This window comes from Diachasma alloeum, unplaced genomic scaffold (genome assembly GCF_001412515.2).
Source record: "Diachasma alloeum isolate Michigan unplaced genomic scaffold, Dall2.0 Dall_scaffold_00178, whole genome shotgun sequence".
Classification (NCBI taxonomy): Eukaryota; Metazoa; Arthropoda; class Insecta; order Hymenoptera; family Braconidae; genus Diachasma; species Diachasma alloeum.
Genome location: NW_021680344.1, coordinates 1432293 through 1573991, shown reverse-complemented (window position 1 = coordinate 1573991; position 141699 = coordinate 1432293). Strand labels below are relative to the sequence as shown.

The following is a 141699-nucleotide window of genomic DNA, read 5'->3' as shown; positions in this document are numbered from 1 at the left end:
AAATTTTTTTTCCCCTTTTCTGTCACCTCCGAGGGTTTCATTGGCATCAGGGGGTCAATAAATACAGAATCAACGTTCACTATTTTTTATTTAAATACCGCCTACAAACGGGGAGATGAGGGTGGCTAAAATATATTCTGCAACTCTGTCTCCTCGTTGGCTACAAATTTCAACCCTCCGCATACATGCCTTCCCCTTCACCCGCTCGTAAAATCACGCGTTCTCGGTAGCTTCGAGGAGGACTTCTCAGGACCGAAAAGAACTGAGGATTCGAAAGCTCTCTGGAAAAGTACGTCGCAGAACTGATTAGGACTTACCAGGTCCATCTAGGTCTGGAGAGATCTTGAAAGACCTGTGTACGTCCAATCAGAACCAAATCCTCGACTCGGGAATTGATTCAGGATATCCGAGTATCTTTAGTTTGATATAGACTACAATAGATAATAGTGTAGTCCCTTTTAGTGTAGTCCATAACCATTTTTAATCATGAAATTTGTCAATTAAATTGCATGAGAGAAAGTTGAAAAAAAAACAATTATGAATATCTAACATTCTTCAAATTACAATTTGCACAGAACTATCATTCTTTTAAACATTCATTAATTGTTTGTAAATAAATCGTAAACCTTATTGCTTCAAGTATCAAATCGATTTCTGGTAAAATTCTGAATATAGAAAATGCTCGTAATTTTCAAAAACTGCAATTATTTCCTCAATGTTCCTCCCAATGTAAATTTTCAATTTTTCAATTTAATTTAATTTTATTTCTGATTGTTAAAATGTGTTCTAACGGTTAAATAATAAAATTATTGTAAAATGGCTGGAAACTTGAGGTTAAACGGGGATCAAATGAAAGATCAGATGTTCGATTACATAAAAAGAAAAGCATTTCACTGGACAAAAAATAGCCAAAGTCAACTGAACAAGATAATATAAAATGATAAATGACGTTCAAATTGATCATTCGAAAACATATTGCTAATTTATTATCAAACATAGCAATTCTATATGAAGACAGAGGCAATTTCCCACATGTTTACATAGAATCCCAATTCCCGGTCTGCAGCATGAAAAATTAATTCATCTCCAGGCGTATCATCTCGCTCGCCGAATCCTACAGAGCGCAATAAAATTTTTCTGGATTATAATTGCAGGATTAGAACTCAAGTACAGTATTCATTGAAAATGTAATAGAATGCGGTTAACCCGGAGTCGAAACAACAAGTGGAAATTCATTCTTAATTACTGACATGCCCGGTTGCTCGAAACAAATTTCACCTCCCTCCCTCATCCCATCAGCTGCTGATGCACCGGCCGCTCCCGTTCTTTTAATGATTATTTAACGATGGTAGTTTCGAATTAACCAGTGCAATCAGATTGAGTTTTCCGGCTTGTAGTGAATGGATTTCATCAAGGAGATTAACTAAACTGCTCTCGTTATTTAACTTCGGAATTTCAAATTGGACTCCATGAGTTTTTGCGATTTTCTCGGCAATGTTTAATACAAAGAGAAACAACTCCACGTACATTGAGAAGAAAAGAGTTTTTTGAGAAGTACGCTTTTACTTTTAAAAAATTGATAAATAAATAAATGCCTTTCTAAGTCTTATTCTAAGGCATTTCAAATCTTGAAATAAGATACCTTGTTCGAATGTAATGCGAATAATAATTATTCAGAATAACTCAGAATAACGAAACACAAAATGCAAATAAATCCATAAAATTCGCCAGACGGATGGTCACGACAAAGAAGCAACATCTTATACGAGCGAGCCTCTGAAAGTGCATTGTTTACATCTAGAAAGATCTCCATCACAACTAAATTTGAATAAATTATCATTCAATGGTTATATGTATACCGGAGTACCTAGTTGAGAGGGAAATGTTACAAATCCCGTAGACACACTGCGAAGATACTGAGGTAAGCGCTTGTAGCGTTCTGGATCATCCTTCTGTCAACACGAGGGCTGATCTTGGCCCACGTTATTTATGCCATCCCTCTTGGGGATTCTTTTACTATTCAACAATGCTACTTCTAGAATTTGTCGTGCCATTAACGCTCGCCATGGATTATCAAATAATTAATGGGTTCTGCTTTTTGCCGGTGGTAATACTGGAACGGGAAAATATGACCTGTTGTCTGGGACAATATCCCGTTAGTCTCATTATTTCTATTTGTAAATTAGCTTAATTTGATGGCTGATGTTTTTTTCAGCAAAGATAAGATTTCATACACCAAAAAAATTTATAGAAAAATGTAGCGAATTCGCTAGGAAATTCTATTGGAATTTCCATTAGTTTTTTGCCAATTCTATTGAAAAATTTCGCAACTTTTATATTCGTTTCCTTCCCAATGGAAATGCTCAATGAACAATATTTTATAGAAAAAGTTGAGAAAATTTGATTTCTCTCTACATTATAAAAATTCAAATCGAATTCTGGTGATGAAAATTTAGAACTCGAAATTAGGACTCCAAAATTAAGGGTCATAAGGGACAAAACAAGCGTCATGAGGGTCAGAATAAAGGTCACGAGGGTCAGATTAAGGGTCACAAGAGACAGATTAAGGCTCACAAGAGTGAGAATAAAGAACTTGGAAAATTGATGGCGAGGAGTTCCTACAGAAAATGTCTCAGTGGAAAAAGTTGTATAGAAAAAAGCAAATCTGCTGATTCTATTATAAAAGTTTCTTTTGGACATTGTCTAAGAAAAACAACCACACGGATAAGTTGTGAAATTTTTCAATAGAATGGGCGAAAAAAAAAATGCAATAGAAATCCAATAGAATTTTCTATCGAATTCGCTGGGTTTTTCTACAAATTTGTTTCTTCTTTTTACGCAATAAAAGTTCATGAAACGTGTCTCGAATGGACTCATTTCATGCCGTTATCGACTGCTGATGACATCCAGATAATTGGTTCGTGATAGAACAAGAAATGAAAAACTATAAATTATTCTCTCTGACTTGACGGTTTTCAAAACATGACATCATCTCGCACCACTAATTACATCATTGAATTCATTGATCCACCAAATAGTGTTCAAGCCACTAACCAACTATTCAAGACCGTCTCCCCTCTTTTCAAGAAGTAGTGAAGAATGTTTATTGATCATATGATAAACACGGAATAGGAAAATCATCATTTATCAATTCATCAATTCATCATTTTCCTCACCACAAAAGAAACTGCAGGAAAAACTATTAATAACTTTTTTGATCTGACGAATTTCAAAACATGAAATCATCCCGCATCCCTGATTACATTATTGAATCAATCAATCAACTAGTGTTCATATCTGAAATCAGGGATAATTGTATTCAAGAAAATTTTTCGGTTTTCCAAAAAGTCAAGAATGTTTGATAATCATATTATAAACACGGAATAAAAACATCATTATTTTCACAAGAGTACCAAAATTCGTTCCTTGCACAATTTATCATTCCTTTCACCAGCATCAGAACTCCTGATGCCACAAAAGAAACAAGTGGAGAAAACAATTAATTATTTTTTCTGGTCTCACAGATTTCAAAACAGTGTCATCTAACACCCCTGATTACATTATTAAATTAAGGTATTTATGGCACAGTCAGGGAAGTAAAAAAAAGTCAAGAAATTGATGATTTTTTAAATACATTCTTTGACTTTTTCAAAACCCCTATGCAAAATCCGAGATAGACTAGGAGAATGGGCAAAACAGGAATTTTTCTGAAAAATGCATTTAAACACAGGCTCTTATGGGAATTCGGAAAAAAAATTAAAAATAGAAAAAAAGAATGTGTGGAGCTTTCAGGGAAGAACAAAAAAAATAATCCAAGTGGCCTAGGAGATTTGTTTAGAAGGGATAATTAAAAAACTCAACGTCGAGGTTAGGAATCGTGGAGGGGTAAGCGTGGCAAATAGGAATGGAGTTGTGATGATACATTTCGCTATGGGAAGGAACATAACAGCTGAGTGAATCAGTGCTGCCAACTTGTACCTCGAACGGCTCGACGTTGTCACTTTTTCTATCCATATTAATTATTTTCCAATTATCCAAAAGACAAGCGAGAAAAATAAAAGAAGGCTTGAAATACGTGGGAAAAATTGAAAAATTATTTAAAGAATATTGCAAACACAAAAATGGTCGAAATAGATTGAAAATTTGTAATTGAAATATCGTTTTTTTTCGTTCAGCGATTGGTTTTCTGCGAGAAAACAATAGATTCCCCTCCGCCTCACCTCCTACATGGCAACCCTGCCATAAATACCTTAATCTATTAGCTAGTGTTTGTATCTCATATCCGGAATACATCTATTTAAGAAAAATCAAGAATGTTTGATAATCATATTATAAACACGGAATAAAAAAAATCATTATTTCCACAAGAGTACCAAAATTCTCGCCTTGTGCAATTCATCATTCCCTTCACCAGCATCAGAACACCATTTAAATAGAAGAATCATGACTCTTCACCACAAAAGAAACCGCTGAAAAAAAAACTTATCCGTTCGATAACGTCGCACCAACGCGAAGGGGTGTGAATATATTATCGATATACCAGCCCTATCACCACGCATATGCAGCCCCGATATATCGATATATGAGTGACACGCAACTTATGAAAAAAAGTAATAGAAAAAGCATGAGAAGCGTGAAAATGGAATACAACGGATAAAAAAGTTCTAAAGAACGTTTGAGACCGTTTTGAACGTTGGAATATTTATGTGAAGTCGTGAAAATCCTGTGGAAGATACATGTGACTACGCGTAAAATGTTTTGACGATCTTTTACCGCGGGATATTGGATTATAAGCCTCATGTGGATACTTTTGATGGATTTTGATCATTTTGAATGGTGGTGGAGACTGAATAATCAGAATATACTTTGCTGCGTCACGTAGAAAAGTCTGATGAATAATGTGTGAAATAGAATTTATGGAAAAGTGTCGTGAAAAATTTGTATATGCGTTCCACAAAATTTATATGACTTTTTGTTTTCTATGGGTTAGGTGTCGGCATTATTCATGAATTGCGCGGAGGGGTATTTTTACGAAAAAATTACTCTTTTATGGGACAAACGTGCACAGAGAGAAAAATGGATAATGGAATTGTTTATAACTGAGCACGACTATTGATACTAATGAAAGATATGGTTGAACGCAATATCAGTGAAAAAATAGTACCTAGTTCAAGATGTCAAAGGTCTTGATATAAGATTTATAAAAGTCTCAATTTGAAGCCTAAAATTCTTAAGTTGAGGGTTTTGAATGTCTCAATTTGAGGCTTTGAGATTTCAATTTGAGTCTTCTGAAAGTCTAAAATTGAGACTGTTAAGGTAGATCCCTTAGTCATTTTGAATTTTTCCGGAAATCCGTAGGGACTAACTTTTGGATTGTATTGTCTCAGGATATACCTTAGAGCTATCCAAGTACTTTGGCTATTTTTTCTCTAGTGAAATGCTTTTCTACTTTTGTAGTCGAATATAAGAGTTTTCATTTGAGCCCCATTTGACTCCAAGTTTTCGGACATTTTACAATGATTTTATTATTTAAACTTTATAAGTCTGAATTTCAATCTCGATATTGCATCGTTATAAAACATTTCAAAAATTTGAAAAAATATTCAAATAAATTTACTTTCGGAGAAAGATTGATAAAATGATTGGAAAATTTTAGTTTTTTGAATTTACGAGTATTTTCTATAAATAATTCATAAACAATCAATTGTCCACCATAAAAATCATTTGTTCGGAATCGTAATAAATTTATTCATATTCAGAATTTTACCAGAAATCGATTTAATTCCGGAAAAAATAAAGTTTCCGAAAGTTTAAACACTTCCAATTATTTATTTATAAACAACAAATATTTTTAAAAAATCAGAACAAAATGTAATTTGAATAACGCTGAATATTTATGATTTGTTGTAAATTTTTCTCACGCAATTTAATTGACAAATTTGATGATTGAAAACGGTTGAATCTATAGTGTGGTCTGTACCAAGCGGTAAAAGATGCTTGGATATCTTTAAACTAGAAATTCTTTCCTCTGTGCATTCTACGACTAAAAATATTCAATTTGCGAAAATGCTGAAAATTCCACAAAGAATCCCTCCAATTCTCACAACAATAATCCACCCCTCCAACCTCGGCATATCAACACTCAAACTGTTATTATCAATTTCACAATGTGCCTCCTATCCCCAACGTACCCTTCTATCCATAATATCCCCAGTGATTGCGAATCCGTAGCAAATGAAAGTGCATGTTCGTGTATATTGAGCATAAACTCGCATAAATGACCCTTGAGAATTCTATTGGGTTCATCTGGCATCCAACTCGGTGCATAAAGCATTGTACCTTACATTGTATTACTCACTCCATAGCTTTCATTGGCTACAAATTCTCTGGTGTTTGTACTATAATTTCAATCAAATTTAATTTCCAAAAATTACAAAATTCAAAATTTTGACTTTGTCAATGTACGGAATGAATTCACACATGCAATTTCCGCTAACGTAGTGATAAATCTAATGTAAACATTGATTTTCTGAACATTAAGGATGTTTAACCTATCAAGTGGACAACTCAGTTGAAAATAAAAATAAAATTGACTAAATAAATCATTCATGTTACAAATTATTTTTCTGTACTGCTTCTCACGATTTCTCGTCTGGGAATTGGTATTACATACTTCCCAAACTCGAAAACTTGAAAATCACTACAGAAAAATATTGTTCCTGGGCTGTTGCGATGGGGTTTTTTTACTCGTGTGGTTGGCCAGTCCTCGCCTACGGCTCGGAGGCCAACGCCATATTTCTCATCAAATTAGAAGTGTCATAGTGTACTTTTCCGGTCTCAAGAACAATAATCAAAGAAAATGATCATAAATAATGGAGGACTTGTGACTGCGGTAGTAACAGTCAAATTTTGATCGGGCAACATCGCACGCTTCGGCTAGTAGTGGGGTTGTAACAGTGGTGAGATGAATGTTTGAGTGTGTCATACCAGTATGTCCGTATGCTTCCAGCACTGAATTATCGTCACCGACTTTACCGATCTCGATTAGCTGTTGTGCGGTGTTGTCGCGTTGCTCGACTCGTAATGGCGGTCAATTTTTTTTTATAGGAATTCGAAAATCAATCAAAGATATCACGTCTATATGGCCCGTTCTATAACTTGTTCTCGCCTGCGATAGATTCTCCATAGTCTAAAGTAAATGGCTTGTGTTTTTTTCTTCAATGTTTTGAGTGTCTAACCCATGCAACATCTCGATCAAAGTTCACATGGTCACGTTTCTTCTCTGAGCGTCATATTGCAAAAAGTGATTTTCGGAAATTAATTTCTCACTAGGATGCCCCGGCGATGGAAGGATTAAGATTATTACTAACGTGTGGCTCNAAAGATATCACGTCTATATGACCCGTTCCATAACTTGTTCTCGCCTGCGATAGATTCTCCATAGTCTAAAGTAAATGGCTTGTGTTTTTTTTTCAATGTTTTGAGTGTCTAACCCATACAACATCTCGATCAAAGTTCACATGGTCACGTTTCTTCCCTGAGCGTAATGTTGCAAAAAGTGATTTTCAGAAATTAATTTCTCACTAGGATGCCCCGGCGATGGAAGGATTAAGATTATTACTAACGTGTGGCTCAAATACGGACCTGGCGTGTGAGACAATATCAAAATTATGGTGAATAATGTGGGTTTTGGCTAAACATCCTTAACCCACGCCGGTAATAGCAAAAATATCACGAAAAAGTCAATACAGACTAATGTGAACGTTTCGCATAAAACTCTAGTGTTTACATTGTTGCCATTACATCCCTAGCGATCACAATTCATTAAGAATCATTGAAGAATTCTATTCCCTACTGAGAATAAAATTTTATTCTATAAAATTTTATTTTATAAAAGCCACAGTATGGAGCTCAAAAAATGCCCAGGCGCCTCTAAATTCAAATCCGATTACTATATCCCTCATGTCAGTTCCTCTCAGCGAAAATAGGGTACATACTTCGCTCTAAGATAATCTCTTTTCTATTGAAATTGACTCTCTAATCATAAATTTCCTTTTGTGTAGCTGATATTCATATTTTTTCATTGTCTGCACTGTCAAGATTTTTCAGCTTTCTTTTGTAATTATTTTTCATTCTTTCTAATTAAAATTTGGTTGATTCGTAGAACTGTAATAATTAACATCAGGGATACAAGGTGACGTCACATTCGGAAATCTGTGAGATTTTGTGACATCAATTTTTCTTATGCCACAATATTTTGTCACATTTTTGTTGATAATTCATCGATTCAATTTGTCATTTCTATTTTTTTTATCATTTGTACTTCAAAACATGCTTTAAACTGTTGAAAATTTTTGCGAGTGTGCTGCTGTCAGTGTGCTGCTCAAAAATTTGAAATTCTATTGAATTTTCAAATTTTAGAATCTTTTTCTCCTAGTATCTTTTCTTCTAAAAATTGCTGTTGAGCTGTGCGTATGGAATTTCAATTCGTCTTACATATTTAATTCTCATTAATATTACGTTTTCATAAAATTATTGAATAGTTACCTGAAGCTAGTGAATCAACAATTATCAATTATCGCTAAAAAATTGCATCATCCAAAAAAAGAAATTATTTCCAATGATTTGTCTGAACCAATATTGACGAAGAACGTTGAAAATTTCACTTCAAATACTAAGTACAATGGATAGAACAGTTCTGCAAATACGCCAATCCCATAAGATTCATTTTATTTCCAGAATATCACGAAAACTTCTGCTTGTTTGTATTAATAATTGGCAGTAAAAGCTTCGCTCGGCTCTATTGAATCAATTGCCCTCTACAGTTTCCTTCAATTCTATCACTCGGTGACCCACAATCGATATTCCCTCAGGTCTGTTTTAAAGCGGAGAATCAAACGAGTGAATAATTTCTGGATTTGAACTAAAACCACGTGAACTTTCTCACATAAATGATAGTTTTTACTCATCAATTATTCGACAACGGCAAGTAAAATTTTTTTAACCTTCAAAATGACCCCTGATTCATCCAAATCGTATCATCTAATCAGAAGATATTGACAGTTGAAGACGGACTAAGACAAAAAATTATCTCTGTTATTAAAATTCTATTTTTCTTTCCTTCTCATCAAGAAAATCAAACAAAAAAACTTGGAAAATTCAAGCCGAGGGAATTCTATAGAAAATATCTCAATAGAATAAGCTATGTTGAAAAAATCGAATTCTATTAAGGAACTTTCGCAGTAAATTTTGGGGCTATGGAGTGCGGGGAAGTATCTAAGATTCTAACACTCCGCTGCATCCTTTGAAAAAAAATAATTAAATGACGAAAAGGTGTATTAAAATGTTGTCATTTGCATTTCTTTGTACTTATTATTCATGATTAATCAATTCCAAATAATCTTTAATCCGAAATATTATTTATCCGAATTTTGAAAAAAATACAAATTTTCATGAGAGATTTGATAACCAAGCATTTTTGTTCAACGCAGTTGGTATTCTTGTGTCCCGATAAAATCCTATACTGCACTATAGAATTCATAGTATATGCCTTGGCGGGGTTCACACGATGGCCTCCGCCACGCGCACTCTAACCTCCCTCAACGTTGCGATGTTGAGCCACAGCAAGCCACAGTTTCCTCTAACATAACTAAAATCCCGAACAATGCCATACATTTTCAATAATTACAAGTAATCCCTGTGATGACGGCTAATGAAATTGCGGGGATATGTTCCTGAAATATATACGGTTCTATTCGTTTGAATTTTTATTCCACTGTCGAATATTTTTTTGCGATTTTTGAAAAAGTGGTGCCATAAGACTTTGTGTTGATGACACATTTTTCATATTTTCTCCTCAACAATTTAGGTGGTTCAACGTTTTGGGACTTCGGGAGGTTATTTGTAATCACTCAAGAAATATATTCTCAAAATTTCAGCTCTGCAGTCCATTTCCTTCTACTCCCATATGCTTACTGCAGAAGTTCCTTCACTTCTTCTGCTGAATATTTTCTATTGAACATTTCAATAGAACCGACGAAAAAATAATAGTGAAAATAATAGTGAAAAGAAATCCAATAGAATTTTCTAACGAATTCACTCGATTTTTCTGTTAAATTTTTTCATTCGTGATGACTTCCTTCAATTTATTCACCGAATATCCTTAAACAACAACAAACATTCATTACTTCCATAACTGTCCTCCCCCCCTCCCGTTGTACTCCACCAGATAAATGCCACTTGGCTAAAATAATATTTCTGAACCAGAGCAAATACCTTAGAGAAAACAAAAAAAATTCCTCAAAACTGTTGGAGAAGTTCAAGAGACCGAGGAAGATGAAACACAGGGCGCTTTGGGACAGTTGAATATATAATAAATCAAGATCAAGTTTTCCGTTGAAAGTTTTTTCAAACAGAATGGTCACAGGAGAGATATCCCTCCTGCATCGAGGGCCATCTGAACCCATAGCGATAAGGGTAAAAGAGTTTTAATTCCCCAGTGACACGTTGCCGAGCGTATATAGAATTGTTGGACACCACCACGTGGACAAACAATTGAACACGCAAAAAGTGGAAAACTAAGATCAATTTTTCATGTTTGTTCTTCCCACTCAGATGTGTAAGCAACAGGAAATCCCTTGTCTCTTCGAATCCAATGAAAAGATCGTATTTCTTTTGTTGGAAGAGATGGAGGAAACNTTCAATAATTACAAGTAATCCCTGTGATGACGGCTAATGAAATTGCGGGGATATGTTCCTGAAATATATACGGTTCTATTCGTTTGAATTTTTATTCCACTGTCGAATATTTTTTTGCGATTTTTGAAAAAGTGGTGCCATAAGACTTTGTGTTGATGACACATTTTTCATATTTTCTCCTCAACAATTTAGGTGGTTCAACGTTTTGGGACTTCGGGAGGTTATTTGTAATCACTCAAGAAATATATTCTCAAAATTTCAGCTCTGCAGTCCATTTCCTTCTACTCCCATATGCTTACTGCAGAAGTTCCTTCACTTCTTCTGCTGAATATTTTCTATTGAACATTTCAATAGAACCGACGAAAAAATAATAGTGAAAATAATAGTGAAAAGAAATCCAATAGAATTTTCTAACGAATTCACTCGATTTTTCTGTTAAATTTTTTCATTCGTGATGACTTCCTTCAATTTATTCACCGAATATCCTTAAACAACAACAAACATTCATTACTTCCATAACTGTCCTCCCCCCCTCCCGTTGTACTCCACCAGATAAATGCCACTTGGCTAAAATAATATTTCTGAACCAGAGCAAATACCTTAGAGAAAACAAAAAAAATTCCTCAAAACTGTTGGAGAAGTTCAAGAGACCGAGGAAGATGAAACACAGGGCGCTTTGGGACAGTTGAATATATAATAAATCAAGATCAAGTTTTCCGTTGAAAGTTTTTTCAAACAGAATGGTCACAGGAGAGATATCCCTCCTGCATCGAGGGCCATCTGAACCCATAGCGATAAGGGTAAAAGAGTTTTAATTCCCCAGTGACACGTTGCCGAGCGTATATAGAATTGTTGGACACCACCACGTGGACAAACAATTGAACACGCAAAAAGTGGAAAACTAAGATCAATTTTTCATGTTTGTTCTTCCCACTCAGATGTGTAAGCAACAGGAAATCCCTTGTCTCTTCGAATCCAATGAAAAGATCGTATTTCTTTTGTTGGAAGAGATGGAGGAAACGTTAGGTGGAAGTTGTGTGGAACAACTTCGGTTGATGATTCTAGTGAACACAGTTGATAAAAAAAACAAAATGGAATGACAGAAGTTTGATTCCTTCAGACTTTGTGTAATGGGAACTGTTTATCAGATAACACTTGGGAGAATTGATGAAAAATTGAAAATTGATCCACTGAGGTGAAAGCAGAAAGCTGCGAAATATCTCAGCAATTCGAGGATTTTTCAAATTTTCTCAAATGTTTGCCCCAATATTGTTGATGGATTATCGTGAAGTCAATCCCCATCAAAATATCTTGAAAGTTGTCACCCAGATTCCGAAGAATGAGATCAGAAAATAATTATCCGTCCTCATCACATGTCATCAGTCTCTCAAAGCAAATCCACCACTCAGATCAGAATGACAAACTGCCATACTGACCAAAGCAAAACCCGGAATAAACAATCGCCCTAATCTCTCCAAACTTCAGCAAAATGTCAGCTGTTTGTCAAAACAGAACCCAACCTAATGCCGCATTTTTTTATCTTCAAAATGAGATCTGATTCATCTAAACTGTATCATTTCGTCAAGAGATATTGACAATTAAAGGCGGACAATTTGCTTCATTCTCCTTCGAATCTCAAAGAACCTTGTGTACTTTCAATTACTTCTTTCAGTTTGTTTACTGAATATGAAGGATAAAGGATCCAAAATGAATTATTAGTCCCCATCACAGACATGCCACGAGTCTCTCAAACCAAATCAACAAGTGAGAACAGAATGAGAAACGGCAATGTTGACCAAAGCAAAACGACAGTTGTTCGTCAAAACTGAACCCAACCTAATGCCAAATTTTTTGATCTTCAAAATGAGATCTGATTTATCCAAATTGTATAATTTGGTCAAGAGATATTAACAATCAAAAACGGACAATTTGCCTCACTCTTCCTCACATCTCAAAGAAATTTGTGAACTTTCAATTACTTCTTTCAATTAGTTCGCTGAATATGAAGGCTAAAGGATCCCAAATCAATTCTTAGTGGACATTACAAAGGCATGCCATCACTCTCTGAAAGCAAATCCACCAGTCAGACCAGGATGACAAACAGCAATTCTGACCAAAGCAAAACCCCGGATAAACAATCGCCCTAATCTCTCCAAACTCCAGCAAAACGACAGTTGTTTGTCAGAACTGAGCCCAACCTAATGCACCAACACTCCGCTGGATTTTCCCACCAGCAACATTCAACAGTATCAACATATCTAATGATATCACTCCCACCTTATTCACCCGGTGTTAATGTTAGAATCAGCTAAAGCTCTTTTGCTCACATTTTGCCGAGTTACACTAAGCCAGTTTCACGTGTTTCACAATCTCGGGTGAAACAATCAAGTGGCTGCACACTTCCAGGTAAAAGCCCTTGGGACGAATACGAGTTACAGTATATCCAAGTTTATTCTAGCCTTTTCCTTTCCATCCAACATTTTGTGGGTATAAAAGGTATCGCGGTGAGAGAGGATATACTTTGAAAAGCCTCTACGTTTTATCTTTGTTTTGCCTCCTTTGTCATTTTTCTGTCTTTATTTCAATGCTTTTTTCTTTCTCCACTGCAAAAGCTGACGGGAATTATCCGAGTTTGCCGTTATGCATATCGCTCGCGATATCCTCCAAGCATACAACTGGCAGAAATTGTTTCACCGTCTCTCTCTTTCTCTCTCTCTGTCTGTCTCTCCCTCGTTCTCCTGAGATTCACCCATTGCCCATTGTCTGCCTCTGGCTCTTGGGAGAAAGAATCATTTTATCGGAAATACGATAAACATAAAGGCGAAACGGAAATTGGGTTAGAGGGCAGAATGTATCTAATCGAATGTTCGAGTCACCAATGTCCGATTTGGTGGAGGGTCCTCGGGATGTGCTTGAATGTGTGCATGTCGTTTATTGGTCACAGGAAATTGGAGAAATTTAAATTTTAATGAGGGGAAATGATGACGGAGTTCATTAGGAAAATTTTTTTCTATGGAAAAATGAGTGGTTACCTCAGACTGGTGGTAAAAAATAGTCTCAAACAAGTGTTCCTTTCACCAAATCATTTGCACGTTGATGATTATTAAGTCTTGCCCAAATCTTTCATCTCGGATTATGATCTACAATAAATTCTGTCACTTGAAAAGATATTTTTCATGATTATTGGATGGAAAGCAAGGTCCGAATATCTACTTTCACGAGATAACTACACTGACAGAAAGCTTAGTTTTATCGAGAGAATTTTATTTGAACCAACTATCTTTTGGCTGTGAATTTTCAAATAAACATTTCATAGTGAATACCAGTTATCTCTTCTTGAGATACATTTGATTGGGAGAAATCGAACCTCTCTACACTGACAAAAACAAAGGTGTTTGAGAAAGGCGTCGTTACTTATATGAAGAAACTCCTGACTCGAAAATTTTCAAGAGTAAAATATCTTGCACTAAGAAAATAAAAACTTTCATCAAGTAATTTTGTACTTGTCCTAAAGACGAGGACAATTTCTTGATGACAAGAAAGCAATTTCTTAAACCAAATAAAATTGAATTAATTCGTTTAATAGTTTTTTAGCCTCAATTCTAAAATATTTCAATGCAAAAACCACTTTAATTGACTTGAAAACTCATTTCCTTGATACGAAGAAATTGTCCTCATCTTTCGGACAAATATAAAATTTCTTGGCATAAGATTTTTTTTTCTTAGTGTAAAATATTGTTATATAAATAAATAAGTACTTCTCAAAAAACACTTGTTTTCTCAGTGTACTGATTTTGTACATCTGATTCGATTAGGATCATCTGATGTTCAAATGATGCAAGAAAAACCAAACACTACCGTAAAAAAACATGAGATTAGTAACCCCTAGTAATTTAATCATGGGAATGGTTTTAAAATTGAGTGTTGACCTGACAACCCAGAGAAAGAAGAAACTAGCTCGCATTTGGCGCATGAGACGGTCAAATGGCTAACGCTAGCGCATTTTCCTCATTCCCGAATGTGAAATATCTCGTAACGCGGAAGTTATAAATCAAGCGGTACGAGACGACCCAGAAACAGACGCTGGGGAATCCCCCGCTGGTTCCGGGTGGGCCCCAGCTATGTAATTTCATTTTATCTACAAACCAAACGACGTATCAACGGAAATTCTCCCCTTCGCATTCTAACCCCATCTCATTCCACTGAATCTCTCTTTGTCTAGCTTCTCAATTCCCCCTTTGCGCGGTTCCTCGATAGATAGGAATAACGTCACGTCCCCCGCGAATATAAACAAAAGGTACTACTTATTTATATTCTCATGACTGCTACACGAGACGATGCAACTAGCATTCACTGCCAAACTGCTCGCAATTGACTCTCAATGAAGATGAAAAATTTATGAATTCGTGTGGATTATCATCCGAAAGCTCGAGGATCAAATCGCAATTTGGAAGGCGGAGATTTGAAATTGAAAGACGATTATACCCGGGGGAGATTTTTTCTCTTTATTAAACATTGGCTTTCTTTTTTTTTCGTGAAACATTCATGATCAAACGTTAACGACATTAACGGATAAGGTAACTTTTTCAAACAAGAGATGGTTTTTTAAAAATGCAAATTTCGGGAAATCATTTCTCATTTGATTCAAGCAATTAATCAACAAGTAATTCCTTTTTTAAGGTATTAATGGCGAGGTGGTTGTGGAGGAGGTGGGACGGAGGGGAATCTATTGTTCTCTCGCAAAAAACCAATCAATGAACCCAAAAAAAACAATATTTAAATTAGCAATTTTCAATCTATTTCGACCATTTTTGTGTTCGAAATATTTTTTTAATAACTTTTCTATTTTCCCCCACATATTTCAAGCCTTCTTTCATTTTTTTAGCTTGTTTTTGGGATAATTGAAAAATAATTAATATGGATAGAAAAAGGGACAACGTCGTGTCGTTCAAGGTACAAGTTGGCAGCACTGACTCAGCTGTTATGTTTCTTCCCATAGCGAAATGTATCATCACAACTTCATTCGTATTTGCCCCGCTTCCCCCTCCACGATTTGTAACCTCGACGTTGTCGCTATTCCACGTTGCGCACGCAGAATTCCTATTTTTCATGAGTTTTTTAATTATTCCTTCTAAACAATTCTCCTAGGCCACTTGGATTATTTTTTTTTCTGTTTCTCCCTGAAAGCTCGACCCAAGTGCGAATTTTCAGAAAAACGGCGACTTTTTTATCTACTATTCCTGTGTTTCACCCATTCTCCTAGGCTATCTGGGATGTTGCATAAGGGCTTTGAAAAAATCAAAGAATGTATTTTAAAAAATCATCAATTTCTCGACTTTTTCTCAACCTCCCTTGACAACGCCATAAATACCTTAAGATATATAAGACTGTACAAATGCAAAAAAAGTAAAATGTATATGCATTTTCTCTCTACCATGTAATATGTTTGTATTCATAACTATATTTTATGGGATACTGGCAAGGGAACGAAACCTAAAAACCCGAAGGGTATACATCTGGCTCAAAATCAATCTAATAATCGACACTGAAATTCTAAAATTCTGCAAATGTTTCATTTCTCTGCGAATCAATCCAACGGAAAGGAAAACAAAAATTATCTAGCCTTCAGAAGCCGAATTCATATGCGGGATTTGCTGGAATGGCCCGTATATAACCACTTACAGCAATTCCAAAACATTAATCGAGATAACTATTGACCAATTAAATAAGAATGATGTGCGGTTGTGCCGTATACGTGAACTTTTACGGCGTTATGCATCCGCGCGAGGAGAATTTCTCTCTTATTGGTTTATGAAATCCTCTTAAAAAAATCCGTGTAGCCTTCTTTGTCACCATTTTTCATGGCTAATGCTTAGCTATGGTCAATGTAATGATTAAAATAGACGTTTCAATTTTAGCCAAATTATTTAGTTGAAAATTCAATTTGGTGAGTCACGTTGTATTTTTTCATTTTTGTACGCTGAGAAAAAAATTACGTTTGTCAAATATCCATTTACTTGAGGGAAGTATTTATTTCTTCAATACCGTGTTTCTTCAGTTGAATTATATTTCGCTTCACACTAAGAGAAATATCGATATAATATCACAAAATTAATTTCTTGCGTCAAATATCTCATCTCTTAAGGATACAACACTTGGGATAAGGATTCCACATAGTAACTCAGACCGTGTAAGAATTCTGTGAAATGTTCATGACTTGAACACGAACACTTGATGATAAATTGAGAATTTCTTGCCTCAAGAAATCCTTTATTTCGTGTCGAAAGATGAGAAAATGAATAAAAATAAAAAGCTCCGATTGCGTGAATCACGGATCAGAGACTTTCATATTGACTGCATATTTCCTTCTCTCAAACTTACTTTGTATGTTCAGGAATATTATCTAATTTCCAGAAAAAAATGATCCTATATTCCAAAAACACCGATTTTTTGTCTGAAACCTAGCACGAATTGATCAAATACGCATGCGATGTTCTCAAGAAATTATTATTATCATATTATGTCGATTTTTTACAATTTGCCACGATTTTCCAGGTAATTTTTATCCAACTTTATTCTTAGTGCACTATAATTGATATTGTTTGTAAAGTAGTAGTTCCCCTGAAAATAGAATCGAGATCAGAATTCCAAGGAGACCTCCAACTTCACAGTTCACCTATTCATGAATCTTTAAAGAAATTTGACTGTAATATCCTGTTGGAAACTTCTCCTCTGAATTTGCACTTCAGATTCTAGAGGGAGAGATTATTTCAGCAGAATATTCTCCGTGGTTTGAATCTATTGTCCTTGTAATGAAATAAAATATCAATCCACGAACGCAAATTCCCACCGTCAATCCCCTTTTACATTATTTCCTACCAGCAAAATTTACCAGAGAGAAAGAGAGAGAGAGTGCGAAAATTACACCTCATTAACCAGGAATATTGCCTGATGACGTTAATGGGAAAACTGCACTCCTACATGAGGATACACTTTGGATTATCAGCACTAACCCGACGAACATAGTTCTTTGATGATCGCGATCTTTAAAACTCGCTATCGAACTCCCATAAATAAACTCCCTTTCGTGGTGACATTAAAAACCTCGGTGGAAGGAGAGAGAAGCCCGATGTGTTTGTGACTCTCCGGCTTCGGGGATTGATGAAGAAAAGTTTGTCCATGTACACGGGACACTTATAAACTTTGCGATATTGCAGTTAGTATATTTTCATCCCTCAGAATAGTATAAACATACCTTGAATTTTAAAGATTCAAATCTGAAAGAAATTCCAAACGAAAATTAATATGAATAGAGGAGCGGCCCCCTACTCATATTAATTTAAAAAAATATATTTTTTATTTTGTGACGTGGATAATGCACGTAGTGCATACACGTATGTTTTCATTATGCGGGGCATTTAGGGGAAAGTCCTTGTGGCTCCTTATCGGTAGTGGCGCCATCTATCGGAATTGTAGAAAACTCTACATTTTTTTAGCACATTCCAGTTTCCATTCTCCATTTTTTTCAGAAATAAATTACAATTTTGAGGGATCCTTAGCGCTGGTCGGCAACATACCGACAGTTGGTTATAAATGCACAAAATAGATAAAATTAGTGGATCCGTGTTAAAATTCGCACGGGTGTTTGCATGTGATGATTTCCTTGTGAATGAAATGTTGAACGTTTGTTAAGGGATTTTGTTTGTGCATAATAATTCAATTGTTTCGTGATTATAAAAAACGTATGATCATGATCAGACGGTGCGAAATCCCGAATTCTTCTAATGTACCTATATAAATATATACAATGAAAAACTATGATGTTCAGTGAAGGAAACGGAAGACCATAGACGTATCCACGTAAAATTACGGCTGTATCAAAGACACAGCCACCCCCAGATTTTTATTATGCAAATATTTGATAACAAGTAATTTCAACAGAAATTTTTAATTTTCTCCTGTGGAAACATCGTTAAAAAAATCCCAATCAATTCCTACCGAATTCTTAAAATATTTTGACCCCAGAATGTTCCAGAATACTCTGAAATGTTTTAGAAATCTTGAGGAATTTCGCGATTAATCCAGAAGCTAAAATTTTTTATAACTGATGGGTATCTACTAGTTTCAGCACAGAAACAAAAATAAAATCCCGAGAATTCATGGGAAATAGAGTCCATGAGATGAAAACCCTATTTGAGTTTCGTTGGTACATCCAAAAGTTTCACATTATCCAACTGTACAAACAGAATCCCCATCCTTGATAATTAAATCTCAAGGAGCCCACTGTGTACAGTACAAAGAAGAGATGTTGAATAGGAAGAAAAAAGTAGCTGAATGTGCAGAAAAGAAGACGAATGAATACGAAAAACTGCGGAGTATTGAGTAAAGAAATATAAAATCCCGAGAACGGAATATAATTAGCTAACAATGAGTAAACATAAAGGAACACAGAAACAATTGATCAAAAAAATAGGTATAAGGAGGAGAAAATGCACCCGCAAAACAGTAATTCCAAGGAGAAATAAGCAAGCAATTGTGGAGACGAAAAGATTCTCTATCTTTTATCTTGTTGAGTATTTCCTTAATTGGAGTTTTCCAACTGGACATAACAATACAGAGGAATTTTCAAATTCATTAGAAAGAGATCACAACAAATTCTTCCTTTCGAAATTACAAACAAGAAATGGGCAACAAACAAAGAAAAATAGTGATTCAATCATAATATCCGCGAATCTTTTACACACAGAGATATCCAAGTATATTTTACAGTGTGGTACTTAGTAAAAACGATGATAGATTCAGTCATTTTCAATGATTAAATTTATCAATTAAATTGCGTGAGAACAATTTGAAAAAATCATAAATATTGAGAGTCATTCGAATTAAATTTTGCACAGAATTGTTATTTGTTTGAACATTCGTTGTTTACCAATAAATAACTAAAATTATTTAAACTTTCAGAAAACTTATTTCGTAGACATGACATCGATTTCTGGACGAATTCTGAACATAAATAAATTTGTTACAATTGATTGGTTGTAAATGAGCAGTAAAAAATGCTCATAATAATTTTCAAAAACTGCACTTTCTAAAATAATTTATCAGTCTTCCTCCAAAGATAAACTTAATTTTTTTTCGATTATTAAAATATTTTCTAACGGCTCAATATCGAGATTAAAATTCAAACCTGCATAGTTTAAATAATAAAATCATTGTAAAATGTCAGTAAACTTGGTGCCAAATGGAGCTCAAATGAAAGCTCCGATGTTCTACTACAAAAGTGGAAAAACATTTGACTGGAAAAAAATAGCCGAAGTACTTGGATATCCATCAGCAGCGATTCAATTCTCTTTCATGACCATATGATGGCTATGAAGATCTCGAAAATTGATAAAGTCGTGATCTTAATTTTTTATCCATCTCTCGACAACAACCAATTTTAAAAATCCAGTATTTACTCAAAAACTCAATGCATGCGGTGGGTTTGAATGATGAAAGAAAGGAATAATTACTCACCCTCGGGTGACGCCAATAGTGCAGAGGAAGCCGGTAAAACAGGTCTCGATGAAAGACAGCTGCTGTATCAACTTAGTAGCGTGCATAATCAGTTTTAATAAAAATTTCCAAAACACTAGAATTAATCGTAACTGAGAAAAACGCGTGCCCACTGCATATTCACTGACACAAAACCATAATTACTATTATATTCCACTAATATTTATATCCAATTGGCGGCTACAATTGTTGGATCGTCAGTAACACTTAACACAATCAGTAATTTATCAATAAGACGTATGAAAAAATTTAATAGAAAAACCTAGTGAATTCCCTAGACAATGCCATTGGATTTCTATTGAACTTTCCATTAATTTTTGGCCAATTGTATCGAAATGTTCAATAAAAAAATTTCTATTGAAAAAGTCAATAGAATTCGGTTTTCTATATAATTTTTTCCACTAATTGTAAGTTGTCGATTCTATTGAGATATTTTCAATCGAATTTACTCGGGTTAAATTTTTTAATTTTGTTTGTTTTTCTTGGTGAAAAGGAAAGAAACATAAAATGAAAAAACATAAAATTTTTGCCGAGAAAATTCAATAAAAAAATATCTCAGTAAATTGTGTGGAAAAAACGAATTCTATTGACGTTTTCTATATGAGGTGTTCTATGCCAAATGAGTCAACGGCTGACCCTCACCCTCTTGAAAATTGATGGCAATTTTTTATACGAATGGGGCGGCTTGAAAAATTATCTCTCAAATTTTTTAAGATTTTTTTGACAGCCCAGTTCGGAGATATTTGTTTTTCAAATTGTTCGTTTTTTTTACAATAACTCTAGTTCTACTCATCCAATTTGAATTTATTAGGGATCAAGATTTTCCATTTTTCACCACCTATAAGAATGTTTTTTGTCCAAATTTTTTCCAATCTCTAGATGCTCGAAATAACGAATTTTCGAAAAAAAAATTTGAAACACGAATTTGGCTAATTACGTCACGTTTGATTATTTTAATTTTTTTTCAGTAATTCTTATAATTAAAACAAAAATTTTGAGCCGTCATACATGTTGGGTTTGGTCTTAGATCTATTTTATTTTTGATTTTTAATTCTCAAAATTCCGCGAATTCGGTCAAAATACCCCAAAATGTCATTGGTTGACTTTGATTATGAACAGTATGAAGTAAATTTAAATATATACCTATATATTGCATATTTTTTCGATACGTAATTAAAGTCGTTTTAAAGTGTTTTCACCAAATTTTCACAATTTTAAAAAGAAAAAATTAAAAAAAAAATAGATCCTGGATGGAACTCAACATGTATGACGGCTCAAAATTTTCGTTTTCATTATAAGAATTAGTGAAAAAAAAAATTAAAATAACCGACCGTGACGTAATTGGCAAAATTCACGTTTTTCAACTTTTTTTTCGAAAATTCGTTATTTTCAGCATCTAAAGATTGGAAAAAATTGAAAAAAAAAACATTCTTATACCCAGCAAACAGTATGTCGACAATTTGTCGACAAATTGGCGATGTTCTACTAAATTTGATCTGGCACTGGCAAAAATTGTTTTCTGGGTAGGTGCTGAAAAATTGAAAATTTTGCCCCCTAATAAATCGAAATCGGATGAGTAGAACTCGAGTTATTGCAAAAAAACGGAACAATTTGAAAAAAATCATATTTCCGAACTGGGCTATCAAAAAAATCTGAAAAAATTTGAGAGATAGTTTTTCAACCCCCCTAATCGTAGAAAAAATCGCCATCAAGTTTCAAGAGGACGAGGGGTAGCTGTTGACTCATTTGACATGGAATACCTCATGTAATATTTCCTATGTTGAACATTTCAATAGAATCGGCCAAAAACTAATGGAAAGTTTAATCTAAATCCAATACAATAGTCTAGGGAATTCGCTAGGTTTTTTATAAAATTTGTTTATGGGTGAACAATTCTCAAAAACACTGGGAATAACTGAAAATAAGAACAAAAACACGTGTGCCCACTTGAACCATATTCAGTAACTGGTAGAAACCATGATATTCACCATTTTCCGCTGATATTTGTATCAAATTGTCACTTCAATCCATCAAATCATCGTCAGTCACGGCAAACACTCGTTTATCAATAAAACTCGGTAAAAAAAACCCCAAAGTTTCCAGAAAAAACCGCCAAAACCTGTATCCACTCTGGCCATCCTCAGTATAACTGACACAAAAAATGATTTCCCTCACATTTCACGGATTTTAATGTCCAACAATCACTGGAAACCGTTGAATCATCATTAACAATTGATACAACTACTAATTCATCAATAAATGTTCTCAAAAACACTGGACATAACAGAAAATAACAACAAAAACACGTGTGGCCCCTTGGACCATATTCAGTAACTGACACAAAACATGATTTCCATCATTTTTCTGTGATAATTACATTAAACTGTCACTTCAACCCGTTAAATCATCATTGTCAATCACCACAAACACTCGTTTATCAATAAAAATCGGTAAAAAAACCCCCAAAATTACCAGAAAAAACTGCCAAAACAAGTGCTCACGCCGGCCATCTTCAATAACAAAACATGATTTCCATCCCATGTCACTGATATTTATATCAGACTGTGACTTCAAGCCGTCAAATCATCGTTGTCAATCACCACAAACTTTCATTTGTCAATAAAATTCGATAAAAAACCCCAAACGTACCAGAAAAAACCGCCAAAACATGTGCCCACGCCGGCCACCTTCAGTCATTGACACAAAACATGATTTCCCGTTCATTTCACTGATTTTCACGTCCATATATGACTTTAAACTATTCAAACATCATTAACAATCAATACACTCACTAATTCATCAATAAAAATCCTCAGAAACTCCGAAAATACTGGAGAAAACCGGCGAGAACACGCGCCCACACGAACCCCCAACGCCGACTGCCGCCATATTGGAACGCAGTCCAAAAATGGAGCCAAACCGCCAAATTCAAAATGCAAATTTCTCCATACTCATCAAAAATCAATTTAAAAAATTCAATAATTTTTTTTAAATGTCTCACCGGGTGATCATGTGTGTAGTTGCACCCGCGCGGGAGATTCGAACGCTGCTGTCAGCTGACGAGTGCCGAATAACCCAACAGATGGCGTCCCGGGTGTTTATGACGACTCTCCCCAGGCGGGAGCCGGTTCTCCATCCGATCACTCACCCCCCATTGCATTCCCTCATTCGCTGATGAGCGTCCTACCATCGCGGGGAAGGTTTCATCTCAATAAAAAAAAGTTTTTCTCAGATATCAGTGACGCTTCGACTCCGCGATAACAAAGTGAACTCGAGAGATGGTACAATGAACAAAATTTTGTGCCTCGGATACATTTTAACGGCCATCGCTGCGCCAATAACCTCATGTGAGTACAGATAATGTTTATTAATGAGTCTGTTGGTGTCATTCATAAGATTTTTTCATGAATCACTGCGTGATGAGTGCGAGCGTGAGTCCTCAGACCAAGCCCATCATGTCGTGATTTTGTTGCTTTTTTTATTGAGAGAAGAGGATTTTTTGAAGGATGTTTTGGAGATTGTTTCTGTTTTTCTGGCGACAAGTCGTTTTGCGAATCTTCTTGCGGATATCCAAGTCTTTGGCTATTTTTTCGCCAGCGAAATGTCTTTCTACTTTTGTAGTCCAACGTCAGAGCTTTCATTTGAACGTGACCCTAAATTTCCGGAGATTTTACAATGATTTTATTATTTAAACTCTGCAGATCTGGATTTGAATCTCAATGTTAAACCGTTAGAAAAAAATTGAAAAAAAAAATAGAAATTTTAATTTAGGCGGAAGTAATTCAAAAATTGCAATTTTCGAAAATTACAAGCATTTTCTGTGAATAATTTATAAACAATCAATTTTCCACCATAAAAATCATTTGTTCGGAATTGTAACAAATTTATCCATATTTAGAATTTCACCAGAAATCGATTTTCAGCCTAAAAAAATAAGGTTTATAAAAGTTTAAACTATTTCCATTATTTATTTGTAAATAATGAATGTTGAAGAAAATGATAATTCTGTGCAATATGTAATTTTAATGACGCTAAATGTACATGATTTTTTTCAAATTTTTCACCCTTAATTTAATTGACAAATTTTATGATTGAAAAAGGTTGAATTTATTGTGGTCTATACAAAACTATAAAAGATATTTAGATATCTTCGAATTCGGTCAAAAGGACATCCGAACAAATTTTTTAAGCCATCATTCAATCAATTCAGAACTTTTTTTAGTTATCGTGGCACAACCGATTTTCGAAAAAAAATCGAAAATTTAAAAAACTAATCGATGAATGAAACTTCAATTAATGGCGATTGATCGAGCTTAACAGCACCTACAATTGATCTTCAACGCATGAAAAATCTCACTCCAATAGCCCGCGACTTTTAGAACTCATAGTAGTCTCCCCTTAATGGGTGAATGGGTCAGGATTGTTTCATCAGTTATTGAGTTAGGAGATTGAGCTTCTCCGGCTTCTTGAATACTGTATCAAACGACAGAAAATGTAGTAAGCGTGGAAAATGAAAGATTTTGCGAAGTTTTTTTATCGTTGGAGAATATTTGGATTGTTGTAAAGGCGGTAAGATGTTACACAAAAATCTTTATGGAGAGTTTGTTAGCAATTTCCAAGATAACGATGTTAAATTTTATGGAGGAGAAAAAATCGTGGAATTTTTAAATTCACTGAAAATTCAATGGAATTTCAAATTTTGGATCAGCAAGAAGATTTCGAATTTCGAAATTTTCGATTTCCCAATTGACTTGCGTTTGCAATTAAAACGTGGATATTCAGTACTAATTTACGCTGAATTTTCAATTTGTTTAGATTTAAGTAAATGAATAAAAATTTCATAATTTTAAAATTTATTTAATTTTAAATAAATAAATAAAAATTTTAATTTAGATGAACACCTTTATCTAAATGTTCCAGATTTCCATTAATTCTTTTGAAACAGTTGAACTAAAATTTACAGTTTCAATCGATTATTGAATCTAAATGTCACTTTTCAATGACGAAATTCCTTGAAATGTGAGTGGAACCATAACGTGATGAAAATAAAAGTTCAATCGAATTGCAAAATTTTTTTATATCTGCAGAAAATTCATAAACTCTTCATTATGTTCCTGACATTCAGAAATATTTCTAGAGCATTAATTTTACTCCACTAGATATTACTCCATTTCATGTTCTAAAAATGTTTTATCGAAGAAAAAAGTACATTCTCAGTAAGAAAAACATTTGACGTAACAATTTCTCTCCCGGAATATTCTAAGAATACCTTTAAAATCTTTTTAAAAGATAATTAACGAATTCATTCAGCTGTGAAAAATTTCCAATGAATTTTCGCTTATCTCCCTCAATAAATGATTTCTAAATATTAACTTTCCATTAACATTCTAAAATCCACCTCAAAAAATAATCTATAAATAACCTCAATAAATAATCCATAAATTCTCTTCCATATAAAACCCCCTCGGAGAAATGAATAATGAAAAATACTTCCTCAAATTACGTTAGGACTCTATAGAATAGAATAAATAATTTACTCAAACTTCTTATCCAAAGATTTAATTCCATCGATTTATTAGCGAATAATTAAGGCGTGACGAATACAGTCCAACCTTCGTACAAGATACCTCAAGGGACTGTAGGGGAATAAAATTCCGAAAATCACGTATCCCCCACTTTACTTGCGCTCAGAGGGGAAAATATTTTGATTTGATATTCTTCGTACAAGATACTAGGCGATTTCCATTTTTATGATTATTTGAGTACGTTTCCTGATGTGAAATACGAATGTTTGATTAGAAGGTATTATTCCTTTTCAAAATAACAATCTAAAAATTCGGAATAAGTTAGCTTGTTAATAGGGGCCTATGAGGCAAGTTGAGACTTTCATTAGACTTTTGGTTTTCATAAAAATTGGGTGGAATTTTGTTTTGTTTTGTCTATCTATTCATCCAAAAATGGACGTAAAACATATGGTGCAATACGTGTAAAAAAATTGATATTTTCCCAAGTTATCTGACCGATGTGTTTAATTTTTTTTATTAACTGTAACGAGTGCCCATTGGTTTTGAAATTCAATTGATGTGGAATTAAGTTCCAGATCCTAGATGCATATATTTCCAGTAATTTCTAAAGTCTCTCAACTCCATTCCCACTGGATTCTAGCCCCTTTGTCGAGTATCTTGTACGGAGAATGCGAAAATAAAAACATTCAAGCCAGAAAGTGGGGGTATCACTTAGCACGGATTCAGTCCTAGTATCTTGTACGGAGACTGAAGTGTATACATCTCTATTTTATGGTTTGACAAAAATTAGCTGACAAAGTATTTCCTATCGTAAAAAGGAGAAAGGGAATCGATCTCGATATATCTCGAAAATCTCGAATAAGCGTAAGACTGAAACCGAAGCGCCACTACGTGAGGAGACGAGATGTAGTTAGAAAAGTTGTGCGTCGCATGACCGTGATTTTTGGTAATATGACATGATCCCAAAAATGACGATCATTTTTTCCATCTCGAATTCCAATTCAGAACCAAAAATCACCTCTCAACATCTGAAAATATGTTTCCTCTTCACTATTCCTCAAAAAACCCCTATCTCTCACATCCTCAATTCACCTAAAAAATAATTCCATTACCCCAATAACCGACCCATGAATTTTCCTCCACACAAACAAGATACCACGAGTGAAGAGAAACGAGAGCTCCATGTGGGTCATTACATTTTATAGATCACACAGTGTTTCATCGTCATGGTAACCTCGCATGTCTGAGATCCATCCGAACTCGCCTAGTCCCCATTCATAAATTCCCCGATGTATTTTCAGATGACTATGAATGCAACCAACCACTGCTCCACAAAGCCCAGCTGAAGGCGACGTCCCACATGCCCGGTAGAGAAGCGAAAGATGCTCAACTGAACGGTAATTATATTTTTCAAAATGAATCTTCTTCGTGCCCCAATTTATGCAGTGGTATTCTGTCCGTAGAAACACTACTGTTATCTTTATAGCATAAATTCTCTAAAAGTATTTTCATTAAATTTGTCGATTCGGTAGTTAATCTGCTCGCTGTGTAATCGAATAGCTAGACAACCTTAGATTGATTTCGCATTCTTATTGTACGTGAGGGAAGAGGCAACAACTCTTTATCCACACCCACGCGCAATTGCCCATGCTCTAGATCATTGACCCACTGACTTGCTCATACAATCATAAGACTGAATATACTAGAAAAATGTCGGTAAATCAACTGACGAATCCTTCCGGAAAATCCTAGACTCGAGTAGCGAATGGGAGACGGTCGGAGAATGGAACAAATCATCTGTTTGCTTCAGGTGACTGGTGATTAATCCCAGGAAGGAAAACGTTTCAATGATCAATCACAATAATTCCATTCATGAAATCAAATCTGACAATGGGATGTTTCACTAAACGACCTGAACATCAAATTATCTTTAATTGAAACCTCTGAGGGTTCATGATGGAGACTGTCATTGACGTTTCAACAAAAATATGCATATTGAGTTATAAATTATGTTGAAGTTGAATTGAATTCAAGGTTTAAGAATATGTTTACCAGAATTTTCTTGTTTTCTATTCATTTTGATGAAGTAATTGAACTGAAATTTACAGTTGCCAGTGATTTTTTCATAAAATTTAAGACGTGTACACGGAATTTCAGCTCCAAATTTCGAACTTTGTAATTTGAAGCCTCAAATCAAACCTCTTCGCCCTGAACGTTTCAACTTAAAAAAAAAAATCAACAAATAATCCTCGAAAAATTCCGGATATCGAGACAGTCAGAAAATGAGTCAGATCATCTGTTTGCTTCAGGCGACTGGTGATTAATTCCAGGAAGGAAAACGTTTCAACGATCAATCACAATAATTCCATTCATGAAATCAAATCTGACAATAGGATGTTTCACTAAACGACCTGAAAATCAAATTATCTTTAACTGAAACCTCTGAGGGTTCATGATGGAGACTGTCATTGACGTTTCAACAAAAATATGAATATTGAGTTCTAAATTATGTTGAAGTTGAATTGAATTCAAAGTTCAAGGATATATTCACCAGAATTTTCTTGTTTTCTATTAATGTTGATGGAATAATTGAACTGAAATTTACAGTTGGCATTGATTTTTTCATAAAAGTTAAGACGTGTACAGGGAATTTCAGCCCACAATTTCGGACCGTGTAATTTCCAGCCTCAAATGAAAGGTATTTCTCTCATTAAAAGAAGTAAAAAATGCAAACCACTTCGCCCTGAAACTCCCAATTTGAAAATGAAATCAACAAATAATCCTCAAAAAATTTCGAGTATCGAGACAGTCAAAGAATGAATCATCATCTGTTTGCTTCAGGTGACTGTTGATTAATTCCAGGAAGGGAAACGTTTCCCAGTGATTCTAGGAAGATCAATTCCAATAATTTGACTCATGAAATCAAATCTGACAATGGGATGTTTCACTAAATGATCTGAGAATCAACTTATCTCTAACTGAAGCCTCTGAGGGTTCATGACCGATGACTATCATTGACTTTTCAACAAAAATATGAATATTCAGTATTAAATTATGTCGAAGTTCTATTGAAGTATATATTCACCAGAATTTTCCGGTTTTCTATTAATTTTCATGGAATTATTGAACTGAAATTTAGTTTCCGTTGATGTTTTCGTAAAATTCTACTATTTCCATTGATTTCTTCATAAAATCATAAATTTCCATTAATTCTTCAAAATTTTAGTGGCATTTTCATTTGATAAAAATTTCCAAGAAGTGTATGGGGAATTCGACCCCAAAATTTCGAACCGTGTAATTTCAAGCCTCAAATCAAAGATATTTTTCTGTCAAAAAAAAGTCAAAAGTCCAAACTACTTCGTCCTGAACCTCTCCGCTTTAAAATGAAATCAGCAAATAATCCTCACAAAATTCCGAATATCGAGACAGTCAGAGAATGAGTCAGATCATCTCTTTGCTTCAGGTGACTGTTGATTATTCCCAGGAAGGAAAACGTTTCCCCTTGATTCTAGGAATCATCACCAATCAATCACACTAAATCGACTTATGAAATCAAATCTGGCAATAAGCTATTCCACTGAATGATCTGAGAATCAGACCTGTCGGCAGTTTCCCACCAATAAATTGAATCAAATTAAATTACGTCCAACTGAAACTCGGGTGCATGACCGAAGTCCAGCAGTGAGTCACTAAAACAAATAGAGCTGAAGGACCACTTGATGATAAAAACGAATACAGTCATTAAGATGACGAAGACGAGTGTGAGATGGGCCTTCAACTGGGGGGAGTGGTCCCCATCCGAAAAGGACTTAAAACTCGCCATTTCCTGTCTTCAATTGGAGGAGAAGGCGAGACTAGCGAAGTTTGTCTTCCGGAAAGACTTGACAGCCTCACTAATAGGTCGTCTCTTGATGAGAAAGTTCATAAATGACTTCACGAAGATTCCCTACGATAAAATTGAACTAATGAGAGACGAAACTACGGGAAGACCGATCCTCAAGAATCCGTCGATACCCGTCAGCTTCAACGTCTCCCACCAAGGTAATTACACGGTCTTAGCCGGTGAATCAGAAGATCTGAAGATTGGTGTTGACGTCATGAAGCTTGAATACTCCGGAGGAAAAGCCCTTCCCGAGTTCTTTCGAATAATGAACCGAAACTTCTCGTCCTCAGAGTGGAATGAGATCAGGGGAGCGCCTGGTACCCCGGAATCCAAACAAATAGCCATGTTCTGCCGGCATTGGGCACTCAAAGAATCTTATGTTAAGGCTCTCAGCGTCGGAATAACTGTGGACTTGAGGGAATTGGATTTCCAAACGCAGTCAGATTTGAGAAGTGATAAGGTGGTTAGCGATACGATTCTATATGAGAGAGGAGTTCAACGGAATTGGGTTTTTGAGGAAACTATGATTGACTCCGATCACTGCGTTGCAGTTGCATTGGAGATTGGAAAGGGAGAAGGTCCCCATGAGAATAACCATTTCGTTATGATGACGTTTGAGGATTTGGTGAAATTTGCGGTTCCGCTGCATGCGGAGGACGACGACTTCTGCAAGAATTATTTTGGGAAGACTGAGAGGCCTTAACAGGCGACGATGTACATAATTTTAGTGGTGATGTGGTTGATGTGGAAAAATTACTATGATTTTTTTATAACTTTGATGATTCGTTTGTGGTTCACACGATTGTACGCAAGACGGTCAGTGGGTGAATAAAACGAATACTTATAACGTGCAAACATGGTCATTATTGGAGGGTTGTTGAAGGGCTCGGATAAAAAAGAGCCTGTGTCGGCTATTGTGTTGAATCCCCTAATGACTACCCTGTTGTTACCTTGATTAGCTCGGATCCCCTAGTGCATTTACGTTCGCCATGTGCTTTACGTGTAGTGTAGGGCATTGTGTTAGCTCATGGATTTTTTGGAGGCTCTCTTGTGAGAGATGGGTTCTATGATTTTGTCGAGGATTGTTGATGTAATGATTAGGGGGTTTTGAAATTTTGAAGATTTGAGGGGTTTATTCAGTAGCGAAGTGGGAAATGAAACTGATTTGATGATGTTTTTGGGAGGGTGAATGTGAAGACAACAGCATCATTTTTACTGTATTAGTGGTAAAAGGGTTTTCATACGAGACAGTGAGATAATTTATTAATTTATTCTGTTTATTTCAGTCAAGTAATTGAGCTAAAATCTACAGTTTCCATTCATTTTCTTATCGGATTGTGAATTTTCAGTATCGAAGTCCTTGAAATTTTAGTTAAAAATTCAAGGACTACATCAAAATCATCTTTTGTTTTTTAATATTTTTTCAAAAAATTTCGAAATTTTTTAGAAATGTTAGATAGCTTTAAGCATTAAATCAAAGATATTTGGAATTGAATTATTATTCAGATCGCTTGCATTCATATCAAATGAATTCGTACTCCTCCAGACCATTATGCCATTTCCAAATTCCATAAACTCATAAATCCATGATAAAAATGAATGATACATATAAAAAAACGCAACTGATGATAAAGATGAATGAAAAATGAAAATCAATTCATAATTTCGCATCTTTGATCAATTTCCTTCCACTTTCCAAAATGTTTCGATTGATCGATTTTCTAGAAAGGTCGAGAATTTTCTGGAAAACCGGGGAATTTTCATGATTTTTTAGAATTCAGAATCTACATATGTCGAAATCGAAACGAGTGGAAATTTCGTTACAATATAGTCAATATATTTTTCCTGATAAATTCACAATTTGCTTCCGAATGAAATTTCTATGACGATGAAATTTAATTGAATTCAATGAATCATTGAATTCAACATTGTTCGAACGTTGGCAGTCAACATTGTCCCAACACTGACAGTCAACATTGCTCGACCGTTGAAATTTTTTACCTTTCAGGTAAAAATTAGTTATCCTAACACAAAAAATTGGAAATTTCGTATTTCACAAATTCAATGCTTTCATTTGAAATCAGAAAATGGAAAACAACATTCATTCCAATAGTGAAAAAACCGAAAATTAAAAAACCTGAAATCTATAAAATTATTCAAAATACATGATAAATGAAATCTCAATCAGGACGAATTACTGAGTTTCGCGCATGAAAACGAAACAAAAAGATATTCATATTCTGTTCTTCTCGTCAATAAATCACCCCCACTCTTTAACAAAAGTAAGAAATATAAAACCACTTCGCACTGAATCTCTCAACTTGAAAACAAAAGTCGACAAATAATGATCCAAAAAATTCCTGAAATTCAATGATAAAAAATAAGAAGTTACATTTGAGTTGCATGCATGAGTAAGTAACATTGTTGTCGGCTAGGCGAGAAAGCATGGACATCAGGCAGCTCTGATAGCTATCAATACCTGATAATCGACCTGGGTCAGTTAATGAACGTCGTAGCTATTGCGACCCAGGGACGTAAAAACCTCGGAGAATACGTTACGGAGTATTCTATCAGCTACGGGACCAATGACCTCGACTATGTCGACGTCAAGGAAGAAGGAGGATACCCCAAGGTAATCTATTGGTATCCAAAGTCCTTTTATTAATTCACGAGTTTATTTTATTTAATCACTGAGGACATATTGAGGACTATTGGATTTTGTAACAAAGAATGAGGACAAACATTTTCACGATATGTGTTACCCACAGCTGCGGAGCGAGCATGAGTGAATGTATCTCGAGAATTTCTGGAAAATTTTATGACTAGAGTATGACTAACAAATTCCGTAGCATTGCCATGTGGAATGAGTAGTGCATGAAAATTTTATTACGTCACTTTCGCTTGTTTTCTGGAGTAGAAAGTAGATTCTTTGGATCTGTTTATTTATGAATTGGAGTTTAAATACATGTGCGAAAAATTGAGTTGAAATATTTAAGTCTTGGGGAATTCTATTGGAGTACTGGTGAAAATTCCACAGCTTTTCTGCGTTTTTTGTGTACAAAAGTACAAATGGAAAAAATGGAAAATTTTTTATAAGAAAAATCGAACAATTCATTCTGTCAAGATTTTTTCTGCAGAATTTCATCGGCTTGTTTACAAAAAAATTGGATAATTTATTTTCTAGAAATAAATTTATCTTGATAATGTGAATTGTATACAAAAATCGAAATTGATTTTTCTCCATTAAATGTTTCTTTTAAAAAGGCGTGTGGAAAAATTGTTGATTTTCTATAGAATCGGCGAGAAACTAATAGAATTTCATATCAAGTTCACTAGGTTTTCGATTGTATTTTTTCGTACTTGTAGATAAGAATAATAACTGGTGATGATGGAAAATAAATGAATAAGGAAAGAGTGAAGATCAGTTTTTTCAGAATATCTCGGAATCTACGAGGGACAGAAAATTTTTTGTAATGACCTTTTTTGTAGCTCTTGTTTTTCTCTACAAAAAAGGTCCTTATAAAATTTCCCCTACCTCCCCTAGGTTTCGAGATATACTTTAAAAAATCCAGCACTTCGTCTTGAAAGGATTGTTCCAGTTGAAATAACTGAATCATTCGAATGAGTCTTTTCAATTAAAAATTCGAGACACTAAAGAGTGGATTTTCTAACGAATTGTCAGATGAATTGACGAACTACTGACGGATTATTTGGAATAAATTCATTATTTATTTTCAAAAAAGATGGGATGAATGCAATTTATTTTCCATCTGATCCACCCCATGCATATAAACTTCTCCTCTTCCTCATACACACGGGCATTGGGCACTGGGTATTCCAGGGTATGGTGCTTGGACACCAGAAGACAATTCTTACAATCAGCATCTTACTGTGGACTTGGGGGAGAGATGTGAGATAAGGAGTATTGCAACACGTGGACGGGCGAAGACGAATGAATTCATTACTGAGTATATTGTGGAGTATTCTGACGATGGCAACGCCTGGACTAGTTATGAGAGTCAGGACGGCGTTGAAGAGGTACTGGTTCAGGGATTTTCCGCCGTTGATCCATGTTCATTGGGGTATCACGTGATCATCCACTCAATATCATTACTTTTAACGTGACAGGGAAAATCCATTCAGTAATTTTTTCGCGTTGTCACATAATGAATCTTTAAAGCATCAGGACATGCTATGATGATGCGAACGTGTTTGTTACCTCTATAATAAAAAGGGGACGGCCAAAATGTGTCACGCGTTTATTTTCTTCTCTTGTCTGCAGTGAAAAGGAGGCCAATAAGAATATTTTTTTATTGTTCACACTGAGAGAATAAATTAGTTCTGCCGAAAAATTATATCTTCAAAACATGATAATTTTCGTAGTAGTAACTGTTCTCGTGAAACATTTATATGTCTTGCAGGTAAATAGATTTATTCTACAGAGAATTATACGAGACTCCGGTTTTATCTAGTGCATGTTGATAATTTCAAGAGAAAACTACAATTTTCTTGCTGAAAACTGTGTTATTGGCAAAACTAAATAATTTCGGGGGCACTTTCTCTAGGCGCATTAAAATTTCAAAATTCATATGGACATTGAAGCTTCTACAGCACTCGTCTCGGGATTTCACGTGGGAATATCACATTCCTCTTTAACATTGACACTAACAAACTCTATATCTGATATTAACATGCACAATTCCGTGACTTTATGCGGACGAATGCTTGATGCTTTTTACAAAAATCACATAAACGGAATTTATTTATTTTCGACGATAAAATAGAAATTTATTAGTTAGAAATGAAATCATTATTCAGACAGCGAAGAAAATAAATTCATTAACAGAAAAAAAAAATTCTTAAATAATTAATAATTCTTTATTTGGTATGAATGAACTATTTATTTCATACAATTAAACCATTTGCATTGAAATAAATTCATGAATTTATCCATTTTCAAAGTTTTAATTTATTCAAATGCATTATTTCTCTATGTGCATTAAAATTTCGGAATTCATATGGAAATTCAAGCTTCTACAGCACTCGCACCAGGGTTTCACGTGTGAATATCATATTTTTCTTCATATTTCTCTTCAACATTGACTCTAACAAACCTTATATTTGATACTAACATGCACAATTCCGTGAGTTTATGCGGGCGAATACTGTTACAAAAATCTGAACCGTATCTATTCCTTTCATATATAAAATCCCCCAAAAATAGAAAACTATGTACAACTCTCCTGTTTTCGGACGATATAAAATATAAAGCAAGGATTTATTAGTTGGAGGGAATCAATCCATTAATTCGTAATAATTCTTTATTCGGAATAAGTGAAGTATTTCTTTCATACAATTAAAACATTTGCATTGAAATAAATTAATGAGTTTATTCATTTTCATAGTTTGATTTGATTCAAATGCATTATTTCACAGGGTGCATTAAAATTCCAAGATTCATACAGAAATTTAAGAATATCACATTTTTCTTCACATTTGCACTAACAAACTCTGTATTTGATACTAACATGCACAATGTCGTGACATTCAGCGGGCAATACACAAAATAAGAAGAAAATAGCAAAATAATAAAATCAAATAACAATTGCGCACGCTCGCAGTTTTTATGAGGTACAAAAGCCCTGCGGGTGTCCAATTATCCCACCAGCATTTCCACAATCATTTTTAATTCATACTAATTCCGAAAATACGCAGCTAGACTAACACGAACCGCATGAGTGTCGAATTAAGACTCAAATAGGATAAATCAACAATGTGGAGTAACAAGAAAAACCCGTGGGATTAATAGTTGCTTTTCCAACCAGATGTTCAAAGGAAACGCAGACGCCGAATCGATAAAGCTGAACAAATTCGAAGTGCCTATTATAGCCCAATGGATCCGAATAAATCCGACACGGTGGCAGGACAGGATATCAATGCGTCTGGAGCTTTATGGCTGTGAATACAGTGAGTAACAACTCCCCCACAGCAATATTTTTAACTAATTTACCGTGATTCACAACTGGTCGTTTGTGGAGGTGAACCAATAAAATACGCCCCAAATATCAAACAATGAGAATAAAGTCAATTCTTCAAACGAATAAATCAACATTACATTTTTCACAATTTACGATGATTTTTTTTGACAATGTTTCTTTATTAATGAGGCTATAGGAATAAAATGGAAGGTAAGAAACGCCAGAGATGTGAAAATACGTTGTGCTGAGAGTAACGCAGTTGGGAATCATCAATTCAATGTAATTCAACTGTAATTTATTGAGATGTCAGAATTGTCGTAAAAATTCAGTCGTTAAATCTTCGAATGCCCTGGGACATTATTCGTTGAATTAACGGACGGTTTTCCTCATGTCGTTCGTAGATAGGGGATTTTTATAGAGGTTTTTAACGCGAGAGAAGCAATGCACTTTAGAACAAATAGTCGTAACTCTGGATTTGTGTATTTTGAAGGAAAATCGTATTGGAAATTCAGAGAGATCATCCGTTGAAGTCAAGTGAGCAGTTTTATACTAAATTGTCACTGATATTCAATTATTTGAACGACTGACTGTTGATGTTAATTCAAAGATTCATTTCCATTTTTGTTACAATAATTGCACTTCATTAATCTCAGTCCAGTAGAATTTTTTATTTACCAGAATTAAGAACAAAATAAAACTGACTATTTTCAAAAGCTAATTTACATGTAGAAATTAACCCAATTGCACCCAGAGAAATGCTTTTAATATAGTTGCTTAATGAATTAAATGAACTTTATTTGAATTGACTAAATCGATTCATTTGATTCTAACACATAATTTATTAGGAATGAATAAATTATTTATTTCAGTTGAATTAAACCTTTTCATTCGAGTAAATATCAGTTTATGAATTTTTATTTTTCGCTTAATTTCCGCTTCAAATGATCCGAAAATCAATAGAATACTAGATTTTTCAGTTAAATTATTCCGTGAGAATTCAGAAAATTCAGGGATAAATTGGAAATTCATGTCCTTTTGTTGCTGAATATTCATGTTCCGTTAAAAATTCAATGAAGTTGGGAAACTTGTAGCTTACCCCCACTGAAAACTCATGAATTTCTTTGAATTCTAGGGTAAACTGCCCAATAGTTGAACGCCTAAGAAAACCGCCCAGTAGATGGACATTTGTTTTTTAGCAATTGATCAAAAAAAATCGCCATTCAAGGGTTGAAAATCACAACATTTAGTGAAAATTCAAAGCAACGATGCACGTTGGACTATTTTTTTGCATAATTTCCTATCCAAAAGTACCTCGTCCATCTGTAGGGCAGCGTCCATCTACTGGGTAACTTACCCTACCTAAAACTTGAAATGTCATAACCATTTTTCACCTAAATCCGATTCAATGTCACTGTCATGAGAATTACTATCATGTGTTCCATGAAATTTCAAAATAATTCTAACAGTGCGTAATAAAAGCCATCCCCATTCTATTAATCAAATGAGTTTACGAAGTTCCAGCAAAACTATTGTTGAAACGATCATAAAATATCCTAAAAAACTTTCCTTTTACTTAAATGCGTTATTTCTCCTCCCCCAAAAAATCCGCACGTTATTTTATTTCCCTCAGTGCATAACAAAAACCATGCCCATTCTCTTAAACAAACGAGTTCGCGAATTTCCAGCAAAACTATTATTGAAACGAGTCTAAAATATCCTAAAAACCTTTCATTTTCCTTAAATGCGTCATTTCTCCGGCTGTAAGAACCCCTCCCCCGAAAAATCGATTACCTCAATGCATCCCCAGCGCAGCATCGCCCTCCCAAAAAATTTCCCCCCAAAAGACTCAAAACTCCAACTCAATTTCCACAGATGCCGACGTAATATCGTTTCACGGCACCTCCCTCGTGCGACTGGACCTCCTGCGTGAGCCGATTGAAACCGATCGTCACTCAATACGTTTTCGTTTCAAGACGAACAATGCTGACGGTGTCCTCCTCTACTCGCGCGGCAGCCAGGGGGATTTCATAGCAGTGCAATTACGTGACAATAGAATGCTGTTGAACATCGATCTGGGATCTGGAATAACGACAAGCCTCTCCGTTGGGAGTCTTCTCGACGATAACATGTGGCACGATGTACTTATTTCCAGGAATAGAAAAAACATAGCATTCTCGGTGGACAGGGTCATAGTGAAGGGCCGGATAAAGGGGGAATTTCATCGATTGGATCTCAATAGGGAGCTCTTCGTTGGAGGGGTACCCAATGTGCAAGAGGGACTCGTTGTCACTCAGAATTTCTCCGGCTGCATTGAGAATCTCCACTTGAATAAGACTAATTTATTCAGGGAACTGAAGGACGCTGAGGCCACTGGGGAGAACCTGAGGTACCACAGGATCAACACCATTTACAGTTGTCCTCAGCCACAAATTATTCCTGTGACGTTTTTGAAACCGAGGACTTACGTCAGGATCAAGGGGTACGAGAGCGCTCTTTTCCTGAATGTGTCACTGGCTTTTCGCACTTACGAGGCCAGGGGAATGCTCCTCTTCCATCAGTTCACGACCCCAGGGTACGTGAAAATGTTCTTGGAAGATGGGAAGATCAAGGTTCAGATCGAGACCAAGGGAAGTCCCACTGCCATTTTAGACAACTTCGAGGAGAGGTTCGATGATGGGAAGTGGCACCAGGTTGTTCTCACTGTTGGCAAGAATAGCATTGTTTTGAATGTCGATGGGAGACCTATGAGGACCAAGAGGGTCTTGGAGATGAGCACTGGGCCCGTTTATTTGATTGGCGGGGGGATTTCGGGGATGGGGCCGAATGTGGGGTTTGTCGGGTGCATGAGGCAGATCAGCATTGATGGGAATGTCAAGGCCCCCGGTGACTGGAGGGATGACGATTTCTGCTGCAAAAATGAGATTGTCTTTGATGCCTGTCAGATGCTCGATCGGTGCAATCCTAATCCTTGTAAACATGGGGGGATATGCAGGCAGAATTCCGATGAGTTCTCGTGCGACTGCAGCAGCACGGGGTATGCTGGAGCTGTTTGTCATACGTGTGAGTATAATAAATATTTAGTTGGGGGAGAGAATGCTTATTTTATTTATTTTTATCGACTTTTTTCATTCTTCACGTGACTGATAATGTTAAATAGGGAAAATTGAGAATTAATGCCAAGAATTTTTGCAAAAAAAAATTGATAAATAAATTATGGGGAAAAATTAAAGTCTGTTGAGTTTATCGAGAAAATATCTGTGGAGAATGGCGAAATACTAGTAGAATTTCCTTCGAGAAGGACTAGATTTTTCTCTTAAATTAAAAGTTAAGGATTTCAAATTAATGTCAAGAATTTTAGTAGAACAAAATTTAATAAACAAATTATGTGGAAAAATCCAAATTTGTTGAGAATCGCAAAATATTAGTAGAATTACCAAGACAATTCTTCTCAAATTGCAGTAGAAATTAAATAGAATTTCCTTCGAGATGATTTTTCTCTTGAATTTTTAATTTTTATTAAAATTCATCAGTAAAACCCAGAACTTTCTCTGAGAAATTTTATTGAAAATCCATTAAAAATTGTATTCGTTTTTTGCGCAAATTTCCATAGAAGATTATGCCAGTCAACAGTGCAATGATTTTTCAATAAACATTTGATGAAAAAACTAAATAAATAGATTTTGATTTTTCTACGTGAATCATTTTCTTGCGACTTTTTACATAAAAATTCTTGGACATAAATTTTTCCATTCGTCGAAGATTTCATTTCCAATTTTTCCATTTTTCATTTTCATTTTTGGTGTCCATTCAAAATTTTTATTGTTATTTTTTAGCTCTGCACCCCCTCTCATGTGAGGCCCACAAAAACAAAAATTCCGTTCATCAAAGAGCTGAGATTAAAATAGATGTTGATGGCAGTGGTCCCTTGGACCCATTCCCAGTGACCTGTGAATTTTACCCAGATGGACGGGTAATGACTGTTATTCGACATAGCAACGAATTGCCAACGCCAGTAGACGGCTTCCAGGAGCCTGGCAGCTTCGTCCAGGATATCAATTATGACGCTGATCTCGATCAAATTGAGGCTATGCTCAATAGGTCCACTAATTGCAAACAGAGGATCAATTACTCCTGCAAGCATTCTAAACTTTTTAATAGTCCAGGTAAATGATCCATGAATAAATATCAGATCTTTGGGATAAATCCATAGAACTTCAGGAAATTTGATAATTTAATTGGAACTTGATCCATTGAATAATCTTTGAAATATTCATTTTTAAAGCCCGGTTGCACCATCCAAATAAACCCCAGGGTAAAATTTAACCTCGGCGTCAATTATATCGTAGAGTTCATAATTTTCCGATATTTGACCCGAAGAATAATTTTTTATTTATCCTGTAGCCCCATTTGAATTAACACTGATTTAACCTTCGGATTAAATTTTATTTTTTGTTCCTGGGATAAATTTGAGATACTCTCCCTGGTAAAATAATTCATCGAATATCCAAATTTACTTTTTTTCTTATCTGACGTTTTCGTCACCCGGAGCTGGTGCAACCGGGTCTAAGGAGATCAAAATTTTGAAATGTCTTTATATTTTATAAATTGTTGAATTTCCATAAGAGAATTGAATAATTATATTATTTGAATTATAAAAGAGTACTCCCATTGAAATATCGCATTTCAATAAAATGAAACTGTTCGTCTACTTTTTTTCATTCATTCCATTTCATTTCATTCATAACAATATTTTTTTGTTGAATATTAATAATTCATGGGTGGAAGCTTTATTACTTGAATGACAAGAAAAATCTTGTGATCAAAAATATAAAACTCCCCATGTGGCTCCCCTCTGGACAAATTTAATTAAAGTAAATTTCATTACATGTTGATAAATTCGTTCTATTTATCACCTAAATAATAAATTCATTCCCAAATAAAAATTCCCTTTTTTTATCAAGCAAACATTTGTTTATATTTAAAAAATATTCATTTGATATGAATAAAAACGAAGATAAAACTATATTTTTAATTTTAATTAATACCATAGGGACAAGTTATTTGAATGAACCCATTTATTTAATTAAAATAAACGATTCCACTGGTGGTAAATTGTATTATTTGAATGAAAAGAAAAATCTTATGGCCAAAAATATCAAATTCCCCATGCGCTCTCCCCTCTGGACAAATTTAATTGAAATAAATTTTCATTAATTCAACTTTATTCTGCCATGTTCAGTGCCTCAGATGGCCTCATTCGAGCCAAATTCCTGGTGGGTCAGTAGAAACAACCAAAAAATGGATTACTGGGGTGGTGCACTGCCAGGATCACGAAAATGTGAATGCGGAGTTCTGGGAAATTGTGCTGATCCCACAAAATGGTGTAATTGTGATTCTGGATTAGAGGGTTGGCTCGAGGATGGTGGTGATATCACGGAAAAGGAGTACCTGCCTGTACGACAATTACGACTTGGTGATACCGGTACACCATTGGACGACAAAGAGGGTCAATACACTCTTGGCCCCCTTATTTGCGAAGGAGATCGTAAGAATAATTTATTTTTTATTGTTTCTGTTTCTTATGCTTTGTGATTTGCACGGCATGAACTATTTTTATATTCTTTCTTCTTACTTCATGAGGAACTGAATTACCTTGGGAATATCTGGGTAAAAAAGGGACCTCTGAAATTGCAACGACTCGGACTGTTTTAGGTACATAAATGAAATAAGATTTTTTTTCATTAGTATGAAGTTTGTTTATGCGAATGGAAATTGGAGAATAAGTTGTATAGGAAAATTAACATTTATTGACTTTTTTCAATAAAAAATAGCTATAGGAAAACGTAATTTTCAGTAGAAATCCCATAGAATTCTCACAGAATTTCAGTAGAACGCGGAGAAAAAAGTTTCCATTTTTTAGAACCAAGTTAAGGTAAATGATCCTACGCTCGTGTAGCTAAGGTGAACACATCATTAGTCCAATATTTCTATCTTAATGAGTGTGGAGATGCGATGATTTGAATTAAATATCAGAGAGTAAAACCTTCAGAATTTGAATTTACTGATATTAATCATGATAATCCAAATTTCCAATTAACGATGAATTAAACATTGAAAAATATGGAACCATAAATTTTCTATTAAGTAGATAATACTAAATTTCTTATAAGGGATTTCCGATTATCCAAATAATCGTCAATCTTCCTAACTCAATTGCTGATTAATGAATAATTCAAAATTTGATTGTTTAAATTGATGATTGCTTCAATAATTCAAATTTAAGTGATATTAACTAATTGACAACTTAATAATTTAACAGTAATTATAATTTATGGATATGACTATCCCTGATTTGACGAATGCAATGCTTCCACTCGGAATCAAAAAATCCCCTCGAAATAAACTAATGTGAATGATTTCCTTTTCCAGACTTGTTCAAAAATGTCGTGACATTCCGCATAGCCGACGCGACGATTAATCTCCCGACATTCGATATGGGACACAGTGGAGACATTTACTTTGAATTTAAAACAACGACACCCGATGCTGTAATAATTCACAGCACCGGCCCCACGGACTACATTAAAGTGTCGATCACCAGTGGTAATCAGATACAGTTCCAATATCAAGCGGGTGATGGTCCAATGACTGTCAGTGTGCAGACGTCGTCCATGTTAGCAGACGACAACTGGCATTCAGTGTCTGTGGAGAGGAATCGAAAGGAAGCGAGAATCGTCTTGGATGGTGCATTGAGGAATGAGATCAGGGAGCCAGCTGGACCAGTTCGCGCTCTTCATCTCACGTCGGACTTGGTTGTTGGTGCTACTACGAAATTCAGGGATGGGTTCGTTGGCTGCATAAGGGCGTTGCTGTTGAATGGAAGACTCCAGGACTTGAGAAGGTATGGGAGGATGCCGACTTATGGGGTCAGTGAGGGCTGTGTTGGGAGGTGCGAGAGCAATCCTTGTTTGAATAATGGGACGTGCCATGAGAGGTATGATGGGTACAACTGTGACTGCAGGTGGACTTCTTTCAAAGGACCCATTTGTGCTGATGGTGAGGACATTAATTTTCATTCAAGGCCCATGTGTATTATCTTTCAGACGTGATCTTGGTTGTTTTTTTATTTTGATAATTTGCAATGTTCTGCAATTGCCATTTAGTTTTACATAGCCCCGGAAGCTTCACAAATTATGATTGTACAATGGAAAAAACGTTGAAAAAAATTAACATTTTCAAAGAGTGTTTTTGAATAATTCCCAATGGAAATAAAGCCAATAGGGAGGAAATTGCAAATTAAAAATATTTCCAAATTTAAGTCGACTTTGATTATTGGCCAGCTTTTTTTCAAATATTATGCATCGAAAAAAAATTTCAAATTTTTGTCGATGCCTTATAGAATAGAATAGAATAGAGCGAATTGAACGCTACAAAAAAAGTCATTACAAAAATTTCGTCATTTCCATTACTTAAAGATATCCAAGAATCTTTTACACTTTTGGACAGACGACACTATACACTCAACCATTTTCAATCATCAAATTTGTCAATTAAATTGCGTGAAAAAAAAAATTGGAAAAATCATTAATATTCAGCATCATTTAAATTACATTTTGCACAGAATTATTATTTTCTTTAACATTTGTTGTTTGTGAATAATTGATATTGTTTAAACTTTCGGAAACCTCATTTTTTTAGACGTAAAATTCTGAATATGAATAATTTTGCTATGATTCCGCAAAAATGATGTTTATGGTGCGAAATTAATTATTATTATCTTTGAATTAAAAAAGATGCTAAGCCAGAAAAAAAATCTATGAAATTTATGAAATATATGTATTACGACTCATTCCACCTTCTGTTGTTTATAAATTATGTATAGAAAATGCTTGTAATTTTCAAAAATTAAAATTTTTTAATTATTTCATCAATCTTTCTCTAAAAGTAAACTCTCTAAGTTTTTTTAGATTTTTAAAAAGTTTTCTAACGACTCATTAATAAAAACATTGTAAAATGTCCAGAAACTCGGGGTCAAAGGAGGCTCAAATGAAAGCTCCGATGTTTGACTACAAAAGTAGAAATGCATTTCACTGGACGGAAATAGCCAAAGTACTTGGATATCCTTAAACTGTTTAGTCACTTCGTTCCTCAATTTTTCCATCCTTTCAAAAAACTCATGCCAGAAAAAAATTTCAATATCTCATGCATTCGACAAAAACCAAAAGCATTGCAATTAATTTCCAGAAATTGGAGTGAACCTGCGCCCCGGCTCGATGATAAAATACGATTTCATGGGCACATGGCGTTCGACAATATCCGAAAAAATCCGTATAGGCTTCACAACTACGAACCCCCAAGGTTTTCTCCTGGGTCTCTTCTCAAACATCTCCGGTGAATACATGACGATAATGATCGCCCGCAGTGGATACCTCCGAGTGGTCTTCGACTTCGGTTTCGAGCGCCAAGAGGTGCTCTTCCCATCGAAAAACTTCGGTCTAGGGCAGTACCACGACCTCCGCGTCACCAGGAAGAATAATGGAGCAACAATGGTCCTTCAGGTTGACAATTACGAGCCCAAGGAATTCGATTTCGATATAAAAGCCTCTGCTGACGCTCAATTCAATAATATTCAGCACATGTACATCGGGAGAAACGAATCTATGATTGAGGGCTTTGGGGGGTGCATCTCCAGGGTTGAGTTCGATGATATTTACCCTCTGAAGCTGCTTTTCCAGCAGGATAGACCTTCGAACATCGGATCCATGGGGGGACAGGTGATGGAAGATTTTTGTGGAGTCGAACCCATCACTCATCCCCCAAATCTCGTGGAAACTAGACCTCCACCTGTTGTCGATGAGGAGAAAGTTCGTGCTGCCTATAATGAGACTGACACTGCCATCCTTGGGAGTGTCCTATCAGTGATCGTCATTGCATTGATCATCATGGCTGTTTTGATAGGGAGGTACATGTCCAGGCATAAGGGAGAGTACTTGACTCAGGAGGACAAGGGGGCTGAGATGGCTCTTGATCCGGACTCTGCTGTTGTTCACTCGACTACTGGGCATCAGGTGCAGAAGAAGAAAGAGTGGTTCATCTGAAGAGGGACAATTGGGATTGTCGACGGGTCGTAAGCATCACTGAATTTGGAATTTGTGAGTTGGGTTTTTTAGTCTTCTGTAAAGAGGGAAATTATTTTGATTGAGGGTTTTTTAAAAATTTTTCTATTGCATTTTTCAATGGGATAAGACGTTATTTGAGAGAGTAAGGGACTTTCTCTGTGAATTGGTGGCTAGTTAAAATGCAGAACCAAAAATCGATTATGAACTGAGCTAGAATTGGATAATTTGATTTTCTGATGAATATATTTGGTAGTGAAGTGGGGGAATGTAAAAAGTTCATTCTCCACGTGTTAAATTTTGAATTATTTTGCTACTGAGGGATTTTAGAGAACAAGAACTATTTTTCGCTGGGCAATTTTTCAGCTACAAAAAAAATTTTGACATTTTCTTGAAAAGTCACAGATTAGAGAAAGAAATTCAGAATTAACAAGAATTGTCGTATTCAATTGATCAACATTTGTCACTTCACTACTGAATTATTTAAGATCTGTTTCATGGACTCTTTCATTTTTCAATTGCATTCACCGATTGATTTGAGCACAGAAGTTATCTCTCAGTCATTCTTTCCTCTTAAAGAGTTGAAAGAGTGATGAGGTTCACTGAATTATGAATTCATGAGTTCGATTTTTCAGTCTTCGGCGAGGAGGAGAATTATTCCGATTGAAGGAAGAGGGATTTTTTTTTGCTTTTCTGTTGCATTTTTCAACGAAATAAGACTTATTATTTGAAAGAGTAAGGGATTTCCTCTGTGAATCGGTGGTGACATTTTCTTGTAAAGCCACTTATTAGAGAGAGAGAAATTTAGAATTAACAAAAATTGTCGTATTCAATTAACATCTCCCACTTCACACTACTCAATTATTGAAGAGCTCTTTCATTTTCCAATTGATTTTAAAAGACAAAAGATAGGGATTGTTTTAACTCAATTCACGTGAAATTTGAAAATTATCCTTTAGCATTTTTTCAAAGTAACAGAGGAGTGAATATACTCTATGCGTCGGTGACTCACTTATTTTATGGGCGACGGTGGGAATTATTTTAATCGAATGAAGAGATTTATTTTTATTCTTCTTTTGCATTTTTCAATGAAATAAGACTTATTATTTGAGAGAGTAAGGGAGTTTTTCCTCATTCTTTGAAGAAAAAAAATGGGAATTATTTTAATTCAATCAAAGAGAAATTTACTAATTTTTCTTTCGCATTGTTAAAAGAAGAGACTCAAACAGAGAAGTGAATACACTCTGTGAATTGGTGACTAATTAGAACCAAAGTTTGATCATTAACGGAATGATAATTTTATTACCTGATTTTTAAACGAATTCATGGAAGTGGAGGGAACGTAAAAATTTTATTTTCAACATCTCGTTAAGCATTGAAACATCAGGAGATCAAGCCCTCCAGATGGATAAATGAATGGAAGAAATGCTGAATTTAATTTATTACGATTTATCACTCCACTGATAGAATTTTTCAATGATCTTATTCATATTACTCGTCATTTTAGAACTTCTAGGATTGATTTTTTCGTTTCATTTGTGTTTTATAAGACTCGTGTGAGTAGAATTAGAAAGAACAAGACGTTTTACTAAACATGCATGAATTTGTTATTCTTAAGGGAAAAGAATGCCGAAATGCCATAGAAATTACTTAAACGGTGACATTGTAATATTACACTCAAGAGTGTCACAGTAATTTCAATTTATCAATTTCTAATTTTAGATTCTCACGAAGGAGTGCTAGACTGCTATTTTTAATTTTCATTTGTCTTATTTTTTTCTCTCAGTATTGTAATTTTTTACCGTCCAACAACATTTTTTTATTTTTAGGTTTATTTTATTTTCTAAGTCATACATTTCTTTTATTATTTTAATTTATCGTATAAACTTTCCACTCTTATATCAATAATGCAGCAATAATGAACAATGACATTGTCAGATGAAGCTAGCAATGAATAATATGCAAATGAATTGTATATAAACAGTATTTATAATTAAAAAATGACAAAAATCAGTAATTTTGTACTATTAGATATTTTCCACGTTTCCAGATCCTTGGGAACTTCAGATTGGAAGATAATAAAAGGAATAAGAATAAAGTGTACAGAACTGTGATAAAAATAATCCACTGCATTCATTTTTTTGTATTATGTAATCAACCAATCATCATAAAAAAACTCCCATTCATTAAACAAAATTGACAACTTTCCCTTAATGATATGATGTCCTTTGTGATTAAAATGGAAATATCAATCAAGATGAGTAATAATTATGGCTTCGAACTAGTATAGTAACTCCTCAGATTAATTCTGTCCTTGTCTAGTATGAATTCTAACTAATCCGGAAGTGAGAAGAAATCAGAAGAAAAATCATGAAACAGGAAGAGTTAATTCCAATTCGAAATTTCAGGTTTTGTTGTTAGAGTGTAGGAGAGAGCAGAACTTTTGCAAATACATTTTTTTTAGAGAAAATTTAGAACTAAACTTCACGTTAAAGTGATAAATTTTGTAACAAGAGTTGAACTAAAAATTTAAATAATCGTCTCCACTTAATTGGTTTTTCAAAAAAATATCTTGAAAAAACAGATATAAAATTCAAAATTGCCTTTTCCTGCTTCATAACTCTCCCTAAAAATCTGCCAAACATCCCCTCAAATAATTCCCCTTCAATAAAAAATGCATCGTATGGAACTCCGACCCCCCACCCCGTTGTGCATCCTCCCCCAAAAACCCCTTCTGAAACCGTACAAAAACTCCCAAAGACACCCCTAAACTAAGTACAAGCGAACAAAAATGGCACCTGAGACGTAGTCGTTGATAAAAAAATAAGAAACCTATCGCTTTAAATCCCTAATCATCCTTATGTCCATTGGGCTGCAGCCCATTGCTGACGGCCTTCGGTTTGACCTGCGCCTTAGCCATGACATGAGCAAGCATCTCATCATCAGAATCATTATCACTCATTTGTCTAGGGGACAGTCTGCAGCCTCGAGCCAGATAGGACTTGAGTTTCCCCACACTAGCCAGGATGAGTCCCAGGAAAGGTGGAGACGGTTTGAGGGGCCTTGACAAGTACTCAGGATGATACTGAGTGGCGACGTAGTAGGAATGTTCTTCGAGCTCGATGATCTCCATCCTCTGGCCCTCTTCATCGTGCCCAACGAACTTGAGTCCAGCAGCTTCGAAGTCGTTGACATACTGGGGATTGACTTCGTACCTGTGACGATGCCTCTCCTCTATCCCATCGACGTTCCCATAGAGTTTCTTCACGACTGAATTATCGGACTTGAACCTCGTAGCCCTCTTCCCCAGCCTCATGGTCCCCCCCATCTCCCCAGGGTTGTGCTCCGGCATGTCAATGACCACTGGATGACTCGTCTTGGGGTTGATCTCAGTGCTATTCGCACCCTCGAGGGCCAGAACATTGCGAGCAAACTCGATAACTGCCACCTGGAGACCCAGACAAATCCCCAGCAAGGGTTTGTCGTTCATCCTGCACCACTTGTTGGCCTCGATCATTCCCTCAATACCTCTCTTACCAAACCCCCCTGGGACAATGACTCCATCGCTCCTGCAGAGCTTCTGCCAGGCCTCGTGGTACAGCACTGGATCTTCCTGCTTTGTCTGCTGCTCGAGATTCGCAGCCTCGATGTACGTCAACTTGAGCTTGTAACCCACTTCGATCGAGGCGTGCTGCAGGGCTTTCGTCACTGAGGCGTAGGCATCCTCCAGTTTTGTGTATTTACCGACCAGGGAGATGTTGACGTCTCTGCGGAGGTGGTCTATGCGGTCCGCCAAGTCTCGCCACTTTCGCATAAAATGACGGGGACGGGGGGTACCGATGTTCAGTTGGAGTCTGTCGTTCAGGAACTCGATCACTCCCTGGCTTTCCATCAGGATGGGGACGCGGTAGATCGAGGACAAGTCGTGGATTGTTATCACCTGTGGATTGGGAAGACAGGGGTCAATTGGTGGTTCAGTTGAGAAGGGGAAGAGATTGGAGCTGACAATATTTCGTGGATATTTGATTTTAGGGGATTGTGATGAAGCACCAGCTTGAATGTTCATTTCAGGGTGACTATTCTGGGGTGGAGAGAAAAAGTTGCTGGTTTTCAGAACCAAGTAGTGATGATGATTTTGAGGACATGATTCTAGAAGGTATCGAAAAAATAACAAATTCGGAACTGAAAGCCTGTGTATAGTATCTTTTTCAAGGGATCAAATGCAATAATAACTGAACGTTAATTAAACTTGCATTGAGTGAAAATGTCGAGTAATAAAGGATATATCAACATAAGTGGATTGATTTTAGAACAACACGAATTATCATGTTTTATTGACATTTATGATGATATTCACCTGCTCTGGAGCAACATGACAGAAATTTGAGATTTTCTCCTTCACCGATTCTCCAATTGGGTTCTCAGAGCGACAGACAATCAAGTCGGGAGAGAGTCCAAGTCCTCGAAGCTCGCGAACACTTGCCTGAGTTGGTTTTGTCTTTGGTTCTCCAGAGGACCGAGGCTGCGCCATAAGCAATCAAGTTCATTAGTTGTTTATACATTGACTGTTTCACGATGCCCATAACGAAGCATTGAAGAATTCAGTATTGAAATGGTAAAATGCAGCAAAACCAGGCGATTCCATTTATTTATTAAACATTAAAATATCTCGATAATGAGAAATTTTGAGGGAGAATGGCAAAAACCGTCTTCTGTGAGGCATTTTTTCAGCTACAAATAAGGTCTTCACTTTTTTCTCTAAAACAAGTTTTTCCGAGCAATATACAATTTTCAAAGAATGTAGAATTTTACGTAATTGCGTTTTACTATTTTGCTACTGATTTAATTTCTCTTTTCTTTGCGTAATGCATGAGGTGAAACAGGTTTAATGGGCAGATGAAATGCATGTTGTCATTCATAGTTTTGAAATGATGCATCTCCACAAGAGTTACAATGCATCACAAAATAAATACATCAGATGCCAATCCGTCCTTTTGATATTCTCAAATGGAAAAAATTCTACTTTTCATGTTAAGGATATCCAAGTACATTGACTATTTGTGGGCATCTACATGAAAAGGGCCCACTTTGTCGGTTTGGAGGTACGTACATTCCGATAATCTTAGTGAGATTCCTCACATTTTGAGCCCAAAATTAACACGATAGTATGAAAAATGACGTTAGTATAGAAGATCAAAAAATCAGTTTAGCATTGGTTTAAATGGAAGGTGTGAACACAAAAACGTGAATATCTCGCAAAATAAATGCGACAAAGTGGGCCCTTTTCACGTGGACGTACACATTTTTTCTTCTGTAAAACGCTTGTCTCCTTTTGTAGTCGAACATCAGAGCTTTCATTTGAGCCGCATTTGACTTCAAGTTTCTGGACATTTTACAGTGAATTTATTATTTAAACTTTGCATGTCTGAATTTGTAGCTCGATATTGAACCGTTAGAAAACATTTTAAAAATCTGAAAAAAATGATAAAGTCTAATTTTGAAGGAAGATTAATGAAATAATTTGAAAAGTGCAATTTTTGAAAATTTCGAGGATTTTTTACGTGTAACAAATTTATCCATATTAATAATTTAACCACTTTATTTATTTTCAGAAATCGATTTCATCCCTAAAAAAATAACGTTCCGAAAGCTTAAACAATTTTAATTATTTATTTATAACCACCGAATCGTTAAAAAAATTAATAATTCCGTGCAAAATGTAATTTGAATGACGCTGAATATTCATGATTAAAAAAAAAAATTCTCACGCAATTTAACTGACAAATTTCATGACAATTTCATACTTTGACATCCTTGATACTCATTCTTTCAATTTACCTGTGGTACTAGAGACACATGAGCGACGCAAAAATTCTCCTTCTTCGCCCTGAACTGAAACTGACGAAAAGCTTCGACGAAGGGCATTCCCTCAATGTCACCAATCGTACCGCCAAGTTCAACCACGCACACCTTGAGGAAAGTTTATTTTTAAATAACTCTCTATAAATAACTCTATATGCAAAATGCGAAAATCTTTATCTTCATCTGTAATTACCATTGGCTTGTCCCCATCCTCAGTCACTGGCCTGTGGGACACCTTCTCCACCCATTCTTGAATGGCATCAGTGATGTGTGGCACAACTATTTTTCGAAAAATCACAACATAAAGCATTTCAAGCAATAGAGAATTTTTTATGCGACCGAAGGAAAGGAAAAAATTACGATTTTACCTTGAACTGTCTTTCCCAAATAATCCCCTCGCCTCTCTTTAGTTATAATGTGCTGATAGATCTTTCCAGTTGTGATATTGTTATCTCTGTGTAGTGTCACGTCAAGAAAACGCTCGTAGTTACCGAGGTCGAGATCAACTTCACCTCCGTCATCAAGAACGTAAACTTCACCTGAAATGGANTTTCTTCTGTAAAACGCTTGTCTCCTTTTGTAGTCGAACATCAGAGCTTTCATTTGAGCCGCATTTGACTTCAAGTTTCTGGACATTTTACAGTGAATTTATTATTTAAACTTTGCATGTCTGAATTTGTAGCTCGATATTGAACCGTTAGAAAACATTTTAAAAATCTGAAAAAAATGATAAAGTCTAATTTTGAAGGAAGATTAATGAAATAATTTGAAAAGTGCAATTTTTGAAAATTTCGAGGATGTTTTACGTGTAACAAATTTATCCATATTAATAATTTAACCACTTTATTTATTTTCAGAAATCGATTTCATCCCTAAAAAAATAACGTTCCGAAAGCTTAAACAATTTTAATTATTTATTTATAACCACCGAATCGTTAAAAAAATTAATAATTCCGTGCAAAATGTAATTTGAATGACGCTGAATATTCATGATTAAAAAAAAAAATTCTCACGCAATTTAACTGACAAATTTCATGACAATTTCATACTTTGACATCCTTGATACTCATTCTTTCAATTTACCTGTGGTACTAGAGACACATGAGCGACGCAAAAATTCTCCTTCTTCGCCCTGAACTGAAACTGACGAAAAGCTTCGACGAAGGGCATTCCCTCAATGTCACCAATCGTACCGCCAAGTTCAACCACGCACACCTTGAGGAAAGTTTATTTTTAAATAACTCTCTATAAATAACTCTATATGCAAAATGCGAAAATCTTTATCTTCATCTGTAATTACCATTGGCTTGTCCCCATCCTCAGTCACTGGCCTGTGGGACACCTTCTCCACCCATTCTTGAATGGCATCAGTGATGTGTGGCACAACTATTTTTCGAAAAATCACAACATAAAGCATTTCAAGCAATAGAGAATTTTTTATGCGACCGAAGGAAAGGAAAAAATTACGATTTTACCTTGAACTGTCTTTCCCAAATAATCCCCTCGCCTCTCTTTAGTTATAATGTGCTGATAGATCTTTCCAGTTGTGATATTGTTATCTCTGTGTAGTGTCACGTCAAGAAAACGCTCGTAGTTACCGAGGTCGAGATCAACTTCACCTCCGTCATCAAGAACGTAAACTTCACCTGAAATGGAAATTGGTAAAGGGATTAAGCGTTTGATTCAAACTATTTTACAGTTACAATGTTATTCTAATGATTATGAATAAGAATACACGATCTAATGACTCATTTAATCATTTAGATTGATTGAGAAATTGTATTGTTAATAAGCAGTTGAGAATATTCAAGGGAATCAGTTCTTGCGATGAAATAATTTTTTTGGGAATTATTTTTTCGGAATTTTTGTTTAGGTGGGAACCGATAAATTCAATCAAAATTAGTTAATTTAGTGAGTATTGTTATTTGATGGGATTCGTCGGGATGATCGAGATGAATTTCACCTTTATCAACAAGAATATTTCCCTATAATTGAAATTGATAGAAGAATTGAACGTTTGATTGAAGCAATTCTATGTTTTGAATAAATTGGCATAATTTCCAATAAAAATCGGCGCAAAAAAATAATTTTACATAGAATTCTCAGAGTTTCAATGAAAATTTTCAGAGAAATCTCTCTCTAGACTTTTCGCTTCAATTATTTTCATAAACATAGCATTCATTCCTTTTTAAATACCGCAAAATTTAAAAATCCCATCAAACATCCCGCTCGAATTCCAATACATTCAAAAGCCCCACGTGATTGAAAAAATGCGCGCATGAATTATTTTCTTCAGATACCCACATTCTTTTCTACACACATGCTGACGCATGAATTAAAAAAAAAAATTTCCGCTGTATTTTGTTTCTCATTACAGGATGCAAGAAAACTAAAAAATTCATGCCCAAGTATTCTAACAGAAAAAAATCACAGTGGAATAAGGCATATAAAAAAATCGGCATCTATGGATGTCTTTCTAACTACGAAGTTTTCTTAATTTCAAATTTAATTTTTTAATAAAAAATCAACCACAAAAAAATCATAGAACGGTCAGAGTTCCAACGGAGATCTGCTGAAAGTTATCGGAGAAATTTCTCTCTAAACTTTTCGGTTAAATTTTTTCATCCGCTTAACATTCCCTCCGTTTTAAATACCCCAAAATTTAAAAATCCCATCAACCATCCCGCTCGAATTCCCGTAAATTCGCAAACCCCACGTGACCGAAAAAACGCGCGCATGGGTAATGCACAAAATGGCCCCGAGCACGCCGCGTGGTCGCCCAAATTTTCCCACTTTCCCCAACGAAATATTGAATGACAATCGCGCAGAATCCCGCCCCAAAACGACACCGGAAAATTCATCATCGAAATAATTCTCAAAATTCGTCTTACCATGCTCATAAGGTGAGAACGTGCCAGCGTCTATATTTATGTACGGATCAATTTTAATTGAAGTAACGTGTATTCCACAATTTTTCAAAATTGTACCGAACGAACTGGCGATAACACCTTTTCCGACCCCACTGATCACCCCCCCAGTGACGAGAATGTACTTCATATTGAGCGATTAACAATAGTTGAAGGAAACGTTTTTTTTTTATTGCAAAAAAAGTCAAAGACCTAATGATCTTGATGGGCGCCAGACTCTTGACAGACTGGATCGACTCGGTGGAGTACCAGGGTCTAAATCCCCTCGGCGCGTTCTCCCATTGGCTATTGCGCTGTGTGACGTAAGTATGACGTCACTTCTCGAATTTAACCTTGAGAATATCGGATAAATTGAGCTCCTTCGATAGTACAACAGGAATCGTCAATTGCGCACGTATTGTTTTCACAATAAATCCGCATTCTAAAATAGATTTTTTCTCTCCTTCTTTTATGAATTGAGAGGTAGCCATCGGTATTAATCTAGTCGATATATTGCGTATGAATTGCAAAAGCGAGCAAGTAACCACGTGCCTATCTTTTTGTGTAAGCCGCTACGCAACTCAACACTGAGAGAAAAACGACAAAGTTCTCAAACAAGTCTTACTTGTGCCAAGAAAAAAGTCTTTTGACAATTATCAAAAAGGGATTTTTTTGTGCCAAATATGCAGTACGCCGAAATGAAAATTTTTTGTCGCAAAAATACATTTGGTAGTTGAAAAAAAATTGCATTCTCTGTACACGCAACAAATGTAATTTCTAACACTACTCCTTCGCAGGGATGGGCAATAATATTAGATTTTAACAATATTAAAAAGGGATTATCTTCTTATATTATTCAAAGTTTAACTATGTTTAACAATTTTATAGTATTGTAGAATTTATTAGCTAAATTTTTCGATTGATGGTGAATAAAATATTTGATAATACTGAAATGTAATTTTTTAGTTAACAAGCTAATTCTAAATTTAGGTACTTGATTTTCGATTATCCAAATAATCGTCAATCTTCCTACCTAAATTATTGGTTGATAGAATATTTCGCAATTTAAATGTACGAATTGTTACGAATGGTTACTTTAATATTTAAAATTTTTTAATTTATGTTAAAGATTGACTTCTTCACAATTTAACGGTAATTATGATTGATTGATATGCCTATCACTGCTCCTTCGTCATTCGATACTCCCATACGTATTTTGCTCCCGAAAAATCTTTGTTTTATGCGAAACAAGGGATAGTAGTTTTTCGTTTCGGCTGTCCAATAATCACAAACAAGAAATGAACCCTTAACTGAAACAATAATAATGATATGATAGCAATCTTGCACTTAACTTGCGCATGAAATATTTGTTGATAAATTTTCCACTGTATGAGATATTTTCATCCTAAAAAGGCACCGTCTGGTGTGACTTATCCGCCTCTTGAGCCAAATATTTCGTTGCTGTCGAAAGCAGAACAATTATTCATGTTTGAGACTTTCAAATTCGAACCAAACAAATTCTTTTTTGACAATTTTCATCTAGCGATTTTATTGGCCCAAACAAGACTTGTTTGACAACGTCCCGAGTGCAAATTCCGGTCAGGTCTTGATCAAGTTTGGATCAGGTTAGACCTGACCACTGATCAGGTATTGATCAAGTTGACGGATCCGGTCCTGATCAGACATGTTACGCCTCTGACCAATCCGGATTTGATCAAGACGAATGGATCCGAACTTGATCGAGTCAACTGTATGAAAACCGGATGACTTCTCTGTCAGTATCAATAACAATTATCAATGATAATTAATTCACAACAAAAGATAATTCAATTCTTTCACCGTAGGCCGCCTCTCTTAATGAATCTCTACTGTTATTACCTCTGAAAAAGCTTATTATTTTTTTACCGATGCTGGGGATCGAACCGGGGACCCTATGATTGTTAATCCTATGCCCCTGTCTCTTATACACATNTTAATGAATCTCTACTGTTATTACCTCTGAAAAAGCTTATTATTTTTTTACCGATGCTGGGGATCGAACCGGGGACCCTATGATTGTTAATCCTATGCCCTAACCACTACGTTATCGCGCTATTACTATTGAGTAAACTGTACATTGCCTATATGATTTGTATCGGGGTATTCGTTGAATTTACGATTATTCCTGATATCGCGGATATCCGTGTGTATTCTCAGAGATGAAATATGTTCAATTAAATTTTTATTTATTTCATTAATGAATAATAAAAATGATAATAGCAATAACTCTAATAAATAAATAGACATTCGGTGATTTTTTTTTCTCAAGACTATTTGCGTCTATGTTTGATACTCCTATAATATGTATTTACGGCATCATCATCCCTCCCTTCTGTACATTTGAGAAGGGCTGGGTGTTAATTAAATTGAATAATTGAATTAAATTCATTAAATTAAATTAATTTAATTTAATTTATTTTAATTATAGTATAATGATCCTTTTTAAAGATTGAAAATAATTATTGATAATGGTTGATGAAACTTAATTTGAATAGTATAATAATAGTTAATTAAATTATCCGACAAACTTCTTAAAATTAATGTCAGGTGGACCGGATCTGAATCTGGGCTGAAATTCTGCGCGTTTCGGGTACCCTAAAAACCTTAAATTTCAATGAATCAGAGCTACGCATCTAGAATTCCTGCATTACCAATCGGGAAGCATGGCTCTGGTTGGTTGAAATTTAAAGTTTTTAGGGTTCCCTAAACGCACAGAATTCTAGCCCTGATCATTTTCCCTTGCACTTAATTATGTATCGCTCGTCGACAAGGTAACAAATACCTCAGGAACTCCGTTACCATTTGAGTTTCGATAAAAAAGAACACAAACGGACTTCAATCGTGAACTTTGCGCCCTTGAATTATGCCAAAATTCTTACGCTAATGGTTATCCGGTCCAAAGTCCAATGTACTTCGGTATAAGCATACCCCCTAGATCTTTGAATACTCATCAACAATCGCATTACTGAACATCAAAAACAATTTTTCGTGAAGACTTCAGAGAAAAAACTATCACACCCCAGTATTAGAGTCCCTTGTAACCCTAGTAACCCTTGTCTAGTCCCTCAAAAAATTCGTAACAATCTCATTTTGTGTCGGAAGTTGGACTCCTCCCAATAGTTGTTTTCCATCAAAAAATCATCGTAAAAACTTACAACAACAATAACTGTGTCAATAAATAGTCCCCTGTGCATATACATTGAAATGTTAAACATTCTGCAACAATATCGTCACCGATTTTTAAATACCCTCACGGCATGAGCCGCGTATATATGGAAATCCACGACATTCACCATCTGATTCAACATCATCAAGATGTCGATGTACGCTAATTACCATAAGATTAAAGTTACTCTCCCCTAGGGGGTTGTTCTTCAATTAAAAGATCTTTAAAAATTACAAACAATTGAATCGAATTCAATATCACTCGTCTGAAAATTCCAACTAAATTCCCGATGAAATTTCAATTTTTCCAACGATTTCAGAAGTGGTAGACATTTTTTTGGCTTAAATTCTCAGTACACTTTTTGGAAATTTTTGCGAAGTCATAGTTCCACTGGGATTTAAAAGAAGTTTGTCATTGAGAATTCAAAATTTGATGAAAAAATCGCTGGGAACTAAAAACTTCAGTTCAACTGTCCCATAAAAATTGATAAAAACCACGAAAATTCAGGTAACTATTCCCTTAAAGTGTATCTCTAGAAAACACGTTTTTCTTAATATTGTCCTCATGTTTTTCATGAATAATATTTATAATATTCTGCAGCTGGTGAAAAAAAAGCTAACTAGCTGTACTACACAGTTTAGGAGATAATAAATAATGAAATGGGGGCTTCTAACACACAAGGCACTGGCCAAACGGGTGTTACGGGCACCCCCGAGCTCGATTTTTCAAGCTTATGAGAAAACGGTTTTTAAGATGTTCTTAAAAAATGAATTCGTGATAGATTCATAAATTGAATACGGTGAATTTTTTGTAAAATTTTGTACTACATAGTTTCTGCGATATTCAATTCTAAAAAATGAAAATTTCGCGGAAGCATTCCTTTTTTGATTCAAAAAATTGATTACCAAATAATTTCTTATTTGATTCAAACAATTATTGTTGCCTGCATCCACAACACATGAGAATAGGAAAACTCGATAACTTAGAATGAAATAGATTAAGTTATTTGGAATTTTGTCCGGAAATCCATAGGGACTAACTACACGGAGAGAAATGTTCAGTAAGAATTACGGAACTCACAATTCGCTCACCGATTACGGATTCGACTCAGAAAATTTAAGTGACGGTATCGCAATTTTTCACCGGAGATTCAGATAAAAATTACGGAACGCTCTGGAAAAATTCCGTGACAGTTCCGTAAAGTTTCCTACAACTACATTTCGCTCCGGAATTACGGAAAAGATACGTAATTTTCATTGAATATTTCTCTCCGTGAATTGGGTCCGATTGCCTTGGAATAAACCTTAAATATAAAATGAACCGGAATTTGGTACTGAATATTCATGAAATATTTTTGATTGAAAATTCAAATAAGATGAGGAATTCTCGTCTCCCAGCTGCTCAAGACCTCCGAATCCCACGGAATTTCAACTGAAATTTGAAATTTTATGATTTCCATCGAATTCAATATCCCTCTCTTTAAAATTCCACCTAAATTCTCCCTGAAATTTCAATTTTCTCCGACAACGTAGATCGTCTTTCCGAGCGCCCACAGATTTCCTAAGTGGGGAACCCCGAACGAGTTTAAATAACCCGGAGTGGGAGTACCCCCTGAACTCCCACCAGACGTCCTACATGTCCGAGGGGTGCGTGGGTGCAGGGGAACGCTGACTTGGCCCGTGACGTTGCGTACGAAGCACGGTACTCTGCAATGCCGTATCACCTCTCACATCTCCCCGGTGCTCTCCGCCAATTTAGGCTACGATTAATCCACCGTATGCTACTTAAAATTTCTTCAGCAACAGCATAACCCCCTCCCCCGCAATGCCAAAAAAATCGAGAAACCCCTAAACAAACCCTTCCCCATAGAACCCTTTCCAAAAACCTCCAAAATCCCCCCTCAAAATTCAAATTTCGCCCCTAAAAAGTCATCGAAAACCCCAAATATTCAATGATTCCTCATCAAATTCAGCTCTGAAACGTAAACCTACATGGAGAAAATTATTTGGTGAATTTCAACTAGATGTTGAAATAGAGAACTTACACAAAGCGCAGTTTTTCTAATTCCCCTATTCACACATTCCTCGTAACATATGGATAGCTAGACGGCGAAAATTACGGAGAAATATTGCCGAGATGTCTCATGATAATTAATTGAAAATCAGTCGTTTTCGAGGCAAATTTTTCGGTCATGACGTCACAAAGACGGTCAGGTAACGCTTCATTGGTCGAAAAAAAAGAGAGTGGGGAGTTGTCCTCCATTGGCCGAGGGACAGCTCAAGATTGGGTTATTTCGGCTCGAGCCGTTCTGTGATTGGTCCAGCGCTCGACCGTCTGTGTGGCGTCATCAGCGATTTCAAAGCGTGTGAAATCTTGAATTTTTAACAATTAATTATTAACTAATGAGCAATATTTCAAACGTTCTGAATGTAAAATAAATTATTCAGGTCTCAAACTTGAGATTAGAAAATTGCAAAAAATCCATGCGAGTTTCCTATTCATCAACAGTCAGTGAAATTTAATCACTAATTAAGTAAAATTCAGGAGCGAAGCGGCAAAACGGTCCAAGTCCATTTTGAGTACTGATCAGTTTTCAATGAATATCCCGGAATCTAAGGGAGACGGCGAAATTTTGGTTAAAACCTTTTTTGTAGAGGGAATTAAAGGCTACAAAAAAGGTAATTGCAAAAATTTCATCATCTCCCTCAAATTCGACTTAAATTCGACTCAACTAGTTGTTGAAATTCACCAAATAATTTTCTCCGTGTAACATCTGAATAATTAAATGCTCGACATAGAGCAACCAGACAATACAATTTCCATTATACTTTTTATAAAATACTAAATGTCACAAATCGAGTTGAAGAATCACTGGCCTTCGAGTTGTCACGTCCGCCCCTGCGCAGAAAGTGAGGATAAACAGACGAGGTTACCCGATTCCCCCGCCGAATCGAGCCGACGCACCGCCGTAGTGCCCGACACGCCACAGTCGTCGGCAGGAGGGCAACTCTCGAGTACCGAATGCAAAAACCCTCGATCCGTGATGGGTGATACCCTGAAAAAGCAATGAATGCTTGACCGTTCGTCGTCGCGCAGGGGAAAAGAATTGCCCTCAGTTCTAGTGCCTCGAACAAGTGGCGATTGTCGAGAGTAACAATTCACGAGTGCTCGTATTTTCGACAGTTATTTGTGGTGACTCGGGACCCGTGAAATGCGCGTCCTCGGGGTGCAGGCGGTGGCTGAAAAGTGGCGAGAACACAAGTGAAATAAGAACGTGCGGTTTTTCCGCTGTTTTATTATTTTCCCCTCGTTTTTCCTCGTTTACTCTTGGATTTTGTGATCGGGGGGCACCTACTGGCAGTGTCACCGCTCCAATCCTTCAATTCTGTTTGTCACGGCTGCGTATGGTACCGAGGAGTAACACGTACCGCAGACGTAGACGATAAATTTTTTTTACCCTGTTTAATGAAGCATTAGCCTGTGTATCAGTACACATTTGGTGTAGGCATCCGTCTCTCTCTGGTTAACGAGAGGAGAGAGGGGGGCACAGAGGCTATTGAGAGAGGCAAGATGGCTGGGTATTGTTGAGAGGTACCAGGCGGAAAGCGGGGCCGGACGTTCAGTCGGTGGATAAAGAGGAAAAAAAGAGACAAGGAGGAAAAAATAACGAGAAAAGAGGCCACGTCGGATCAAGCGAGGAACTGAAATCACAGTGGCCCGATACCTCACGGCTCACGAGAAACAAGAACATGACGCAAATATATCGCCTGTAACTGAATACCGTGGGGCGGGGAGGAGTAAAAGTTTTTCATCTTGGAAATAAATTTTTTGGGCTGAAATAAACGACGAGACACTGGTCGAGGAGTGAAAGGTACGTTGTGGGGTTTTTGGGGGGGGCTCGGGCGATGGGTTTTGGAGCAATATGCGCATTGCTGGGTTGCGTGTCTGCCCGCATGTTGGCTGGAGGGACGACAGCGATCGGTCGAGCTGGGGGGGACGGGGAGCCAGGTGTGATGGGGGTTTTTGGGTTTTTGGGGTTGGGGGTGGTTGGAATTGGGAGCGATAGGGTTGAGGGGATGACGGGATTTTTGGGGTTTCTTGAGTGAGAGTGGAGTGAGAATAGGAGGAAAGTTCGTATGGAGGGGGATTGGTCACTTTGGAGTTGGAGATCTTTCACGAAATTCGAGTTTAACCCTAGTTGGTCACCATAAGAGGAAAACGCCGCAGAAGGTCGATTTTTTTTTTCTTACCATTGACTGGCTGAGCGGAAAAATCCTAAAAATTGGAATGCGTCAATTCAAGTGTCTAGAAAATTATAATATTTTTTAAAATTATTTATATCCACAATTCCTGAAGAAAAAAAATTATTTCTAACAGACGGGCAATTTTTTCCCATGTTAAATGAAATTGCCCGTTGTGCGACGTTGCCGAAGTCTCGCTAAACGCGCCCGGGCAGTATAGAGTGAATGCGGCAACGCTCGAGCCTAATGACACGGCGGCGATTCCCTGCGGAGGTGACCAATCGCAAGTTCTCATATGGTGACCAACTAGGGTTAAGGGCTAACAGAAGGCCATCATTGTCTCGAAATTTTTAAACAAATTCCCTACTCAAAATTATTAATATTTTCTCAACCCAAAACATATTGATCTTCATCATCACCTCCTGGAGATTAATGTGCTTCGATTTTTAAAAATATCGATAACTTTTAGCAGGAAATTTGTTCAAAAATTTGAAAAATTGACGGCATTTTGTTACTTCTTAAGGATGTTTATCCAAAGTCGCAAATACTTAACAAAAATTTAATTTTTTTTAAACTGAGAGATGAAGATATTCCCTTCACTTTGATACAAATTTCAACCCACCAAGCCATGTTCATTATTTAGAAATGAAATAGACAAAATGCACCAAATGCAGGCGCTAACATGCGCTTATTTGGGATAGAATCATCCAAATATTTGCTCTTTTTGCCCGGGTACCCCAGATTTTTCTCTGGCCATNTGAAAAATTGACGACATTTTGTTACTTCTTAAGGATGTTTATCCAAAGTCGCAAATACTTAACAAAAATTTAATTTTTTTTAAACTGAGAGATGAAGATATTCCCTTCACTTTGATACAAATTTCAACCCACCAAGCCATGTTCATTATTTAGAAATGAAATAGACAAAATGCACCAAATGCAGGCGCTAACATGCGCTTATTTGGGATAGAATCATCCAAATATTTGCTCTTTTTGCCCGGGTACCCCAGATTTTTCTCTGGCCATTGGATTCAGTATGATTTTACACATTACCTTCTATTTTTAGAGTCTTCTAGTAGATGAATTATCAATTTGAATATAAATTTCATAAGAGCCCGTGTGTAAGGAAAAAATAGTTTATTTATTTCTGCCGAGACTGTTGCGATTAATTTTTTTTCAACGTTAGAAAAGTTAGTTTTATATGTTCTGCTGTCAGCCGAAAAAATTACAGAATTTTCCTTGACTATGAAAAAAAAACACATTTACCGACAATTTACCGCCACTGGCTAAACATCCTTAATTAATTTCTGGGTAATTTTAATCAGGGATAGCCAAATTTGTAATATTTTATTACGGTTACTTTTGTAGCCCTTAATTAAATAACATCTCTATTGAAATTTTTTGAGTACTCAAGTATCATCAATTCAAATATTCAAATTTTCAACTATTTTATCAATCAATAATTTGAGGTAGGAAGATTGACAATTACTTGTGTAATCGAAAATCCCTTTTCAAGAAATATGAATTATTCACTTAGTAGTGAATTTACAGTTTCATATTAACAAATTTGAAATATATCATCATTATTATTCGTAAAAAATCAAATTATTAATATTATATGATTTGAAAAATTGAATCAACACATTTTAAACCTTCAATAATGTAAGGGTCAAATCCTTGTAATATTATAGAAATTTAATATTGATGGGGATCCCTGATCCCCAACAAACAGACTAAAGTCTATGTTTAGGAATTCTTGAGGTGATGCTATTATATTATTGGTGGAGTAGAGTGAGAGAAAAAGTGGCATTTATTGTGATTTTGGAATGTCATTTGGGGTTCTTGGAGAGGGGATTGAGAATTAGGAGGAAAGTCCTTGTGGAAGGGGATTGTTCACTTTGGATTTCAAGATCTTTGACGAAATTTGAGTTTAATTACTTTGAGGAATATCTCGAGTTCTCAGAGAGATGGTGGAATTTTTGAGGAGGTATTATTATATTATTGGAGTAGAGTAAAGCGAGAGAAGAAGTGGAATATTTTGGTTTCTGGAGGTGATTTGGAGTTGTGAGAGATTGGGTTTGGGGTCTGAGGGGGATGACGCGATTTTTGGGAATTCCTTGGAGTGGAGTGGGAATTAGGAGAACAGTCCTTATGGAAGGAGGATTGATTAATTTTAATCTATAATTTATTGTTATTCTATAAATAATTTTACTCCAAGATTATTATTAGACTGCGGAATATCTCGGAATTTGAAGGAAATGGTGGAGTTTTTGTGAAGTTACTATATTTGTGGAGAGTAGAGTAACAGAAGTGGAATATTTTGAGTTTGAGGGGAACGACAGGATTTTTGGGGATTTCTTGGAAAGTGGAGTTAGAGTTAGGAGGCAAAGGAAAGGGATTGGTCTCTTTGAATTTGAAGACCTTTGACGAAATTAGAGATTAATTCATTTCTGTGCAATTTAATCCTTGATTAGGCCTTTAGAAATATCTTGGAATTCTAAAGGAGATGGTGGAATTCTTGAGGTGATGTTATTATATTATTGGTGGAGTAGAGTGAGAGAAAAGTGGGATTGTGGTTTTGGGATGTGATTTGGAGTTGGTAGAGATAGGGTTTTGGGAGGTTTTTGTGATTCTTGGAGAGGGCATTGAGAATTAGGAGGAAAGTCTTTATGGAAGAATGATTAGTCACTTTGGATTTAGAGATATTCGAAGAAATTCGAGCTGACTGACTTGCTGTGTAATTTTACTCCGAGTTTAATCTTTGAGGAATATCTGGGAATCTCAAAAAAATGGTGGAATTTTTGAGGAGGTATTATGTTATTGGTATAGTAGAGTAGAGAAGTGAGAGAAGAAGGGGAATATTTTCGTTTTGGGAGGGGATTTGGAGGTCGGAGAGATAGGATTTTGGAAGGTTTTTGGGAGTTTAAATTTGATGATAAGATTTTTGGGGATTTCTTGGAGAGGGGACTGAGAAATAGGAGAAAAGTCCTTATGGAAGGAGGATTGGTCACTCTGGATTTAGAGATATTTTATGAAATTCGAGTTGAATTAATTTATTCGGTATAATTTTACTCTACGATTATTATTAGACTTTGAGGAATATCTCAAAATTCAAAAGAAATGATGGAATTTTTGAAAAGCTATTATTATATTATTGGGAGAATAGAGTGAGAGAAGTGGAATATTTTGTTGGGAGAGATTGGGTTTGGTGGGGTTCGGGGGTCTGAGGGGGACAGGATTTTTGGGGACTTCTTGGAAAGTGGAATGAGAATTAGAAAAAAAATCTTCATAGAAGGAGGGAGGGAATCTTCTTCGAGATTCGAATTGAGTTGATTTATTCTGTGTAGTTTTACTCTATGATTAGGCTTTGGGGAATATCTCAGAAGAATCTCAGAGAATTACGAGGGAATTTCTTATGAAGGAAGGATTCACCACTCTCCATTTGAAAATATTTGACGAAATGCGAATTGAGTTAATTTGTTTTTATTTATTTAAATTTGAGATGGTGTTTCTGGAGATTTCTAGGGTCTAACAGTGATGGCCTAACAGTGATGGTTTCTTTGGAGTGTGGAGTGAGAATTAGGAGGAACGTGCTTATGGCATGAGGAATGTCACGTCTGGATTTAGAGATATCTGTCAAAATTCTAATTTAATTGATTCATCATGTGTAATTTTACTCTATGATTAGATTTTGGAAAATCAGGCCCGGTCGCGCGCTTGGCCCTCTTTGGGGTATGACCGGTAGGGGTTGGTGGGATTGGGTGTGACCCATTACGGGTCGAACCAATAACTTCCCGACCAGTTGTTTTTTCTTTCATTACTTTTTTTTATCATGTATTTATTCAATCTTTTTCTCACATTTCTCCGGGGAAATACCCATAGAAGGAAAGTTCCTTCGGAGATTTAATAAACGCTGGGGTCATGCCACAGTGAATGCAGTGCACGCTATACGCAACGCTAGTCATTGTCAGAAATATTCGGTAAACAGTTGAATAATTATTTCATGTTTAACGTTGCATCCATTGTGGCATTACCCTTAGGGTGATTTTGCAAAGAACGCATTTGCAATTTAAGTTAATTCAAACTTCAATCAAGTTAATTAAACCCACTTTATTGACCCATTTCAATATTCCCTCAATTCCGCAGCTGAGCCACTTAAAAATTTGCAACTTCATAGTTGACCCACTTCAAAATTTTCCAACTTCAAAGTTAACCTACTCTAAAATTTTCCAACTTTCCCTTTTTTTCAATTGCAAAATTCGAAAGTTTTATTTAAAAAACGCAACAACCACTGAGACGATTTCGCTCAAAATCCAAAGAGAATCAAGTTATGTGGAGACGCATCGATTACACAAATTTAATTCAAATCCCATCCATTGGGTTTTTTCCATTGACTATTTTCACTCATCTCTGCATAACGTCTAAAAAATTTTTTTTGGGAATTGTTGGAGATTATAATGGTACATAAAAATAACGCAATGAACGTTTGTTCAATAAAAAAATATACGTAATTTGTTTGACGTGATGCAGAACCGCGTGAAATTAGTAAATGGAAAAAATTAATTATTTCGTGATCTATTCCACGTAAGGCAAAAAGCATACGTGATTTTATTCTTTGAAGTCAGATGAACATTGTAAAGAAAAGAAAACCCGGATCGACTGAAAACTTACAAAATACGCAAACTAAAAAATACGCAAAATTACGATTTACGTTTAAATACGGGGCAAAATGGGCTGGGTCCGTCATTTTTCCAACTCTCATCATCCCCATCATGTATCAAAAGTTGTTCGGTGGATCGCGTCACTAATCGCAGACTTCAAAGTTTTACCGAGATCTCCCCTTAATACTTGTTGTTGACAATTGAAAATTTGGGTCATTGCTCATTGTTTTCTTACTCTAAATGGGATAGTTTACCCAGATTCTGGAAAAAACATTATTTGCACCGTAATCGACTAGCAAAAAAAATCGATAAATTTTCATTTTTAGTTTCAATTATATAACTAACAAACCGCCGAAACGATTCAATTCAAAATTTAATCAGGTCCAAGTCTCATTGAGGCGCATCGATGGGCACAGAGAAAATTTGATTCTCATCTGTTATCCAAGTGCAATCGTAGCACAAAAATCTGTACGGGGAAATTTTCATGATCCATTCCAATAATTCAAGAATGGTAAATTCAATTGTTCTCATCTAATTCAATCAGTTCTGGTGGTTGAGTAGATACGCGTGACTCAACGAGGGTTGTGAACCAAGGGAGTGAATGGACTCCTGACTAGGGATGTAAGTGACAAAAATGACCGGTCAATTACCGCGGTCATGACGGGTAATTACCATATCCATAAATCGGACGATTCGGTCAGGAATTCGAAAAATGACCGATTCAATTCTGGTGGTCAATTCTCATCTATATAGATGACACATAAATTTTTATTCGGTTATTCGGTGTCGGCAAGGTTGCTGGCGGTCATAGGGACCCTACGTCGCCACTAGGGGTCTATGCGACACTAGATAACTAAATTCGTTCAGCAAGCAATTCAGGTGAAGAGCTGAGCGAGTTAGATGAGGGAGCCGGTGGCAATTATGAGAATTAAGGAGAGAAGGACTGAAGACGAGCCTCATCCATCATTTCCACTGGAAAAATGATCAAATAAGTGAAAAAAAAGTCATTTTTGGCGTTTTTTCACATGTTTTTTGCGAATAACTGAAGAACCGCTGAGACGATCGTCTTCACAAATTAATCAGTTCTAAGTTACACAAAGATGCATCGATTGCAAAAAAAATTGAATCATATCATTCGTTCAAGAGTAATCGTCGGCCAAAATTTTGTTTACATACATACACACACACACACGAACATGTCTTCAAAATTCGTTGAAGATGATTCTAAACGTCAAGAAACGTGGAAAAATCATGAAAATTCCACATTCGATTTCCGGGGTCATTACTATATCTACCCGATAGATCGGGAAGTTGAAAATATTTCAGAATGTAAAGAGATAACGAAATTTCTGGGAAAATATCATTTGTAGATTAGAGAGACAATTACGAGCAGAAATGTCTCTTTTGGATTCAAAGAGATTTGGAAGAGAAAATTTTTTAATGAAGTTGATTTACTGCTTAATTTTACTCCGAAATAAATTTTTGCGGCACATCTCGGAATCCAAGAAAGATGATTAAATTTTTGGGAAAATATTACTTGCAGAGTGGAGTGGATTGTGAGGAAATGAAGAAAAGGTTTGATGATAATAGACTGTCTTCACTGAATTGAGATATATTCGAGAAAAACGAATTTTGGAGTGGATTTTTTTTTCTGTTGAATATTGCTCCAAAATGAATTTGTGACATAGATTGAAATCTAAGAGCAAAATTTTGCTGAAGATATAATTTGTTGAGTTGGGGGAAAACTACAGTCCAGTCTTCGTACAAGATACAACAGGGACTGTAGGGGAAAGAAATTCCGAGAATTACGTATCCCCCACATTACTTGCACTCAGAGGGGAATAGTATATTATTTCACCTGGCGATAAAAGTATTATCTGGCGAATGTGGCATTATAATGCTTTTGTCGCCGTGTGGCATACGATATTTTATGTCGTTGGGCCCGAAAACCGCGATCTAACCGAGCGAAGCGAGGTTAGAATCGCGGTTTTTTTGGGCCTAACGACATAAAATATTTTTATTTGACCTTCTCCGTGCAAGATACTAGACGATTTTCATTTTTATGATCATTTGAGTACGATTCCTGGTGTGAAATACGAATGTTTAATTAGAAGTTATTGTTCCGTTTCAAAATTACAATTCAGAAATTCGGAATAAGTTAGTTTGTTAATAGGGGCCTGCGAGGCAAAATTGAGACTTTCATTGGAATTTTGGTTTTCATAAAAATTGAGTGGAATTTTGTTTTGTTTTGTCTATTTATCGATCTAAAAAATGGACGTAAAACACATGGTACAATACGTGTAAAAAATAGATATTTTACTAGGTTTTATGACCGATGCGTTCAATTTTTTTGATTAACGATGTTCAAGCGAGGTCAAAAAATGCAGCCAATTTTTGGAAAAATCCATAGACTGAATGTGAAAACTTCGTCCACATGTGACATTGATAGATACATCTTCAAAAAAAACAGCGATTGGATTCGTTTTTTAGCCAAAATTGACAAAAAACCACTAAAAATCTGAATTTCTGCACGTGCAGCGGTGAGTTGCGACAACGCAGCACTTGCCGATTGGATGGGGGTAAATGCGGTAAATGTAAAAATGAATAAAGGACAGTTGTGGACTTCATGACATTCGAAGATAATTTCGCTTCCCCTTGAGAGAAACCGTTGATTCTGCAGTGATCTCTGTTTGGATTTAAGTCGAACACAGAGGGAACACTTGGCACTGTCACTCATGTGGGAATCATTCGTGAGTCCTCACTTCACAGAAAGGTCCTGGACTTCATTTACTGTTATTTTGCATGTCGATAGAAAATTATAACGACGTGGGTGATGAATTTTTTGAATAAACGCATATCGATGGAAAAAATGTATACGTGTTTATGCACGTAACTACGTACAGCGAGAAGCCGCCATAAAGTGTGGCCGACCAACTCTGAGGAAAAAAAACTGGCGTCGGGCCGACGTTGCCACTTTTTTCACACAAATTAATTATTTTCCATTTATTGTAAAAAATTGCATATAAAAATGTTTTGATGCATGTAGGATGTAGGAAAAAAATTAAATAGTTGTAAAAAATATTATTTGACTACAAAAGAATCTCAATATGGTCGTATTATTTAATTGAAGGGAACCGAATTTTCATGTTCAGGGATTGGTTTTCTGCAAAGAATACAATAGATTCTCCTCCGCCTTACCTCCTACATTCCATCATCGCTTGAACTTCGTTAACTGTAACGAGCGCCCATTGGTTTTGAAATCCAATTGATGTGCAATTAAGTTCTAGATCATGGATGCATATATGTCCAGTTATTTCAGCAATATCTCAAGTCCATTTTCCCTCAATTTCAACCCCTTTGTCGAGTATCTTGTACGGAGAATGCGAAACGAAAAACATTTAAGCCAAAAAGTGGGGGTATCACTCGGTACGGATTCAGGCCTTGTATCTTGTACGAAAGTGTCTTGTACGGAGACTGAACTGTACAAAAAGTCGTTGGGAAAACAGTACTGACTACTCTGGATTCAAAGATATTTTGCAAAATTCGAGTGGAATTGATGTATTCTGTGGAATGTTCGTCCAAGATCACTGTTTGGTGAACTTTTTGGAATCTAAGAGAGAGTGAGATTTCTGCGATGATATTATTTGTAGAGTGGAGTAGAAACTCCGAGAAAAGTTCTACCAAGAGTGTCTATTCTGCATTCAGACATATTTGACTAAGCTCGAGTTTAATTGAGTCAATCTTACTCTAACATCAGTTTCTCTAATCATTTTGGTATCGCCCATGAATTAAGGAATATTTAATAGTAATGACGTTTTGAGTGGAGTTCATTCATTCAGTCTAATTTTACTCCAAAATCACGTTTACGAGAATATCTTAGAATCTAAGAGAGATGGCGGAATTTTTTGCAAAATATCATTTGTTTCCTGTTTAATTTTGCTTGATAATAAATTCTTGGGACACACCATGCAAGGAAGATAGGAAAATTTCAACTCTTAACTGAGTTTTTGAAGAATATCTCCGAAGTTAAGGAAGATAGATAATTTTTCGTAATAACCTTTCTTGTAGATCTTAATCGGCTCAATGAAAAAGGTTATAATAAAAATTTTGCTGTCTGCCTCAGATCTCAAGATATTCATTGAAAATTGACCAATAGTCAAAATCGACTTAAACCGCTTTGCTACTGATTTGTAGAATTGAGTGAAAATTCCGAAAAGTTTTCGAAAGAGGAAAGTCTCCTCTGCATTCAAAAATATTTGATACTAAATCGAACTACAGTTTTGTGTTTTGTGACGTTTTGAGTTTGATCACCCAGGATTAATGCGGTGGGTGATCTAACATGTGACTAGTCCCTGGGACTAGTCACAAATAGAAATAAGCTTTCCTTTCCTAGGGCCGTCGTACCCTGTGTTGACCGGCTAACTGTCGCGTGGGATTCACTCAAGTTGGGAATGATAAGGGAATTGGAAGGTATTGTAGCGAAGATAAATACACGATTAACTGGTAAAAGTATGGTATATTTAACTCAACTAGTAACTACGATACACGACAGTGTTATTGATGGGTTCGGTAAACGCGTTATTAATAGTTGAAGGAGCTGGGATGACCGTCCAGCTTCACTCCCGATCGTACTCCGCCCTATTCCAGAGTCTTTGTAAAATGCTCAAAACCTGAAATTGCAGAGCTAGCAGTCTCACGGTCCCGAAACACTAAGACAATTAAGTGTCATCATTGACACACAACTAGAACAGTCAAACAGCTTCTTTACCGAGAAGCTGGACTCGGATGGCACCGTGAGAGTGCTGAGCTCTGCTCCTGCACGATGAGAAAGAAATCATATTTCTTTTCTCATCGTCCCACATTATAAATTTAATGTAACGTATTATTCATAATACGTCACATTGTATTCAACAAATAACCGACGTATTAATGACAATACGTCACAGTTATCTATTTTGTTTGACTTCACTCCAAGATGAGTCTTGGAATATCTGGAAATTTTAGAAAAGTACAAATTTCATGAAGATGTTATTTGAGAAAAGGAGTGACAGTCACAAGAAATTTCTTCATATAAAAAAGTTGCTCTTGACCTTGGATGCAGAGATAGTTGCCATTCGAGAGAGATATTTGAATTCTGAAGTCGAAAAATAAATCAAATATGACATTCTCCATCAATCATGCAATTATCATTAAAACGAGTGACTTTGGCCGAAGAGTCAAGCGAAATTTTTTGTTGCTGATAAAATCCTTCAAGAGATACACCTCGGCATTTTCTCTTTGGTTATTTATTATTATTTATCTATTCAAGACTCAACGGCTGAGGCCAATTATAGGGTCAAATCATATTACATAATATTCATATAAATCAAATATACATATATTTACAAAGAAATCCAGATTAAGGAAGATGGAGGACATCATTGCATGTCATTGTAACGTGGTTTACATATTCCTGAGGGATTTAAGGATGTTCAGCCAATAGCCCACATTATTCACCATAATTTTGATATTGTCTCATACGCCAGGTTTATAATTGAGCCGCACGTTAGTAATAATCTTAATCCTTCCATCGGGGCATCCTAGTGGGGAATTGATTTCTGCAAATCATTTCTTGTAATATTACGCTTAGGGAAGAAACGTGACTGTGTGAACTCTGATCGAGATGTTGCGTGGGTTAGACACTCAAGATATTGAAAAAAAAACCACAAGCTATTTACTTTGGACTATGGAGAATCTATCGCCGGCGAGAACAAGTAAGGGACCGGGTCATATAGACGTGATATCTTCGATTGATTTTCGAATTCCTCTAAAAAAAATTTGACCGCCATTACGAGTCGAGCAACGCGACAACACCGCATAACAGCTGATCGAGGTCGACAAAGTCGGTGACGATAATTCAGTGCTGGAAGCATGCGGACACGTATAACACACACAAACATTCATCTCACTGTTACAACCCCACTACTCGCCGAAGCGTGCGATGTTGCCGGATCAAAATTCGACTGTTACCACCGCAGTCAGAAGTCACAAGTTCTCGGCTACAAAATTATACAAGCATTTCACTGGAGAAAAAATAGCCAAAATACTTGGATATCCTTAACTTTTAATTGGCTGCCTATAACTCTGAAAATGGTGACCAAAATGTTAAAAATATGGATTGCGCGCATTTTATCGTAGCAAAAATTCACTACAATTTCCAAATTAATTAGAAACCTCGTTCACGAGAGAACGGAAAAACGAATTAACATGTGCTCTTGTGCAAAATGTATATGTGAAAACAATCTGAAACTTCACTGACAGAACGGGAAAAATATATAATTGTTTTGGTGAAAAAATAGAGATCATGAAAGGTTTCGTCTCTTTGTAATTGGATATCTTCATGTGCTCTTGTGCAAAATGTATATGTGAAAACAATCTGAAACTTCACTGACAGAACGGGAAAAATATATAATTGTTTTGGTGAAAAAATAGAGATCATGAAAGGTTTCGTCTCTTTGTAATTGGATTACTTCCAAGAAATGTTGCGAAAAAACTCGGATTGAACATCGTCAGATCCCCACAGTGATCTATGGGAAATTCCAATTTCCAAGAGCTAAAATCGAGTAATAACAGCCTTGATCCATCGAATTTTTTCTGTTTCTATTTTTAAAAAATTGTATGTTCATTTAACAAGATTATGCGCCTTCTCCATTAATTATGCAATTATTTCAGAAATGAGGAACTTTTAACGAAAATGTCAAGGTATTTTTGTGGCTGAGAAATTCCCCAAAATCAGGTCCCCTGAGTTTTCAAACAGAATGAATTAATTTCAATTAATTTCACTCTAGAACAGATCAGTTGTTTGAAAATATTTTGAGATCTAAAAGTTTACAGCCTTTATGCTGCTCTACAAAAAGCTTGTCATGGCAATTTTAGTAGTCTCAACTGTATTTATCAAAAACTCATACTAATGTTGAGTAATAGCTCCAGTATGTTTTCATTAATTATGCAATTGTCTTCGAAACGAGTGTTTTCAGGGGAAACCTTCAAGAGACATGTTTTGTAGCTGATGAAATTATTTACAAAATAATCTGTTGACATATTTTTCCAAATAAATTATGAATTACTATAAAATTGAATGATTTGAATTGAACTATAAAATTCTGAAACAGTAGAGGAAACGATCACCGGATTTATTTCACTTTTATTTGAAATAACTCAGTTTTTCGGAATTATCTCAGAATCTAACACAGATAGCGAACTTTTTGAGAAGCCATTTTTCACTGTCCTTATTTCGTTCTAAAAAAAATCTTTTTAAAAATTTCGCTCCATCATGCTTCGTTAATTAGGCCATTTTCGTCGACCTGGGTCACTTTCGAGGAAAATGTCAGACATTTTTTGTAGCTGATAAAATTCTTTATAAATGATATCGTGTGATATTTCTCCCTAACATCATGAATTAACGGAATAATTAATGAATTCGAAGGTCGAAAAGAGAATACGTAAGTCTCACTTTAGTATTGTTCAGTTTTTCGAAAATATCGCGGATTCTATGGCAGATAGCGAAATTGCTGTGCAGACATTTCTTATATCTGCAAAAATTTCCTACAAAAAATCTCTTTTGATATTTATTCTAAAATCACATACCATCAAGGTGGACCATGAATTCAATTATAAAATTTTAAAGGTAAATAAGTAAATTTAAGAATTGATAGCTGTCACTTCTCTAAACAAAATAAAGAATTTCACAAAAAAATCCAGTCTTCCTTAGATTTTGAGAAAATTATTACAAACTCATCCTGAAGTTCAGTAATAACTCTTCTGTTATTCTTCATGAATTATGCAATTATCTTGACAATGAATGACTTGGAAGAAAATGTCAGAAGATATTTCTTGCAGCTGCAAAAATTTCCCGTAAAAAATCTCTCGATATTTATTCAAAAATCACCACAAGATGATCCATGAATTCAATTGTAATGTGTTAACAGCGGATAAGTAAATTTCAGAATTGATAGTTTTCAGAAAATATTTCGTGTTTTAATAGAGATTACCTTCGCCCCAATTACCGTCTAGACATTTTTTGTAACTTTTATTTCTCTGCATTGTTAGAAATTTTTTCCAAATTTTCTGGACGATATGACACTAATTCTCATGAGAGTGACATTGAATCCGATTTAGGGGAAAAATTGTTATAAAATTTCAAGTTTTAGATAGAATTCACGGAAATTCATGAGTTTTCAGTGGGAGTGATATTGAAATTTCACAACTTGACTGAATTTTCAGAGGAACATTCAATATTCAAAAACAAAACGACATGAAATTTCTATTTTTCCTAGAATTTTCCTGATTTTTATGAATTTTCACGGAATAATTGAACTGAAAAAAGAAGTATTTTATTGATTTTCAGATCATTCGAACAGAACATCAATGGAATATTTGATCTTTTAATCACAATATTACCTGAAATTTCAGTGGAAATTGAATATGATAAAAATTTTCGGGACTTAGCACGGAAAATTCAAACGAAAATTTTTAACAGCGCGTATGAAAAAAAAAAATCCACAAAAATTTTCCTATTTTCCTCAGATTTATTGAATATTATCATAAACTCATCGTGAAGTTCAGTAATAACTCTATCATTCTTCATGAATTATGCAATTATCTCGAAAATGAGTGACTTTTTAGAAGAAAATGTCAGAAAATATTTCCCGCAGCTGCGAACACTCTCTACGAAAAAATCTCTCTTGACGTTTGTCGTAAAATCTCTCATCAACCTAATCGATAAATTCAATACTGAAGCTCTCAAACCTAATAAGTCAACGTCCGCCTAGAATATCAAAAGCGTGCGCTTAAAAAATTCACCATTACTCTTGACTTGAGAATATTTATCAAAAACTCATGCTCAAATTGCGTTGACTCATCCCAACTCACTCCTCTCCCCACAATAATTAATTAAGCCCTATTCGGATAATTAAATCGCTCTTCCTGTGGAGGACTTTCGTGTCCCGCAATTCAACTTTCTATTGCTCCATTCCCCTGCCCCACAATTTTTTCCATTTCCCATTGTGAATATGAAAATCCTGTTCATTCAAGTCAAGTACTCATCACAGTTGAAAACAGCTTGCTGAACAAGTTTTCTAGAGCAGTCATGACGTATTTTTAGATACGAAAGAACGTCATGCGCTTGTAAATAATCCTCAGTGTGTGATAAACAGAGGGTACTAATTGTCAACTCTATACACTGACAATGTTAAAATTACAGGAGTATGGATAATTGTTGCTCGGGTTGAGTCAATGTGTCAACAATTCTCTAAAAATTCCCTGACATTAACGTTTGCGTATTGTTTGCATTATGGAAGTATACGAACATACTACAGGAAAATAAATTTAGAACGTCTAAGAAAAAATTATTATCTAGATTTTACATGAATTTAAACTTTAATACGTGTAAGAAATAGAGAATGTCTATCACTATGGAAATGGTGACAAAAATATTTAAAAATACAGATTGCGTACATTTTATTGAAGAAAATATTCAGTAAATTTTTCAAATTAATGAGAAACTTCGTTCACAAATAAAAACGGAAAACCAATTAACATGAACTCTTATGCAAAATATTTAAGAAAATTCTAGTTTCGTAAAGAATAATGACAAAAATATGAAACATCGCCGACAAAACGCGAAAATTGTTCTCTAACTTTTCTCTCCGCGTAAATATCTCCTCCTCACATTAATTTACTCTTAAAAATCTAAAATTTAAAATCTATTTTGGATTTTGATCTTTGGAATCATCGTTATTAATCAATTTATCTTATTTTTAAGACCGAAATATCCCATTGATGATTTTATTATTTGTACTGCGGTCAGCCAATATAACAGAACAGAATATTCTGAAGCAGTTATGGAAGTTTATTTTCGAGACACGCGGAATGAGAAATAATGGAGACTTATTCTGGCTGCTTAGCGAGGATAGTAGCTCAGCAAATAAGCTTGGATTCTCATTAGTTGCGATTTAAGTGCAAAAACAGCTTTCATTTTTCGTTAGTAGAGAAGCATAACCGGTATTTTTTTTATTTATTCTGCTGAAATGTCGTCAATAATGGGATTCCCAAAGTATTAGTTTTTGCATTGAGGATGTCCAAGGATTTTTTACAGTTTGGTACAGACCACACAATAGATTCAACCATTTTCAATTACTAAATTTGTCAATTAAATTGCGTGAGAAAAATTTGAAAAAAATCATGAATATTCAGCGTCATTCAAATTACCTGCTGCACAGAATTATTATCTTATAAACATTCGCTGTTTATGAATAAATAATTGAAATTGTTTAAATATTCAGAAACATTATTTTTTTAGGCATTAAATCGATTTTGGGTGAAATCCTGAATCTTAAATATAATAAATTTGTTGCCTCAATAGATTTCAATGGCATTTTTACTATTACACAGTTTAAGGTCCCCAAATGACTTTAGACTAGAAGTTATTGCACTGAGGTGCATAGTTTAGTAAGCATCGTAGAAACTTCTAGTAAATTCTAGAGCTTTCTGGAAAATTCTAGAATATTCTCGAGTTTTCGAGAATATTTTTGAGATTTCTAGAACGTTTAAGGATATTCTCGGGTTTTATAGAAAGTTTAAGAATATCCTTTGATTTTACAGAAAATTCTAGGAAATTCTCGGGTTTTCTAAATGATTTGAAGAAATTCTCCAGTTTCCGAACAAAATTCTAGAAAATTTTTAGTTTTACAGACAATTCCAGAAAATTCTTTGGTTTCACAGAGAATTCGAAAGAACTCTTGAATTTTCTTGACAATTCTCAAAATGTCTAGCAAATTCGCGCGAGTTCTCAAGTTTTCTAGAACAGAGGAAATTTTCCGTTTTTTTAGCAAATTTGATAGAATTCTCAGATTTTGTAGAAAATTTGAAAGAATTCTCAGGTTTTCTAAAAAAATTTTTCCCTTCCAAGTGTGCAATTTAATTTCAAACGAGCTGTGTGACCCGGCTTCGCCTGGACAGAATAAGAGAAAATTGAATACCAGGATTTTTTTAGAATTTCTGCAATAAGAAAAATCCCTCAATGTTTTTGAATTTTCTGGAACACTCGAGAAGTCAAGAAATTTTGGTTTTCCAAGGAAATTAAGAAAATTCTCGGTGGCATGAATACATTTTTTATTCACACTACCCCTAGGATGAATAATTTTTTTTACCGTTCCACAAATGATTTTTTCGGTGGAAAATTGATTATTTATAAATTATTTATAAAAATTGCACCTAATTTTAAAAAATTGCTATTTTTTAATTATTTCATCAATCTTTCTCCAAAAGTAATCTTTCTAATTTTTTCAGATGTTTAAAACGTTTCCTAACGGTTCAATATCCTGCAAAGTTTAAATGATAAAACCGTTGTAAAATATCCGGAAACTTAGGGTCAAATAGGGCTCAAATGAAAGCTCTGATGTTCGACTACAAAATTAGAATAGCATTTCACCGGAGAACGAATAGCCAAAGTAGTTGGATATTCTTAATAAAGATGTCAGTCATCTAAACAAAAAAATAAGAGTGATTAATCGATATTACTGAGTGGAACAACTCTTTCCAACAATAATGGGTTCAAATTCCCCGACATCGTGATCATTTCCACGTATTTCCTCCATTCATCGTGTTTTCGTGCCGCGTTCTCGTTCCTCCGTTTCTATTTTTACGTCGTTGCCATCCAACTTTCTATTAAATCTTGTTAAATTATCATTAGAAACGTGATAAAAAATTCATATCATTCTCGGTAGTTTCATTGCTTCTCTTTGTGAAACTCCTCCATCAATCTCCATAAATTTTTACGCTGTTCTTCAGCGAACATGTGGCGTGATGAATGCATTACACTGTTGAAAATTTGCGAGTAGAATTTCCCTTATGAGTTCAAACTAGCGAAAGATTCGCCAGCGGAAGGCGAATTTAGGGGTGTACAAATATTTTCAAATCATCTGCAAATTCCTTCGCGTTTGAAAAACATTTGTACATATAATTGTTTGACTCTCGGATTCTTAATAATCCCCTAAATTTATGTTTCTGCCGGCGAATATTCAGATAGTTCATATTTCCCTTCGGAAAGAGTGGGGTAAAATGGACATTTTTCACTTCTAGTCCAATGTTCATAACTCGGGAACAAATTTATCAAAAAAAGTAAATCTAGGTTCATCACAAAGGGAAATAATTCAGTAACGAAGCGGTAAAACGGTTTAAGTTGATTTAGCCCTCAGCTGAATCTTTGACCAATATCTGCGAATCTAAGGGAGATAACGCAATTTTCATAATAACCTTTTTTGTAGAGCGAATTAAGGGCTATAAAAAAGTTCATGATCAAAATTTTGCTATCTCCCTTAGATTTCGAGATATTCATTGAAAACTGGCCAATGGAAAAATTCCTTTTCATTGAAAATTAAATGAACTATTGACATTTAAAAAAAAATCAGGGGTTCATTTTGCCCCATTAACCCCTACACTTCTTGGAAATTTTTATCAAGTGACAGTTTCACTGATATTTGAAAGGAATTTCATAATTGAAAAATCATAAATTGATGGGAAAATCAATGAGAAATGTCAATTGCTGTTCAATTATTCCATGGAAATTGTTAGAAATGAGGGCAATTTAGATAAATATATTTTGAATTATTATTGAAATTATAATAATTATAATAATTTAATATAATAATAATTATAATAATTATATTATTATTGAATTATTATTGCAAATTTAGCAATAATAATTCATTCATTGTTTTTTTTTGGTACTGAATATTTATGTTTTGGCTACAAATTCAAGGAAGTTTAGGATTTTCCCTCTTCCTGCTGCTAAATAATTTTCAATTCCTTTGGATTTCCAATAAAATTTGGAATTTCATGATCCCCCTCCCTCCCCCGCAAATTCAATGAAAGGAATTCAATGTTACTTTCATGGAAATTACTAGTCAACTCCACATGAGTTTTTTTTTCTACTAGTTGGCCGTTCAAAAATTTCTGACTGAAAAGTTAATCAAGTTTGGGAATTCTCATTTTCCTTCTGCTCGAAAATTAAAAATGCTATTGATTTCTCCGTGAACTTTGGAATTCTAATTATTTTTTCTCCCTGAATGAAATTGAATGTGGCTTTATTGAAAATTGATATTAAACATTCTATGGAACTTCAATTTTTTTCCAACAGAGCATTTGGCTTTTTCGAATTTATCAGAGCCATTATTGCTGGTGTACAAATTCTTGAGACACTTATATTGACCTTGAGTGCTTTGTTACGAATGGGAAAACGTTTCCTGTTATCCTTGCACACAGTGGCGGTTTTCATATCGATTGTATTCAATATTTCTCGACGGAAGGTTGTGTTGTTAAGGCCATGCACTGATAGACGCATTTTTAAATATCAACGAGGCTTCGTAACGGTTACCAAATGGCATAGTTGAGCAGAAAACAACTGAATATTCGTTGATAATTGACGAATCGAAAAAATCGTTATCTTCCACAAATCGACTAAAAAATATTCTTCAACAACTTGTATTCCCAACTTACATTACGGCCGCACATTAAAAAAAAACGGAATGATAAAAATCATAAGTTCCCCAGCAATCAGTAATTAATGCACCCCTCGCTTATTATTTTCGAATTTCATAATTTCCCCTTCCCCAATCAAATTTGTTGTCATTCTTCTGACAATTAAACAGTCCCTAAGCAGTCTATTAAATTCCTATTTTTTCTCTACATCAGAGCGTGAAAATCACAAAAAAATCATTATCTTCCGTAAATCTACTAAAAATAATTCTTCAACAACATTTATTCCAAATTAACATTACGGCCGCACTTAAAAAAATCAAAATTAAAAAAATCATGAGTTCCCTAGCAATCAATAATTAATCCACCCCTGATTTATTATGAAATTCCAATTTGTTCTCGACATTGGAGCGTAAAAATCCCGAAAGAATCCCTGAAAAAAATCGTCATCTTCCACAAATCAACTAAAAAATATTTTTCAACAACTTGTATTCCCAACTTACATTACAGCCGCACATTAAAAAAATCGGAATGAAAAAAATCATAAGTTCCCCAGCAATGAGTAATTAATGCACCCCTCACTTATTATTTTCGAATTTCATAATTTCCCCTTCCCCAATCAAATTGATTGTCATTCTTCTGACAATTACTCCTAAACAGTTTATGAAATTCCAATTTTTTCTCGACATTGGAGCGTGAAAATCCCGAAAGAATGCCTGAAAAAAATCGTTATCGTCCCCAAATTGACTAAAAAATATTCTTGAACACCATTTATTCTCAACTGACATTACGGCCGCACATTAAAAAAAACCGACCGAAAAAAATCACAAGTTTCCCAGCAATCAGTAATTAATACACCCCTCGCTTATTATTTTGATGCCTCCTGCACCTGCTCCTGAACTCCCTGAAATTCGTGACTTTCTACCGGCTTTTATTTCACGAAAACAAAAACAAAGAAAAAACCGACCAAAGATATCTTCCCTCCGCACTCATATTCACATCTCTTCCCAACATCATAAAGGTAGTGCCGAGACGTTCAGCAAGTGAGAGCAGCTGCGACCCGTTTCCTAACCTCACCGACTGCCCGTTGCCATTCGCTTTTGCAAGTGGACAAAAGAGAGCTATACCCAGAGACAGGATAGAGATATCATTGTATATACGTATACAAGAAGCTCGATTTAGTGTGGTGTTGCGCTGCTTTGGTGTCTCGGCAGCGATTGCTCGGCGAGAGTCCGCTATACAGACCTTTCGAAAGAAGCCCGTGAGTCGATTCTCTCTGTATGTGTACACCTATTTCACTCATTTCATCAATACCTTCATTACGGTTTATCCTGGCTTGGTTGTGTGAACGAGACACTTCTTTTATCCCGTGCGCAGTTGCCGGATTTTCTAAAAGTTTAAGGACATTTGGGGGGGGGGGGAATTTAAAGTTGCATTCGTCAATTTTCTATTTTTAGATTATGTCCGGATGTATGTATGTATGTATGTATTCGTATACATGTGTATGTGACCGATCATTTTTCAACAATAATTGAAAAAATAATTGTTTAAATAAATCCAATTGCAATTTGAAATATTTTTCCCAATGCCATCTTAACCGAGTTTGATCATGAGATTGATTGCACCATCTGTTGTTGAAAAAATTTATTTTCTGTACTGCTTCTCACGATTTCTCGTCTGAGAATTGGTATTACATACTTCCCAAACTCGAAAACTTGAAAATCACTGCAGAAAAATATTGTTCCTGGGCTGTTGCCTACGGCTCGGAGGCCAACGCCACACGAGTAAAAAACCCCATCGCAACAGGCCGGAAATAGTATATTTCGTAACGAGTGCAAAAACCATTTTTTCACGAGTTACGAACAATATTTTTCATCACAATGTGGCGGAAATTGGACTTTTAGGCACGCAGAGCGTGCCGAAAAGTTCACTTTTCGTCACAGCGTGATGAAAAATACTATTTGAAACCAATACATATTCAGAGAAGGTTGAAAAATTTGAACGTCGGGGCAGTGCTAATTTCAATAACTCATTTTCTTCAATTTAAAATACATCATCATAGAAATTCCACTTAGAAGCAAATTGCGAATTTATTAATAAAATTATACCGATTATGTTGTAATGAAAGAACTTTCCCACTTGTCAAGAACTTCAATAGATGGCATTGGCAAAAGAGTGGTTCTTTCCTAAAATGATCCGCCGTAATGAAACAGAGTATATTTTCGCATATATGTGACGTATATACCATATACAGCATTTTTGGCCGAAATATATGTGATACGATTAAAATATATGCCATATATATGTTCGCATATATTTTTTTTCCGTGCGAGGTTTCCCAAATTTCGTTAAAAAAATTAATTAATTAGTTTTTGATTGGTTGATATATTGGAATAGAAAAAAACAGTTGCTAATGGTTGAAAAGGAAAAACAAATACAATACGTTATACTATGTACTTGTTATACCAAAATGAAATGTTGCATTTCAACAATTGTTCGAATGGCCAAGTGGATAAGGCATCGGACTAGAGATCAGAAACACTTAGGATCGAATCCCGGCGGGGGCAATTTTTTTATCATTTCTTTTGATAATGGCATATTTCAAGTCAAAAAGTGATCTCTTGAGCCAAGAAATTTTCTCTTCATTATGATGTGTTCATGTTCGAGTCATGCATACTTCACAGAATTCTTGCATAGTGTGATTCATTCTGCGCAATTTTATTTCCAAGCGATATGCCCTCAAAAGATGACAAATCAGTAACAAAGCAGTAAAACTTTTGAATCGACTCAGCTCTCAGCTGAGTTTTCGAAAAATATCTTCGAATCTAAGGAAGATAGCGAAATTTTCGTGATTACCTTTTTCGTACCTCTCAATTCGCTCTACAAAAAAGGTCATAACAAAAAATTTTCTATCTGCCTTAGATTCCGAGATATTCATTGAAAACTGCCGAATAGCGAGTTGAAATAGACTTCAACGGTTTTACCAATTCGCTACTGAAATTTAGTTAAATAATATAGGTTTGAGAATAACTTTCTCATTTGAATAACCCATCGGTATTTTCACGAAATAAATTCCCCCGAATCAGCGAGAAGTTTTATCACCCACCCATCCTGCCAGAAATTACCATAAATTTAGCAATTTCGGATGTCTTTACTGTTTAGTTATTTTCGATGATTCTTTAAGTTTTACAGCACAACCGTGCTGCTCGTGAATAATATTTTTTACTCTACTCGTATACTTTATGATTTCTTATCTGTGAAAGCTATCGCCGCTGGTGTAAATACATATCTCAATGTTATACCTGGCATCAAAACATGAAAGGTCCCGAGCCAATGGGGGAATTTCTCATTCTCGATTATTGACGTGGCACGAGAGAAATAAGGGAGGAGCAGACTTGGAATTGCAGTGCTCAAGAATATTGGGGTAGGGGGTCCAATACCTGCGACTCGGAGTCTTTATATTAAGGATGATGTACAATGTTACGGACAAAATAGGATTCTTGGGATTGGGGGGTCCATTCTGAAAACCTTTTTACACTGGGAAGGAAGGTAGATGACAAATCATTCCAATCTGGGCTGACCCTTAGGTGAAAAAAAAGAGGAACGAAGAAATTTCGGTTCTGGGCTGACCTCCATAAAAAAAGGAAGAAAATTGTGAATGCTCCGAGGGAGATGGGCAGGGATGAATGAACAAAACAAATTGTTGTCGAATTGTGAAATCGGATAAGGTAATTCCATTTGAGAAATAGGAATTTTTTTTATGAAGAGAAACAGGAAAATTTTTGATGCGATCATTTTTTTAGGAAGATGACATTTACAAAAAAAATGATTCATGAAAATATTGGAATCTTCCTCAGATATTCCGAAATGTAAGAGACATCAAATTTTTGCTAAGGCCTTTTTTTCGAGCGCACTGAAGTCTATAAATAGGCTTTTTTGAAAGGCCTTTTTGAGTTCCCTTTTCGGGTCTCATTTCGGCACTCTATCTAACCCTATGCATGCGGCTGTGGATTCGACACTGTACCGCATTCGGAATCCTATAGAACATAGGAGTGGCATGGGAAACCACAGAAAACCCACGCCGGTACAGGCGGTAACTCTGTTAGCAACCTCCCGCTCGCCGGCGCCTTCCGTTGAAAAATTCGGTTCCACTGGGAATCGAACTCACATTTCGCACACTAGACTTACGTCTAGTCCACTCGGCCACCAACGTCACGTCGGTCTATAAAACGGTCTTCATAAAAATTTCGCCATCTTCTTTTCATTCCGAGTTATCTATCAAGAAATCATCATGAAGTAATAATGAGATGATCTTTATCGTTTTTAATTATAAAATTATCTCAGGAAAAAAACACTCTTTGCAAATCAATTGCAAATGTCAAGAGACATTTTTTGTGGAGGAATAAATTGAGATGAGATAGTTCATTCAAGATTTCATCCTTCAGTCATTGATTCCCAGATGTTTTTTCAATACAGTAGTGAAGTACTGGAATAGGTATGAGCCAATTGTACTCCAATATGAGTCTGAAAAATATTCTATGATGAGGTTCTCGCGAAAAGTTCGCTCTCTCGTAAATTTTGAGATAATTATCAACAATTCCTCCTGAAGGTGTGTTTTTCGAAATACTTTGGAATGTGAAAGATTATCAAATTGTTTGAGCACAATGAGGGGTATACAAATTTTATCTCTGCTATACATTAAAAAATTGTCTTGAGTCAAGTGATAAAATGAGCAGTTCTTGGAAAATATTTTCGATTGTGAAGTATTCTTGGAGGAAGCCGAAGTCAACACAATTAGTTATGTCTGAGAACCTGAGATATTTATCTAAAATACATCCAGATTTACTTCACTTAAAAATTATTTTGAGTAAAATACCGAAATGTAATAGAGATATCGACATCGCAGAGACTATTTTGCAAATTATAATGAATTTTACAACGAGCTTCTTTGAGATCCACGAAAAGCCGATTTGCAGGTGAAATCGACATAGAAAAAAAATTTCCATAAAAACGAGATCACTAGAAAATTTTTGTATGCAATAAAACTCCTTTTGTTGAGAAAATTTTCCATAAAAAGAGGTTCTGCTGATCCCTTTTTTCCGGGATTTACATAGGAGAGAAAATTTTCCATAAAACGTTTCTGATGACCCATTTTTACTACAACATTTTTTTATAGGGGAGAAAAATGCAATGAAAAGAGTTTCTGACGACTCCTCTTATGAAATTATTTTTCTAGCTGTATAAACCGACTGGTTTGTTCCTGAATAATAATAAAAAAATTCTCTCCTGTATAAAAGGTTATATTTTGTGCTGCTACACCTAGAAAAATGATTTATTTGAATCAAATAGTTTATTTGAATCAAATAAATGAGTTTATTTAAGGTGAGACTACTATGAGTTTTAAAAGTCGTGGGTTATTCGAGTGAGACTTTTCATATGTTGAAGATCGATTATATAGATCTGAAAACGAATAATTGATGCAAAAAAAATTTTTTTTCATTGTTCGTTTGCCCGAAAACGCTTAAAATGCTAAAAACAGTCCAGGGCCTCTAATTTTTGAGCTGCAAAAGATTTTTTTTTTCAAAATTTTTGGAAAAATGTGTGGAACAACAATTACGACCCAGTTTTTTGGAATTCAATTCCTACACAGCTGATTTTGGTTTTTTTCATATAAAAAAAATCACTATTTGTGTAAAAAATTGTCAAAAAAAGCAAATTTAGCCATGTAAGAGGCGAATTAAAAAAAAACTAGCTCGTAATTCTTATTCCACATATTTTTCCGAAAACTTTGGATAGCTAAAAAATTGGAGGCCCTGGACAGTTTTTGGCATTTTAAGCGTTTTCGACCAAACGAACAATGAAAAAAATGTTTTTTGCACTAATTATTCGTTTTCAGATCTATATACATAATCGATCTTCAACGTATGAAAAGTCTCACTCCAATAACCCACGACTTTTAAAATTCATAGTAGTCTCCCCTTAAATAGTACAAAATAGAATGTTTTTTCAAATTGAAAACAAATTTTTATTTTTATATTAAATAAATCTTTTCTTATTATTAATAAATGTTTACTTGATCCAAATAAATACTCTATTAATATCAAATGGACATCGAGATACGCGGCAGCGTATCGGCCAAGAAAAAGTTTTGACTCTGACTGTACAAAACTGGCCGAACGCTGCCGTGTATCTATACACGAAGTAACTACCCCCTCCACTACCTCCGACTCATCTCCATTAAATAAAATTATTTCCTCTCGTATACCCTTTCGGGTTTTTACGATTTAAAAACCAACCCAAACTTTTTCTGGGCGCTGTTTTTTTACAAAAATTTTTCTTATTTTAAGAAAATTTCTTTATTTGAATTAAATAAATTGTTTCTTAGAAGTTAATAAACATTTATTTGATACTAGTAATTTACAAATTATACGGAACAGTGATATAAAAATAATTATTATGCCTCCTGGCATGTAAAGGACTGAGATGTTTCATCTCCTTAATCGACATAATCCTCGAATTTATATTGTCTTTTCTCTCAACGCTCACTACAAAAGCATTTTGTTGCTCATCAAATCTAATGCAATCAATGACCTTGACGACAAAGTTAATATGATCATCTTTAATTATAATCTCCTTGACAAGAGCGAATATATGTTCCATGTATGTTTGTTCCAAACATATTGTCAGAACACAATCTTGAATTTCTTTCAAAAAATACCTAGAAATGTCATTTTCTTAAATGAAGAAAACTGTTTATTTGAGATCAGTAAATAGTTTATTTGATTCCAATAAACAATTTATTTAAATTGAATAAATTTTTTACTTGGATTAAATAGAAGTTTATTGTTTTGTAATAACTACTTCTTTGAAATAAGAAAAAAAATCAAATAAAGATTTCTATTTAATTCAAATCACCCATTTTTCTGGGTGTACTTCATTATTGAAAAATTCTCAGTGCTGCGTGATGTGAGGAGATACCAACAAAATCCCTGTTTCATCGAAGAAAAAAATTTCCATAAAAACGAGATCACCAGAAAATCTTTTTGTGGAATAAAATTCCTTATGTGGAGAAAATTTTCCATAAAAAGAGGTTCTGCTGATGCCTTTTTTTACAGGGGATTTACATACCAGAGAAAATTTTTCATAAAGTTTCTGATGACCCATTTTTACTGCAAAATTTTTTTATAAGGGAGAAAATTTGTTATGAAAAGTTGTTCTGACGACTCTTCTGTTATGAAAATTTTTTTCCAGCTGTATAGACCGGCTGGTTTGTTCCGGACTAATAATAAAAAAATGTCTCTCCTAACAAAAGTTATATTTTATACTGCTACTTCATTATTGAAAAATTCTCAGTTCTGTGTGTTGCGAGGAGAGACCAACAAAATCCCTGTTTCATCAAAGAAAAAAAAATCCATTGAAACGAGATCACCAGAAAAGCCTTTTATAGAATAAAATGCCTTTTGTGGAGAAAATTTTCCATAAAAAGAGGTGCTGTCGATCCCTTTTTCATGGGCATATACATAGGAGAGAAAATTTATTATGAAAAGATTTTCTGACAACTCCTCTTTTATGAAACAATTTCATCAGCTATATAAACTAACTAGTTAGTTCCTGAATAATAATAAAAAATATTCCCTCCTATAAAAAAGGTTTTTCCACATTCTCCGTAAAACATTTCATTCCCAAGATAATCATCCAATTATCCACGCTTCCATATTCATCCCAACGCACTGCACCCCGTCTTTACTGACTACCCCGCTTTGAATTGTTTATATCATGGAAAATCACGGGGAAATACGACATACGTACCGGCACCTCATGATTCACACCCGGTTTAACCCAAGGAGTATATTGATCCACGTACGAACTACGTATCGGGGTATTTTCCAAGCTAGAAACTCACGTTTTCATAAACACACGGAATAACGAACAAGTCGAGCAAACTTTTCATGCATTTCATAAACTTCATAACAATTTACAAAATTCCCAAAAATTCTAATTAATTATACACTGACAGAAAAAATTAATTTTTTCAAGAGAATTTTACTTGAACCAACCATCACTTGGTTGTTAATTTTCAAATAAACATGATTTCGTAGTGAACACCAATTATCTCTTCTAGAGATACATTTGATTGGGAGAAATCAAACTTCTCTAGAATTGAAGTTCCTTTTATTGGTCGCAATAATGAGAAGATTTGATTTCTCTCTAGCCAACAGTTTGCTAACTCCAGAAATTCGTTGGTTTACTCAAAAATCAAAATTATTCGCTTGACTAAATACGTTGTTATCTCAATCAACACGGTCATACGTCATTCCAAGTAAATTATAATTGAAGTGAGCATTTCGTACGTCGAATCAGGATGAATATTGTTACGTGGAAAAAGCTTTGAGATTGAAGTAAGATGTCGTTGAGTTGACAGAAGTTTATATTTCTTTACTAAAAAAAATCGCATTCGTTTACAATATCACAAATTTCGTTCAATGTGATGTACGGAAAGCTCAATTTGAACATCGACTTCATTCGAGAAAACAACATTCAATCCATTCCTCAATGTAATCATCTTCTTCGTACGATTTTTTTATCAATTCATGGAAGTAGAAAATTTCTTGACTGGAGATTATATTAAGACATAGGACTTGACGCCAAGGACTGTTTTATTTGATTCAAGTAAATGTATCTCAAGAAGAAATAATTGATATCCACGGTAAGATCGTATTTATTTGAAATTGGTTCAAGTATATAATACTTGTTTCAAGAAAGAAATATCTCAATAAAAATAATTTTTTATCAGTGAAAGGCGTGGGCTTGACCGTTGGAGGAGAGGAACTGCGATATAGCAAAAGTGCCACGTGTGCAATCTCCATTTTGCGGCTCTTTCTTCCATCAAGAGTTTTAAACAATCGGTTATTGATGTAATTAAGGTGACTCATTTTGAAGTAGGTCGCAACGTACGACTGATCATCCTGGTTTTTGCACTGCATACGGACGTATTAAAGTTAATGGCGGCGATGAATGTAGGCAATACCCCGCAGAACCACCAGGTTAAATTGATGTTGGGGGAAGTGATGATGCACGTTGCAACCCACAATTATTAGCCCATTTTTTGTTGGTCGGTTTGGTGGACTGAATATAGGTGGACGTCCACATGAAAAGGGCCCGCTTTGGCGATTTTAGTTGAGATATTCACGTTTTCGTCTCTGCAACTCTCATTTAAACGAATGTTAAACTATTTGCTTGATCTTCTATAGCGACGTTATTTTATACGCTATCGAGGCTATTTGGGCTTTAGGATATCCAAGTAGTTCGGGCAATTTTTTTCTGAGGGAAATCCTCCACAGAGTTTATAGAATAGGATTCTATTAAAATTCCAGAGAATTTTCGTTTAAATTCTATTTTTTTTTGCAGATTCTATTAGAAATTTGATTGGAAAATATCAATAGATTTCGATTTTTCTGTTTGAATTTTTCTCTTGAAATTTTTTCTATTAAAACATTTATCTAAAATACATCAAGATTCTCTTCACTTAGAAATTATTTTGAGCAAAGTATCGAAATGTAATAGAGATATTGACATCACAGAGACTATTTTGCAAATCATAATGAATTTTACAACGAGCTTCTTTGACATTCATGAAAATCCGATTTTCAGGTGAAATCGACATATTTTATGCTGCTACTTCATTATTTAAAAAATCTCAGTGCTGTATGATGTGAGGAGAGACCAGTAAAATCCCTTTTTCATCGAAGAAAAAAATTTCCGTAAAAACGAGATCACTAGAAAATCATTTTATGCAATAATTGTGGAGAAAATTTTCCATAAAAAGAGGTTCTGCTGATCCCTTTTTTACAGGGGAAAAAGTCAATAGATTTAGATTTTTCTGTTTGAAGTTTTCTCTTGAGATTTTTTCTATTAAAACTATTTAGCACGGATACTCCAAGTTTTTTCAACTTCAAAATTCAACTCAGTTCATAAGACACGGACACGTCGACGTACCCTCAAATCAATAACAACCTAAACAAGTACCCTTAAGGGGTAACAGAATGACGCCAATTTTCAAAATTTTTCAACAAATTTCCTGCCGAAAGTTATCGATGTTTTTACAAATCGAAGTACATTAATCTCCAGGAGGTGACGATGAAGATCAATGTGCTTTGGGTTCAAATAATATTAATAACTTTAAGCAGGAAATTTGTTTGAAAATTTCGAGGAAACGCGGCCTTCTGTTACCCCTTAAATGAAATTGTGCGTTAGGGGACGTTGCCGGAAACTCGCTAAACGCGTCCGGGTAGCGCAGAGTGAATTCGGCAACGCTGGAGTCTAATTAACATGGCGGCGAACCTCCACGGAGATGACCAAGTCGCCAGATCGCGTGCGGTGACTGGACTAGACTTAAAACAAGAAGAATCGCCTAATTCTAGACTGTGTTTTTGATCAATATCTTAATATCTTATTCGATGAAAGACAGGAAAATCTTCATGAAGAACTTATTTGAAGCTATGATTTAGCTCTACTTTTTTAGAACACCGCAATCACAGCTTCAAAAAAGGAATGAAATTTTGCCATCTCCATACGTCCCAGTACATTTTAAACAAACCTGATCGTCAAGTGATGTTTACTCATCCTGTTTAACCACTTCACTACTGATTTTATCCTGGAAGCACTCGCTTCCGTGATAATTGCATAATTTATAAAGCTCTCGTGTTGGCTTGAACTGCCAATCCACTTCACTACTGAACTCAATATCTGTGGCGTGTTTTACTCGAAAGTTGATTTCCCGGAAAGGTGAAGATGAGGATTGATCTATAATTCAGCTGACACTGCTGAACTTTTCAGATTTGACTCCAATACAGAGAGAATATTTTTTATAAGTTGGGATATGCATGGAGAAAAAATATTCTGTCAATCAATCAAATTTGTTTCGGACAAACTAATGTCCAAAAATTAAAAAATGTAAGCTTACTTGGATTCCCATCTTCCGATTGATATTAATAGGAAATTAATTTATACACAAGGCATTTTTAAATCTTATAGACATACATGATGCATGCTGTGGAAAAAATGAGGATTTTTAGATTGTTCAATTCAATTTTCAATGGAAATTGATCGCTAATGGACCATGTCTTGACCATAAGGTAACCGGGCGCTCATTTGAATTTACTGCGCTGCGCGCAATTAGATTTAGGCGACGTGCGCTTTAATGGGACCGAGCAAGTCAGTCAGCTGACTGTCTGGGATGATTGACGATGGGAAAAACTTTTACCATTATTTGCATAAAAAATAGGAAGTGTGCATAGCTTCCCGCGTCGAATTTGTAGATTATTACTTTCTCTACAAATTGGTACTTTTTCCTCGATTCGTTGAGTTGAAGTGAAATTGTCATTGTTTCCGGCATTGAGAGGTGAATTTTCAATCTCTCTATATTATAAAAATCCAAAGCTACTTCTGGTGATAACAATTTGGTACTCGAAATTCAATGTCATAATGGTCAGAATAAGGGTCACGAGGATCAGAATAAGCGTCACGAAAGTCAGAATAAGGGTCACGAGGGTTGGTTTAAGGGCCACAGAGGTCAGATTAAGGGTCACAAGGATCAGATTAGGGGTCACAAGTGTCAGATTAAGGGTTACAGGGGTCAGAATGAGGATTGTGGGGGTCATATGTGGGTTGGCGAGCGGAGCGAGCACGGGGCGTAACCCCCTAGTTGTTTTTAATGAATTAACTATATTTACGGACATTTTTGGGAATGCATGTTTTGATATGTTAATCAGGACAATTTTCTAAACGCTTCAAAGTCTAAATTGAGTGAACTAAAATCAGGAAAATAAATTTCTCTTGTTGCAGGGAATGTGTGACATGTTTATCCAAACTCAGCAAACGAGCAGCGTCAACAGCAGCAGCAGCAGTAGCAGCAGCAGCAGTAGTAACAATACCGCTCATCATCACAGTAAAAAACGTAAATTGGATTATAATGTTTGTCAACCAGTGATCCAACACTCATTGGTACAATCGAGCGGCGATTACCAATTGGATAATACTGGACTACAGCGTTACTCTGTGACTGGTACTAACGCCGGATTCGGCACGCTGCAGAATAATGGGCTGCAGAAGAGTCCGAATCAGCAGACCCTGGTGCGTGCATCCACTATCAAACTTTTAGACACGTATCAACGGTGCGGACAGAAGGTACACATTATTCGTTTATAACTTAGGCATGTCTTGTTTGTCTTGCAACGCAGAGAAAAAAGTTTCTGATTTATAGTAGCAGTTTCTGAATTCCCGTGGAATATCTCTGAGAATGAGAGAAAAAGTTCTAGTTTTCACGCAGAGACCTTATCAATTTTTCAAGTGTCAGACGCAGAGATTTTATAAAGCATCAAATAAATTCAAAGAGAATTAGAAGTTGAGAAAAATTTAAGTTGATCTGTTCAGAAATGCAATCTTTCGGACGCTAAATCATCAATTTTCAGCCGCATTTTTGTGAAAAAAGATTTTCTGAGGTAGGAGCCATCGATCTTTTGTTTTTGAGTTGCAACTATTTGACATTTATTTGGTCCGGTGGGTCTCTAGGAAGCTATTAGCAATGGGAGAAAGATTTAAAACGATTCGTTTAGGAATGTCAGTGATCTTTTGGACACTAAATCATGAATTTTTAGACACATTTTTGTAAAAAAAGAGCTTCCGACGTAGGAATCATCGACTTTTTGCTTTTGGGCAACTATTTGGGATTTGTTTGGTCCGGTGGGTGTCTAGGAAGCTATTAGCAACGGGGGAAAGATTAAGGACGATCTGTTTAGAAATGTCGGCAATCTTTTGGAGGCCAAATCATCAACTTGTAGCCACATTTTTGTAAAGACAATCTTCTGACGTAGGAATCATCGACCTTTTACTTTTGAACACCAACTATTCCCGATTTATTTGGTCAGGTGGGCCTCTAGGAAGCTACTAGCATCAGAAGAAAGATTAAGGACGGTCTGTTTAGAAATGTCGGCAATCTTTCGGAGCTAAATAATGAATTTCTAGCCACTTTTTTGTAAAAAAGAGCTTATGATGTAGAAATCATCACCCTTTTGCTTTTGAGCTGTAACTCTTTGGTATTTGTTTCATCCGGTGGGTCTCTAGGAAGCTATTAGGAATGTTAGAAACATTAAAAACGATCTGTATAGAAATATCGGCAATCTTTTCAACACCAAATCATCAACTTTTAGCCATATTTATGTAAAGAAGCGCTTCTGACGTAGGAATCATCGACCTTTTGGTTGTGAGCAACAGCCATTTAGCATTTGTTTGGTCCGGTGGGTCTCTAAGAATTATTACCAATAGGAGAAAAGTTAAAGACGGTCCGTTTAGAAATGTCGCTGAACTTTAAATGTGCAATCATCAATTTTTAGCCGATTTTTCTCAAAAACCAGGCTCTGACGTCGGAATCATCAACGTCTTGTTTTTGTATCCCAACTATTCGGCATTAACTTAATCCAATGGATCTCTAGAAAGCTATTATCAACGGGACAAAGATTTGAGGCCGTGTCGCTCGCATTTTGCGTGCTACACAGGATCTGAGTACCACATTATCAGATCTCTGCGAATTTCCTCTCCTCTCCAATGTCGTGACGCAACATTTGAATGCCCCCAATGGTTCTTATTTTAAAAAGTCAGGCTTCTTGATTTCAATACCGTAGTACTGAAAGCCAAAAACTTTTTTCCTCTGAACAGTAGAAAATTCTTGCACGATTGAAACATTCGATGGTCACAGTGGACTATCGATAAGGCACCATCATGCAAATATCGTAAAAACGAAGACGGTGAATTTCTATTTAGGAGCAGATACAGATAAATAACAAAAGAATCAGTGTAATACTCAGCACAATCGTTCACGTGTGGCTATGTATCTCTCATAGCTCTATGATAACACTTCTCTGTGGCGTCACGTTGACTATCGATTACACTCAAGGCTTTGTTTTCATATTTCATGCCAGACACACGGTGATACCGTCTTTCGATGGTGCTCTCATCGATAACCACCAGATTCTGAACGTAGAGACATCGTTTCCACGAAATTTAGAAGGATTGATGCACAAAACCAATGACTTATTTAGTCAATTTTGCTCTGACTTTAGTTTCTTTGAAATATCTTTGGTTCCATCGGAGATAGCGAAATGAAAAAAAAAATCGGGACCATGAATAAACGCATCCACGTAAAATTATAGTTGCACCAAAGATACAGCTTACAGATTTTTTTTGGCCGTGACTATTCGCACTACACGCCACGCATGCGTGAAGTTTGTGTGTTTCACGCAGCCGAATTTTCATACTGCTGTGTATTTCACGCAGTTGAAGTTTCATACTACTGTGTGTTTCACGCAGTTGAAGTTACATACTACTGTGTGTTTCACGCAGTTGAAGTTACATACTACTGTGTGTTTCACGCAGTTGAAGTTACATACTACTGTGTGTTTCACGCAGTTGAAGTTACATACTACTGTGTGTTTCACGCAGTTGAAGTTACATACTACTGTGTGTTTCACGCAGTTGAAGTTACATACTACTGTGTGTTTCACGCAGTTGAAGTTACATACTACTGTGTGTTTCACGCAGTTGAAGTTACATACTACTGTGTGTTTCACGCAGTTGAAGTTACATACTACTGTGTGTTTCACGCAGTTGAAGTTACATACTACTGTGTGTTTCACGCAGTTGAAGTTACATACTACTGTGTGTTTCACGCAGTTGAAGTTACATACTACTGTGTGTTTCACGCAGTTGAAGTTACATACTACTGTGTGTTTCACGCAGTTGAAGTTACATACTACTGTGTGTTTCACGCAGTTGAAGTTACATACTACTGTGTGTTTCACGCAGTTGAAGTTACATACTACTGTGTGTTTCACGCAGTTGAAGTTACATACTACTGTGTGTTTCACGCAGTTGAAGTTACATACTACTGTGTGTTTCACGCAGTTGAAGTTACATACTACTGTGTGTTTCACGCAGTTGAAGTTACATACTACTGTGTGTTTCACGCAGTTGAAGTTACATACTACTGTGTGTTTCACGCAGTTGAAGTTACATACTACTGTGTGTTTCACGCAGTTGAAGTTACATACTACTGTGTGTTTCACGCAGTTGAAGTTACATACTACTGTGTGTTTCACGCAGTTGAAGTTACATACTACTGTGTGTTTCACGCAGTTGAAGTTACATACTACTGTGTGTTTCACGCAGTTGAAGTTACATACTACTGTGTGTTTCACGCAGTTGAAGTTACATACTACTGTGTGTTTCACGCAGTTGAAGTTACATACTACTGTGTGTTTCACGCAGTTGAAGTTACATACTACTGTGTGTTTCACGCAGTTGAAGTTACATACTACTGTGTGTTTCACGCAGTTGAAGTTACATACTACTGTGTGTTTCACGCAGTTGAAGTTACATACTACTGTGTGTTTCACGCAGTTGAAGTTACATACTACTGTGTGTTTCACGCAGTTGAAGTTACATACTACTGTGTGTTTCACGCAGTTGAAGTTACATACTACTGTGTGTTTCACGCAGTTGAAGTTACATACTACTGTGTGTTTCACGCAGTTGAAGTTACATACTACTGTGTGTTTCACGCAGTTGAAGTTACATACTACTGTGTGTTTCACGCAGTTGAAGTTACATACTACTGTGTGTTTCACGCAGTTGAAGTTACATACTACTGTGTGTTTCACGCAGTTGAAGTTACATACTACTGTGTGTTTCACGCAGTTGAAGTTACATACTACTGTGTGTTTCACGCAGTTGAAGTTACATACTACTGTGTGTTTCACGCAGTTGAAGTTACATACTACTGTGTGTTTCACGCAGTTGAAGTTACATACTACTGTGTGTTTCACGCAGTTGAAGTTACATACTACTGTGTGTTTCACGCAGTTGAAGTTACATACTACTGTGTGTTTCACGCAGTTGAAGTTACATACTACTGTGTGTTTCACGCAGTTGAAGTTACATACTACTGTGTGTTTCACGCAGTTGAAGTTACATACTACTGTGTGTTTCACGCAGTTGAAGTTACATACTACTGTGTGTTTCACGCAGTTGAAGTTACATACTACTGTGTGTTTCACGCAGTTGAAGTTACATACTACTGTGTGTTTCACGCAGTTGAAGTTACATACTACTGTGTGTTTCACGCAGTTGAAGTTACATACTACTGTGTGTTTCACGCAGTTGAAGTTACATACTACTGTGTGTTTCACGCAGTTGAAGTTACATACTACTGTGTGTTTCACGCAGTTGAAGTTACATACTACTGTGTGTTTCACGCAGTTGAAGTTACATACTACTGTGTGTTTCACGCAGTTGAAGTTACATACTACTGTGTGTTTCACGCAGTTGAAGTTACATACTACTGTGTGTTTCACGCAGTTGAAGTTACATACTACTGTGTGTTTCACGCAGTTGAAGTTACATACTACTGTGTGTTTCACGCAGTTGAAGTTACATACTACTGTGTGTTTCACGCAGTTGAAGTTACATACTACTGTGTGTTTCACGCAGTTGAAGTTACATACTACTGTGTGTTTCACGCAGTTGAAGTTACATACTACTGTGTGTTTCACGCAGTTGAAGTTACATACTACTGTGTGTTTCACGCAGTTGAAGTTACATACTACTGTGTGTTTCACGCAGTTGAAGTTACATACTACTGTGTGTTTCACGCAGTTGAAGTTACATACTACTGTGTGTTTCACGCAGTTGAAGTTACATACTACTGTGTGTTTCACGCAGTTGAAGTTACATACTACTGTGTGTTTCACGCAGTTGAAGTTACATACTACTGTGTGTTTCACGCAGTTGAAGTTACATACTACTGTGTGTTTCACGCAGTTGAAGTTACATACTACTGTGTGTTTCACGCAGTTGAAGTTACATACTACTGTGTGTTTCACGCAGTTGAAGTTACATACTACTGTGTGTTTCACGCAGTTGAAGTTACATACTACTGTGTGTTTCACGCAGTTGAAGTTACATACTACTGTGTGTTTCACGCAGTTGAAGTTACATACTACTGTGTGTTTCACGCAGTTGAAGTTACATACTACTGTGTGTTTCACGCAGTTGAAGTTACATACTACTGTGTGTTTCACGCAGTTGAAGTTACATACTACTGTGTGTTTCACGCAGTTGAAGTTACATACTACTGTGTGTTTCACGCAGTTGAAGTTACATACTACTGTGTGTTTCACGCAGTTGAAGTTACATACTACTGTGTGTTTCACGCAGTTGAAGTTACATACTACTGTGTGTTTCACGCAGTTGAAGTTACATACTACTGTGTGTTTCACGCAGTTGAAGTTACATACTACTGTGTGTTTCACGCAGTTGAAGTTACATACTACTGTGTGTTTCACGCAGTTGAAGTTACATACTACTGTGTGTTTCACGCAGTTGAAGTTACATACTACTGTGTGTTTCACGCAGTTGAAGTTACATACTACTGTGTGTTTCACGCAGTTGAAGTTACATACTACTGTGTGTTTCACGCAGTTGAAGTTACATACTACTGTGTGTTTCACGCAGTTGAAGTTACATACTACTGTGTGTTTCACGCAGTTGAAGTTACATACTACTGTGTGTTTCACGCAGTTGAAGTTACATACTACTGTGTGTTTCACGCAGTTGAAGTTACATACTACTGTGTGTTTCACGCAGTTGAAGTTACATACTACTGTGTGTTTCACGCAGTTGAAGTTACATACTACTGTGTGTTTCACGCAGTTGAAGTTACATACTACTGTGTGTTTCACGCAGTTGAAGTTACATACTACTGTGTGTTTCACGCAGTTGAAGTTACATACTACTGTGTGTTTCACGCAGTTGAAGTTACATACTACTGTGTGTTTCACGCAGTTGAAGTTACATACTACTGTGTGTTTCACGCAGTTGAAGTTACATACTACTGTGTGTTTCACGCAGTTGAAGTTACATACTACTGTGTGTTTCACGCAGTTGAAGTTACATACTACTGTGTGTTTCACGCAGTTGAAGTTACATACTACTGTGTGTTTCACGCAGTTGAAGTTACATACTACTGTGTGTTTCACGCAGTTGAAGTTACATACTACTGTGTGTTTCACGCAGTTGAAGTTACATACTACTGTGTGTTTCACGCAGTTGAAGTTACATACTACTGTGTGTTTCACGCAGTTGAAGTTACATACTACTGTGTGTTTCACGCAGTTGAAGTTACATACTACTGTGTGTTTCACGCAGTTGAAGTTACATACTACTGTGTGTTTCACGCAGTTGAAGTTACATACTACTGTGTGTTTCACGCAGTTGAAGTTACATACTACTGTGTGTTTCACGCAGTTGAAGTTACATACTACTGTGTGTTTCACGCAGTTGAAGTTACATACTACTGTGTGTTTCACGCAGTTGAAGTTACATACTACTGTGTGTTTCACGCAGTTGAAGTTACATACTACTGTGTGTTTCACGCAGTTGAAGTTACATACTACTGTGTGTTTCACGCAGTTGAAGTTACATACTACTGTGTGTTTCACGCAGTTGAAGTTACATACTACTGTGTGTTTCACGCAGTTGAAGTTACATACTACTGTGTGTTTCACGCAGTTGAAGTTACATACTACTGTGTGTTTCACGCAGTTGAAGTTACATACTACTGTGTGTTTCACGCAGTTGAAGTTACATACTACTGTGTGTTTCACGCAGTTGAAGTTTTATACTACTGTGTGTTTCACGCAGTTGTATTTTTATACACATGTGTGTTTCACATAGTTGTATTTTTATACACCCTCGTGTTTCACGCAGTTGTATTTTTATACACCGGTGTGTTTCACGCAGTCGTATTCAGATACTCCTGTGTATTTCACATTCCTGTGTGTATAAACGCACAGGTGTATAAAACTTCAACTGCGTGAAATACACAGGCATATCAAAATGCAACTGCGTGAAACACACAGGTGTATAAAAATACAACTGCGTGAAACACACAGTAGTATAAAACTTCAACTGCGTGAAACACACAGTAGTATGAAACTTCAACTGCGTGAAATACACAGCAGTATGAAAATTCGGCTGCGTGAAACCCACAAACTTCACGCATGCGTGGAGTGTATGGAGTGTACGGGAGTGATTCACGCAATGGTGCGAACAGTCACGGCCATTTTTTTCTCGTTTTCTTGCGGATTAATCAACGTAGAAACTTCTGGTTAATTCTAGACCTTTCAGTAAAATTCTTAAATCTTCTGGAGAATTCTAGAAATTTATTCATTTAATTATTTAAGAATTTCAGAATACACCCCCTAAGGGCAAATACAAGATTATTATATGATATAAACTTAAAAAAATCCATAAGGCATATTTAAAAAAACGTAGTATTACATTGTTTCAATTTACGTAAAAACCATTCGTGATTAGTCCTATTGTTCTATTATCACTTACATATCACTGTCCTTCAATTTAGTCAGTTTTGAAAAGATACAAAAGCTTTCTAGATTAAAGAAAATTTTGAGTTTTCCAAAAAAAAAAAAACGTAAATCTTGCGGTTCTCTAAAAAAATGAGGACCATCAATATATTCACGTAAAATAATAGTTGCATCAAAGATACAGGCACCTACGCATTTTCTTCTTGTTTTTTGTGGATTAATCAACGTAGAAACTTTGGGAAAATTTTAGAACTTTCAGCTGTAATACCTTCAAAATTATCGGACATTTTCCGAATGTTTTGTTGCATATGGTCCAACCAAAACTTCTTTTCTCGCATGAACTTAGTTTCAGATAACGAGTTTCCATGGTTTCTATTGTCAATTTGTTGATTTGTCAATGAAAACAATGGAAAACCTTTTTTCCAAAGAGAAAAGAAATTTTGGTCCGACTATAGCAACGAGAGGAATCAGTTTTGCAGATTAAAATTTCACTGCAGAATTGATCCCGATCGTTGATATGCAGGACAACTTGAGGGAAATATCCGATAAATTTTCAAGGTCGAGGGGTATTCGGAGTACAATTTCTTCAATTCTGATTTGGGCCGATCAGGGTGCGGTGTTAGGGGTTACGGGACACATTTCACCAAACAGATGAGGAATATCTACCAAATTCGTAGAAAACAATTAACAGGCTACAGGGAAATTATCAGTCTGATAATTTCCCTGCAGCCGGGGAAATTATCCGTGTGAAACGGGTCACGTGACCCCGAATGCTGCACTCTGATTGGTCAAAATCGGAATTGAGGAAATTGTCAGTAAAATTCTTAAATCTTCTGGAGAATTCTAGAGATTTATTTATTTAACCCCTCAAGGACGAGGTCCATATACGTATATGGAACCAAGCAAAAACGCATGATTTTGTTCAAAACTGGATAATTCCAAAACTGTGACAGATAATCCAGTTTCGCTCACGCCATTCGAAAGCTGGATAGTGTAGCTTCAATTTTTAATGCCTTTTATAATTTTGCATGCATCAGAATTTATCGAATCTCAGTGACATTAAGCGCACGTCAGGCTTCGTAACAGAAAGGCCCCGTACGCGAGGGGTTAATTATTTATTTATTTGAGCATTTTATCGATGATTTTTTCAAGATTATTACATTATATAAACCCAAAAAAGCCATAAGGTGTATAAAAAAGTAGTATTACATTGTTTCAATTTACGTAAAAAACATTCGCCATTAGTCCTATTGGTCTATTAGCGTTTAAATATCACTGTCCTTCAATTTTGTGAGTTTTGGAGCTGTCCCAAAAAAAATTGAGTAAATATGGCGGTTCTTTAACCCCTCACGTACGGGGTCGATCCATGGTATTGACCCATGCGAATATGAACGCTTGTTTTCAAAATTAATTATTTCCAAATCTATGAAGAATTACTTGCTCAAACAAAATTGGAACCCGGAATACTGTAGCTTCAATTAGATACCAGTTTCATAATTTTCCATTCATTAGAAATCATCGAATTCGAGTCGTATTGAGTACACACTATGCTTGGTAACAGGTCCCTGTCCGTGAGGGGTTTAAAAAAAACAAGACCAGTTTTTTCTCGTTTTCTTTGGATTAATCAACGAAGACCCTTCTGAAAAGTTCTAAAACTTTCAGTAAAATTCTTAAACCTCCTGGAGAATTCTAAAAATTTGATGAGTGTTGGCAAGATAAAAGGAAGGACTTTCTTTACATTAAAAATAACATTGAAGAAAATTTGGAGCTTTTCCAAAAAAATTTGAATAAATACGGCAGTCCTTAAAACAAAATCTAAATCATAAACGTATTCACGCAAAATTACAGTTGCCTCAAAGAAACAATCACCTTCAGATTTGTTCTCCTTTTCTTCTGGATTAAGGACTCTATCCAATAATTATTCATCAACAAATTAAAAAAAAAATTTTACAGAGAAAAACTTGGTCGAGGGAGGGTAATGAGGCCCTGGCGGTGCAACCATCAAATTTGACAAACGGTGTTGGCAGTACAGTTGTGCCACCAATTCACTCCCAACATCAGCAGCAGCAACAGCCACAGTTTCACCAGCAAACACAACAGCCACCTCAACAGCAACAACACAAACAGACAAATATGACGTCACACAGCAAACAAGTTGCTAATACGGGCAATGGTGGTGGCAGTAATCCCCAAGGTGATGGAGATTATCAACTGGTACAGCACGAGGTCCTGTACTCTATGACCAATCAGTACGAAGTCCTTGAGTTTCTTGGAAGAGGGACATTTGGACAAGTGAGTCATTGTCGAATTGTTGATTCCAGACTAGTTTTTTTTTTCATTGATCGGCGCTATTCTAGTGCTTTTGGAATATTCAATGGTTTTTTGTTGGAGATGACCTTGGACATATTTTGTATGAGCTTGGAGAATTGTTGATGAGGGTTAATCGATGAGGTTCGATCGATTCTTTCATTATGTGGTAATCAATTCAGTGGCTGAATGGTGAATGAGGTAGGTCAAGAAAAATGGAAGAGGGGAATAATTTTTCTTGACAATACATTCTTTATTGGCTGAAAAACATTGTAATTTCGTGGACTGTTTGGTAATGAGTTTAAGGAGGGCGACATTGGAATCAATTTGGGGGATAAATGGTGATTTGTATATTTTTACAGCTCGAAGACGAGAAGTTTCCAACTTACTTGAATTTTTAATAAATTGGGAATTTAAGAATATAATCTGTGGAATTTTTCTATTTTCCATGAATTTTTAAGGAATAATTTTTTTTATCGAATTGTGAATTTTCAATGACAAAATTCCTTGAAATTTCAAATTTCGCTGAAAATTTAATGGAATTTAAAATTTTTAAGTGGTAGAAAAGCGAATACTCGCAGACTTACCTGAATTTGTAATCAAAATATAATTAATATTAATAAAATCTTCAATTAATTGGAGGTTCAAGAAGATATTTCTAGGAATTTCTCCATTTTCTATCAATTTTCTTCGAAGAATTGAACTGAACTTCACAATTTCTAGTTATTTTTTAATAAAATTACGAATTATTCATAATTATCTTTCCTTAAAATTCTACTAGAACTGTCACTAAATAAGTGTTTCAATTATCAGCCAAAATTTTTTAACAATGTTTAGTAGTCCCAAAGGAGAGAATTAATTAACGACGAGAAAGTAACGTTTTCAGACAGAAAAAAATGTCGTTTCATTAAATATTCCTTATTTTGAGATGAAAATCATTCGATGAATTGATTCAGAATGATATAATTAAATTCTGTTGAGCAAGAGAAGGAAAAAAACTATATTTATCGTAATCATCAACTCAAGAAATTTCATTCTACCATTTTACCATTGAATTCCTTATTTCATTCTCGTCATAAAGGAGAAATTCAAAAAAGATTTCGTGAAATCTTCTGATAAATAACTTGAAAATTAACCGATGTGCAGTCGCTCAATCCACCTTTTGCATTCAGGTTGTCAAATGTTGGAAGAAGGGAACCAACGAAATTGTCGCCATCAAAATTCTGAAGAATCATCCTTCGTACGCGCGCCAAGGTCAAATTGAGGTAAAATCACTCATTAGAAATAATAACAATTCCGTGAAGTGTCCGACTGACTACTGGGTCAGATTAAACTGGTGATAATTTTCATTAATAGGTCTCCATCCTGTCACGACTGAGCCAGGAAAATGCGGATGAGTTCAACTTTGTGCGCGCTTACGAGTGCTTTCAGCACAAATCCCATACCTGTTTGGTCTTTGAGATGCTGGAGCAGAACCTCTATGACTTTCTTAAACAGAATAAATTTTCACCCCTGCCACTTAAGTACATTAGACCCATTCTTCAACAAGTACTTACGGCGCTTCTCAAGCTGAAGGTAGGAATTTATTATAATGAATTTTGCAACTGCGCACATTGGGGAGATAAAAATTTATAGAGAATTCTCGAGTATCATCTTGATTTTTTCCCGTACATTGAGAAAATAATTCTGCCAATCGAATTTATTCCAAAGAAACACATGCCTGTAATTTCCGCACAACATTTCACTATAACTTCTTATCTGAAATAAATTTGGTTGGCAGAATTATATTTTTCCTGAGTGTAAAATATGAAATCTTCACGGATTTTAATGACATATTTACATAGGTACATAGGTATATTCCCATAAATTTATTTCGTGAAAAAAAAGTATTTGAACATTTTTATTATTCATTTATGAACAGTCAATGTTTGAAAGATTTTCATTATTTATTTATAAAGAGTCACTTTTGGGAAGGCACTGATACTTGGGAAATTGTAATTAGAATGATGCTGATGATGCCTAAGCTTTTCCGAATTTTTTGAATGAAACTTAAGGATATCCAAAAACTTCGGCAATTTTCATTGCTGAATTTCTTTTCAATAATTGTAATTAAACAGTATAAGCTGTTGCTTAAGTCCTATTCTGAACCTTAAAGATTTTAATTTGATTCATTTTGAACCGTTGTTGTCCCTAAACTCATTCAGATGCTGCCAGCTATCACATTTCAATCATTTTGACAGTCCTAAGAATCTATTAAGACTGAAATACGATTGGAGTTATTATTTTAATTAATACGAAAAGTTATAGACAGTAATGAACAGTTGATAACAGAAAAAAATCCCGTTCACATCAACTCGTGCTACAACAGAGTGAATTCTTAAGTTGCAAGTTAAGAAACTCACAATTTTAAAATGTTGATATCTCCATTATAATAGTAAAATGGGATTAAAAATCCCTTGACTGAGTTTTCCAATAGTTTATTTAATAAAAATGCATAAATTATAGTAATATCTTGATATTTCACTGAAATAATGGCAATTAAAAGAATAATTACAATGAAAATGGCATTGGTCCTATGCTCGTTTTGCAACCAAATGTCAACTGGTAACGGACTAAACGGATGAAAAATCATTTAAAAGGTTGGACTGTCCAATGGAAATATAATTTTGTGCCTCGAGATATTTTTTAATGTTGTTTTATCACAAAATCGAATGCTCACGGTGTAATTAGTTCGGATATAACATTTTCATATCACTAAAATCACGAGACGAGGATAGGGACATGTGTCAAACGTACATGGGGACAAGTGAGCGAGCGTAGGGATATAGATTTTTTCAGATTTATGGACGATTATTTATTAAAAAATAGTAATTATCATGATTAATATAAGTAAATTCCAATTCTGAAGGTTTTACCCTCTGACATCTAATTTAAATTATCGCATTTTCACGCTCATTTCGATAGAAATATTGGACTAATGATGTGTTCATCTTATCTCCACGAGAGTAAATGAGATCATTTATCTTACAAATAAAAAAATGTTTGAATTTCAGCAACTGGGCCTGATTCACGCGGACTTAAAACCCGAGAACATAATGCTGGTGGATCCAGTGCGTCAGCCCTATCGCGTCAAAGTCATTGACTTTGGTTCTGCCTCCCACGTATCAAAAGCTGTATGCAACACTTATCTCCAGTCACGATACTATCGTGCACCGGAAATCATCCTAGGTCTGCCTTTCTGCGAAGCTATTGACATGTGGTCCCTCGGTTGCGTTGTTGCGGAATTGTTTCTCGGCTGGCCCCTCTATCCTGGCAGCTCCGAGTACGATCAGATACGCTACATAAGCCAGACACAGGGCCTACCGACTGAACACATGCTCAATAATGCCAGCAAAACGACAAAATTTTTTTATCGCGATATGGACAGCACGTATCCGTTTTGGCGATTAAAAACACCTGAGGAGCATGAGGCTGAGACTGGTATAAAGTCCAAGGAGGCTAGGAAATATATTTTCAATTGTCTGGATGACATTGGACAAGTTAATGTACCAACTGATTTGGAGGGGGGACAGCTGCTTGCTGAGAAGGCTGATAGACGGGAGTTTATTGATCTTCTCAAACGGATGCTCACGATGGACCAGGTAGTAATATCTAATTCATGATGTAGATAGATGGATTGAAGTTTTTTAATTAGTGACGTACATAAAAAATGCCCAAAGGACAAAAGTAAATGACAAAGTAAAAACATTAAAGAATATCCGTTTACAATATGAATGGTCATTTTTATACTCATTAAAATATTATTATCAAATGACCACAGTTGAGTGTAGAGTAGTTTCATTGGCAGATAATGGAAGTTTATTTTTATAATGTGTTAAAACTAGGTGAGACAATTTTTTTTCATGTGAGATTTTAATTATTTTGGAATAATTTTAAATTTAAGGAAGATAGCGATATTTTTATGAGGACCTTTGTGTGGAGTGAAGTGTAGACTGCACAGAAGTTTCGATTAATTTCACATTATTTTTATGGAAATTCACTCATTCTAAATTCAAATCTTTGAAAATCACGATTTTTTTCGTTGACACATCAACTTCAAAATGCTCCTCCAAAAATCTCCTCCATTTTTCATAATTAACTATCGGGAATTGGTAATCATATCCAAAAAACTGTTAAAAATTAATATCTTGGGTTTTTTAGTTGAATTTTCAGTTGCAAAAAAATCAAAATTTATTTTGATCTGTCACAGATAATTTTCATGCAAAAAAAAAGTATTTTTGTAACTTTCGTTTCGAAAATCTAAAAACTGTTCTTCACAGAATGAACCTCCCTCAAAAAACTCTCCCCACCCTAAAAATCATTCCCCTAATATCTGAAAAATTTCCCTCCAGGAGCGTCGTATAACCCCTGGAGAAGCCCTGAACCACGCATTTGTTACGCTGGCCCATCTCGTGGATTACGCCCACTGCAACAACGTAAAGGCATCAGTCCAGATGATGGAGGTATGCCGGCGAGCCGGTGACTTCACAGCAAGTCCAACGCACCACCAGGCGCCCCCAGCGCCCCAGCCACCGCCTCCAACCTCCCTCGTCGCTAATTTCGTTCCCACGACGAATGGCAGTGCAGTTACCCTGACATTCAACAATCAAGTCCAGAGACTAGTCAGAGAGCACAGAACAGCCCAGACTGGATACGGAGATTTGTACCAGATATACAGCAATAGTACGAGAAGGGCGACGCAGTACAGTGGCTCATCGAGTGGCTCCAATGGTGGCAGAAGTGGTGTTCACGATTTTCCCCATCAACTTGTCCCAGGAATACTCTGTCCACCACCTGGTTATCAGACTATGCCGAGCCCAGCTAAACATGTTGTTGTGGCACAACCACCGCAGGCACAGCAGGCACCACTGCAGATTCAACCGTCGATTATTTCTCAGCAGGCAGTGGCTGCAGCTGCTGCTGCTGCACAACAACAGTACGCCGCTGTGCCGGTCTCCATGGTGGAGACTGGAAGGCAAATGCTGCTCACCAATGCTGTGCAAACATCGTGGCCTGGGGGCAGTCGGCAAATGGCCGCCATCGTGCCCAGTTGGCAACAATTGCCTCCTCAACATGCTGCCATTCAACAGCCACTGCTCAGCGATGCTGGAGACTGGGGGAGACCTCTCATTGTTGATAGCTCGGCTATCATACAGGTAATGTTGAAAGGGTTGGAGTTCTTTAGGATTTTCCAGTTGAGGATTTGGGCGCTAGCAGCATGAAAATATGATTGAAGAAGTTTTTGAGTCGATCAGAAAATCATACTTTGGGGATTATCAGGTCTCAAATATTTTGTGAGGAATTTTTGGAGGTGGAAGATTCATGTTTGGAGAGTTTTTATGTTCAAATCAGGCAACTTGTCGGTTGTTGATAAGTTTTGAATTGAATTTCCGGTGTAGTTCTTGGAAATTTTTGTCAAGTGGGAGTTACACTGGAATTTTTAGACATTCTGTCACTGAAAATTGACTGTTTAATGGGGAAATCAATGGAAATGATGCATTTCAGTTCAATTACTCTGTGAAAAGACATAGCAATCGGGAACAGTAAGGTGAACTTATTTTTGAATGGTAATTGAAATTTTGATTGAAATTTTAATTGAAGTTTTGATTGAACGAGTTTTTGAGTCGATCAAAAAATCGTACTTTGGTAATTATCAAATCTCAAACATTTTGTGATGAACATTAAGAGGTAAAGAATTCATGTCTGGAAAGTTTTTATGTTCAAATCAGACAATTTCTAGGTTGTTGATAATTTTTGAATTAAAATTCTAATGTATGTAGTTCTTGGAAATTTCCGTCATTAAAAATTGACTTTTTTTTGAAGGAATCAATGGAAATGATAAATTTCAGTTCAATCATTCTATGAAAATGTAGGTAGATTTATTTTTGAATTTTAAATTAATTTGAAAATTCAGGGTAATTTGAGACTAAATATTCAAACTTTATTCAAATATTCAACTCCTCTACAGCTAACTTCGTTTTAATATAAAAATTAACGCCATTCATGTAAAATAGGCGGAAAAATTATCCTTAAAATATTTTAAATTGTATTCTTGATTCTTTCAGAAACATTTTTCGGGCTATTTTACATGAATGATGTAATTTTTCATTTAAAAAATAACGAAATTAGGTATGTAGGAGTTGAAGTTAAAAAAAAAAATTCGTAACTGTTATTGTACACATTTTTTCAACAATTTTGAAAAACAAAAACTTCTGTAGCTGAAAAATTGGAGGCCCTGGGCTATATTTAACACTTTAACCATCACTTCAGACACATTAAGTAATAAACAATTTTTTTACCCTAACTAGTCGTTTTTAGACATACGAAATCGGCCGCGCGTGCTACGCACGCGTCTCCCCATCTCGTTACGTAGTGGCGCTGCGGTTTTAGTTTTACGCTTACGCTTATTCGAGATTTTCGAAATATTTCGAGATCGATTTCCTTTCTCCTTTTTACGATAAGATATAATCCATCTTCAATGCATGAGAAATCCCACTCCAATAACCCGCGACGTTTAAAACTCATAGCAGTCTCCCCTTAATAGCCATTCAATTTTAATCGTCTCCCAAAGCCACCAAGTTCCACAAAAAAAAAAAAAAATTAACAAAATGTGTTTTGGGGAAGGATCAGCGTCCCGTGTTCCCCGTAACTGAAGTGTACAACACGAGCGCATTAGTGGAGCATCCGCCTCAGAGCTGGGGCAAACGAAGTGTCACAAAGCATCACCAGCATCACCTGACAGTGCCCCAGCAATCTCAACACCGGCATGACCACAAGAAGGAGACGCAGCAGTTGAGTCCGGTGAAGAAACGAGTGAAGGAGAGCACTCCACCGAGCAGCATGAGGCGACATTCACCATCGAATGGCCACTGGCAGCAGCAGACAGTCCAGTCGTCGCATCATCACAGTGGAAAACACGCTAGCAATCATAATGCTGAGCATCAGCAGGTGGCGGCTGTACGACAGCAGACAATCACTATTCATGACACACCTTCTCCAGCTGTATCGGTTATTACTATCAGTGATAGCGAGGATGAAACACCTGGAAAATGGTTCGTAAACTTTTCCTTTTTGTTTATTTGCTTCATACGTAACTTCTCATTATGGCAGATTGATATTTAATTTCTGTAGGGCGTTTTTATTTTGAAATTGAAACAGTACGAGTCTAATTGTGGAGATGAAGGAAGGAAAATGGGTCGTTCTTAATCGCCAAAACAACGATTTTTTTGTTATTTTGGCGATGTTTTTTCAAGCTTGAAAGTAGTTCTGATTAATTCAAATTCTATCATTCGATCAGGAGATGTTGAGAATTCAAAATGATCTACTCCATCCATACATTATCATCATCGCATATTAATTTTCAATCCTTGTAGGTCATTTTCATTTAGAAATTAGAACAGGATAAGTCTAATTGTAAAGATGAAGGGAGTAAAATGAGTCGTTCTTAATTATCAATAATTCTAGATCGACAAAGAGAAATTTAACGATTTTTTCTTTCAATTTAAAAAGGTATTTTTCAAGCTTGAGAATGAATCCTGATTAATTCAAATTCTATCATTTGATCAGGAGACATTGAGAATTCAAGATGAACCACTCCTTCCATACATTATCATTATTACATATTAATTTTTAATTTCTGTAGGTCATTTTCATTTAGAAATTAGAACAGGATAAGTCTAATTGTAAAGATGAAGGAAGTAAAATGAGTCGTTCTGAATCGTCAATAATTCTAGATGATTAATTTAAATTCTATCCTTTGATCAGAAGATATTGAGAATTCAAGACTATCCGTTCGAATGTACTTTACGTCTCAGATAAAATTTTCAATTCAATACAAATATCTCACGAAATATTGAGATATCCAATATGAAAAATGCAGAGAATTTCATAGAAAATGGAATCGTTTTCAACTCACGTTTCTACGAATTGTAATTTGCAGAGACATGAATACAAGAACGTTTTATTCCTCATAAAATCCCTCAATTTTTCACGCTAAAGTTCTCTATAACTTCTCAATGTTTATGAAGATATTTGAAGTAAAAGTAGAATGTTTCTTTGGAAAAAAAAACAGAATTTTTCGGTTTACAAAGAAAAACTTTTAATAAAAAAGAAGAAAGATTTCACGAAAATTTCCCTATTCATCTTGAATTTAGAAACGGGTTTTTTAAATTGATCCTCAAGCGAAAGTAAATTATTCTTTTTTACCCCTTTGATACAAAACTTTGTTCAAGAATATTTTCAGCAATATTTACGAATATTTAGTTGGCTTAAAAAGGAAAATTGAGAGAATTATGGGAAACGCGCTGATATCAGCCCCATTGATTCACGAAAATGTCGATTCCCAAATGTCGTGATGTCGTGTATCAGTTTAGAATCATGCATGATGTCGTTAACAGTTGCGGAGACCGTCAGTGTGGAGCTTGCCAAGGGTTAGCATGCCACCTGTCTGGCGATCGACGTCCCGTTCGCGAGGAAGTCATTCGAAGGTATTGAGTGAATACAACATGGGTTGTTATGGGCTCACATTGCTGGTGTACATTGGTTAAAGGATATACTTGGGAGCGGTTTGCAGAAGACATTCACTGGGGACTTTAGTCTAAAAAATTACGAAATTTTGCTGGAACATGAAAAAAATTAAATTTTCCGAAAATGCATAGCCATCCTTATTTACATCTAGTAGAGTTTTCGAGGAATATCTCCGAATTTAAGGAAGATACATACATTTTCGTAATAACCTGTTTAGTAGATCTGAATTCGGCCTACAAAAAAAGTTATAACAAAAATTTAGCTACCTGCCTTAGATCCCGAGATATTCATTGAAATGTGACCAATAGTCAAAATCAAGTTGAACTGTTTTACCGCTTGGCTACTGAATTTTTAGTTGGGCTTCGAAACTGCAGATAATTTTCATAATTATTATGGCGAATTCAATCTAAACAACGTAAATTTCCAACATAATTCAAGAGAAATGCGAAATTGCTTCAATTAGTCGGGAATTTCATCATGGTTCAATTATTGCAATGTGCGAAGTTGTTGAATTTTTATGGAAAAAACCGAGGGTGTCTATTTATACCCAACGTCATTAGTTTCATTCACAAAATCTTCCATTCCCCACTACGCACAAACCCCACGACCGTCCTTAAACCAAACCCCCACATCAATTTCTCGGAAAAAAATCTCATGTGAATTGAACTAGACAATCCCACAATTACAGATTGAATTATTCCGATTTCAATCCACTCACTTCATATTTATTCATGAAAAATATGAAATTTCTGCAATCATTTTTCTATTTCACCCCGAGGTAATATCACACAACCCCTGAAGTTCAAAATTCAAATATTTCGTCATTTTTAATCGAGAAAATCGCAAATTGTAATTTGCTCTCGACCACTTTTCTCCCGAAAAAACAGAGGTTTCATCAATTCTTCAAACTATTTCGAATATTTACAAAGAGGCATTTTGTTACGATATGTTCAGAAAGCATCGCATTAAGATTTAATCGTTCGCCTAATCATTCGCTTTCTTTTTCTTATTCAATAGCGAAGCGTTAAAACGGTTTAAGTCAATTTTAAATAGTTTTCAATGAATATCTCAAAATATAAGGGAGATATCAAAATTTTTCTCGAGACCTTTTTTGTAGAATCATTTGAAGGCTACAAAAAAGATTATTACCAAAATTTCATTATCTCCCTTGGATTCGGTGATATTTATTGAAAACTCAGCTAAGGGCTAAATCGACTTGAATCGTTTTACCCCTTCGCTAGTGTATTGTCATTTTTTAAACTCAATTTTATGAAAAAAATTAAAACTATCGCCATAACGGAAGTTTGGGCGGATCGTCGATTTTGTAACGTTAATATAGAAAGGATCTGTTTGTGACAGGTTGCGATTGAGGGTAATGGGGGTCTAAAAACTCTAAAAGACGTATGACGTAATATTTGAATAGTCCTTACTACTCAAAACTTCGTAAAACCGATCATTTCATTATCTCTAATTAACGGAAATCTTCAGCAATACCCATTATGCACAGCAACTCTCCCTGAAAATGTGCCCCTTCATAGAGTAAAATTGTCATGAATAACAGTAATCATAACTAATGGTAATCAGGGACGCACATATAATTCGTTCATTAATGCCAATCACACGGTATTACGGACGCTCTATTGGACCTATTGATTAATTGATTAACCCAAATGAAACATTTATCCAGCCATGCTGTGGGTGCATATTGAATACAGGGATCACAATGGAGGACTCGAATGGCGGATGTTTGCTAACATTCCACTAACATAATTTCACTCCAAATCCGTGAATTTCAATTGAAATTCGATATTTTTTCCGTTCCAGCACTCAATCGACACCTCGAATCATCCAAAATTCTCAATCAGTGCATTCGACGAGTCAGCCTCATGCTCATGGCCAGAACTCACATGGGAGCACAAGGGCGCACAGGAAAAATGTGATAAGTTGTGTAACTGTGGGTGATAGCGACGGAGAAGCTAGTCCTGGAAGGGCGCACACCCAGTTGTACCCTCCCTCGCATTTGTCGCAGAATCAACAGCATCAGCAGACTACCCAGCATATCAAGCATGAACCGCAGCCCCAGCATCACGTGAGGTATGTGGGACTATTTGTGTCTCAACTGATGATTATTTTTATTGCTTTCCAATGGATGCTTTGTAATGGTTTCAATTTTAGTTTTGAATTTGTTTTAAGGGACCCTTAATCTAACCCTCATGACCCTTATTCTGACTCTTGTCGCTGTTATTCTGACCCTCGTGACCCTTACTCTGACCCTCATGACCCTTATTCTGACCCTCACGATCCCTTAATTTTCGAGTCTTAATTTTGAGTACCAAATTTTCATCACCAGAAGTCGATTTGGATTTTAATAATCTAGAGAGATATTAACCCATTATGATCCAAAAAGTAGGAAAATAAAATTTTTAGACTCTGAAAATTCCCCAGTGCTTCAACGAACATTATTAGACAATTATCAAGGACAATTATCAACAGTTCGTTTATTTATTTTTGTGCAGTTCATCTAAACTATTGTGAATAAATTGACTTGGCTCAGGCCTAAATCACCGGTGTCATTTGTGCCATTTGTTTTGCTTCTGCATGGAAACATTGAAGCCATTCCAAAAATCCTAAAATATATCAGTAAAAGTTCTCCATCGAGTTTCAATTCAAGATGATTCGTTAAACGACAAAAAAAATTAGAACGTGGAATCAGAGTATTGAATGTTTGATAAAATGTACATTCCGTTATTAATGTATACGTTTTATATAATATTTACATTGAAATTTCTTCATGAGTAACGGAAATGTAAATTGCTTCTTTTTTTGCAGTTCTGGCTATTCGCAATCACAGAAAAAGCGGCTACTGGCTAAAGTTCAATCAGAGTGCAACATGATAAATGTAGCAACGAAACCGGAGCCAGGAGTTGAGTATCTCGCTCCACATCCGTGCCACGCGCCAGCCTGCAAGGAGCCACCGACCTATCAGGTGAAATAATAATAATTAATCTCATTTTCCATGATTATTTTTCTCAATCGGATTTCGACCAATCAGAGCGCAGTATTTGAAGCTACCCGGCAGTTTTATTTCGGATATTTCCTCCTAGCTTTTCAATATTTCGCAGTAGTTCTTCATTTTTTTACCTGAATATTTCGCAGTAGCTCTTCATTTTTTCGGCTCATTTCAGATGGAATCATATATTTGACAATCTATGGAAATCGGGTTATTCTATTAACGTAATTTGTTCAAATCTTCCCCAATTCACCTCCTGCTGTTGTCCGCTGCACTCTGCTTGGCCAAAATCCGATTGGGAAAAATAATCCGACAAATATCCCTCGAGATTCAAAATTAATCGGGTATTTCCCTCAAGCTCTCCTGCAAATAAACCATCGTGCCAAGTTTTGCAGAAAAATCCCTCGTGCAAGCGCTCGGGATTTTTTAACCTGCAAAACTTGACACACTCATTTGTTTGCAACGAAGCTATCGGGAAATACCCGATAATTTTGAAGCTCTTGGGGTATTACTAAATATTTTAATCACAGAGTGAATAGGTACCATACCCAGGGTAGTTATTGATTTTAATTCAGCAAACACTAACGGAGAGAAATGGAATCACCAATTACGCACGTTCATTATTTCAAACCGGTTATTACATTAATTATATGGAGATTCACTACGTCACGACTTTCAAGTCGATATAGAACCCCAAATGCTCTCAAATGAAGAATTATAGATGAAGGCGATGAAAGGAACTAAATTATGGATTTCATCTATTTGTGAAATAATTATTCCTTTCCATGAAGGAAAGATTTTCGTTAATAAGTGGAATTATCTACGCTTTTGTTTCTTCCCGTTTAAATAATTGAAAAATCGATTACCTCGAAATGAGGATTTCACTGAATATGAACATAACAATATGGACTCCTATAGATGTTCATAAAATCTCTAATTCACGAACTTCTTTGTTCAAAGCGAGCAACTACCGTGATTACAAGTAGATTCACTCGCTTCAACTCAATAAATTATCATTCGATTCCTCTTAAATGGAGAATTCTAAATTAAAGGCACTGAAAGCGTCCAAATCAAATGAATTTTATCAAGTAATGCAATAATTATTCCTTCCAATGAAGTTAAGATTTTAAATCAGTAGAATTTGTAGAATCAGTAGAATTTGTTCAAGTTATTGAAACATCAACCCCTCGTGAACAGAGGTAGCCATAATCATAAATTAGAATTGCCGTCAAATTTTCAACTAGTCAATTAGTTGATATTACTCTACAATTTTTCATTGTCAAATCAATCATCAATTAAATATTCAAATTCCGAAGTATTGTATCAATCAATAATTTACTTAGGAAGAATCGAAAATCCTTGTTATGAAATTTAGTATTATTTCTTCAATGGACCATAGACAGTCCCATATTATCAATTATTTTATTATATTTTTATTTGGATGATTACATGTGAACTTAATCAATGTAAGGTTCAAATTCTCTTAATATTAAGGAAGTCAGTGATTGATGGCCATCTCTGCCCCTGAAATGAAATTTTTTCATCTACATACAAGTTTCCTTGATTCATTCATTCATCCCTCCCCTCCCATTACCCACCGCATAATCTCATTCGATCGTAACCATTTCAGAAAAATCTGATGCTATCAGTGAAACAGCCATTCTCAAAAAACAATTTACCAATTTATAACAATTCCCTCGGAAATGTTTTTCTAGGCTGACGTCTATGACATGCATGACTACTTATTGCAGTATGTGACCACGAGTAGCGCGCATCCGCACCTTCAGGAGCAGCATATTGTTTACACTACTGGTGCTGAGAAGCGTGTGTCATGGCCGGCTAAACGGGCTGAGTACAAGCACGAGTACGTCCAGCCACCGGTTGCCCACTCGAGAGACCATCAGAAGTGGGCTGTCGCCAATCCAGTGCATCAGTACAGGTAGGACTTTCTTTTGAATTCATGCTACAGTGCATGTGAATCTTGCGACGAGAGTTTTGCACGTCATGAGAAATTTTACTTATTTTACTGGCAATTTATTTGCATCAGAAGAGATTTTTTCACGAGTGATTACACTGCATTATGATTTATTAATATGGTTTCTATTATTTTAATTGATTGATTGATTGATTGATTGATTAATCGATTGATAGATGGGTTGATGAGGAAGAATCCTGTCTGAAGGACATTATGGACGAATTATTTCGAAAGTAATTTCAGACATTAATTTAAGTTCTGACGTGAATTGCGGGTCAGACATAACGTTTGTCCATACGTCGATTGAGCAGCACATTTAACTTATTAAATTTAATTTGATTGTAAAAACAATTTTATATCTAGGTATAAATGGAGGTTCAGGCATAAATCGATTCCGGGCCTAAGGATCGGTCCAGGCAGGAAATTTAGGTTGAAACATCAATTTAACATCTGACATGAATTCGGGTCCAAACTTGGTTCTAGGTCCAGGCTAAAATTTATGTTCAGATATAAATATTGATCCAGAATTGAATCCTGAGTCAGAGTTAAATTCGACTGTAGAAAGAAATTTAGATCCAGGCATAAATGTAGGTTCAGGCATAAAATAAATTTCGGACCTAAGGATCGATCCAGGCACGGTTGAGACATAAATTTATGATCTGACATGCACTCAGGTTAAGGCATAACTTGAGTACTTGCATGAATTCAGGTTTAGACATAACTTGAGTACATGCATAAATTCCGGCACAAATTGGTGTACACACAGAGAATAGAGTCCAGACTTAAAATCAGGTGCAAACAAATTCAAATTGAAGAAACCAAACCATTCGTGAGCATGAATAATAAAGTTTGAGACGTTTTTTTTTTTGTAAATTGGTCTTGTAGACAAAGTCAGGCATAAATAATGATTTCGGCACAAAATCAGGTTCAGGCATGAATGCAGGGCTAGATGTAGATTCAGACAGAGTACAAGACATGTAATTCAAGTTCTAGCTTGAATTCCGGTTCAGGTAGAAATTCATGTTGCAACATGAATTTAGGATCTGACATAAATTCAGGTTCAGGCAAAACTTGAGTGCAGACATAAATTTAGGCCCAAACATAATTACACATAGAAAGTAGAGCAAAACGTAAAATCAGGGACAAACATAAATTCAGATGGAAAAAACCAAACCACTCGTGAGAATGAATAATTGCATAATAAAGTTTGAGATTTTTTTTGTAAATTGGGTTTTGTAGGCAAAGCCAGGTGGTGGCCTCAGCATCACATCCGAGTCATGGCCACAGCCACCACGGGCATCCTGTCCATCTGAGCCCCGGGGGTGGTGGTGGTGGCGCTGGTGGTGGACGGAGTCCAGCTGCTGGTCCTGTTGTAGGGGGCAGCCAACATCTTGGTCAGCCCCTTTACCAGGAGTATGCTCATGTACGCGCACGTGGACATCCTGTACCACCCCCTGTTTACGTAACTGCTGCGCCATCACAAGCTCCCACTGCGATACAGCAACAGCAAGTGCCCACCTACCAGGGATTCACACCCGGGTGGGTACCTAGACAACTAGTTGATGCATGCATGTGTGTACCAATTTATTACTACATTTATACTTAGTGCATTAGTTTATTGTAGATTATATCATTCTATTTACGTTATTTCCACTCATTGTTTTCTGAATTTATCGTTGAGAGAATTAGAAATTGATGTTGGATCGAAAACATGGAAAATGCTCGGGAATGCTGTAGAGTATTTCACCTCACGTATTCGGCATCTGGATATAGATTTATTGCCTGTGTTTTTGGAGTAGAAAGATCGAAAATTTTAATTCTATTGACGATATTCGAGGGCAATGGCGTTCTTGGGATTTTTTGAATTCAGAATTTCAGCGGAAATTGATTTTCTTTTTTATAGTGTATAAATCATTCCCATAAAATGAAATTCTCAGTAAATTCAGTCAATCGCGAAGCGGTTTGAATATTTAAAAGAGGAATCTTCTTCTTGCAAAATATAATTTGAATTACACCCATTATTCATGATTTTCTTCAAATTTTTATCACGTGACGTGTGAAAAAAATCCATAGGAGAACTTGGAGTTTTCGCTAGGAAATTTTGTTAAAATTCTATTGGATATTTTATTCTTGTTTTTTGATTATTTTTATTCAAAATTGTGCATTCACATGATGCAGACGAATATTTAATTGACAGAAGTCAATGAATTTTCTCTCTCGTGAATTATTCTCCTGAGAAATTTTGGTTGTTTCACTATATTTTTCTCTTTCTCATCACAAAATTGAAAAATTTATGCTCAAGAAATCTTGTATAAAAAATCCCAACAAAATATGTTGCAGAGAGGAATCAACATCTATTGACTTTTATGCCGTCAAATATTCTTCAAAAATCTGCATGACAAAGTTCCATACTTTTCAATACAATTTCAGTAGAATTCTAGTAGAATTTCTATAGGAAACCTATAGGAAAATAGATTTGAATATTTTCAGTTCTTGAATTTTGTAAGTAAATTGCATGAGAAATTTTTGAAAAAAATCGTACCTAATTAGTATCATTTAAATTTTAAATTCTCTTTTCATAAATAAATAATGAAAATTGCTTACAAAATGGTCAATCATTTTCTGCGAGGTGTAAGAAATTTCTCGATTCAGATTTTAATCTTTAATCGTAACGGACATGTTGATTTTCACTCAAGACACTAGCTTAAATCCTGATTTATCGACATTTTTCCGTCAAAAAACCAAACCGGCCGTTAAAATTACGATTCTGAATCTAATTAAAATTTCTGGAAATTCTGTGCAGTTTTCAATGATCTTTAAAGTTATCGTAAGGCTAAAGCTAATTTAAAGGGGTCATTCTAATATTATGTCACACGTTATCGGAACCTTTAGACCCCCCTTATGACGATATATTTTAGTTTCTTCATAAAATTGAATTTAAAAGACCTAAATAAGAAAAAGAAGGCAAATTATTGGGTTGACAGGTAAATCTTCTTGTGATGCTCTTTGAACATTTCGTAACTTATTAATTAAATTCAGTAGCGAAGCGGTAAAACGGTTTAAGTCAATTTTGACTATTAGCCAGGTTTCAATGAATACCTCGGAATCTAAAGGAGATAGCAAAATTTTCCTCAAGGCCATTTTTGTAGCCCTCAATTCGCTCTACCAAAATGGTCATTACGAAAATTTCGTTATTTCCCTTAGATTCCGAGAGATTCTTCAAAAACTCAGCTAAGGCCTAAATCAAAATTTAAAATTGATTTTGGATTTACGATTTCCTCGATTAAAACTTGATAAATAATGTGGTGTGGCGTCACAACCTGAGCAACCTCCACCCCCTTTCGTCATAAAGCCTCACAAAGTACAGACCCCCCCTCCTTATCATGTCACATAATATTCGAATGGCCCTTTAGGGGGAGACTACTGAGTTTTAAAGGCTGCGGGCTATTGCAGTGAGATTTTTCATGCATCGAAGTCCAGAGGAAGGCCCAGGGGGGAGACCCAGATTGGGAAAAAGGAAAAAGTGATACTGAATTTCAATCAAATGAAAAAAAAAAGTGTAATTTGTCTAATCTAATCAATTGAATTGTAATCAACTGAATTATAAGGCGAATAAAACATTATTATTCTCATCAGTACTCCCCATAATAAAACAAGCAGGGGACAGCGAACCATGACAGCGCGCCATGTGACAGTAAGCATGTCACTGAGTGATGTCTTATTTTTTTTTCGCCATTAATAGATTGATGGTGGGCTTCCGAATGGTCTGAAATATTACAAAAGTTTATAGCTATACAACACTAACTAGCAGCAAACATTTCAAATGGCTATTACCACTTTCATGGGTGCTATCAAAATTCCAATGTTTCGATTACTTCGCATGAGCGCGTATACATATTTTCTGTTCAAATTTCAAGTTGATATCTCGATTTCTGCACAAGCTAGAGGGTTTACAAAGTTGTTCTATGGAAAAACGGAAAAACGAGAATATCTCGAAAACTTTATATGAACTGGTGTATATGTTTTGATTGATCTAGACAGAAGGCATCGAAACGAATGTTTTGAAAAAAGAAAAAGTGAAATCAGTTGCGTAGTTTTGAAGATATTTCATGTAAAAGATTTTCAGAAAAAGTCGAATATCTCCGCAACTACTGATGCGATTGAACCCATTTCCAAAATGAAACATTTCTATCACAAGACGAAGATTCTGTCCAAATTTCAAGTCGATATCTCGATTTTTGCACAAGTTAGAGGGTTTAAACGTTTTTTATGAAAAAAACGGAAATACGCGGATATCTCCAAAACTTTGTGTGAACCGGTATATATGCTTTGACTAATTTAGATAGAAGGCATCGAAACGAATATTTTGAAAACAAAAAAATCGAAATCGGTCCACTAGTTTTGAAGATATTTCCGAAAAATGATTTAAAAACGAATGGCTTTTTCTTTGAAACTATTAGATCGATCGGGCTAAAATTTTGCACAGAATTAGTTCTCATTAGGGCCTATAATGTGATTAAATTTCAGATTTTTTGGAATTACTTTAGCCACTTAATTACTCAATATTCTAAAAATTGACCACCGGGAAGGGGGCGGTGGACATGGTCACATACAGACATGGTCGCCAAACTTCGTATTTTTACGTTTCAGACTATTCTACGTCATTACCAATCAAAATTAGAGAATGTGAAAATCGGAGGATTGCAATGCTTCCGTTCAGAACCACAAAGTTGATAAAAAAATTTTTGTTTTTCGCTTGAATTGAGTGAAATAGTCGTTTTACGGTTGTTTCATTTTGCCCCACCCTCCCCTATTAGATTGGAAATTCAAATAAATTAAGGAATTCTCGTCTTTATGCTGCTTAAAATTCTGGAATTTTACTGAATTTTCCCTGAAACCTGAAATTTCATGATTTTTTCCCTCCTGAATTGCATTCAGTGTCACTGTCCTGAAAATTAGTAACTCTCCATGAAATTTCATTTTTTTTCCAACAGTGTATGACTAATCTCATTCCAATAGCCCGCGACTTTTAAAACTCACGGTATTCTCCCCTTAAACAACCAAAATAGTCAATCTACAACCAGCAAAAATTAACAAAATCTCTTTCATTTTTTCCAGCTCGTCACCACTAACGTTGTATGATTCTAGTCGTGCACTTCCACCACCAGCGCATCATAGCTCGGCAAGACCACTGCTGGCAAGTCATGCGGCGCATCCCCTGCCCGCACACATGCAGCCCACAGCTGTTTACGGTTTGGCACCCCTATCGCCAGCTAAACATCAATATCAACCGTCCGGCTTGTGGTTCACCGAGTAATTCGGCTAAACCGATTCCGACGAATATCCCCCCACCCCTCCCCCATGCGAATCTCGATGATACCAGAATAACGAAGAGATTCGTCAATCGACAAGCATCAAACCACCACGTGATGCAGCAAACAATGAATTATTTGTTAATCTCTTAACGCAAATGCATATGTTAATGCACGAGGATCAGTGTTAATTATATTTCAATCTATAAATGAAATTTTGTGTTTTGTGGGGCTGTTTTAGGTCGTAATCACAGTCAGATTATTTTAATTCGTTCAATGCATCACATTTCTATTCGTAATCCGTCCGATAATGATGAATTCACTTTCAATGAACCATATTCGATGGTTTTACGTGCATAAAAAACGGACTGGTAGGATTTACTTGAATATGGAGGTGAATTATCCAGCGTTCGAACGAACGCAAAATCACATTTGCAGTTAAATATCGAGAGAATTCATGAGAGAGAAACCTACAGTTCACCAAATCAATGATTTCTCTCGGAATAAACGAGCCGAGATTTAATTACTGATGATTTCGAACTCTGGAAAATTCCCAATTACACGAAAGCATTAAAAAACGAGCATTTCAATGCCTCCAATCAAATTTTGCATTTGCAAAAGAAAAAATGCACTGCAAATTAATCGAAATGACAAACTCTGTCGAGTAACTAGATATTCAATCGGATTGGACGTATTTTTTAATGTTCTCTGGCCACTAGTGAGGCCTCAATATTTTAATCAAAATGTCAACGAATTAAAAAGTGTTTGAAGAAATGACCAGGTGAAGGGATTACGTGAGATGAATCAATTGCTCGTCGCATTTTTTTTATGAAGGCATTATTAAGGGTATGTAATAGGTATCGGGCCAGATGTTGACGATTTAATTTAGCGAATCCTGTGGAGTAGTGGGAGTATTTCAACTACGAATGAGTTAACCTTGGTGGAAGCATGATAAGTTGCAAGCTCCTCATTGGCGAGCAATACGAATGAAAGAGTCAATTGTAATTAACGAAACAGCAACTAGAGGGGAAATTTTTTCGTAAGGCCATTGTGATTTTAATGCAAATTTTGGGCCAAGTCAACAGGACGACTGTGTTGTACACTAATATTCATTGGGATACTTGTGTTTAAATATTTTGAGGGAATATCAATAGTCTAGTGCTTGATAATAATTTTTTTTCGCCAAAAAATTGATAATGAAAACGAAAAAAATTGTGCTTGGGGTAGTGTTTATTGGTAATTTTTATATTTTGTTTCTTCGACGTATGGTTGAACGCATATACGTGTATAAAATAGATTATTTTACTTATTATTTTGTAATTGTATATAACTGGCTAGGCTTTAGGGGTGAATTACGTGTTTAAAGATGTATTGTGCGCTTAACCAGAATGTTTTTGGGGAATTAATTGATTTGGAAATTATGAAAGTCGTGGGAAATTATCGATTTTCGTAGGAAATAAGTTCAATGATTGATTTGTTCACTACACTGAATTATTAATTGAGTTATTTGTCGATTTAAGTGGGGGAAGTTTGGATGATTTTTATTTTAATGTACGTATCACTGTACATTGCGATAGTAATGTTAACAATCGAACGAGTGAGGTTTATTCTAACAGCCCAATGAACTTTTGGGAAGAATTGTCGCGCAGTCAATTCTGCTCGGTTTCAATGTGTAAATAATAATTGTGAAATATCCAAATATGTACATAGAGGAATGCCTTTTGAAAATTAGTTTTTAATTGTTTAATATTATTTTTACGATTGAATAGTAGTCACATTCAATTTTTCGTTCTTCACGTAGGGAATATATTTATGGAATATTCAGTTTCGTAAGTGATTATTCGTCGACGAAAATGTGGACTTATGAGGGATAGGGGTGTAGGTTTACATTTTTTGGACGATTTCGTCTTGTGTTTGAGAGACAGTTTTTTTGTTCACCGCCAAATCATGTTCTTCCTGTACTGTACATTATTTCGAGTACCTCATTTGAAACTGAGGGTTTATTAGAGTTTAGATATATTTTTTAGTTTGGGTGAGGGGTAGAGAAGGAGTCGATTTAAATTACGAAGAGATTAGGTTTTAGGGAATGTCTGAGGCAGATGAAGAAGAAGGGTTCTGAAAAAAGATTTTTACGAAAATTTCGTTTTCTCGTTGGGGTTTAAAGATGTTTAACAAAAATTTCATCAATTTCACTTGATTAGTCTTCGGAAAGTCAGGAAGATAACGACCTTTTTTGAAAATAATGAAATGCGTAAGGAAAAGTTCTTAGAAAAATTTTCTATTTCTCGTCAACTCAGACATATTCAATCAAAACTGGATGTCTAATCAGTTGAGTTATTTTGAAATAATTTACTTTCATGACTAGTTTTTGTCAAATATCTGGAAACCGTGGAGAGATAGGAAAATGTTTGTGAAATTGTAGTATAATTTTTGTAAAAAAAAAAACAGTTCATGATAATTTTGCAGAACATGGATATTATTCAGAGATTCAACAGAAACTATTTTTTGTGGTGAATTGGTAAACTAGCAAAATCGATTGTTTTTCGAAAATGTTTCTTTTTGTTAAATCGCTTCTCATCAATGTGTGGAAGTCATTTAGCCAAAAAAATCTAAAAAAATCACTTATCCCAATTTATCAATTCACAGCAGATTTAATAAGTTTACTCATTTGTAAATAATTCCACTTGTCGCCTAGTTTTCATAGAATATATGTAAACTTCAAAAAATTACAAAAATTGTATGAAATTATAGTCTTCACAGATGTTTAATAACTGAATTTCTAATGTGATAACTTATTATTAAATAATTCCCTGTCACAACCAGTTCTTAAATAACTACAGAATTTAAAAAAAATAGCGAAATTTTCGTGGAATTATGGTATCATATCTATAAAAAAAAATCAGTTCATGCCAATTTTACAGAATCTTCTTTACATTCAGACATTCAAAAAGACCAAAATCTCAAGCCAAATTGACACCCCACTTCTACCACTTCACCCCTAATAGAATTCCGTCATAATCCCTGATAATCATCTTCCTCATCATAATTAATTTCACCTGGAGCTTGTAAAATCCCAGTCCCCTAATTTCTCACAAACTGGGAGAGCTTCGCTTGCCAATAATTTACATTTTAGACAACAAAAAAATAATACTTTATGTTTTACTCGAAAGACGCTTGATTATATCTGCTGGATTAATTGGGGTTCGATGTACATAAATAATCTCTAATTTTAAACAAAAATCGCAATCATGGTGAAAAAAATTTATATCTGTATTACAGAGGATAGAGTTGGTGTAAAAATTTTGTAAGTGTTTTTAATTGGCTTTTACCTGTCGAATCGAGAAATGAAATTAAACATGTGTTGCAGTGTTGAATGAGCCAAACGTTTGACCAATTCAGTGTAGAGAGCTGACTGTTATAAATGAATCATTCAATTACTGAACCACTAAACATCACCTGTACTTGTTCTTTTTATTATCAAAACCCATTCTGTTCTCACAATTTATAAATTCACGTTTCACGATTGATTGAGTGTCACAAGCTCTCTTCCAAAGACGTAATAACAACGTTAATATCATTGTTTCGGTCTGTTCACAACAAAGCATCCCCATCAACAAAATTCAATTGATAATACTGAAGGGAGGTATACGTTATTAGCGTATTAAATGAAAATACTAGATTATTATATGACTAAAATCATATTTAACCAAGTTGATGTGCCTGTTTAACGACTTAGCGTATCAAGTACGAATATGCCCAAATTAAAGAATATATTATATGATCAACTCATTGGATATAAGTGGGAAGAATATTAAACAAATGTTTATCATAATATTTGGATCTAAATATCGTAAAGTAACTTTACATGTTTAATATTTAATTGTATATCATAATTCATTACTGCATTACTTCCACGTCTCAATTGTATTACAAGATTTAGTCATCTCTGTTTTTAGTTTAATTATTCAGTCAATTTAACGTTTACTTTTTATCGATTAACTTGCATTATCAAAACGAATTCAGTACTCAAGTGATAAAACGTGACAAGTCCATTGAACTATTTTATTAATTGCTTGTTATCTCGTTAACGAGTGGGTTTGCGAGAAAAAGTTATAAGCTCTTTTTTTTAGACGAATAAATTTCCCATAAAAAATGGCATATCACAATTTTTCGTTACTCTACGCATTACCGAGATATTTTCACTTTTAATAGTGAGTGTAATAAGCGACTTTTTAATTATTATTATGCAATTAGATGGCTTGTTGCTGTATCAAAAGATCATTATTATTAATTACTGAATTACTTCCACATTTCAATTCTATTGCAGTCTTTAGTCATTTCAATTTCGCCTATTTTACTGTCATATTAATGAATGAAGCTTCATTATCAAAACTAATTCAGTTCTAAAATGATATAACGTTAGAAGTCTAATTAAACAATTTCTTTAATTGTTTTTTATCTCGTAGACAAGTGGTTTTACGATAAAAAATGTCATAAAACCTTTTTTATAGGGAAAAAATTTTCAAACGAAAAATGTTCTGCAAGTTTTTCTCGTGATTGCACTCATAACTGAGATATTTTCATTTTTATTAATGCATACTTTTTAATGATTCAATTGAATTAGTTTTTCCATATCAAGAGATCATTATCATTAATTATTTCATTACAGACTTTAGTCATTTCGATTTTTCAACAAATGAAGCTTCATGATCAAAACCAATTCAATTCTAAAATGATACAACGTAACAAGTCGAATAGACCATTTAATTATTTGTCTTTTATCTCATAAGCGAGTGGTTTTACGAGAAAAAGTCATAAGATCTTTTTTTAGAGGAATAAATTTCCCACAAAAAATGTCGTATCGCATTTCCTCATAACTCAACTCATTGCCGAGATATTTCCACTTCAAATAATGAATGTTAAGTCAACTCTTCACGTTTTTATAATTATTCACATTTTTCACTTCTCTTCGACTTTTATACTCGATGAAATACATAATAAAACCCTCCCACATTGCATAGTCACTCATAAAGTCATGCAAGCGACTAGTGCGCGAACCACTTTACCATAATTTCCATTGAACACGACATAATGAATGGGCACCTAATTATGTTGTAAGCGTGTAGATCAAGATAAAAATTATTGAATGCAACAGCTAAACTCGATGAATAACGATGATAATAAAATATAGTAAAACAATTATGATAATATAAATGAGGGGAGAAATACTGTAACTGTATATCGATGGTTCTAGTTGTGATATTTTAGTAATTTAACAATTTTTACTATTTGAAACAAGAAAAAAAAAGAATTATTATATATTTGGTAGTCCTAGCTGTAGTGCCTAAAGTTTCGATCAGAGGGAATTATCTGGAAAATTGTAAATGGAAAAAAAAATCATTGCTGATCATAATGAGTCGTGACGAGGAAATTTAGACAAAGTATTTATATCAATGGTGACTGGGATGCATTACGTTATTTATGATAGAGTAATTATTCTAATAATCCTCATGTTTATGGTTTATAGTGATTAGGAGAATTACTACTTACTGGAACAAACGAAGAATTATGGGGAGAGAGTTTGAGGATAGTTGTAAGTTGATATGGGAAATGAAATATTTTTGAAATTAGGGAGAGGAGTATGTGTAGTTATTGTAGGTCTTCTTTTTGTGGTGTTTCGAGGTAATACAGAGTAGCATTGTAGCTTCTATTATTGGGTAGGGTAACGACTGCAGGTGGGGAGATTTGGAGGGGAATATTGTATTTGAGGAGTATTGAGATCTATCGCCTATATTTCGCATGGGGAAAGTATCTTTTGGGGGGAGGAAGGTCAGTGGAGAAGGGGTTAAATGGGTTTGAGAGGCAAGATTTTGTAAGGAAATGTGGCGAGGATGACACTTATAATGAAAAATATTTCATGACGTGTAAACGTTTTGATTTGGAAGCAAACAGTTTTGGGAGAAATGGTAAAAGAATTTTTTTTGCAAATAATGCAATTTCTAATGAAGAATGTGTCGTTACATTTTCTTTTTTTTATTTACAGGATTTGAACTTATTGGTTTATTTCGTTATTTACAAAAAATAATACATATACAGTTGTACATTTTCCTCTAAAACTATTTATTGTCAGGATGATAATATCAAAATCCAGCAAAATTTGAGGGACTGAAATCGTAAGATGTGAAATTATAAATTTTTGACATTTTTAATTTTTCTTAAAAACAACTCGTTTTAAGAGAAAATTGCAGAAGATCTTTTTCATACAGGAGGAAATTTCCAACGTAAAATGATTTATTTTATCATTTTTAATATCCGTTAGACTCTCTAAAATGGAACTACAGATTTTTCGTTACACTGAGTCGACTCGATGTGAGTTCCAATGAGAAAATTCATCTTTTTAAATTTTTCGTGGGCGGAAATTTTTATTTTTCAATAAATTTGATAGTCTTTCCTCCTTTCCGCTCGATTCGTGCTTTCCTCCGTATGATTTAAGGGGAGACCACATTGCAATTCGGAAATCGTCGGGCGTTGTAGGGATAGTTATTGTAGTCTATAACATAGACTACAACAATGAAGTGAGTGAAAAAAAAGTATGAAAAGACCAAAATCCGTAATTTTTTGAAGCTTGCAAAGGGTCAAAATCGGTCGAAATGCTTCAACGTCTACAAAAACGTCCAAATGCCTTAATTTTTAACCCATTGAGTTGCACATCGCTAAAACGTGGACAAAAAAAACAAAAATCGATTTCCAAAAATATTAATTTTTCCTGTATGAATAAAACTAAAGACAGATTTTCAGAAATTTTGAAGTTTCAGTGTAAAGTTGTGGAAGAATCTGAAAAAAAATTTACTTCATTGAAATAGTATATACCGTAATGTTGTCCATATATCATAAAATTAGGCCATACTACTGAGGAAATCAAGAATATAAATGCACACAAAAGTAATTCTGACACAAAAAATTAAAAAATTTCCATTTTACGAATACAATACTTAAACTCAAAGGCAAAAAAACTTCTTTACAACATTTCTCCCTACAACTGCTCATCTTGAATCTCCTTAAACCCACAAAAAACTTGAGGAGTTACCTGTCTTGCCCCTTCACCATTTGAACAGTTCTAAACCAATTAATGAAAAACGTCACTGAAATCCGAATTTCTCCAATGGTTGCCACCATTATATCTAAATCAAACGCACTAGCTTACAGACGTAAGATATAAAAACTCGAGTAAATGACATGATAATCAAAAAACCTTCGACAATGGGTTCCAAGCTCAATCTCAAACAACAAATGAAAACTAACATTTCGTGCCGTTTCTATCGACAAGATGACTCCAATGTATTCAACCGTCCACATGTGACTGTAAATAATCTTTAAATTTACCATTTTCACTTGCGAGATGCGGCGATAGAAATTTTCCATTATGTTGCCTGGAATATTCCACACAATACTATAGACTGTGGTCTACTTCGAGAACAATTAGACTATTATAATAAATTATCAACTCATTGTTCTTTCAATGTTACATTAAATTAGATGTTTACTATCGTGCAGTAGGCGAGAATAACAGAAAGATTTTTTAAAGTTGAGAAAAAAAAATTTCTATGCAAAATTAATCCATAATTGAATCAATGAATGACTAATTATTAATTAATTAATTAATTAATTAATAGGGAATTATCGAGGGAATGAAAGGCAACACGTATTCAACTCAGTAAATCAACAATTGATGACTTGAAGCTGCATAATATGAAGAGTTAACGATCTAACTAAAAAATATTCAACTGCTACTTTGTAAATTACATGACTAGAGAACCTCCAAAAATTTTGTATTTCATTTCTAGTGTTTTTATCCACCATCACAATAATCAAATATCATTAATCCAAGGACTTGGGAATTTTAATAGATCCGTAAACTGAGAAACGCGCTGAGAAAAGAATTACCAATAGCTGTAAATCTAGAAACTATTGAATTAATATTGTTAATAATCAATGATGATAATACGTAATCTTCCCATAATAGTGTTTTATATGGCTGTAGGTTTACGAATAAACTCGTCATATATTGACACTTGATAAAGAGTAAATAGAAGTTTTATTTTTTCGTTTGAATCTTGAAATTGAGGTAAACGTAAATTTCAGTTTTCACATTTCACTGAATGTGAAATTATCCCCTAACGACTGGTAGTAGAGGAAAATGTCAGGAGACATTTTTTGAAGAGAATTTTCTCAGCTACAAAAAGTGTCTTCTGATATTTTTCCCTACAACCACTCGTTACCGAGATAATTCGATATTTAACGAAAGTAATTTTGAACTCAATGTTAAATTTCACCTAAAATTATTCAAAAAATTATCAACGATAGTTAATAATCATTGTTTGTAATTATTCAATCACCAGTTGACCTAGTAGGCTCAACCCCCCGTGATCCCATTGAAATTAAAAAAATGGCCTTGTTCAATAATTTTTATATCGCCTTCTTTAATACAAATCTTCATTACTTTAACGAAGTTTAATTGTACTTCACCATCAACTATTTGTACGTAAAATCGATATAATAATGATGCTTAAGGTGTAATAGAATTAATTGACGTGCTGGATAATCAGTGCCACTGTTACGAAAATTGTGCTGTATAAATTCAGTAGCGAAGTGGTAAAACTCTTCAAGTTGACTTAGCTCTCATCTGAGTTTTGAGCAATATATCTCCGAATCTAAGGGAGTTAACGCAATGTTCGTAATGACCTTTTCCATAGCGCTTAACTCGTTCTACAAAAAAGGCCATGGCAAAAATTGCACCATCTCCCTTAGATTCCGAGATATTCTTTGAAAACTGGCGAGTAGTCAAAATCGACTTGACTGTTTCATCCCTTCGATACTGAAATAATGTAACTGTCTGCCAAGATATTCCACTCTCAATCTCTCTTTTTTTCGAAAGCAAGACCTCACACAACAGAAACATATTTTTTTTTAGAGGAACAAAGTAAAATAAAACCGAGAAACGAGAAGTGGAAAACGAAAAAAAATGTGAATTCGAATTTTATAATTAACTTCACTTAAAAAGTATAATAAAACAGATTTTAATAAATGGAAAATTTTTTCAATAAACTACTCACATTTATAAATAATAACTGAATGCATTACTGATGGTGAATAATTAATAAAAATTGTCTGATTGAACTGACTGTCTCAGTTCGTGAAAAGTAAACTGTAGTGCATCGAAATTACTTCATTATTTGATCGAAGTACAAAGTATTAGATTTAGTTTGAGGATGGAACTAATTTTAATGCACACGAATGAACAAAAACGAGGCAGTCGAGACGTCTAAATTCTCGACGAATTCATTTCCCAAGAATTTTCCCGAATTCTCAGATATAAAGACAAAAAAAATTAATGAGTTGGAATAATTGAAGGCAAAATAGTGGCGATAGTTTGGCGATTAATCATTGAAAATAAATGGTGACAAATTTTACTTAAAAAAAAAGTTGTTTCCACCACTCACTCACAATAATGGGACATAAGGAGAACCTGTAATGTATTGAATACATAAGATATTTATATTTATATTTGTATGGGCTGATTATAATAATTGTACTGTATGATATAATCAATAATTCGTTAGTGGTTGTCGGCTGTTGTTATTTCTCGAGGCACATGGACAAATTGATGTTGTCAGGCATAATGTCATTGTATAATTGTTATGGCCTTTAAATGTTATAATTAGCGAGAAACAATGACACCGGACCAAATTAAATCCGCTGTATATTAAATAGTATAATCAAATACTAAAGACTAATGCTTAAGGTGATCGATTAAGCTTCAGTATACGTGATATTTTCGAAGCCGCAAAAATATATATTTGAAAAAAAAATGAATAATAATTATTTAAGGAATGGTACACAATTAATATGATAAGATGATAAATACTATAGACGAAAGATTATGCACTTTGGTATGAGATGATATATTGGAAATAGAGGCTGATGGAAAATACTGGACTTTGTTTTTCGTTCGCCCTGTTTATGATATATTGTGGTGTATGATTAATGATTATTGGAAATAACGTTATTTTGGGCAAACAATAAATTTTTGGGAGAGCGTTGTTTCAATTGATGACGACTCGACTATTCAAAGGCATTGAATTTATGGTTTTGTCTTTTTTATCCTTTATTTCAGCTGTTTTGGTCATTAATACGTACGAGATCATTTTGAAGAAGTACCTGGGATATTCGATAGGCAGTTCTATTGAGTTTTTATTGAATAATTCTGCAGTTTCGCCGTGCATTTTTTTCAATAGAAATGTTTAATAGAAAATCTTTTATAGAATTAATACAGAATTTGATTTTTTACGCAATTTATTTGATTGAAATGTTTTCTGCAGAAATTTCTCGAGATAATTTTTACAAAGTTTTTTTGTTAGATTTTTTTAATGAGAAGAGAACAAAAATGGACTGAAAAAACTGGTGAATTTATGGTGAGGAATTTCTGTAGAAAATAAAATTCTGTTGAATTTTTCTAAAAAAAGAAAAAACGCGTCGGAAAAATGCAGATATTCAATAGAAGTTTAATAGAATTTCTATTGAAAGATTTCGCAGTTTCTCTGCATTTGTTATTCAACAGAAATGTTTAATGAAAAATATTTTATTTCAAAAATCAATAGAATTTGACCTATTGATTCTATAGAAATTCTTCGACATAAATTTTCCAAAAATTTTTGTCAGATTTTTTTAGAAAGGACAAGACTGGAGTAGAAAAACAGAAAATTTAGGCCGAGGAATTTGTACAAAAAAATTCTAAATAAATTCTATGGAAAAATCAAAACCTGTTCATTTTTCCCTTAGAAAAATGCATGGGAAAATTGCAATTTTTTAAAATCGACGTTCAATACAATTCTCTAACAAATTCGTCAGGTTTCTTCACGAAATTTTTTCGTACGTGAAATTCCCGAGGAATATCTTATTCGTTCGTTAATTAGTTATTTAATCAATCGAATCGACATTAAAAATTTTGAAACTTTCAGAATATTTTGATAGAAATCGAATAACATTAGTTGCTTTATATGCTACTGAATATTAATGACTGTTCTGATGAAATAGATAGGTATATATCTATTTGCACTTGCATAGAACCTCTCATATGAGCTCCAGGTATACCGCGCATGCCTTTTTTACCTCGACAAAAAAGTAAAATTTTTGTGACACCTGCCCGAAAAGCGCACTTTTTGTCACTCAGTACGTGGAGCCTTATTTCACGCACGCTGTGCGTGCTAAAAGGCCAATCACGAACGTCGTAAGAAAAAATATGCTTCGTCACTGTGTCGAAGAATACTATTTCATCACGCTGTGACGAAAAGTGAACTTTTCGGCACGCTCCGCGTGCCTAAAAGTCCAATTTCCGCCACATTGTGATGAAAAATATTGTTCGTAACTCGTGAAAAAATGTTTTTTAGCTCGTGGGATTATATCACTCGCCTTCGGCTCGTGCAAAAAACCACTTTTTTGCACTCGTTACGAAATATACTATTTCGAAACGGTTTAGTGTGTGTAAAACGGTTGTTTTCCGTACGGCGTGCGTAAAGTGAATCCTCGTGCATAAAGTTTCGCACTCGTGCATGAAAATAATCACTTTTTCGTTACTAGGCCCGATAAACCGCGATTTTCGGGCCTAATGACAAAAAATATTATTCGACACGGCCGTGGGAACTTTTCAACCTCATATTCGTCAGAAAAGTTCCTCACGGCCCAGTGTCGAAATATACTATACCCGCACTACCGTTCCGAACAGTGAACTCGGCAGGTATCACAAAAAATAGGATGTGTTACGCGTGCGTGCGAAAAAGTAGATCTTTACGCATTAGTAACACAATATACTATGTTCGTCACTCGGCCGAAAACAACTTTACTGACTTGTGTGATTGCCTTCCTCGGCTTCGCCTCGTTCTGCAACCCTCACACTTATACGAAAAGTATTTTTTCGGCCTTGTGACGAAAATAGCTATTTGATTCCTTTCTCATGGTATGATATCTCATTATTTAACTTTGAATCACACCTTGTTCGATATAAATAGGAAATAGTACGAAAGGCCGGCAGTTTTTAACGAGACCATGAATTGTAGAAGTTGTAGTTGGAAATAATTCGAGAATGTTATGTGAATACATATCGCATATTTTATTCGACTAAGAATAGAGGTATTGAAACTTACGAGTGGAGTACTGGTGAAATAAGATAAGTCAATGTGTCGAAGTGAGACAGAAAAATTGTCGTGGGGGCGTTTTTACGGTGCGAAAGACGAGAGCTATAAAATAGTGTGTTGTGTTACTCGTGCGTAAAGTTCCACTTTGTCACACGCACGTGTAACAATCCAATTTTTTGTGGCACCTGCCGAGGTCACTGTTCAGAACGGTGGTGGAGATAATGTGGTTGTTTCCATGCGCGATTGGGTAATAGTATATTTCAGGACGAGTGCCATGGGGTTTTTCCGTAGTGATTTTCACTTTTATGAGTTCGGGGAAGGGCTGATACCAATCCCCGAATGAGAAAAAGTGAACAGCAGTACGGAAATAGTATTTTTCCGGCCTATTGCGATGGGGTTTTTTACTCGTGTGGCGTTGGCCTCCTAGCCGTAGGCGAGGACTGGCCAACCACACGAATAAAAAAACCCCATCGCAACAGCCCAGGAACAATAGTTTTCTGTAGTGATTTTCAAGGTTTCGAGTTTGGGAAGTATGTAATACCAATTCCCAGACGAGAAATCGTGAGAAGCAGTACAGAAATAGTATATTTCAGCACGTGTGGGGCAATTTCGTCTTTAACGTGTGTGGGGTTTACATCACTCGTCTTCGGCTCATGCTGTAAACACGTTAAGGACGAAATTTCCCAACAAGTACTGAACAAAATTTTATGTCACGAAGCCTGAAACCGGCTGAATTAGACACGAGGCGCGAAGCGTCGAGTGTGTAATCCAGCCGGTTTCAGGCATGAGTGGCATAAAAGTAAATTTCGAGCTTCGGTTTACGCACGAGAATTCACTTTACGCACGACGTGCGCAAAACCACCGCTTTACGCACACTAAACCGTTTCGAAAAATGCACGTTTGAGGGACATTTTTATTGAATTTCTATTAAAAATTATATTAATTTTTTGTCAATTCTATTGAAGAATTCCGCAGCTTTCTGTAACTTTTTTTTCAATAATGATTAATAGAAAATCCATACAAAGAGAATTAGATTTCAATATGTTTAAACAACTCATTCTTTTGCGATTTTTTCTGAATTCTCGGCCTTTAGAAATATACAGAATTTATAAATTCTCCAATTTTTTTATTTTCATTTATTTTTATGCGAAAAGGAACAAGGCAATGAAAAATCTTGAGAAATTTATGCCGAGGAATTTTTTAGTGAATAAATCTCAACAGAATCAGTTGTATTGAAAGATCGAAATCTATTGAAAAAATACACTAATAAGCTCCGGAATTTTTCAATAGAATCAGTGAAAAAATTGTGGAATTTTCTAGCGAATGCGCTAGTCTTTTATGTGGAATTCCATCGTGGGTGAACATATGTCGAGGGTTTGTTGAGGCCCAGTCGAAAAGATTTCATGGCTGTCATTATAAAATTACAGAATTTTTTCATTTCAGTCGTGTCTCCCCTCGAATTTAGTTATCTCCTTTCACCAGTGAAGATGAGAAACACTTTTTTATTTTCATGAATAACCAATTATCGTCACTATGGCATAATAATGCATCTGGCAACTCCTTTTATTTCCAATTATTCTTCAAAATAAATAGAATTAATTCAATTTTCATGTTTCATCATTTCAGTGAGCGAATAAATTTCATGCAACAACGCAATAGAAATTAAAATTTCTCAAAACTCAGAATTGCAATGAAAAATAATTTGCAATACAATAAAATATCCGTAGTAGGATAACTATCAAAAATAGATTAGAGTTTAGATGGAGAGACTCAAAACTATAGCTTTATAAGAAAACAAATTAAACGAGATTTAGAAGAAAATGATGAATGAAAATTATAACTTTCAGATATCAATGTTTTTTCGTGTCCACGCACAGGAAAAATCAGTAGCGAAGCGGTGGAACGGTTTAAGTAGATTTAGGTTATTGCTCAGTTTTCAATGAATATTTAGCGATCTAAGGCAGATAGCAAAATTTTTGTTACAACTTTTTTCATAGAGCGAATTGAGCACCACGAAAAAGGTAATTTCGCTATTTTCCTTAGATTCGGAGATATTCCTCAAAAACTCAGCTAAGAGCTAAGTCGACTTGAAGATATTCTAGTACTTTAAAATGAGATTTTCGAAAGTTTAAACAATTTCAGTCATTTATTTACAAAGAACGAATGTTTAAAAAAATTACAATTCTGTGCAAAATATTTTTAAACATTTTTTTTCACACAATTTAATTGACAAATTTGATGATTGAAAATGGCTGAGTTTATAGTGTGGTCTGTACGATACTATAAAAGATACTTGTATATCCTTAAACCGTTTTACCGCTTGGCTACTGATATCTATCTATCACCACCGTGTGGTATCAGTGGTAACTCTAGATTCTAGAATTTAGAGCCTATACTAAACGATCCGGACAAGGCATTAATTTCTCAATCTACTCGCATAATTGAGACCTAATAAAACTGATGAAAACCGATGATTAAACAAAATATGACTGAATAAAAAATATAAAACTCATTATCTCTCCTAATTAACAATTTCAAGTCTCGAACAATTAAATAACAATTGATAAGAACCAGGGTGAACCTAAAATTTGTAAGATGAACATTAGTGTAAATATGAATAACCAATAATAGAATTTCATGAGATAAATTATATTGGGTACCTGTATCGGTCAGATTTGCAGGAGACAATTGCATCTCTGTAAATATAACAATTATCAGAAATTAATTAGGTATACCTAATTAGTATGCCTATTAATCAGTCTTGTGTACTGAGAGAAAAACGACAGAGTTCTCAAATAAGTTTTACTTGTGCCAAAAAAAATATTTTTTTCAAAACTATCAGGAAAGTTTTTTTTGTATCCCCGTTGTAACGTGGATGTAGCGGAGATGTTGGGTCAAACATGTAAAGAGTGCGTCGAAGTAGAAAAATTTTGACGCAAAAGTTGATTTAGTAGTTCCAAAAATTGTATTCTCGTTATTCGATACTTCCATACGTATATTTTGCTGCCGAAAAATGCTCGTGTTATGCGAAACAAGGGATAGTAGTTTTTCGCTTCGGCTATTCAATAATGTCAGATAAAAATGTTATTATTTCATTTTAGAATTAAATGAAAAATAATTAAATGACATTAAATGAAATTAATAATAATTTCATTTAAGAATTAAATGAAATAATAACAATGATATGATAGAAATCTTGTAAATTGGGGACTAGTGCGTTCGGTGGCCCCTTGAAATCGACATTTAAGCCATAAATGCTAGAAAAATCTAGATGAAATATTATCGGAGCATCTAGAAAGTGCATCGATTATGAAACGGTCTCGTAGGTAAGCTCTCAAATGAATCGAGAAGTTTTTATAAATTTTTACGGGAATTTCACGATAAAATCACAAAAAATTAATGTAAAAATTCTCTTGAAAAAAATTACATTCTGAATTAATCGCGAAATTACTAAAGATTTCTAGAATATTCCAGTCTTCTGGAACATGACTCCAGTCCTCTGGAGTTTTCCAGACGGTTCGCGAATTTTCCAGAGGATTCTGTACCGTTCTGGATCTTTCGTGAACTTTCTAGAATCCTCTATGAATTTCCGGAGAAACGGACATCTCAAATTCGAATCAAACAATTTCTTTTTTGGTGATTGTCAACTAGCGATTTTGTTGGCCCAAACAAGATTTGCTTGAGAACTTATTTATTTTTGTCTCAGTATTTGTGCGAAGAATAGAACATAAAATTGATTAAATCATTGATGAAACCATAACAGATTAGTTCATTGAGGGGAATTAGAACTATAGATGAAATAGTTCTGATAAAAAAACTCATCTGAACATCAGCTCCACTTACTGAGTAATTCTTTGAGAATTTCTTAGTTTAATGAAGATAACTGAATTTTCATGAAAATGATCTTTTATCGTTTTCTTTAACTTATTTAATTGATATTTTTCCATAGAGACTCCTCGGCTTGAATTTTCAAAATTCTTTCACTTGATTTTTCTAGTCAAGCAAGAATAAAATCTAGTGGAAAACCTGGAAAATTCATTCCGAGAAATGTCTATGAAAAACATTTCAGCAGAATAAATTGTCTAGAAATATAAAACATCATAAATTTTTGTTACAAAACATGTGTTATTAAACATTTCGAATGAAGAATAGAATCTGCAGAGAAGTGATGGATTTTTCAATAAAAGTTCAAAAGAAATTTTTAAAAAATTTCTAATAAAATCAATAATTGAAATATAATTGACTGATTTGTTCTACCTCTTCATCAATCAATTAATATTCACAATAAAAATTGCATTACTGTAGATACCTAGACCTGTTAAACTCCATAATACAGTTTCCGTCTCCTAGAAAATTGTCGACATTAACTCCCAATCGCAAATTATCCCCTAAATATCTCTCATGAAAAAATTGGTAAGAAGAATTGATTTTGTACTATTAATTCTGTTCATTTCGCTGTTTCTGGGGAGTTTAAAAAAATTAATAGAACCTGTCAGTCTCCACAGATAACTAAAAACATTGACAATGCAATAATAATGACTATGTAATGTATGTTAATGGACAGCGAGTAATGAATATTTAATACACACTGAATGTTGCCTTTTTCTTCACTTTACTTAACGAGTATGATTGTAGATTATTCAAATAATAAAATTGTAACTGATATGATGATAAAACAACTATGAATCATGTAGATAATGAGAATTCGTAAGCAAAATGTGCTGTGTTAATGTGACACATTATAATCCTACATTTCAGTGTAGGCTTTCAATAAATTAACTGGAGCCATGAATTCAATTTATTTATTTAATAGATCTTCATCACACCAACGTACAATAAGTCTTCTTAATCAATGTAATTGGACAAATACAGTTATACGAATGGAAAAATTTAACAGAAAAACCTCGAGAATTCGCTTGACAATTTTCTTGAATTTCTATTGATTTTCCTGTTAGTTTTTGGCCGATTGAAATGTTCAATGGAAAATATTCTACAGAAAAAGACAATAGCATTCCATTTTTCTGTACAACTTATTCTATTGAGACATTTTCCACAAAATTTTCTCGGCTCAAATTTTGTAACTTTTTTCAATTGATTTTTTTGATGAAAAAAAGGAACAATAGAATGAAAAAAGAATTGGAAAATTTGAGGCGAGAAAATTCAATAGAAAATATTTCAATAGAATAAGTGGTATAGAAAAATCGAATTCTATTGATTTTTTCTATAGAATATTTTCTATCGAACATTTTCAATAGGATCCGCCAAAAACTAATATAAAGATGAATAGAAATCCAATAGAATTATACAGCAAATTCTCCAGGTTTTTTTATTAAATTTTTTCGTCCGTGGAATCTTATAATTTAAAATCCGTAGCTGAGAATATTCACGTGGAATTCGTTAAATTCTTGATCGGATTTGAGCTATTCACAACTTTTTGGATAATTACTGTTGTACTTTGTGGGATGGGGACTACATCCACTGAGACTTTGGGAACGTGGAAGAAATATAACATGAAACCCGTGGCCAGCAGCAGATGCATACCGAGGATCACAGCAACGTAAATTGGTTTTTGTTTTCCTGGAAAACATTTTTTCAATTGGGTAACCTTGTCATTCAATACAAAATTTTATAATGAGTCTAGCCTTCACCATTTGCTAATCGTTAATTGTATATTCACTCATTTGGGGGATAATTGCATGAATAATAGCGATTTTTGGTAATTTTTAATACTTGCCTCACTGGAAAAATGAACAACCGCCGAACTACGGCGGAAGACGAACTCGAATTGGCGCCACAATTCTTGTCATTTTATTGACAATTTTTGGCGAAAATTTCAGATTTAAAACAAGTTAGGTTTTTGAGCAATTACCGATTGAAAAAAAACGTTTTCTCGTTTTTTCATGTTCTTTGAGTGGGTCGAAGGGGGATTTGATAGCTGAAACTCCGCTGAGATATTGGGGTCGATTTAAAACAAACAAAAATCATTGAAAAAACTGAAAATTTTCAAAAAATCATAACTCCCTCAATTATTGATATTTTTCTATTATTTTTTCAAAATTTGCGTCTAATAGCTATCTTTCCAGAAAAAAATTGAGACGAAAATCCCCCAGCATTGACTTTTTTCTGCTCATATAAGCATTGGTAAACAGATTGGATGTGTAATCATAAGTTTACAAAAAGAAGAGCAAAATAAAAAAAAGAGTAAAGATGGAGTTTTAAACGATTGAAAATTAGATGAGAATGATACAACATTAGGCAAAGCATTGATGTTCTAATGGCCTTAAGATTTTCGGGTGAGGTGTGCAGGAGAATTTATACCGAGATTGAACGTAGAAACTGCGTTTGTGACAAAGATCAAGAATAGGTCCAGCTTTTAAGGACAAACAAAATTAGTTGTCAGTTTATCAAATCTGTCACTAAGAAACTCTGCTATTTACTTTTATCCATCATTGAAAAAAACTAGAAATTTTGAAAAATCATAACTCCCTCAATTTTTGTTTTTTTAAATTAAAACTCCCTCAATTATTAATACTTTTCACTTTTTGAAATTATTGTCTAATAGTGATCTTTTCAGAAAAAAATTGAGACGAAAATCCCTAGTATCGATTTTTTTGGCAGACTGATTACGCGTGGATCTGCTCATATTGGTAAAGAGAGTGCACATGTAATCGTGAGTTTACTAAAAGAAGATAGAGAAAAATAAATAAAAAAAGAGAAAAGATGACGTTTTACATGATTGAGAATGAGACGAGAATAGTATAACATTAGGTGATGCATTGGTGAGAGAGGAGATACAGAATCTACGGGTTTATTGTTGAAGATGAGCTAGACCTTCCCGAGCGTCAGAGCCGAATGTCTCAGTTTGAATGATCTTGAGATTTTTGAGTAAGGTGTGCGGGGGATATTTGTAACGATATCGACCGTTGGGACTGCGTTTGTAGTAGAGATCGAGAATATGGTCCGGCTTATTAAGGATAATTGTCTGTCAGTTTGTCAAATCTGTCAGTAATAGATTCCACACTATTCATATGCAACGCTCATCGTTCCCCATAATTTTTAAAATCTCACCAGTAATTAAAGGCATCAGAGAGCGCAATAGCACTCCCCCAGAGAGAATGGCTGCAACACCAACGAGTATCCACTGGAGCCAGCCGATCTGGATTGTCCATAAAAAGGCCGTTGGAATGTAGATGGACAATGAATACCCATAAAGGCACAGAAGTTCCAGAAGTCCTGGAGGTTCATTTGACTGAAAAAAAGTCAATATGGAAAACTATGAATTATCATATCAAAATAGAACAGTGGGGAAAATGAAACAGTGAGAGAAAAACAATGAACAATTTTTTTGTTTGATTTTCTTGATGAAATCAAAAGAAAAATAGAGTGAAAAAAACTTTCTATTAGTTTTGGCCAATTCGGTTGAAATGTTCAATAGAAAAAGTTCTATAGAAAAACTACAGAACTCCATTTGTTCTATACAACTTATTCTATTGAGATATTTTCTGTAGAATCTCTTCGGCTCCAATTGTCCAAGTTTTCAATAGAAAACCTAGCAAATTCGCTAAAAAATTCTATTGGAATTCTATAAAAATTCTATGGGGTTTCTATAGAATTTCTATTGGAATTTGATTGAAAAATTCTATTAGTTTCTTGCGCTGATTCTGCTGGATATTCGATAAGAAAAAGTCAATAGACTTCGAATTTCTGTTTAAATTTTTCTCTTGAGATCTATTCTATAAGAATGCTTGGGCATCAATTTTCTTTTTCAAGTTTTTTCCACTCGGATTCTGTAATGCAAAACAAAACAAAATCCAGCAGAAAATACTTCAAAAATTTGTGGCCAATAATTCTAAGAGAAAAAATCTCAAGAGAAAAATTCGAACAGAAATTCAAAATATTTGACTTTTTTCCATACAGCAACATTTTTTCTATACAATTTATTCTATTGATATTTTCTATAGAATTTCCTCAGCTCAAATTTTCTAACTTTTTTTTTGCTTGATTTTCTTAATTCTTGGGGATTCTAAAAAACCCATAAAATTCCTATAGAATTCCACTAGAATCTTCGAGCCAATTCGCTAGGTTTCCTATCGAAAACTTGAACAATTGGAGCCGAAGATATTCTGTAGAAAATATCTCAATACAATAAGTTGTATAGAACAAATAGTTCTATAGTTTTTCTATAGAATATATTCCATTGAACATTTCAACAGAAGCAGCCAAAACTAATAGAAAGTTCAATAGAAAATATTCTACAGAAAAAGTCAATAGAACTCAATTTTTCTATACAACTTATTCTATTGAGATATTTTCTATAGAATTTCCTCGGCTCAAATTTTCTAACTTTCATTGTTTGATTTTCATGATTCTTTTGAATTCTATAAACCCCATGGAATTCCTGAAGAATTTCAATTAAATTTTCTAGCGAATTCGCTGTTTTCTATTGAATGTTGTCATATGTGATTGGATTTAACTCCTCGCAATCGCTGTTCCCCACAGCTCTCCACATGAATTACCTCAATTAATTCAGCATCTAGACTAGCATCATTGGGTTCATGTGTCCACTTGACAGCGGCCCAGAGTCCCAATGGCAGTAGCCACACATACAGACATATGCACGTGGCTGCATACGAGACGAAGTGAAACTCATATCTCCAGTGGTGTTGGCCAGTGTAAGAGGCTTGCAAGTAATTCGCTAGATTTCCACTGACAGCAATGGCAAATATCAGGGTGACACAGATCCAGAATGGCCCATACAGGTCGGGATTAGGTCGTATGTGGGATAATAAGTAATTATCTGGTCCATGTGGCACCATCGACTTCGTGATTCGATGGAGAACGTCATTCGTGTTGACATTGAAGAACTTCTGGTAATATTCCACTGTCCAAAAGCTCCTCGAGGTGCTGTTGGCTGATGATCATAACCAACAAATGATTCATAAAAATTATTATCATGATTGGTGGATTAAATTGAAGAATGCGATGTGAAAACGACACGAGAATTACCTTCTTTCTGCTGGGGAAGTCCACGCAACTCGTCCATCATTCCAATAGTCGTGGAATCATTGGAGAATTGTTGGTTATTGATGAACTGTTGGTGGTTGGGTGTGCCGAGGTCCAGTTGTGCCTGGCCACCAGCCCCTGGCCTATTTATCGGCGAGAAATCTTGGAACGATATGAATTGAGAATCAGTATTGCTCCTCCCGAATTGATCACTGTCCATGGTTATTCCCTTATTGTTGGAAATTGTCTTGTGTTTGCGAGTCGACCGTTTGACACGGATTATTTTGACAGCTAGCGCCACCGCGGCCACCGCAGCTGCGACGTTGACATAGATCCGATCAATTAGTCCCTCATGTATAGATATTCCTAATTTTTATTTTTTATTTTTATTTTTTTAATAAAAAACATTTGCTAGTTAGTACTTTTTTAAAAATAAATTTTCGGAAAATCTCCTCTGAAAAAAAAGGCGTTATCCCCTCTATTTCTTTATTTCCAAAAATTTTTATCACCAATCGATAGCAAATTGTTTGAAGATTTTTGCGAGTTAAGAAAAAATCGTCAATGCAATCTTATTGTTGTGTAAATTAACAATTCCAATTTCAACTGAAAAGCAGAGTTGATGACCAGAGTTTGTAACAGAGATGTCAGACAAGTTATGAATGTTTTTTTTGGCTCAACTGAAAGAGCGGCTCGAAAAATGGCGTGCAGAAGTCTTTAAAGATGACAAATGTCTCTAAAGATGATGTCTGTTTTCAA

The 141699-nt window shown here is 35.1% G+C and overlaps 4 protein-coding genes across 8 annotated transcripts; 2 read left to right on the top strand and 2 right to left on the bottom strand.

The window, feature by feature from the left end:
- Positions 1-23435: 23435 nt before the first annotated feature.
- On the top strand, positions 23436-46878 carry LOC107039906 (neurexin-4). The gene is made up of 9 exons (XM_029126131.1): positions 23436-23600; positions 27080-27175; positions 33503-33699; positions 35487-35628; positions 37512-38699; positions 39473-39802; positions 40879-41184; positions 42069-42695; positions 43884-46878. Exons 1-9 carry the CDS (start codon positions 23540-23542, stop codon positions 44735-44737), a joined length of 3801 nt encoding a protein of 1266 aa, XP_028981964.1. The 5' UTR covers positions 23436-23539; the 3' UTR covers positions 44738-46878.
- LOC107039915 (CTP synthase 1-B) lies at positions 46568-53778 on the bottom strand. The gene is made up of 7 exons (XM_029126132.1): positions 53509-53778; positions 52093-52263; positions 51827-51832; positions 50811-50896; positions 50594-50725; positions 49113-49277; positions 46568-48695 (listed from the first exon to the last, which is right to left on the bottom strand). Exons 1-7 carry the CDS (start codon positions 53672-53674, stop codon positions 47604-47606), a joined length of 1818 nt encoding a protein of 605 aa, XP_028981965.1. The 5' UTR covers positions 53675-53778; the 3' UTR covers positions 46568-47603.
- Positions 53779-59735: 5957 nt separating this feature from the next.
- On the top strand, positions 59736-127818 carry LOC107039573 (homeodomain-interacting protein kinase 2). 5 transcript variants are annotated; one of them, XM_015259307.1, is made up of 13 exons: positions 59736-60599; positions 90989-91330; positions 100534-100872; positions 102060-102152; positions 102244-102462; positions 103941-104528; positions 105279-106082; positions 107557-107978; positions 111277-111546; positions 112282-112438; positions 114178-114401; positions 115677-115976; positions 119556-127818. In XM_015259307.1, exons 2-13 carry the CDS (start codon positions 90992-90994, stop codon positions 119752-119754), a joined length of 3954 nt encoding a protein of 1317 aa, XP_015114793.1. In that variant the 5' UTR covers positions 59736-60599; positions 90989-90991; the 3' UTR covers positions 119755-127818. The 5 variants fall into 5 exon arrangements, with proteins under 5 accessions (XP_015114793.1, XP_015114769.1, XP_015114786.1 ...); XM_015259283.1 differs by having other exon boundaries at positions 115677-116009; XM_015259300.1 differs by having other exon boundaries at positions 103941-104531; positions 114214-114401; positions 115677-116009.
- A 9396-nt stretch (positions 127819-137214) lies between these two features.
- LOC107040479 (protein YIPF1) lies at positions 137215-141242 on the bottom strand. Its single transcript, XM_015260579.1, has 4 exons — positions 140947-141242; positions 140457-140851; positions 139009-139189; positions 137215-137517 (listed from the first exon to the last, which is right to left on the bottom strand). Exons 1-4 carry the CDS (start codon positions 141161-141163, stop codon positions 137324-137326), a joined length of 987 nt encoding a protein of 328 aa, XP_015116065.1. The 5' UTR covers positions 141164-141242; the 3' UTR covers positions 137215-137323.
- Between the last annotated feature and the right edge of the window lie 457 nt (positions 141243-141699).

Coding starts and splice junctions, on each gene's coding strand:
- LOC107039906 (XM_029126131.1), top strand. CDS start 23,540: ATGAACAAAATTTTGTGCCTCGGATACATTTTAACGGCCATCGCTGCG. Junction 33,700..35,486: donor GTCAGGACGGCGTTGAAGAG/GTACTGGTTCAG, acceptor TTTTCCAACCAG/ATGTTCAAAGGAAACGCAGA. Junction 35,629..37,511: donor GCTTTATGGCTGTGAATACA/GTGAGTAACAAC, acceptor CAATTTCCACAG/ATGCCGACGTAATATCGTTT.
- LOC107039915 (XM_029126132.1), bottom strand. CDS start 53,674: ATGAAGTACATTCTCGTCACTGGGGGGGTGATCAGTGGGGTCGGAAAA. Junction 50,726..50,810: donor AGGATGGGGACAAGCCAATG/GTAATTACAGAT, acceptor ACTTTCCTCAAG/GTGTGCGTGGTTGAACTTGG. Junction 48,696..49,112: donor GTCATGTTGCTCCAGAGCAG/GTGAATATCATC, acceptor CCCAATCCACAG/GTGATAACAATCCACGACTT.
- LOC107039573 (XM_015259274.1), top strand. CDS start 90,992: ATGTGTGACATGTTTATCCAAACTCAGCAAACGAGCAGCGTCAACAGC. Junction 100,873..102,059: donor GAAGAGGGACATTTGGACAA/GTGAGTCATTGT, acceptor TTTTGCATTCAG/GTTGTCAAATGTTGGAAGAA. Junction 112,439..114,177: donor AGGAGCCACCGACCTATCAG/GTGAAATAATAA, acceptor ATGTTTTTCTAG/GCTGACGTCTATGACATGCA.
- LOC107040479 (XM_015260579.1), bottom strand. CDS start 141,163: ATGGACAGTGATCAATTCGGGAGGAGCAATACTGATTCTCAATTCATA. Junction 139,190..140,456: donor TAGATGCTGAATTAATTGAG/GTAATTCATGTG, acceptor ACTTTTTTTCAG/TCAAATGAACCTCCAGGACT. Junction 137,518..139,008: donor TCTGATGCCTTTAATTACTG/GTGAGATTTTAA, acceptor AATGTTTTCCAG/GAAAACAAAAACCAATTTAC.